This window comes from Festucalex cinctus, chromosome 20, assembly GCF_051991245.1.
Source record: "Festucalex cinctus isolate MCC-2025b chromosome 20, RoL_Fcin_1.0, whole genome shotgun sequence".
Taxonomy (NCBI): Eukaryota; Metazoa; Chordata; class Actinopteri; order Syngnathiformes; family Syngnathidae; genus Festucalex; species Festucalex cinctus.
In genome coordinates, this window is record NC_135430.1 from 2,659,969 (window position 1) to 2,801,474 (window position 141,506).

General features: G+C 40.2%; 3 protein-coding genes and 4 long non-coding RNA genes across 9 annotated transcripts; 4 read left to right on the forward strand and 3 right to left on the reverse strand.

The window, feature by feature from the left end:
* The first annotated feature begins 42,115 nt into the window (after window positions 1–42,115).
* Window positions 42,116–46,653, forward strand: LOC144009778 (uncharacterized). Its single transcript, XR_013281043.1, has 8 exons — window positions 42,116–43,097; window positions 43,706–43,847; window positions 43,973–44,050; window positions 44,124–44,194; window positions 44,309–44,360; window positions 44,475–44,537; window positions 44,988–45,167; window positions 46,352–46,653. It is a non-coding gene; the product is annotated as an uncharacterized LOC144009778 (long non-coding RNA).
* Window positions 46,654–63,747: 17,094 nt separating this feature from the next.
* LOC144009522 (uncharacterized) lies at window positions 63,748–65,936 on the reverse strand. Its single transcript, XM_077509298.1, has 5 exons — window positions 65,547–65,936; window positions 65,370–65,416; window positions 65,225–65,273; window positions 65,121–65,156; window positions 63,748–65,037 (listed from the first exon to the last, which is right to left on the reverse strand). Exons 1-5 carry the CDS (start codon window positions 65,671–65,673, stop codon window positions 64,742–64,744), a joined length of 555 nt encoding a protein of 184 aa, XP_077365424.1. The 5' UTR covers window positions 65,674–65,936; the 3' UTR covers window positions 63,748–64,741.
* A 4,202-nt stretch (window positions 65,937–70,138) lies between these two features.
* On the reverse strand, window positions 70,139–101,439 carry zfhx2 (zinc finger homeobox 2). 2 transcript variants are annotated; one of them, XM_077508462.1, is made up of 6 exons: window positions 101,295–101,439; window positions 98,575–98,634; window positions 84,014–84,163; window positions 83,245–83,302; window positions 77,988–81,982; window positions 70,139–74,693 (listed from the first exon to the last, which is right to left on the reverse strand). In XM_077508462.1, exons 1-6 carry the CDS (start codon window positions 101,298–101,300, stop codon window positions 74,265–74,267), a joined length of 4,698 nt encoding a protein of 1,565 aa, XP_077364588.1. In that variant the 5' UTR covers window positions 101,301–101,439; the 3' UTR covers window positions 70,139–74,264. The 2 variants fall into 2 exon arrangements, with proteins under 2 accessions (XP_077364588.1, XP_077364589.1); XM_077508463.1 differs by lacking the exons at window positions 83,245–83,302; window positions 84,014–84,163; window positions 98,575–98,634; window positions 101,295–101,439 and having other exon boundaries at window positions 77,988–81,632; window positions 81,749–81,975.
* A 665-nt stretch (window positions 101,440–102,104) lies between these two features.
* thtpa (thiamine triphosphatase) lies at window positions 102,105–120,203 on the forward strand. Of its 2 annotated transcripts, none has more exons than XM_077508464.1 (4): window positions 102,105–102,194; window positions 108,929–108,998; window positions 110,031–110,567; window positions 118,468–120,203. In XM_077508464.1, exons 2-4 carry the CDS (start codon window positions 108,929–108,931, stop codon window positions 118,566–118,568), a joined length of 708 nt encoding a protein of 235 aa, XP_077364590.1. In that variant the 5' UTR covers window positions 102,105–102,194; the 3' UTR covers window positions 118,569–120,203. The 2 variants fall into 2 exon arrangements, with proteins under 2 accessions (XP_077364590.1, XP_077364591.1); XM_077508465.1 differs by lacking the exon at window positions 118,468–120,203 and adding an exon at window positions 112,854–114,168.
* A 5,133-nt stretch (window positions 120,204–125,336) lies between these two features.
* Window positions 125,337–127,224, forward strand: LOC144009435 (uncharacterized). The gene is made up of 3 exons (XR_013280921.1): window positions 125,337–125,611; window positions 125,821–125,929; window positions 126,461–127,224. It is a non-coding gene; the product is annotated as an uncharacterized LOC144009435 (long non-coding RNA).
* Window positions 126,137–127,789, reverse strand: LOC144009434 (uncharacterized). The gene is made up of 3 exons (XR_013280920.1): window positions 127,484–127,789; window positions 126,655–126,994; window positions 126,137–126,552 (listed from the first exon to the last, which is right to left on the reverse strand). It is a non-coding gene; the product is annotated as an uncharacterized LOC144009434 (long non-coding RNA).
* Window positions 127,790–130,977: 3,188 nt separating this feature from the next.
* LOC144009013 (uncharacterized) lies at window positions 130,978–132,510 on the forward strand. Its single transcript, XR_013280804.1, has 3 exons — window positions 130,978–131,276; window positions 131,764–132,103; window positions 132,206–132,510. It is a non-coding gene; the product is annotated as an uncharacterized LOC144009013 (long non-coding RNA).
* The last annotated feature ends 8,996 nt before the right edge of the window (window positions 132,511–141,506 follow it).

Genomic DNA, 141,506 nt, shown 5'->3' on the forward strand with positions numbered 1-141,506 from the left:
TAATGATTTTTTGAAATCAGGGATTATAGTCGAGATTGCAATGTTCAAATGAGTTTTATTTTGAAATGCAACATCAGATTTTGTTCAAAGTACTTTGGCTGGATACCTGGGATGGTGTCGTGTCCCTTAGAACTGGTCTGGTCCTGGGATAACAAACCATGAATTTTTAATGATTTTTTTAAATCAACAATAATAGTCGAGATTTAAATTTTCAAATGGGTTTTATTTTGAAATGCAACATCAGATTTTGTTCAAAGTACTTTGGCTGGATACCTGGGGTGGTGTAGTGTCCCTTAGAACTGGTCTGGTTCTGGAATAACAAACCGTTATTTTTTTATGATTCTTTATTTTAAACCCTAAACCAGGTGTTGAGCAGCTTTTATTTTGAAGGTGGCCAGCGCAGGGGCACGGCGGCATGTTACCGTAATGCACAGTATTAACAATCGTTGGGGCGGCTGGCTTGACTTCGTCTTTTCGAGTGGCGGCTGGCTTGACCGCAGTCAAAAGACGCGGCCAGATATGCCGCCTCGGTAACAACGGTACTTCGGGTAAAGTAGAAAAGGCAGTACCGTCACATTTTCAGAATCTTGGCATCGACTTGGTACCGAAGTATCGGTTCTCGTGACATCCCTAGCCTTTTGTTCCTTTAAGCAATGATGCCGGTGTTTTTTTGTTTTGTTTTGTTTTTTGTTTTTTTCGGGGTAACTGGCAGTATTTTGTTATCTCCACGCCTGCCGCATGTCGCCGTAAAGGTGGGCTCCAGGGTAGACGAAATGAACTGCAGGAGACAGGTCACACAGTCTGGTGTTTTTATTCTATCTCTGTTTATTCACTTTCTCGTTTAATCTCCACATTCGAGTACGTACAGCCTCAACTCTCTTCCGCCTTCTTCCTCCCTGTATGCGCACTCCAAAGTCACACGTCATACGCAGCCATTCACAGTGGCTCGAGGATGCAGCCAACCAGGAAAGAGCGTGAAACCCGCCCACTAATCAGAAACACGCATTGGCACAGCAAAATTTGGCCCATAGCTTGCTTGGAAGGATGTCTTCGGAACTTGTCGTGAACATTGCAAATAATTCACATGCAAATAAATTCTAAATAACACAAATGAATATATCATACGAAAATTGTCAAAATGACATTTTTGGTGGCCTGCGTTAAAAACACACATAGAAAACATCAAGAAGAAAAAAAAATGAGAAAAAAATTGGAAGTGGTTAACTATACAACTAATCAGAACAATATTTTGAGGTAGTAAACTACACAATCAGTAAAAATGAACATCAAATGCTGCCGTTGCTTTTTGCTGCACCTATTTTAAAAGGCTAAAATTGCAAATATCTATTAAGGCATACAAGAGTTTAGAAAGTGCACTTTATTCTATGAAGGACCGTCAAAGCTTGTCATATCACTGGTCTGAATTTTCTTAGCTGTTAGAGGATTTTTTGCAATATAGACAAGCATGTCAATGTGCTACTCTGAGTCTTGTCTTCTTGGCTTGCAAATGAGCACCGATGTAGTTAACATGCTCTGAAGCAGCAATATTCAGGTACACATTGATTGAGCATGAAGCTAACCGTGAGCCTGTGGCTAATGGCTAATAACAAAACAAGGCAGCTTGCTTTTTCTTCTCCACTACAACTGGTTGGTTTGGCCCTCCTGCTGCCGCACTGGCCATACTTAGCATATGTAAAACGTAGCTGAGCAAACAAAGTCGCAATGTGGGCTCTCCTGGCTGCCAGAGGCTGTTCTGCCGAGTAGGGAACGCTACGATGTATCGGTAGTATCGATACAATGACAAAATACTATCATATGGGCTGTGAATTGCCTACTACCTGACGATTCGATTCGTATCACGATTCATAGGTCACGATTCGATTCGATACAGATTAATCCCGATACAAATTTATAAGTCGATTGTTGTGATATTTTTACTCTGTAGAGAGTAGTGACGGGAGTCGGAGACAGAGTGTTGAAGTCCGGAGCCAAAGACCGGCGATTTATTGACCTCAGCTTCTCAGCGTTTAACAGCAACAACTCACTCTGCGCGAGGCTCACAGACCTATCAACATTTTGTTCTTTTATCCTTTCATCCCATCCAACTCCTCCTTGGTCCCAAGGTTCCGTGGGTGAATTATGTTCTCATCACCACAACTCAAATTTAGAAAATACTAATTAGTTAACTTGTACAGGTACACTGTAAGATTTGTATGAAAATGTATTGTTTATTTATCTGAAACTTCAATCTTATAACTGTGAGCCACTGTATTTAACAAACAGGTTTTAATGTTTCTTGTTTGAACAGCATTGAAATAAAATATTGAGGCTTAATGTTACATTAATATAACTTTCTTCCATGCTTAAGGTGTGAACACTAACCCTAAATAAGGCATTTTGTTGAATATTTTTCCACCAAAATGGATGTTTAAAAATCTGTTCAGCTGCCTATTGAATCGATTCGAGAATTGCATGATGTAATATCGCGAGATATTGCTGAAATCATTTTATTTATTTTTTTAACACTCCTAATATCCGGATACGTGTTAGTATTGATACTTTGAAGTATCGTACTTTTGACAACCCTACTAAAGAGTAAGTAATAATCTTAAATCATCTGGCTCTCCTAAATTTTCATTATGAATATTAACCTAATATGTGTGATTGTCTTCTTGTCTTGCAGACATCAGTGAAGATGTTTGTCTTCACATTAAAGAGGAAGAGGATGACAAAGAGTTAATCCACTTTAAAGAGGAAGAGGAGCAGCAGTCCCCTTATGTTAAAAAAAAGAGGAGGAGGAGCAGCAGCCCCCTTATGTTAAAAAAGAGGAGGAGGAGCAGCAGCCCCCTAATGTTAAAAAAGAGGAGGAGCTAGAGCGCCCTTGTACGAAAGAAGAGGGAGAAGACTCACCCTACATCAAAGACGAGAAGGAAGAGCACAATATCTGCAAGGTGCCATCGAACAGCATCTCCTTGAAGAGGAAAGATGAAGGGCAAAGTGAGGTGAGCAAATGGGTGGAGCCTCCCAGCAGCACCTCATCTGAACACATGACAACAGAAGGTGTTGGAGACCACTGTGAAGGATCACAAGCAGACGGTCTTATACCTCCACTATCAGACAGCAATGACACGTCATTAGATGCTCACGATGGTGATGGTGATGGTGATTTGACATCATGTCACAGTGACAACAAACACTGGGAATGTTCTCATTGTGGCAAAATTCTTGCACATAGAAGCCGTTTAGCACACATAAGAGTACACACTGGTGAGAAACCTTTTGTCTGCTCAGATTGTGGCCAAAGATTCTCTCAGAAGGGAAACTTGACAATACACACAAGAACACACATTACTGAGAAACCTTTTGCCTGCTCAGTTTGTGGTCAGACATTCATTCATAAAGTTAACTTAAAAAGGCACATAATAGCCCACACTGGTGAGAAACCTTTTGCCTGCTCATTTTGTGGGCAAAGATTCTCTCGGAATTTAAGCTTAAAAACACACGCAAGAAACCACACTGGTGAGAAACCTTTTCCCTGTCAATTTGCGGTCAAACATTCAGTCAAAAAGGAGTCTTAAAAGGGCACACAAGAACCCACACTGGTGAGAAACCCTTTGCCTGCTCAATTTGTGGCAAAGGTTTTTCTCAGAAAATAAGCTTGACAATTCACACAAGATCCCATACTGGAGAGAAACCTTTTGCCTGTTCAGTTTGCAGTGGAGTATTTTCCCAGAAAGGAGACTTAAACAACACACAAGAACCCACACGGGAGAGAAACCTTATGCGTGTTTAGATTGCGGCCAAAGGTTTTCTCAAAAGGCACACTTAAACACACACACAAGAACCCACACTGGAGCGAAACCTTTTGCCTGCTTAGTTTGTGGTGAAAGGTTCACTCAGAAGAGAAGCTTAAGAACACACACACACAAGCCCACACTGGTGAGAAACCTTTCGCCTGCGCAGTTTGTGGGCAAAGATTCTCTCAAAGGTATAAGTTCAAGAGACATACATGTGCTGGTGACAAATACAGGAATCAAGAAGCTTTACAGGCATGGTCCGACGGATATCTGTTGCTGTTTGTAAACCCAATATTCAAAACTGACACTTGAGGAAGCTGCAAAATTTGCGTATGCTAACATTAGCTTTGCTAGAGGTAAAACGTTGAGTCTCCTGTGCAGACACGTCCCGGACTGGCCAAAACAAATGTCGGACTATACCTTTTAAATGAAAATGTGTTTTAACAGCTCAAATATTTACTATAATTATTTACCAAAGCCTTAATTTATTTTATCATCTTGTAGTCTGTGTATCTTCCGAAAATGCCCTGTATGCATGTATATTGTAGAATATTTTAGTGATGTCCATATGAAGTAAGTTCACGATTGATTAGATGGCCTGTGAAGAAACTTTGACTTTTGATGGAAGGTGGGGAAAGTGTAAATGTGATTCATTCTGAATGAAATTCAAATAAACAGTTGGTCTTTGTTGTTACGTATGCATGCTTTAGTCTCTCGTAGCCTTCATTATTGCAACAGGTCTTCTGACTGGACTTTCTCTAAAGAACATCAGACAAATCATTCAGAACTACCCAAACAAAGAGATTAGAACTTATCACTCTAATCAGAAAGGCTTTTCACTGGCTCCCAGTCAAGATATAGAATAGATTTCCAAATTCTGCTACTGATCTATAAATCAGTTTGGGTCCTGAATACGTTGAAGAAATGCTGATTGAACAGAAACCCATTAAGGCTCTGAGATTTGCAGATTTTGGTCAATTAGTGGAGGCCAGATGTTGAAGTAAACATGTTGAAGCTGCATTTAGCTGTTACGCTGCACACAAATAGAATAACCTGCAAACAAATGTTAAGTCACCTCCGGGTATCAATGCTTTTAAAACCAGGACACCCCCACCCACCTCCTCTACCTTTCAATAATGTCTTTTAAACATTTTAAAACCATGTTTTCCCTTTTAGTTATTTAAGAAACATATACTTAGTCTTTTAATGTTGTTTTCCTAAGTCGTCAAGGTACGTTCCTTTTTGCAAGCTACTTTTGTTTCCTCTGCTTTGCTTCTGAATGTCATTAACTGTTTTGTTTGCTGATGCTTGTTGTGTCTTTGTTTGTGTGCAGCACATTGTCTAGACCTTGTGTATGAAATGTGCTCGATAAATAAAGCTGCTTTGCCTTGTAGTTTTTCAACTGTTACATAATTATTATTGGTGTAACTGTTTTGCATAGAACTATAGAGACGTTCAGGATGACGTCAGGGAGCGAAAGGAACGCGGAGTAATAAAGCATTCACGCCAAATAGACTCAACGCAAGTATAACACGACAATTCCTGTAGTTTGTGTAACAAGGTAACCTTGCCTTCTCAAGGTGAATTCTCGCGGTATTTGAGTTCACAAACTCCGGAGAATACATCTTGTATCGCTCCCGCTGATAACCGCAGTTCCCGAACCACTGGGCGTTCGGACCAATCACAGAGCGACATTGTGTTGTTGTTTTTTTGTTTGTTTGTTTTTTTCCCCGAGAGTGACGCTTTTAATCAAGAAAATATGAGTATATTAAAAAAAATGGTTGAAATTGTGAACTAAAATGTTGATGATTAAAATAAAATGATACGCTCACACTCCACGGAGATTCCATTGCCTTTAAATATTAATTTAGTACTTGGCATATAAGTGCGGCAAAGGTTCAAAGATCAACGAAACTGAGAACTACACATGAAATTCAAACCCCATTGGAACTCACCGCGTTTCACGTTGAACAAGCGTTAGTCCAAGTAAAAGCAACTTACTTCGTCCTATATTGCAAAATTGCTTCGTGAAGGCTGACGACTTTTGTCAGCTCATGCTCGTGACGTGAACGACTCTGTGAAATGTTGACACCGTTTGTGGTTGTTTTTTTTGGTTTTGTTTTTTTAATTTTTTTTTATTTTTATTTCACACTTTCAAATACAAAACAATGAATACAAAGCTCAACAAAACAAAAACAAATTAACTTTCCAGGGGTTATACAAGACTCGACAATAATACATAAATGTTTTCATATCGCTCAGACTTCATACAATGAAGGGATTGTAAATATTGACACGACGAGGTAAGGTAGGACTCAGACGCAGGCGTAAGGTAAGCCACCAAGGCAGCAGGTTTATTTCCGGCCAACAGGTGTCTCCTCTCAAGCTGAGAGGAGAACAGGGAAGCAAAAAAGTGGAGAACAAAAAGCGCTCCACTAGGGAGGAAAAAAACAGGCAAAAGGTACTGGGGACAACGAAAAGCGCTCCGCTAGGGAGGAAAAAGGGCACAAGGCAAAAGGGGTAACAAAAGGCGCTCCACTGGGGAGGAAAAAGCACAAAAACAAGGCAAAAACACTTGGCAACATGAACGAGGACATAAGGACTGTGGGACGCTTCCATGCACTGACTGTGACACTTCGGCACTGAGGGAAGAATGCAGGTGGCTTTTATTGCTGTAGGTGATTGGTGGCAGGTGGTGATAATCAAGGGCGGGGACCGGTAATTATGGAGCGGCAGGAAGGGCAAGTGACCTGGGGTGAGATGAGAGTTAGATTTTCAAGGTAAAACAGGAAACAGGGACACAACAATAAAAGCATGAACCGCCACGCCGGTAGCGGCGTGACAAATATAACTTAAATTCAATCAGAAAAACAGCAAAGATGGGAGGCGATTTAAGAAGTCTTCATTTGTGAATAAAGAATTTGGCAAAACACAAAATTAAATTATAGCACATGTTACGGGTACCGGAATGCAGTACCCGATGGCAGTTAAAGGTTTACCTGTAAAACAGGTTAAAGTTGTGAACAATGCAAGACCACGGCGCTGCTGTCTTTCGCCAGTTCTCATCGGCTCTGAGAAGATTTATTTACATATTCACACCAACTACAATAACCCAAAAATACACAGACTTATCACTATTTGCTTCATCCCATTTCTTAATTTACTCAGCATATACAATACTGTATTTCTATTTGCCTATCTAGACATTCACATTCTCTTTGTTCATAAAAAACAATAACACAAACATTTCTGTTACCATGGTCTTCAATACAAATCAACATCCACACACATTATACTGTATACCTATTTCAATTTCCTAAATAAAGCTTTGGTTCACACTTCTATATGCATCAAAGTGCATTCATAGCTTAAGATGCTAGCGACATCTATGGGACTAACACATAGCAACAAGTACACATACATGTAAGAAAGATTTAACAATACAGTATACAATAGTTACAAACGTTAAGTTCTTATTGCTTTTTAAACAGTCAAAAGAAATATACGTTTACATAAATTGAGCCAGTCATTCGCCAAATCAAAACCCCATTCAAACGAAAATGAAATAACGCCCAATTAGGTTACATTCAATGCACGGGTACAGACGCCGCCATTTCACTACTCGACACTCGGCAAACGACGACGACAATACACAGTAACTGTACCCGACGCATACGGCACGTTTCAATTCGAAACTGAAATACAACATACACAAACATATCCGAACATTCATAAACAATTTTAAATCCTGTACCCACCTGTAAAACAGGTTAAAGTTGTGAACAATGCAAGACCACGGCGCTGCTGTCTTTCGCCAGTTCTCATCGGCTCTGAGAAGATGGCCGCGCGCATGCGCCCCATACAACAGTGTCAGGCACGCAACTGACCCGTGGTCTTACACTGCCACCTATTGACCAAGATAGGTCATGTCTGTTCTTCACATTAAATTGAAGGACACAAATGCACATTACAAAGGAAATTCAGATACTAAAAAGTTTGGAAAAATAAACATTGTGATCACACTCCGTGGGCATCACACTCTCCCTGACAAATAAAATGGCTCCTGGCATTTCAAAGATAAAACATTTTCAAAACACTTAAGTAACTTTACTACACTTTTCTCTCAAATCTCTTAACAAGCAAGTATTGTGGGTGGTATTTGTGATGTGGGTGTTTGATATGTATGTTGGATGTATGGTGTGTGGGTGTAGAAGACTGGATGCGAGTACGGTATTTGAAAAGGTGGAAAATACTGTACTGGTATGTGTGGTGTGTGTGTTGGTACAGTATGAGGAAATGCATGCACTGTAGGTGAATATTGTACTGTGCAATCTTGCACTGAGTTAACAGTTGTATGTCCCTGTAATGACGGATCGCCTAAGGTGTGATAGGTGAGAACCTTTCTGGGTTTTCTTTCACGGGTTGACCTTCTGACCTCTGACTGAAACTGTACCTGCTCGACGGGGGATGCTGAGGATTTAGTTCGAGGGCTGTGCTGGGCTATTGGAGATTGGGCTTCTTCCTCATCTGACCTAGCAGCCACGACAGGTAAGTCTCCATCTGCCACTTGTCCCTCCTCTTCTACACTTCCCCCCTGCAACAGGACAGGATTTGGTAAGTATTCCGGTACAGTGTGACTCTCTTGCCTGACAGGTTTTGGAAAGACTGTCTCTTTTGGTTCTCCCATGGGATCACTTCCGGCAGGTATCCTCAGCCAGTATCCACAGCTTCCATCATCCTCCGAATCACTGTCAGTGCTGTCTTCCATGTCTGCCTGTTTTGGTGTGTCTGGCACTTTTCCATGGTTTTGTCTGCTCTTTGTTTTCTTCTTATGCCCAGTTTTAGTTTGAGGTGGAATAATTTCCACAGGTAAGTCATTCACCAGCAACAGGAGATTGCGATGCAGTGTTCTGGTCTTTTGCCGGTCTCCATGCTCAAGACAAACAACGTAAACTGGGCTCTCAGCAACCTGACTCTTGACTACATAGACAGTCTCCTCCCAGTAAGATCTTAACTTGCCAGGTCCTCCACGTTGACTGAGGTTTCTCACCAGAACTCTGTCTCCTGGCTGTAACACAACTCCTCTTGCTTTTCTGTCATAGGTCACTTTTCCCTTTGCACTGGATTTCTTACTGTTTTCACTGGCAATGCGATAGGCTTCTGACATTTTCTCAGCCCATTTCTCTGCATATCCTCTAGGTGAGTAGTGTTCCTTTTCTTCAGTTAACCCAAACAGCAAGTCAACTGGGAGATGGGGATGACGGCCATAGAGGAGAAAAAAGGGTGAGTATCCTGTAGATTCGTGTTTGGTGCAGTTGTAAGCGTGAATTACATGAGGAAGATGATCTTTCCACTGCAATTTCTCTCTTTCAGTCAATGTCCTCAACATCTGAAGTATCGTCCTGTTGAGACGCTCAACCGGGTTGCTCTGTGGATGGTAGGGTGATGTTCTAGAGTGGCCGACTCCAGACAGTTGCTGCAATGTTTGAAACAATTTATTTTCAAATTCACGCCCCTGATCATGATGTAATTTAGATGGGTAGCCAAATTTTGGTATGAAGTCGTTGAAAATCCGTTCAGCTGCTGTTTTTCCACTCTTGTTCTTTGTTGGGTATGCCTGAGCAAATCGAGTGAAATGGTCGATTACCACTAGAATGTATTCGTACCCTCCACAACTAGTCTCCAGATGTAGATAATCGATGCATACGAGCTCTAGGGGAAAGTTGGAGGTGATGCTGCCCATCGGAGCTCGAACATGTGTGACAGGTTTCTTGGACTTTATGCATGGACATTTCCGGGTAACATATTCCTCAATTTCCTTAGACATAAATGGCCAATAGAACCTCTCCCTTGCCAGGTGGAGCACTCTTTCTGTTCCAACATGTCCCATCCCATTATGTAGATGTTTCAGAGCAAGAGTTCTATACTTCACCGGGAGAACTAACTGCCTGCGTTGACTTGTCTTTCGGTAAAGGAGGTCATCTTCAATGAATAGTCTACTCCACTCATGAAGTAGCCTTCGAGCCGCTCCACTTACAGTTTTGCATGCTTCGTCTGTCAACTTGGTGTTTGACTCTTTCAACTCCATAATTTTACTTATGGCTGGATCTTCTCTCTGAGCTTTTACTAACTCATCATGATTGACTGTTTGCATGTGTTGGTAAGACTGCTGGTTAGAGTCAAGGGAAATGATGTTTAACGCTGCAACCCATGCCACATCATCCTTTTTGGCTGCTTGACTTCCATCCCATGTCGCACGGACTGTTTCACTGGAGAACTCTTCTGTACAGGTTTTTCCATATTTTTCCATGTCCAACGGAAGTCGAGATAAAGTGTCTGCGTCTATGTTTGATTTTCCAGGCCTGTACTTGACATCAAATCTAAAATCGGCGAGTTCCCCAACCCATCGATGACCGACAGCATTGAGCTTTGCTGTACTCATTACATATGTCAACGGGTTGTTGTCGGTGTAAATAGTGAAGTGGGGCGCATAGTACAGATAGTCACGGAATTTTTCACATACGGCCCATTTCAATGCGAGGAACTCCAGTTTCCCACTATGCAGATGGTAATTGCGTTCGGCTGGTGTCAAAGTTCTGGATCCGTACCCGATGACCCTCAGTTTCCCATTTTGGCGCTGATATAGAACAGCTCCTAGGCCCTGGTCTGAAGCATCAGTATGCAAAGTAAAAGGCTGGTTGAAATCAGGGTATGCCAAGACAGGAGGATTTGTGAGGAGTTTAACCAGCTGTTCAAGGGCTTTCTGGTGCTCAGTGGTCCATACTATGGGCTCTCTGGAGGGCAACTGTGGACGTTTGAGATTTTTACCACGTGACGGAATTAGAGTCTGCTCTGGTTTGGTTTGGAGCAACTCGTAGATTGGTCTGGCAATCCGGGAAAAATCCTGAATGTATGATCGAAAATAGCCCAAGAATCCTGTTAATTTCCTCACCTCACCGACTGTCTTGGGTGTCTTATTTGCCAAGGTTTTCACAGCTTCAATGTCTCGTGGGTCTACTCTGATTCCTTCTGCTGATACAAGACGACCCACATACCTGACTTCTTGTTTGAAGAGTTCGCACTTCTCAGGTCTCAACTTCACTCCGTGGCGTTGGAGGGCCTGAAGGACTTTGCGGAGGGTCTCAACATGCTCTTCAAATGTTCTTGCATAACAGAGGATATCATCAAGATATGGAATACAGCAATCATCCCTGAGGGGTCCTAGCATCTCCTCCATACTCCGTTGGAATGCTGCAGGGGCATTCGAGAGTCCAAATGGGATTCGTACCCACTCATACAGTCCCCATGGAGTAATGAAGGCAGTCAAGGGGCGCGAATCTTCAGCGATGAAGCCCTGGTGGTAGGCTTTCCCTTGGTCCAAAATGCTGAACCAGTTATAGCCTCCGAGAGTGTCTGTCAAGTCTTGTATTCTGGGCAACGGGTGACGATCTGGGATAGTCTTCTTATTGAGGAGGCGATAGTCAATGCACAAACGCAGGCTGCCGTCCTTCTTTCTGACGCAGACAACTGGGGCAGCATATGGGGACTTGGACTTGACTATCCAACCTTTCATCAACAATTCCTGTATGTACTCCTTCACTTCTTTAAACAGTGGCTTTGGGACTGATGAGTACGACTTCTGGACAGGGACTGTGTCTTGGAGGGTGATCGTCATCTGTAGGCCCGGAACACATCCAATGTCATTACTGTCTTGTGCAAAAGCCCCAGACTCCTCACACAACATATTGTTTACAATTTCTTTCTGTTGATCTGCAAGGTGACTCAGGTCAACAGGAGGTTGAAATGGAAGTGAACTGGTGACAGTTGGTGTTACTACAGCACTGCTGATGGTCACTGGGGGATGAGAGTTTTCAGTTGAGTCTGTTGTGATTAGAGGTGGGAATCTTGGGGCACCTCACGATTCGATTGCGATTACGATTCAGAGGCGACGATTCGATTATAAAACGATTATTGATTTCCCCCCAGGCAGCAGAAAAAAACCAATGTATTTTGGCGCTTTTAATGTTTCGTACATTAGTTACAAAAATAGTACAAAAGTCCTCTCAGACCTAAATAAACTACTATTTCAGTATCAAGTTAACAGTTCAAAACAGTAAATAAAATACTCAAGTCCTCATTCTGTAACAACAGCTTTTAAGTATATTCAGTCTTCAACAGAATAAAACATAGCATTGAGCAAAAATATATTATTTTTATCCACTCAAAAGTGCACTGAGGTATAAATGAAAGACAATGTGAACTACTACTTCAATACAAATGCCTTAAAAAAAAAAAAGTGCTTTCCTACTTTTTAAGTTGTGTAAAGATGAACATGTAAACATTAAAGTTTCTCAGAGGTACAAAAAAAAAAAAAAACCCTCAAGTGCTTTTCTGCTTTTTAACTTGTGTAAACATGAACGTGTAAACATTAATGGGATCGTTCGGCTTTTTTAACATGAATCTCAATTTGATCCTCACCTCCCGTGTGTGCGATCAGCGCTGACTACGGCGTTGGACGAGAGGAAAATAGTCCAGCAAGCTGGCTGGGGTCTCGGAAATAAAGCGTTTTTCTTCTAAAAACTATTTGTTTTCAAAAGCGTGATACATTTCCACCACAATACTCTTTTCTGAATAAAGTCAGACGCCATTACCGCCAGCCACTACTTTTCTGTTCGTTCGTTCGTATCACTGCGCGGCGCCCTGTAGAACGCTAACCGACGCACTGCAGCCAGCTAGCTGATACTTCCGCCTGAAGTTGTTTGCCTTTTCGGAGCAGGTCTGATCTCACGAAGAGGTGGGTTGGTCAGCTCAGCCATGCTTGTTGTTGTTTTGAATCTCGAGGCGTGAGTTGTGGATGTGTACTCTCGGTCCGTCCCAAAAAGCGTCCCGAAGACCGCGCGCGCTACTGCGTTTCAGTTCCGCGTACTTTTCGCTCGTTTCGCTTCCCTTGGCATATTTATATAATCGGAATTTGGACATTTGTGAATCGTTCTCGATTGTTGCACGGCCGAATCGTGAATAATCTAAGAATCGGAAATTTTGCACACCTCTAGTTGTGATTATCTTTTCCACACTTTGGACACTTCCAAGCGCTGTTTTTCTTGGGATGGTGACTGTATGTTTCGTGTTGTTCCCTACAGGCACTGTCACATAAGGTTTTCTAGAATTCTCGACCCGCAGCAGACCATCTCCAATATCCAGTTCTGCAAGTGCTATCGTGTTGTTGTCAGGTTCAAACAGGCATACTCGATCGGACAATTCCATGTGGTGTGGCACTTGGCATTTGACCCAGGCAACCTGACCTGCTGGAATGACAACATCATGTGTACCTGTTCGTAGGCGGCCATATTGCACCGGGGGGTTGTCAGTCTGGATGAAGTTGACAAGCAGCTCCGCCTTTTCTGCTGGGATTCCCATGGCGCTACAAAGTAGACCGATGAGGGTTGGGATGAGTCTTTCAGGTTGCTCCTTTACCATCACCTCCAGCACATTGAACCCCAGGAGCGGTCTCTCCAGGACAAGGCTGCTCACAAGGAAAGGTACAGTGACTGACAAGTCAGGATTTTCATTCCCCTTCAAATTCACTGCAAGCGGAACCCAGCCATCGAAGGGAAGCGCTTCACCATTCACTGCGTAGACCTTCAGCTCTTCTTCATCATCAATGATCTCACTAAGAGGCCTAACAATGTCATCAGGTAAGAATTTGTCTTTCCAATTTCTGTCAATCAGACTTACTTGGGCCCCTGTGTCAAGTAAAGCAGTAACTGCTAAACCATTCAGGTAACATTGGGTAAGAGCCCTTCTTCCCACCAGCTTGGCAAGGCACTCACTTTTGCTGTAAGGTAAGTCAGGAGTTCTGTCTAGTTGCTTCTGTAGCTGATTTACTACTTTATCTTTTATTTCAGGAGTAGACTTTTTCTCTTTGAATCTTCCCTTGTCATACTCATCAGGGTAGCAGGTTTCAGTTTGGGACAGCAATTGCGAACCGGTCACTGTTTGTCCCCCTGCAGGGACCGGCACCAGTTTTCCTGCTGTGGCGGTCTCTTCAGGCAGCCCACCGCTCTATGTCCTTCCTCCCCACAATGGAAACAATGTGGACACTTGGGGAGATTCTTTTTAACACAGTTAGCACAGCCAAAGGGTCGCTCTCTTCTCCTGTCTGTCCTATCTGCTCTAACCCGAGTATGTCGTTCTGACTTGTGGCAATCGATTGACTGCTGCATGACCTCAACAAGACTGGTAAGCTTCTCGACCTTCTCTGTCAACTGCTGGATTATATCTTCTTTCTTTGTGGTGTTCTCTTGTTTGATGCTAGGTGGGCACTGAAATGTGTTAACCTCACCCTCTGCACTGTGTACAAATGTGTGTTTCAGGCGGGTGGCTGACCCTAACCTTCGCTGCCTCTCACTCTCATCACTCATTACTTTCTTCATCTGCTTGAGAATGACCTCATCAGGAACATTGTGGTCTAGAAGTAATGGTTTGAGCTCTCTGCGAATGTCTTCATGCTTGTGCCCTAGACCTTGATATACAGTGTGGAGAAAAACATCCTGAACTGTACTAGCATTGTGTTTAACATCACTATCAGCATGTTTTGAAGCTAGCAAGATCTTTTGTTTGAGTCCTATAACCCTGTATAGAAACTGCTGTGGTGTTTCACTATCTTTTTGCTTGGTGCACATCAGTTCTTGAAACAGCTCTGTGTTGCTCTGCTCACCCAAGTGAGAGTGGAGAAAACCCTTCAACTCCTCAACAGTTAGATCTTCCTTAATCATCAACATGTCCTTAAAATCTCCAGGTTTGATAATTCTCAAGACTGCTCGAACAATCTCTCCCTCACTGAACTTTTCCTTTTTCCCTTCCTCAATCTGTCTACAAACACTGTTGTAAGTGATGTCTGATCCCTGATCGCCAATCTGACCTCCCTGAATCTTAAATTCCCTGCGATTGAGGTATGAAAGTTCTCGTAGAGAGACAAGCTTATCTGACGTCACAGGTGTGTGTTGGAAACTTGCGCTTTTGGTGTCAGGTGTATTGCTATTCAATGGCATGGATTGAAATTTCAACTGTGGCTGTGGCACTCTTTGTGAAGTGTGTGTGTTCATGTACTGCATTATTTGTTTACTCAATTCCTCATAACTAGTAAGCATCTTCTGCAGTGTTTCATCAGGAGTAGTCACATTTTCAAAAGCTCCACTAACATCATTAGCGTGACCCACTTCAAAATTGACGGCATCAACTTGACTGTTAGCGACAGGACTTTGTGACACGCTTCTTGTACTCTCTTTTGGACCCAAAGCTCGAACCTGTATGTGGTTATCAATCACATCTTTCAAGCTTAATAAATGTGCAATTCCGGCATCCTCTAGTTCAAGCAAGGTCTTACTGTGCATGTAGTTGGTTATGTAGTCGAACAAACCCTCTTCGTCCTCTGCAGTGAAATGAGACAAACGAGGCTGGTCCATCCCTGGCACTTGTACCAATGCCTCGGCGATCTGGAGCAGTTCATCAGCACGTAGAGTGAGCAGGCCCTTTTTGATTGTCCACACCAAACTTTTCCTCTCACTGTCCGCCGCCATCGTTGCTTCCAGATTCCTTGCAGATTCACCACACCACAGTCTCAGGATCAATGGGTCCGCTCACAGCCAGCAGGTGGCGCTGAACGATCCCGGACGAGCCCCCACTAAACTGTTACGGGTACCGGAATGCAGTACCCGATGGCAGTTAAAGGTTTACCTGTAAAACAGGTTAAAGTTGTGAACAATGCAAGACCACGGCGCTGCTGTCTTTCGCCAGTTCTCATCGGCTCTGAGAAGATTTATTTACATATTCACACCAACTACAATAACCCAAAAATACACAGACTTATCACTATTTGCTTCATCCCATTTCTTAATTTACTCAGCATATACAATACTGTATTTCTATTTGCCTATCTAGACATTCACATTCTCTTTGTTCATAAAAAACAATAACACAAACATTTCTGTTACCATGGTCTTCAATACAAATCAACATCCACACACATTATACTGTATACCTATTTCAATTTCCTAAATAAAGCTTTGGTTCACACTTCTATATGCATCAAAGTGCATTCATAGCTTAAGATGCTAGCGACATCTATGGGACTAACACATAGCAACAAGTACACATACATGTAAGAAAGATTTAACAATACAGTATACAATAGTTACAAACGTTAAGTTCTTATTGCTTTTTAAACAGTCAAAAGAAATATACGTTTACATAAATTGAGCCAGTCATTCGCCAAATCAAAACCCCATTCAAACGAAAATGAAATAACGCCCAATTAGGTTACATTCAATGCACGGGTACAGACGCCGCCATTTCACTACTCGACACTCGGCAAACGACGACGACAATACACAGTAACTGTACCCGACGCATACGGCACGTTTCAATTCGAAACTGAAATACAACATACACAAACATATCCGAACATTCATAAACAATTTTAAATCCTGTACCCACCTGTAAAACAGGTTAAAGTTGTGAACAATGCAAGACCACGGCGCTGCTGTCTTTCGCCAGTTCTCATCGGCTCTGAGAAGATGGCCGCGCGCATGCGCCCCATACAACAGTGTCAGGCACGCAACTGACCCGTGGTCTTACACTGCCACCTATTGACCAAGATAGGTCATGTCTGTTCTTCACATTAAATTGAAGGACACAAATGCACATTACAAAGGAAATTCAGATACTAAAAAGTTTGGAAAAATAAACATTGTGATCACACTCCGTGGGCATCACACACAGTTCTTTGTTTTTGTCTCCAAGAAAAGTTCCAAATGTTACAATGTCTCTTGTTATAAGTCGATCTCCAAAATGTCTACGAGTCCAGTCTTGCACACGGTTCCAAAATACTTGCGTTTTGGCACATTCAAAAAATATGTGGTCTATAGTCTCTACACCATTCTCACAGAAAGCACATGCATTATCATCTATTTTAAATCGTTTTTTGAGTAAATCTTTAGCAGGATAAACAGCATTCAAAATTTTAAAGTGTGTCTCTTTCACTTTTGGTGGAATAGGGAGTTTCAAATAAAATGATCTTAGCTTTGTAATGTCTGATTTATCATATTTATTTCCAATGTTATTATTGTTGCTTTTACCAGGGAAAAAAGTACTAGTAAGACACTGTCTAATGAACTTGTTTGTGCATTTTCTGTCAGTGAGAGGAATCCCTTGAATATTAATGGTACCCAATTGTGGGTTGACACATTGATGCTCAAGTATATTTTTTATCAGAAAAACAATTTCCTTAGGCAGTGCTTTCACCACACGTTCAAATTCAATTACAGGAGGATAGAAACTATATCTACCACAAAATCGCTCATAGCTCAGCATAGTACCATCAGTGTTCATCAAATGTACAATAGACCATATATTCTTATTCATCCAATCTTCAAAAAAACAGTGACTTGTTCCTACATAGTATATACCTGTTGTTCCATATGATACCTGAGTGTGGTGAGTAATTGTGTACATACAAGAGTTTCCAATACAACAATACCTGTTTATGGAACTCTGATAATTTAAGTGGTAATTTATTTATTGTAAAATCACACAGAAGTAAAATTTTTAGCCCACCTATTTTATTAAATATAAAGTTTGTGACACAGTACCAAATAGCGTTAGGGTTGTTAAGCCAGGATTTTAGCCAATTAATTTTGAGCGTTCCATTAAAACAATTCAAGTCTATAACCTTCAGCGACATTGTGTTTGGGGGCGGGATATGCAACTGTGAGGAAACCGTGAAGCCAGCGCCGACGCCGGAGCTAATGCTGCATTCGAGGATAGTCGGAAGTCGGACTTCCTTTTCCATTTGCATTATGATAGAATACAATGTAAGAAATTATGGCTGTTTGTATTAAATGCACCATTCATGCACTTACATTCAGTAGCCTTTGGTGAAGATGACACTGAAGGATTGTGATAGAATAATTGTTGAATTAAGAATAATTATCTAACAAGTGTGATTTGCAGAAGATGATTTGATTGATTTAACTATATTGTTTTATCATACATTTGCTAAGTTTTCATAATCATTCATATTAAATATAGTGTTTTTAGCGAGAGCAAAACTGCTCTTGAAGATCTGGAAATTATGCATCCGTTGGCAATCGAAAGTGCCCTTGCATGAAACGTGATGTTTATTGAGTTTCTGCAAAGTCATGATCGAACGTCAAAGAAGAACCTGGATGGAGAAGATAATCAGTATCTCTTTCGCTTCCCCTCCCTATTTTCATTTTGTGTGCCAGAAGATTCAAATAAAAAGAGAGGGGGCAGAGGGACTGTTCCAGTAGCATAGGGTTGAACTGTATGGCACAGTTCTCCTCTGCTCTCCTCGCTAGCGTGTTAAAAGGTATTACGGTGTCTTTCTCTCCTTTTTGTGTCTGTGTAAAATTATTATATAAGTGTCAGTATTGATGAACCTGACATTTCTTTGGTGCCGAAACCCGGGACCCAATATGCCTGACGTTTCCGGGAGCTGAGTCGACGTCCAGGTAAAGACCTCGGCCGTGGCATTATATCCCTTATTTTGGGAACCCTGGGCTTCGTCTCTGCGCCTGGGAGCCAACGGTTGACGGGTAACCCAGGGAGAGAAGACATCTTTGGTGAGTACTTCACCTGCTTTAAAACTGAGAGTCAGAATAGACTTTAAAACTGAGAGTCAGAATAGACTTTAAAACTGAGAGTCAGAATAGACTTTAAAACTGAGAGTCAGAATAGACTTTAAAACTGATGGTCAGAGAAGACCCTAAAACCCATAAAAAGAGCAGACTCTAAAACCAATAGTCAGAATAGACTTTAAAACTGAAGGGCGGCGGTGTCCTGTTTGCGCAATTAAAGTTTCCGCAGTGTGAATGTGTATGGTAGGGCTGGGCAATATATCGAAGGGATATCGGTATCGCGATGTTGGGCCATGCAGTATGCATATCGCAAAGACATGCAATAATTTTCATATGGAATTTTTGGCTTTTGCCTGAAATTGACCAATCAGACACAAACTTAAATGTGCATCACCATCTAATAGTTTAGGGTAATTACAGGGTTATTACAGGGTAATAATAGTGTAATTACAATTAATTAACAAGGAACACATTGAGCTTGTTTTTTACCACATGAACAAAATGTTATTCTTTCATTTGACAATGAAAATTTTATTTCTTTAGGTACATGTTGAATATCGCAATAATATCGATGTTGCGATATTCAACAACTATATCGCATGTCGCATGTTTCTTCCAATATCGTGCAGCCCTAGTGTATGGTGTGATTGGAGGTTCGCTACCTCATGTGAACAGGAAATTTAGTGACAAGCTGTCTGAGGAAGCAAAGGCAAGAATTCTCCGCCACTTGTGGTAGAAGCTTGAGAATTACCTCAGACGGGAAGTAATTGTCGCCCTGTTCAAGGTTGAAAAAGTCAACATAGTCACCCTAGGTGAACCGTTGACTCCAAAATGGGGAAATCAAACAGTAAACAGGCAAAGATAAAGGATCCGAAGCAAAAACTTAACAAGGCAGGCAGGTGGGAGTTCCAATGACAATAATCGGACTGAGAAAAAAAAAAACGATAGTTTGTTGGCAGTGTGGCAACACTGGTCATATCCGGAGAAAATGCCCGAAGGAAAGAGGGAAGGCTACTGCATGACTAGAACATCCCTCTCCTTCTCAAACAAAAATTAGCATGTAAGGATTGGAAATTCGTGGAAAGTCAATGTCCTGTTAAAATAAAATATCTTAATAAATGGATAAACATGTATAATTTTGCTGGCCAGCTTAATACAATAAAAATACTCGAGTTATAAAAAGAAATTAAAAACATGTGAAAATTAAATAAGAAGAAAATGTAAAATGATGGGTATGACGATACCGAATTTTGGATGTTTATGATAGAAAAGCGAAGTGGCGATAAAGCTAGACAAGTGGAGTTGAAGGGAAAGTGGGAGGGCGGAAAGGAAGAGGCAGTTATGTAACTCGTCGTCATCTCCAGAAATTTCTCGCGACCAATATCCTCCCCTTCCTCCGTCTCCCTTTACTGCATCACCCTCCTCATCGGCTGGCGATGGGGAGGAGGGGCCTTCGAGGGCCACCAGGGCGAGAGGTCCATTACCATTTTAATTCTCCAAAACAATGGGAAAAGTTGCAATTATGCAAGGAATCAGTGAGATATCTAGGGCACAATTTGAGCAAAAGGGGATGAACAATTTTCGAAGACAGAAAAGCTGCTGTCCTGCAAGCTCCAAAGCCACTGAAAAAAATAAAAATAAAAAATATGGAGATAAATTAAGGCCAATAGCCTATTTCTCCTCTAAAATGGACAATGTGGCTTGAACACTTCCTCATTGCGTCAGAGCAGTTGTGGCTGCAATTGTGCTTTTTCACCCTCTGACACACGCTGTGTCAGCCTTGTTGCTGCAATCTAATATGACTTTCTTATTACCCACAAACACTTATCTTGTATGGCCATCCTGCTTTCGCAACCGCATCTGACGTTGGAAAGATGCACCGTTTTGAATCCAGCCACATTGATGCCACTCCCTTGTGATTGTCCCTTGCATGATTGTCAGGAGCTTGCGGAACAAACTACTAAATGTCGACCGGATTTAAAGGATCAGCCTTTAAAAGGTGGAGCAATTTTTATGTGGACGGCTCGTCAAAGAAAAATGATTTGGGGAAAACACAAACAGGATATGCTGTTGTAACACGACACCGTGTTAAAAGCAGAGCCTCTGCCCTCGTATTATTCAGCGCAAGCAGCTGAATTAGTTGCGTTGACAATGGCGTGTAAATTGATGGCTGAAAGATGTTACCATTTACACTGACAGCCAGTATGCATTCTCTACATGTCACATTTTTGCTCAGTATTGGAAAAATAGGGGAATGATAACATCTGCAGGCAAACCGGTGACACACGCGGGGCTTCTGACTGAGTTGCTGAATGCAGTTCAGCTGCCAAGAAGGGTGGCAATATGTAAGTGTGCAGCACACACCACTGGCACAGATAGTGTCACCCTGGGGAATGCATTTGCTGATAAGCTGCTGTGAGGCATTTTTGGGGGTAGCAGACAACACAGTACAAGATGATATTTTGCAAAACAGCGTCTTACTTGAAATGCAACAGCAAAGTCCGGCGCAAGAAAAAAAATGTGGGAAAATAAAGGGGAGACACTGATAAATGGGATTTATATCAGTAATGAAAATAAACCAGTTTTTCACAAAAAAAAATCTTTTTAGATGGGCTGCCACCTTAACGCATGGTAAAGTCCATCTGTCCACGGCCGGGATGACAAAAATGATTGAGAGACATCATGCGGCATATGGGTTTAATTTGTATTCAAAATATTTTTGAAGAGCTCATCTGACTTGTTCAAAACATAATCCATAAGGGAATTCTAGGGCTAAGAGTGGCCAGTTTCCCCAGGCTACGTATCCATTTCAAAAGAATACATATAGATTTTATTGTGCTAAGCAAATGAGAAGGAAAAAAAAAATATTGCTTGGTCATAATTGATGCCTTTTTAAAGTGGGTTGAAATTTTTCCAGCATCACACCCTGATGCACTAACGGTAGCCAAGGCATTATGTAAAGATATAATACCGTGATATGGCATTCCTGAAGCTATTTATAGTGATAATGGAACACATTTTGTGAACACAATTATTGACAAGATTGGCAAAATGTTCCATGTTACTTTAGAAACACCATTGCGCTTACCCACAGAGCGTGGACTCAATGTATAGACCTAGTAAAACTGTATATTAATATAACTAGTGCGGCAGGTCTAACTCCATTTTAAACTCTTTTTGGGAGACCGTATAAACTGTAAATATTTACTACACAGTGGTAGTTAAGACGATGAGGCTACTTTGGTAGAGTATATGCGATAAAGATTTAGAAATGCCAGGGGGAGTTTTTGCTTCCCCCTCACAGGAAGAGAGCCTGGACATTGGGTCCTGGTGCGAGCCATAAAGAGGAAGCATTGGCATCAAGTGCTGATGACTACACCAACAGCTGTCAAAGATCGCAGAAAGAAAGACTTGGATACATCTCACACATTGTAAAAAGGTCATCTCATCTGAGAAACTCAGGGGGGACGGTGAGCCAAGTCTGGCATAAAGGTGGGTGCAGATTTTTAGTGTCTGAAAATACCTGAGGGCCAGTGAAGAATTTACAAGACGCCTGAACCATTGTAGGAGTTTCTCAGCTGACAATGACGTGTCGTAAGTGTCTGAAATGTGCCGCTGTGTGTTATGTCATTATAATGGTAACGATTTCTGCAGTGTTGTGTCTGCTTTATATCGGGCTGATTCTTATGTCACAGTTGATGGTTTACATCGGACAGATAAATTGCCCAGTAACAAAAAATGTTCTTCCTCTTCCTGCATCCTTGATTAAGGGGTCCCACCGCGGACTAAAATGTACTGTCTTCCGGCTGTGCTACTATTATTCTTATATTTCTATGGTCTGATATCTTGCTAACCGAGACCAGATCTGTTAGGGTTGAAGAAGAGCATGGGTATAGTGCTTATAGTCATGGCAAGGGGTATGTTTGGTATATATTGGCGAGATTTAAATTGTCAACACTGCTTGCTGAGACCAGTAGAGACCGATCAAGTTATACGACTGATTATTTTGCTAAAACTTTGCACCCTCTTATCAGACTGGTCCATGTGGCTGCGCTTGTGTCACTCCTCTTAACCGTGTCTGTTTTTCCAGCTACAGACCGAGACATCCAATTGGCTGTGTCGAATCTGGAGTCTGGCCTTCAACCTGGTGGGGGAGACTTGCTCTTCCAAACCGCTGGAGGGCTGGGGTCACGTTTCCAACGTTCCAGGAGGCGCTTGCTTGCCTGGGAGGACGGGAATCTGACCTACATTGACTCCATTGGCGTACCACGGGGAGTACCGGATGAGTATAAGTTGGTTGACTAGATTGCAGCAGGGTGGGAGTCCATTCTTAATTGGATAACACCCAACAAGAATGGCGGTCGGATCAACTACATCCACTATAATGTTCAGAAACTGGGAAATTACACTGAGACTGGCTTTATTGCAATTCGGAAACAATTGGCTGCTACCTCACTCATGGCATTTCAGAACCGCATTGCGGTCGACATGCTCCTTCCTGAAATAGGCGGTGTATGTGCTATGTTCCTAATAATACCGCTATAGGGGGCGCTCTTTCGAAGGCCATAGATGGCCTGCGTACCTTGAACCACAAGATGAAGGAGCACTCAGGTGTGGACACCTCTGCCTGTGCTGAGTGATGGGATAGCATGTTTGGCGAGTACAAAAATCTGGGTTTCACTATTCTGGATTCCATTGCCGCCTCAGTTGTTGTTCTTGCCATTTGGTGGTTGTTGAATGATCCCCTGCATTCGCCTTCTTCTCAACCGCCTTATCTCCGCCGCTATAACCCCTACAAATTCTAAATTCAATGACTTATTCCCTTTGTTGGTGAGACAGGATGAATCTCGGGTTAACACGGGCTTGCTGGATGACCTGGCCAACACTGGTGACGACCCTCTATCCTCGTATTGACCCGTTTTCTGAGCCAATTTTTATTTACAATAATATTTTTGTCTATGCGAATGTGTGTTCGGAGGTGTTGATTTTCCTCTTTGCTGAAGAATTTATGATTTATTGGGGTAAAGCCATTGGGAGGTCTTTCTAATGATATTCTTTGTGGTAGCAAATGTAGGATAAAAAGGGGGGAATGATAGAATAATTGTTGAATTAAGAATAATTATCTAACAAGTGTGATTTGCAGAAGATGATTTGATTGATTTAACTATATTGTTTTATCATACATTTGCTAAGTTTTCATAATCATTCATATTAAATATAGTGTTTTTAGCGAGAGCAAAACTGCTCTTGAAGATCTGGAAATTATGCATCCGTTGGCAATCGAAAGTGCCCTTGCATGAAACGTGATGTTTATTGAGTTTCTGCAAAGTCATGATCGAACGTCAAAGAAGAACCTGGATGGAGAAGATAATCAGTATCTCTTTCGCTTCCCCTCCCTATTTTCATTTTGTGTGCCAGAAGATTCAAATAAAAAGAGAGGGGGCAGAGGGACTGTTCCAGTAGCATAGGGTTGAACTGTATGGCACAGTTCTCCTCTGCTCTCCTCGCTAGCGTGTTAAAAGGTATTACGGTGTCTTTCTCTCCTTTTTGTGTCTGTGTAAAATTATTATATAAGTGTCAGTATTGATGAACCTGACAGATTGTTTACCACAGCTTCTGCAGGTGCTTGTTGTGGCTGCAAATATTTTCTCAGTGCATCTAGTTAAAAAAAAAAATGCATTTACTATATAGATTTTTACATTAAACCAGCACATAATTCTTATTTTCAATAAATTAATAAATTAATGTGGTTATGTGAAACAATGACTTGTGCAAATCCATTTGCAGGTATCTGGACTTACTGGCTGTTTTAGTTTAAACTCAGCAAGCGTTGCCCCACTCTTGTGTGCAAAGTAGCTACTAGCATGGATGTAATGGTGCAATGGTGATGTAATTGTAAACAAGTTACAAGCAAGCTAAGAAGCTAACGCTATTTTCGTGTTTATTTTATAAAAAATGATGATTGACTGACATACATACCTCTACCCTGGGCCCGTTTTTCCTCCTCCTCCTTTCGCCGCTTTCTTAACTCTTTGACCGCCAAAAACGTTTAATGACATATTCTAAAATCCTAACGAATCCAGCCAAAAACGTTAATTTACGTTTATTACGTTGTTTTTTTTCTCTCAATGGGCAGCGCAACGTCTTGTGCAGCGCTGCCTTGTCATTAAACAAAAAATATTAGTGTCAAAGTCACTGTTGTGCAAAAAAATTTATATTTTCACAAAAAGCTTTTGTTTTTCTCAATATTTTTGTGTTTTCGCTTTTGTCACTCAAATGACCTAATTTCAAATGGTGATTACTAAAGAACGGAATAAGGTAGAAACATACTTTTTTTTTTTTCTCATGAAAGAATTGAATCCAATCTTTCATATGGTGTCCACCATGTTTATGTAGTCATACTGTACAATGTTCTGTTTGCTTTGAAATTGAGTGAAAATGCTGGCACCGTTGGGATTTTTTGGCAGTCAAAGAGTTAATGCAGCACCTGAAGGCTTGGACCTTTTCATTGTTGTCGATGTCAATGTATAAACAACACAAGTGTGCCAACCATCTATCTATCTTTCTAAAGTGCTGCCACTACACTCTGAGATGATATACGACCCCTCCCCCTACCTTTCATTCATTGTAATCGGCAGCAGCGGGTCAGGTTCAGGGCGCCAGGACAGCAGGTCGTGAACTCGGTCATTTATTTGAAAAAGAAGTAACAAAAAAAAGGAACTTAATAAAATATATTTGCCATATAACACATTTTATGTTAGAAAACACGAGAGGGGGGGAGGGCTTTTTGTGTTTGTGTTTTTTAAATTTTATTTTTTTTTCCTTTCTGCAATTTGGCGCCCCCTCCACAAGATGGCGCCCTAGGCGACCGCCTAGCTCGCCTGGAGCCTAGGACCGCAGACTTACTGTAAAGTATAACAAGGTAGACTGAAGTCTAATTTATGCCTCCACGTTTGCTCTCGCATTGATGATCGCCGTAGGTCACATGATCGACGCGAGCCATGAATTTTAAGTGCCGCGTCGCTCGTGGCCGGCTGCGGTGCACACGTCGCCAATCCTTGAACGCCGTAGATGGCGGGGCGTAGCTCGCTTCTGATTGGTCCGTTCGATGGCGTTTTTTCTTTTTTTTTCTCTCTCTCTCCCCGCCCCCCGCCCAGATAGTTTCCGTGAAGGCAACTGGCGGCGCAAATAGACTTCCTGCTCGGAGACCACGGCTGTGCATGTGGATATGTGCCTGGGACGAGAGGCGGAAAACAACAATAACTTTAAAAAACAAAAACAAAAAAAAAACTGTTCGCTAAGCGCATGGCTGTTGTGTTTTGACGAGTTTACGGCCGACACCGGTGCAAATTGGCAATAATTAATTGCCACGGTGATGAACTTACTCTCCCCCCGGCTTTGTTTCGTGTTTCTGAATTAAATTGAACTTCCTGAATCCGTCATAAAATGCCGAAGAATCGCCACTCTGTGGTGTCCCAGCCATAGCGACAGCGGGACTTGGTGTGAAACTCCAGCAGACACAGATGTGTATTGCGCACAAGTCGGAAGGCAAACGCACGAGCGGAGCTACGCTGTGACACCTCCACGCGAGCCTCTCGCAGAAGCATACTGAGGCCTTTAGTCTGCTAGCCGCGTTCCAACACTCGCACCTTCACCCCTGGCCGTCTCAGCTCTCTGAAATGCTTCGGGCAACAGAGACAGACACACTACAACAGGGGTGGGCAAACGCAGTCCTCGAGGGCCGGAGTCCTGCAGGTTTTGGAGGTTTCCTTCTTCCAACACAAGCTGATTCCAATCAACAGGATTGTTATCAGACTTATGCAGCACTAGCTGATGAGTTGCTCATATATCACCTGTGTTGGAGAAAGGAAACATCCAAAACCTGCAGGACTCCAGCCCTCGAGGAGCGAGTTTGCTCATCTTTGCACTACACACTCGCACACACTGATGGAAATGTGTAACTGAGGGGGCACAAAGAAAGCGCAAGTAATGGGACGTGGCCCACATGTCACAAACCAGAAGCGCAAACAAAGCTGATGTGTGAAAAACCCTTGAATGGACTGGACTACTTTTTTATATAGCGCTTTAACTACACCATATGGTGCCCAAAGCACTTGACAATTTAAGCTTCACATTCACACACATACACCTGTGGTCGACTGCTGCCATGCAATGCTGCCAGGTCCACTGGGAGCAAATCGGGGTTCATTGTCATGCTCAAGAACACTTCGACATGGTCACCAGGAATGAGGATCGAACCCACAGCCTTATGGATGGGAGACGACCACTCTACCACTGACCCACGCCGCCCCAGTAAGTTGGAAGTCCCGCCTCCTCCGTATGGAAGACCAAAAGCGTCAAAATTCAATAAATAAAAGGTCATTCTGAAATAACTATCCTTTTGATAAATAACCGACTATGTAATATGTCCATTAAATTTTAAAATGAGGTGTTAATATTATAATGAAAAGTTTTATGCTATTCTTTAATATGTAACAAATGTATTATTTTGATTAAATATTTCATAATGATTATTTTAACGTCATACTTTTTTTTTTTAAATAATGACATTTAATTTATTTTCAAGGTTTTATAAGATAAGAAAACGTTTTACAAAGTCAGTTTTTATTTCATAATGTCCTTTTCCACAATGGTCTTCTTTTACATAATGGCGTTTTACAGCCGAATGAGTTGGTCTGTCAATCAAATGACATGTGCCAGTTACGTGATTGGCTGAGTCCCTTATACAGACATGAGCAGCAGCACTTGCAGTATCGATTCACGCGTGGAGAGTTCAGTGCCTGATGAGGAGCCGCGGCGGTCACAGGCTTGCTAAAAAATGGATACGGGAGATAAGTCACTTTCAGAAGTACTCCAAAAAGTTGCAAATCGTTTAGAATCGGATCATAACGTAAAGGCCTTGCTAAACTTCTGCGTCAGGCTACGGGGTAGGCGTCACAGCGATCTAGGCTCAAACAGGTGGTCCCACCCACTGACTTTGATTGACAGGCCAACTCATTCGGCTGTAAAACGCCATTATGTAAAAGAAGACCATTGTGGAAAAGTACATTATGAAATAAAAACCGACTTTGTAAAACGTTTTCTTATCTTATAAAACCCTGAAAATAAATTAAATGTCATTATTTAAAAAAATTAAAATAATCATTATGAAATATTTAATCAAAATAAAATATTTGTTACATTTTAAAGAATAGCATAACACTTTTCATAATACTAACACCTAATTTTAAAATTTAATGTCCATATTACACAATTGTCTGGTATTTATCAAAAGGATAGGTATTTCAAAAAGGGTTTTTTTTTTATTTATTGAATTTTGACACTTTTGGGCTTCCATACCTCCGTAGCATATATCCCATCCATTTCAAAAAAGGCAGTCATGTTCGACAACAAATATTGGCTCCAACAATGTAATAATTCGATGAGATGAATAAACATTTGGTTTCACCATCATAACAGCTCTCTGAGGTAAGCCAAAACTATATGGGCCTGTGACAAAACTTAGTTTGACACCCCTGAGGGAGTGTAAAAGCACAGTATCACACTTATTACCCCCCACCACACCGCTCAACTGGCATGTCACCCTGAGAGTGCCACATTTTCAGTCGTGTGTTTACATCATGGAGAGAAAGGCCTTTGCGGAGCAGTATTTTATTCAGGATCATAATCAGGTACACAATAAAAAAATAAAATAAAATAGTTTCTCCATATAGTCAATTTCAATTAGTCATTCATTCACTTACTGGATATGAAGTTCGCACACAAAAAATGACATCATGGAAAATATAATAATGATAAAATACATATATTTAAGGGACAGTGCATATGAATGAGCATTTACATGTCAACATGCCAGATTACAGCCATCAGATCATTTTCATCTTCTTCTTGTCAGGTTGATGTAACATTTTAAATACAAATTCAATTTCAAAATACAATACACAATACAAGTAAACAGAGCATTTGTTCATTCATCAGTAGATTTCTGCACCATCTTTTAAACGTAAATTCAAAAATTAAATCATATCAAACTTCATTAATCACCGCTATTCTCACCAACACACTTGTGCCGCTTAGCATTCGCCTGATTTGGGAATCTTTGACCACAAACTGAGCACGCAAACGGTTTCTCACCAGTGTGGGCTCTTCTTATGTGTCTTTTTAAGTTATGATTCAGAGAGAAACTCCGGTTACAAACTATGCAGGAAAAAGGCTTCTCACCAGTGTGGGTTCTTGTGTGCATTATCAAGTATCCCTTCTGAGAGAATCTTTTGCCACAAACTGTGCAGGAAAAAGATTTCTCACCAGTGTGGGTTCCTGTGTGTTTTGTCGAGTCTTCCTTCTGAGAGAATCTTTGGCCACACACTGAGCAGGCAAAAGGTTTGTCACCAGTGTGGGTTCTTGTGTGTTGTTTTAAGCTTCCCTTGTCAGAGAAACTTCGACCACAAACTGAACAGAGAAAAACTTTCTCACCAGTGTGGCCAATCACGTCTTTTCAATGTTGTCTTGTAGGCAAAAGTTTTATCACAATGACAACATTGCCAACGTTTGTTGTCAGTGTGACATGTCACATCATCGTCAGACTGTTCATCGTCATCATTGGGAGAAGAGTGTGATGAGTCGTCACAATCTGACATCGGAGCTAACCAGCTGTCTGCTTGTGATCCTACACGGTGGTCTTCATCACCTTCTCTTGTCATTTGTTGTCTTGAGCTGCTGCTTGGAGGCTCCGCCCATTTGTTTACTTCATAATGACCTTCAGTCTTCAAATGGACACCAGTTACGGGCAACTCTGTGAAATCCTCCTCTTTAATGTATGGTGGAGAGTTCTCCTCTTTCTTTATGTTTGGAGGCTGCGGCTGCAGCTCTCCTTTAACTTGAAGAGGGTCCAAGTCCTCATCTTCCTCTTTTACACCAGGGAACTCGGGCTCCTGCCGCTCAGGACAGTATTTTTCACTAATGTCTGCGGGACACAAGACACAAGGTTTGGTACAGTCAGTTTGTTGTGACTTTGATATGTATTTTATAGTTTAGATTTACAGATGGGCCACATGAGTGAAAGTAGGGCTGCACGATAAATCTAAATCTAATCGACATCGAGATTTGACCTAATCGCAAAACAGTGCGGTTTTAGATCATTTTTCTTTTTTCCCCCCTTTGGTGTTAAGAGTGATAGCTGTATTAGCCAACCACAATTGCCGATGGGCGAGTCTTAATGGCGCTGGCCAATCAGCGTAGTTGGCTCAGACAATTTAGTCTGCGCTCCGGTGGCTTCATTCTCTACAGTGCAACCATAACCCCGGGATTACACCGGTTGCGTGTGCGGTGCGGCTGCGGTGCGTCTTGACTGTGTGCTCCGGACGCGTCAATTTTTTTGGCAACTCACACCGGCTCCACACAGCTGTGGTCCGGCAGCTCCGTCGCCGACCACTTCCCGCCGTGTCTCGCGTGACCGCTGGCGATCATGTGGCATTGAAAACAACAAACACACAGAAAGTCTGTGCTCAACAGAGAAGCAGAAGGAGAGGTGGACTGATATTATTTTGTGGCTTTCCACCTCCAATATAAACCTCTCCTCGTCCATGTTCGCTGGTGTCTAAACAGTGAATGAGCACCTCGCATGTTAACTCCAGGCCCGGCTACGCCCACATCACGTTTTGCTGACGAGCTTGTGAAATAGGAGCTGGCGAGTATTTTATTCTGAAAGGTAACCGGAAATGTATTTTGAAACTGCATCTGTCTTCCTGTCCCGCTCGATGTGTTTTGTGCTAGCTTGCCATTTGCCGGAGGCCGACGGATGCGGCATCCGGCAAAAATAGAAAATATCTCTATCCGTGCGGAAGGGCTGTGGCACGCCGCAGCTGAGACGCAGTCGACACGCAACCGGTGTAATTCGCACCATTCAAATGAATGGAATCTAATTGGTTATGTCGCCGGAACGCACCACAGCCGCATCCGGTGTAATCCCGGGGTAACAAGTGGACCTCGAGGTTTGCTGTAACTGCCGTGCAACCAAGTGGTTTTAATGAAAGAAGGGACTTCTGCCGCTACAAAGGAGGAGAGAGAGCAACTTTTGCTGAAGAAGGGCGGTACGCCCATTATTTGGACATACTTCAAAATTCGACAAAAATGACATGGACCAAAAGAAAAGCAACAGATGCAAAATTTTCTATCAGCTAGTAGCCAGATCTAGAGGCAACACGGCTAACTTATATCAACACTTAAAAAACCTCCACCAACTTCAGTATGAAGCCTGTCAAGCAGGTTAAAAAAAGACTGACGAAGGGGACGCAACTAGCGGCCGTGCTAAGCAAACATCGCTAACAGCAGCATTCGCGTTAGTCACGCCTTATGAAAAAAAGTTTGCATAGGCACAAAGAAATTACAAGGGCTATAACCCGTTATATTGTCAAGGAAATGACTCCCCTACATTCTGTGTCAGGGGAAGGCTTCAAAAGCTTCATGCACACAATGAGACCTCAAAGTTTTGCACTGTTAATACAAGAGTTTTGTCATGAATATTGAGCTTTAAAGGTTTGTTTACTTGATACAAGTGCATAATAGTGTGCAATGTTTCCCTGTTTAAATTAGTGTTGTTCCGATACCGATACTGGTATCGGCACCTCTGCCGATACCAGTGTTGCCGGTAACGCGTTACTCAAAAAAGTTGCTTTCTAAAGTAACTAATAGTCTAACGCGTTACTTTATTCTACAAAGTAGTCTGATTAAAGTTACTGTCCAGAGAATCAATGCGTTACTCCACATTTTCATGAAGAAGGCAAACTATCTCACTGTTGTAAAGGCCTCAGTATGCTTCTGCGAGAGGCTCGCGTCGAGGCGTCACGTTGGAGCTTCGCTCGTGCGTTTGCCTTCCGACTTGTGCGCAATACACATCGGTGTCTGCTGGAGTTTCACACCAAGTCCCGCTGTCACTATGGCTGGGCCGCCACAGAGTGGCGATTCCTCTGCATTTTATGACGGATTCAGGAAGTTCAATTTAATTCAGAAACACGAAACAAAGCCGGGGGGAGAGTAAGTTCATCACCGTGGCAATTAATTATTGCCAATTTGCACCGGTGTCGGCCGTAAACTCGCCAAAACACAACAGCCGTGCGCTTAGCGAACACAGTTTTTTTTTTTTTGTTATTGTTGTTTTCCGCCTCTCGTCCCAGGCACATATCCACATGCACAGCCGTGGTCTCCGAGCAGGGAAGTCGATTTGCGCCGCCAGTTGCCTTCACGGAAACTATCTGGGCGGGGGGCGGGGAGAGAGAGAGAGAAAAAAAAAGAAAAAACGCCATCGAACGGACCAATCAGAAGCGAGCTACGCCCCGCCATCTACGGCGTCCAAGGATTGGCGACGTGTGCACGTCACCCGGCCACGAGCGACGCGGCACTTCGACGGCGCTCATCGACGCGAGAGCAAACGTGGAGGCATAAATTAGGCTTAACAGTCACAAACAACTACTGCTAACTACGAAGATGAGACCGAAGTCATTGATCACCACACTGAATTCAGCCATGGTCTGGTCATGAATGGTTTGCACATTCAAAACAAAAGTGATGATACTTTTACTACTAGTTTTATTAACCAACAGGCACACAACACAACAAAAAAAGTGTGCATTATGGACCATAAAAGTGGTAAAAAAAAAAATTTATTTCCATCCTCAACTGGTCCGTGAAGCATTATGGGATGAGGTCGTCTCCGCCCTCTCGCCAGGGGGAGTGACGTCAGACAAGTTACGTTTTCAGTAGGGGTGGAACAAAAAAACGATTCGACCGAACCATCGTTCGTCAAGGGGAGCTAAACGACCGTATCGGTTGCGAGTGAGGCTTTATGGTTTTCATAACAATAGCAAGAGTTCTGCGCCGTGCTCTACTTGTTTTGTTTACATTTCAGTAGCATCACAATTCAAGCTACTTCCGTGTTTCCGTGCTCGCGACACGGCGCGCGCGCGCGCGCAACGAGTGACAACATACAAATGGAGACAGTTAGCAGAAGCCGGTGCCGTACATCTCGGTATTTCCCATGGCTATCGAGTCCTCTCGGTGCACTTGTATGTCTCGGGCCGGCGTTGGTACTGCGCGCGAGCCAAAAAGAATAACTCCCGTGACGATCCAATGCATGGATTCAAACGACACAGGTATGTCCCACAGCCAACACACCAGCTAAGCTAAAAGCACACTGCAAGTATCTCATTTCTCAGTTTGTGGCTCCCTGTCAATGTCTACAACTAGCATGAGCAGCAGATAGGAGAACTGAGACGTGCCCGCGATTACGACAGCCCAAAAAACAAAATATAAACAGTAGTGATTCTGTGGTCATCATCGTGTCTCAGATTAAAAAAACAAAAAAAGATGTCATACATTAACCAAAAATGAAAGTGATGACAAAAGAAAAAACAATTGTTAAATACAAAAATTGTTGATTAAAAAGGGAAATGAACTTTTGGAAATATTTTTGCATATATTAAGTGGTTAAAATGTGTTTGATAGATTTATTGTTCCATAAGGTGGCTTCATATTTCTTTTGGCTGGACGGTAGGTTTATTTCATGTCTTAAATTTATGTTTCTGAAATACTTCACAATGTGCAAATATTCTGTTTAATTGTGTTGGTGTCTGTCTAAAGGTTAAATATTTATATTTAACATTAAATTATCAACCTTTTGTTTTCCTGATCCTTATTTTGAAGAGAAAAAACAAACAATTATAACTGTCAATAACTACTAATAAATATTTAAACTGATACATGTGTACACACTGGAACAGCGGAACAAACAAACAATAGAGGAATTTAGGGGATTTTCATTTTCAACCTGGATAGATTTTTATTTTTTGTTTTATAAAAAGTATTTACGTTACAAGAAGTCAAGAGAGACTGCCTATTTTGTTTTTCATTAAAAAAAACTTTATTTTCATGTTAAAAATGCACTTTCAATAAAGTATTTGGAACTCCGTTTCTACTGCATTATTTTTATGTTGAGATGGTGTTATCGGCAGCTGCTGAAAGTAACTAAAAAAGTAACTTTTAATCTAACTTAGTTACTTTTAAAATCAAGTAATCAATAACGCAATTTAGTTACTTTTAAAACCAAGTAATCAGTAAAGTAACTAAGTTACTTTTTCAAGGTAACTGTGGCAACACTGGCCGATACTGCATTAAAACAGTGGTATCGGTATCGGTGACTACTCACAAGTAACATGCCGATACCATTAATTCCAACGCCAATATTGCTCAGTATTATTACTAATATTATTAATATTTTTATTAATTATTATTATTATTTTTATTTATTTTAATTTTATTCTTATGTTAATTATTTTTTTATTAATTATTAATATTAGTAATAGTAGTAATATTGCTAATATTGCTAAAATTGCTTTGAACCAATGGCAGGACAGCTTTTTCATGTTGAGGAAAACCTTAAGTATCAGTATGATATCGGTATCGGCCGATACTGCAAAGCTCGGTATCGGTATCGGTATCGGGAGCCAAAAAACGGTATCGGAACAACACTAGTTTAAATGTTGACAGTTGATACTTGAAGATTGTTTACATTCAGTTATGAATGGTTCTCTTTGTCTTGTTTGAAATTAATGATGCTACAAAAAAACATAATTCGGATGTTATTTTCCATTCTGTGTTATTATTCTGGAAATGTAACTATATTATAATCTAACCATAGCATGAGCCTCAATGTATTGTTTTTATTGGCATATTATTTGCTTTATAAGCATAATGTAGGTTTAAGCTCCCCGCTTAGCATATTCACCAAAAGAGGACGTCTCCGCCTCGTACTTTTCATCAAATAGTGACATTATAGTATTGCGTTGTTAAAATATTGATCAAATTACTTGTCGGAAACTAAACTGACTCACAGCTGTAGTGTTTTCGTGAATTTTAATTAGTGTTGTTCCAATACCGTTTATTTAGCCCCCGATACCGATACCCAGCTTTGCAATATCGGCCGGTACCATACCGATACCTAAGTTTTTTTTTTTTTCCTCAATATTAAAAAGCTGTCCTGCCATTGGTTCAGAGCATTCAAGGGCCAATAGGATATCTTAGATCGGCATGCAGTGAGCATGTCACATATCAGTGAACGTCGTGCACAAGCAAGACACAAGATGCTGCAGCCAAAATCCTATATTAGCGTTGGAATTAATGGTATCGGCATGTTACTTGTGAATAGTCACCGATACAGATACCACTGTTTTAATGCAGTATCGGCGCCTCTGCCGATACCAGTATCGGTATCAGAACAACACAAATTTTAATGTGTAAAATACAAAAATCGCAAATCGAAACGCAATCGCAATATTGGTCTAAAAAATTGCAATTAGCTGTTTCTTTCCAAAATCATGCATCACCTAAGTGAAAGAAAAAGAAAGCTGGCAAATTTTATGGATCGTCTGTATTTTGCTTCAGAAATCATTCATACCATTTTTGCTCAAAACGCCCCCCCCCCCAAAAAAAAAGGTACACCCAAAGTTGTTTTCTGCATAATGACCTTCACCTTCAGTCTTCAAAATTCTGTAACCCCTGTAACATTGATTGTTGGAGGCTTTTTTTTTTTAAATTTTTTTTATTCCAGTACCCAACATTTACGGTGGCGAGTATGACACTATGTACACTGCTAAGACACTGATCAGTAAGCATTTCATTTATTACATTTATGGTTAAAAAAAAAAAATAAATACATAAAACATAAACATAACATAAAACGGGTTGATCATTGGTTGACTTGATTCTAAACACATCATGAGTTAAAAGTCAAGATGTGACTAGGAGAAAAAAAATGTCTAATGGGAATGTATAGAAATATGCTTGACATATTCTAACAAGTGGAGGAGTTCAAGTATCTTGGGGTCTTGTTCATGAGTGAGGGCAGGGTGGAGCGGGAGATCGACAGGCGGATCGGTGCAGCGTCTGCAGTGATGCAAGACTCTGTATCGGTCTGTTGTGGTGAAGAAAGAGCTGAGCCAATCGGCGAAGCTCCCGATTTACCGGTCGATCTACGTTCCAACCCTCACCTATGGTCACGAGCTGTGGGTCGTGACCGAAAGAACGAGATCCCGGATACAAGCGGCCGAAATGAGTTTCCTCCGCAGGCTGTCCGGGCCCTCCCTTAGAGATAGGGTGAGAAGCTCGGTCATCCGGGAGGGACTCAGAGTCAAGCCGCTGCTCCTCCGCATTGAGAGGAGCCAGCTGAGGTGGCTCGGTCATCTGGTTTGGATGCCTCCCTGGAGAGGTGTTCCGGGTATGTCCCACCGGCGGGAGGCCCCGGGGATGACTCATGACACGCTGGAGAGACTACGTCTCTCGGCTGGCCTGGGAATGCCTTGGGATCCCGCCAGTGGAGCTGGTTGAAGTGGCTGGGGAGAGGTAAATCTGGGTTTCCCTTCTAAAGCTGCTCCCCCCGCGTCCCGACCTCGGATAAGTGGTAGAAGATGGATGGATGGATATTCTAACAACTTGTTCGACCATTTTCCATGTGAAATTTTATACGCCGAACTAGGGCTGGGCGATATATCGATATTTTTGAATTAATTCGAGTGTTTTGTTGTGGACAATTAAAAAAATTATAACATCGATGGTTTTTATCCCCTTCCGTTGAGCCTCCATGGGCTTCCGTAGCTTTCGCTCTGCCAGTCATGTCCTCACTCAATACGAGAACAACTCAACAACAGCAAATTCCCACTAAAAAAGCAGCTTACTGTGTTACCGTGGAGGAGTCGTTTACAAAAGGAAGCACGTATGACAAGAAAGGGGCACAATGAGAGCGATCACCAAAGTGGACCTCGCTCATAAGACTCGATTTCACCACTTGCTGAAAACGGGAGAACCCAGGTATGTGCTACTGCTACATAGCCGCAAGTATATTGGCCGTTTCTCAATATGCAATCTTGTCCGTACTTGCGTCCTTGTGATGTTTTGAAATGTCAGTCGCGGCCCAAGTACTGTTCCAATTGCAAGTACCGAAAAGCCATAACGGTCGGGCAAAGAACGGACGGAACACAGGGATGTTGTTCTTATTGTGAGCTTCCTGGTTCTGACACATTGCCATAACTGTGTACCACATGACTAGATGTTATAATTATGAGTATTAATTATTAAATTAGTATCAGTTGAAATTATAGATGGGATTTATCAAATTTAGGATGATATTGGGAACAAAAAGGTTCTGGAAAGACACCGATGTGAGTTGCAGGTTTTGTTCTGATACTCCTGCAATTGTGCCACATCTACAAAAAATATATTTGAATGTGTGTATGTAGATAATTTTTAATTCTTTATTAAGCCCCAATTATGGTCATGCCGTCACAACGGGGGAACACCCAACGAAAAGGTTGGCGTCCTGGGGACTTGCCCAGCAGCGATAGCCAGCCTTAGCTAGTTGTTGCTAGTACCTACTGGCCAGCTGCTACAGTTGGCGTACCAGGACTAGCCCAGTGGGTCGCTACCCCGCCGATCGGCAATGGTGGCGTGGCTGGAGAGGTGCTTGCCAGTCCAGTGTCCAGTAATTGCGACACTTGTTGAGAATGGAGTTTTTTTTGTTTTTTGAAGAGCTGATCCAAAGCCGACGGCAGGAATTAATCCCGGTGACTAAAAGTGGATCGAGATTGCTGTTGTTCAGCAGGAGAGCGACGCAGCTACGTGTCCAAGCGTTGTACACTCACAGATGTCTATTCACGCTCATAACAAACGTGATGCTCCTCGGCTGCCATTCGTTCCTTGAAGTACGAAATGCGTCTTGGAATATATTTCCAGCCAAGCTTTTGAAGTATATAATTTTAGTTATCTATGCAGATTCATGCCCCCATCCCTGTAAAAGGCCCCCTGGTTTGACCCAAACATGCTCTGACACATTTTCCTTTCTTCTGACACAAGCAGACATATGTAGGGGTTTTCCGATCACGTGTGCTCTGGCTGGCCTTGGAGGCATTCTGTGAGATAGGGGTTTTCCGAACACGTGAGTGAGCTCGCCAAGACCAGGTGCAAGCTATAAAAATGTCTTGTCCGCAAGATTTATGAGCAGGAAGTTACACGTGAGCTTGCGTAACCATGAAGTTCATACAGAGATCAGCTTTAAAATAGGCCAAAGGTTGCGGGCCTAAATTTGCGGGGAGTAACAGTGCCCCCAATGGTCACAAAATAGTACTGCACCAAGTTAAACTCCTATCTTGCAGTGCACTCTAGTGGCCAAAGACATTCATGTGAATAATTAGGCTAATATGTAGGAGTGGGCAAATTTTGTAGTGCCCAATAACGTTACTTATCTTAAGATGGTACGCCCAAAGAAAAAGGTTTGGGCGTGGATCTAGTAAGGCTATAAAAACCAGTGCATCCCTTTGTTCGACGGATTTCTGATCCCTTCTGGCCAGAATATATGTCTTGTTTGTATGTCTGTGTCAAATAAATCTTTTTGTCTACAGCTTGAATCTCGGCCCGGCACTCTGTTACTTTTTCTTCTAGATTCTGAGTTGTTAAACTTCTCCTTTAAAGCGAATACAAGCGAAGACTCTCCTTCAAACACCCGGGATGCATAATATACGATCACTCTTGGAGAGGACAGTCGGAACCCCCCCCCCCCCCTCCCCGACACATCTCCCCTGAGCGTCGGCCGGGCGGGAGGGCGAAGACGGCCTCCGCCGGGACGTAAATCTCGGTCTGGCCGTCTGCCTCTCGTCCGGGCTGACGAAAACAACATTTTGGTGCGCGTGACCAGGATTTAAAAGAACCGTAACAGAACAGGATTAAAGAGGAGTATAACTATAAATTTTTTTATATATATAAAATCCTAATAGTTAGAGTTATATATTGACTGTATTAAATCAAGATTGTAATGCGCAGGGCCGGAGATTTGAGATGTACACAATGCATGCATGTTCTGTCTAAAAGCTTTAGTGGATGAATGGCTATATTGTTTGTCTTCGTGTTGTTAAAGGTGCCTAAAAAATGTAGAGGTCTCCCGTCATAAAACGGGTTTAGGAAAAGCATTTTTTTTTTTTTTTACGAAGTGCCCAGGGAGGGCAAGTAATGCTCTTGTTACGAGCACAGCTTAAGATAAGTCGACAGTGTGAATGTTCTGTTCAAGATGAACAGATAAAACTCTTGTTACGAGTGCGGTTTAAGATGAGCCGATAATGTGGATCGTTTGCAGGACGCAAAGGGTAAGTCGTCATTTTGTTTTAAAATGTTGAGATATTGCAGGACGCAAAGGGTAAGTCATCTTTTTGTTTTAAAAAAATTAAGATAAGATATTGACTTGACCGGTAAAATGAAAAGGCGGCTATTTTACCGCAGTGATGCACTGGGTAAGCCGTGATGCCTGCTGCGGTACCAAAGAATAATGATCCAGGCCACGCAAGGTATTAACAAATAGCAAAGACACTTATGGACGCCATTGTCAAGACTTCACACAACACGTTTGTAGCCAATATTTGCTGCATATTGTAACAAAAGTACAGAAGTAAGAATAGGCTAGGTGTCAGAAGAGTAAGGTCCGGCTCGGGAAGAGAGGAGGCAGAGACTAAAACTTGTGTTTGGTAATTTCACCATGTATTAAATTACAGCGTGAACAACAACAACAACAACCCTAGTGGACAGGACAAATATACACTTATGTACATGAAAAAATGAATGGCCATTCAATGCAAATAATAAATTTTCAATCATTTACCATGGAGAACCAAAATAAAGAAAAGAAGGGAAAAACTCTTTATCGAGGCACGGATTGAACTATCTGATTGATAATTTCCAAAGTTCTGCAATATGAAGTTCATTTGTTGGCAATCGCACATTCACAGTTCACTTGCGCAAAAATGTAGTCACAGTTCATGCAACCAGCACTATAGTGATCCAATTGTCCAGCAACCGAGGTGTATGAGTGAATGTGAGTAACTGAGAGAATGAATCCGGAGGGGTTGCAGATCAGAGTGCAAGTGATGGAAAAGTGCAGGGTCGGCTACGAGAGCCTCCTACCAGCCCCAACAGAGCAGGTGGCTGGGGTTCCTGGCAGGAATCTCCATTTCCTTAGCTGCATTCAATGTTCGTTGACTGTTCCTGGGCTTAGCTCACCATCAATTCAAGTCTGGCCTGTATGAAACAGGACCATCTTAATATTCTTTGTGTACACAAATAAGAAACTACATTGCATAAATAACACTAACAGTATTATCAATCCAAAAGTTCCAATCCATCATCAATATTGTACAATATAAATCTATTAGACATGTCAATCAATTTATCAAAACTAATGTACTATATGAAAGTGCTAAAGTTGTGCAAAATTAGCAATAGCAGCATTAAATTTAATTCATAAGAATAATGTATTCTAATGAAGATGTATAAAACCTACACAATTCAAGTACATTCAAATATCAAAAAGAACAACTTCATTTAGTAAAATACTGTTCAGTATTATTACATTTCAAACAATCAAATCTGGGTAAAACGCCACATTGTACATAAAATACGAGCGAACAGTGAATAATCAGTACCATTAATGACTTCATTCAGTCGTTTGAGAACCATGTCAAAGCACCACAGAAATGGCTCATGTTAAAACGATGCCTGCATCCCCCTAAAAAACTAAAACGGAAACAAAACAAAAATAAAACTACATCACCCTTCTTCACGTACGCACCATGTCCCGAACATAATAAAAACATATTTCATACCCGAATACTTTCTAAAAAACTACAATCCTAAGCCTTACAGGGCTATCCATTGAAAGAATCCGAGCTAATAATTAGAAGATATTTCATTCATACATATTCAGATAAAAAGGCTAACATCAAGATAGAAGACTCTTACAATCAACAGCTTAAAGATTTCAAAAAGTATGATCCCCACAATACATTCCCCCTTCACCTCCTAAATCAGTTACTGCTTTTAAAAAAAAGAGTTTGCGATTACAAGTCCTTTTCATAAATCAGTTTAAGAAAAACAAAAAAACAGTATATTTATTAGTTTTTTAAATATTACAAAAACGATAGATGTTAAAACCCGTTTCCACACAGCGCATTCGTATATACAAACCTCATAAACTTAAACAACAACAAAAATACATAGAGACATCCGATAAAAATCGTATAGACACAAATTATAGCACTAGCGGTAACAAAACTAGAAACAGAAAAATAACATTTTATACGTGTACGCATCTGCAGAGGGGCTAAAACAACTTGCGCACTCAGCTCATGAGAGTGCCACCAACACCTTCTCTAAGCCTAATCCTTTTTAAAAAAAAAATCAGTACATTTATTAGTTTTATAACGCATCAAAAACGTAAGAGGGGGGTGAAATTCTTATGTACAACACAATCTTACAACAGCCCAAAAACATAAAATACATAGCTAGACGTACCTTCTTCACGTACGCGCCATATTCCGAACATAATAAAAACATATTTCATACCCGGATACTTTCTAAAAAACTACTAACCTAAGGGTTACTGGGGTATCCATTGAAAGAATCCGACCTAATAATTAGAAGATATTTCATTCATACATAATCAGATAAAAAGTAAAACGGAAACAAAGTAAAAATAAAACTACATCATCCTTCTTCACGTACGCGCCATATTCCTAACACAATAAAAACATATTTCATACCCGGATACTTTCTAAAAAACTACTAACCTAAGGGTTACAGGCCCAGATAGCAAAAGATGTTTATTCAACGTTGAATTAGGGTTAAAATGGATGATTTTTGGTTACGGTTGAAGATTGATTGGTCAATCAACATTGATTCAACAGCATTATGTTAACATTGAAGTTTGTGTTTAAAAGATAACTTTGAATCAACGTTGTATTTTGGTTGAATTAAAACGTTTGAAAGGTCAATGTTTAATTAACGTTGAATCTATGTTTGCCCTTCTCGTTTTTTTTTTTCCTTCAGCTGAGAAATTGACTAGGAGAGGGGGAGGGGAAGTATTCTGGGGACAGGTGTGTGGGTGGGGGGTGTTAGAGTCTTTAAACATTTATAATAAATATAAAACATAAAGCTAACTACTTTGCGGATTTCATTTATTGCGGGTATTTTTTGGTACCTAACCCCAGCGGAAAACGAGGGAACACTGTATTTGCAAAACTTGTAAATTATTTGAATGTACTCGAAACACCTGGCATTTCCACCAAATAAACTGTACACGTTAGAGTTTCTAGTTTGTGCATTTCAGCCCAGTCATCAAAAATATGTGCCCACATCCGGCATAAGTCCGGCACAGGTGGCATTCAGTCGACACTGGCATAAGGCATGTGGGCCGAACATGGTCCAGGAGCAGCAAAGGTGGCACTGGCTTGACTCTGGCAAACAGGATGTGGGCCAGTTGCTGTGTGACGCATCTGGCCCAGCTATCAATTTACAACTCTGGGCCACATATGTATAGCCAGTCTTGTCCCACTCTTAAATGCAGTTTCAGATTTATTTATTTTTTCTACACACATTTTTTTTACACATACTTATTTGCATAACAGATGTTAAGAAGATGCCCTGCGATTGGTTGGCAACCAGTCCAGGGTGTCCCCCGCCTACTGCCCAGAGCCAGCTGAGATAGGCGCCAGCAGCCCCCGCGACCCTTGTGAGGAATAAGCGGTCAAGAAAATGGATGGATGGATGGATGTTAAGAAGAATTTTAATACATCATCACACAGACATTTCAATATGTTTCTGGTCAAACAATCAAAGTTTGTGTGTGAATTCTGTGAACGAACTTTCATGAAGCTTCCAGAGAGAAGTTCTTCGAACGTGCGTTCACCATTTCTTTGTAGCGATTCAAGGGTAAGTATTTAATTTTCCTATGTTTTACATTTGATATTTTATGGCTTCATATTGACACAACTACTGAATTGACTTCACAGACATTGGTGTGTGCGTGCGTGCGTTTGTGGTTATCTAAATTTTCCCGTTAATAGTTTCAATGCCATAATATTTAGTTAGGTGCACTCACTGGCTGATCAGAGAAAATCTCATTTTATCTGACCAGTTTTGTTTCAACCTGCAACGCATAAACTTTAAGTCTAACAATTCTAAAATAAAAACAACTATGAATATTCATATGAAAGAGATAATTATTTACATTTAGTGGAAATCTGATTCAGAGGTAAAGCTTTTAGGGGGCAATATTGTAATGAAGCTATTTTATTGAGACGCAACTCTGCGAGTATAATCATATAAAAAGGTACCAAATTATCACTAGCACCAAATATTACATTGTTCTGGGATAATATTCAGCTTGTATTGTAAAATATGCAGAGCTTGAATTATGTATTTTTTATAGTGCTGTGTGATATGTACATTGTGTGCATAATATTATATTAAAAAAAATACAAAAGAGGAATGACTTATGCGTTACACACATTTCCCAGGTTATGTTTTAAAAATCTATTATATATCTCATACAATTTTAATTTCATCGAGTTGATTTAAATATCTACTGTACTTTCTAACGTTATTGGATCGCTGTTCCACAGTACGCCACTAGATGGCGGGACATGCTACTAACCAGACTGACACACACAGTCATACACAGCGTAGAAGAAGAAGAATTTCAAATTGCCGACAGCCGTGCTAAGAGCGGGAATCCAAACGTCGACGTTCTGTGTTTCAGGTCGGTAAAAGTTACATTAAATAAAACAAATATGTATCACCATGTCCATTGTCAGTTGGGTCGCTAAGCATATTTGGTCTTTAGAGGTGGTTTTAGTGAAGAAATTGTTTCGAATGATCCTAAACGTTGAAGCTAAGTTGCTAATTCCGACGGCCTCTTAACAATGAGTTACTACAAGCCTATCTGTGTGCTATGTTGCTGATATGCTAGTAAGCTAACGAACTGCACTGAAGCGCTACAGGAGCGTTTACATGAAGAATGTATCTTTTTTCAGTCGTTTTTAACAGGCTGGTTTAACAGTTGAAGATATAACATTGAATAGCGTTTTCTTTTAGGTTTAGTTTTTAAAGTAAATTAAGTCCACTTGTATAGTAATGTAAGGTTTATCTGTAATTTGTTTAACTTCTGTATATAACTTAATTCATCACGAAATCTAGTCGAATCATGCTTCAGGATATTTATTTGTTGAGGGAAGTAAACGTATTTTTTTAGTAATTACTAATTATTGAGCCTATAATGAACACATTTTTTTCACACTGTAATAAAACAAAGGTGTAAATGTTGTACTTTGTTGCTTTTAATATCATTTGTTGTCTGTTGATGTACAGGTTACTTGTGCTGTTTTGACGAGTCACATGGCGTACAGGTGGTGCCAGCGTCTTCGAAACCAGATGGCTAATTAGTAATTTACTACTTATTCAAACTAAGAAGGCATGTTGTACCTTGGCCAGAGCTTGGTGAACCTCTTTGGTAAGTAAACAAGTGAACAAACACTCAAAATATTCATTTCTAAGAATCTGAAGAAAGCTTAGGTGAACTACCTTTCACCACATCCAAATGTTGAAATTAGTGACAGAGAATATAACTTGGCACAGGTTTAATGGGGAAGGACAACATGCAGAGGTCTGTCTTACCTATAAGGAGGAAGAGGGCAAAGTGCAAATTTTTTTAAGGTAATGTTGGTATGTTTTCAGAATTCATAATATAAGATAACATAATAATTAATAGAATATCGGTTGTGCTCAGGTTTCAGGCTCTGAGTGTTTCTTCAAAATGTTCTGTCCACAAAATCCATTCTGAGGAGTAGCGCAAGACAGGTAAATGATTCTGCGCACTGTACTACATGATTGTGATGATATTATTGCGGTAACACATTGCTGACTTGTACAGTAAGTTTGAAACTTACATGCTGTGTTGTTGATATTGTTTAGGTGCACAACTCACTTTTTCAAGACTACAAACACAATTACAGCTCTACAACAGGTACCTAGACCCATTGTTAATTTAACTTGTGAGTAATAATAACTACTATGATTATGAAAGAACACAATCACATTGTGAAAAAAAATGTTGAACAGGGTCTTCTGTTTGTTTCAGGCAACCCTTTTTGCGGTGCTTGGGGACCAACCGGAAGAAAGGGAAATACTGTATTCGTAGTTGGTAAGTTTTTCAAAGGTCACTGTTGTAGAACCAAATCATCATAAATCTTAGCACACTTTTTTTATTTTATTTTTATTTTTTTACCAATTTGTAAGGCATAATTATGGAGGACCAAAACTGCCAAAATTCAAAATAAATAAATGCCTAAATAAATAAATGACTAAATAAATAAGTAAATTACTAAAAGTGAAAGTAAAAACGGATGAAAAATATACAATTCAAAAATGAAATACAAATGTATTATTTTTATTTTCAGTTTTAGTCATTTAGTTATTTAGTTAGTCATCTGGGGGGTGGAGAGGGGGTGATGTATATGAATATTGCAAAATTTAGTAAAGGTTATGTAATTTACTTAAAATAAGTAAAATCTTCAGGCATCGGGAGAATTCTATCAACAAAAGTTCAGTGCAAAAATTAAATTAATAATAATAATAATGTCGTCTCTCATAGATTAATCACCTGGCTGTCGTTGAAGGCACCAATTCGGACAACCTAATCAGACGGATGATGGCAACTGTGATGACAAATGCCCTGGGCTGTTAAATGAATACAACTGGGCAGGGAAGCAAGACAAGTGTTGCATTGGCAAGAAGGCATTCAAGGAGACAGTGATGCAAGACTGTATGTTTGGTGAGTTATCGCCTATGTAAACTACTTATTACAACACAGAGTTGTTTTTGAGCAGAATGTTCTGAGCTGCTTTCTTTTGTTGTGTAAAATCACTCCACCTGGGGTATGGAGTCAGAATCCTTCCATTACCCGAAACCTCGTAATAATGGTTTGACTCTCCGAAAACATTTTTGTATAACTGAAAAATTGTTTTGAATTGTCCAAAAATATTTTTGAATGACTGAAAATTCCCAGAAAAAGCTTTAAAAAAAACCACTAAGAAAAGACACATTTTAAAAGTGCGGCTCCACATAGACATTATTTATCTATTAATTAGAGAATGGTCAATTCCGAAATCAATGAAAAAAAACAAAAAAAAAACATCATTGATACTTCACAAAAACAGCAATTAGTATATGTATCTTTGTCTTTTCATTAATATATTGCAGTCAAGATGGACTCCATCAGGCCAGGGCTCTACACTAACTTTTCCACTACTAGCACTGGTGCGAGTAACATTTTTGGTTGCTCGCACAGCACAGGATTTAGTCGCACCATTATTTGTGGAGGTGCAGCATGACCTGGCTTAGGCATACGCAACTCGATATATTTGCAAAATATTTTATTGGAACACGAGGTTTGCCTGCAACAGCAGTGGCTATCAAAACAAGTCAATCATTTCTAATAAATTATGTCAACATTATTTTCTTTAGCTCAGTAAAAATCTGTATTTTTTTTTCCTTCACCGCTACTCCCCTTACCTTTTCATCTTTATGCTGTCCTCGCTCCGAAGCTTCTAAATTTCACCAGCTAGACAGCGAGTTAACGACGTTCCAAATAACCAGACTTCATTTTCCTTTTGTGCTATTAATTTGAACAATGGCCTCTGACCATTACCCTCTTTAAGTCGTCGTAAAACTATAAAATAAAATAAACAATGTACCTAACTATACACGACACACTTTCATGCTAGTAGCTAGTTACATTGCACATTCAACATTCTGTAATTGTCCTAATTAACTAAAATAAATCTACAGTGGTTTTTATATTGACATCGCATGTATTTACCAACATTGTCAAATTCAACAAAAAAGTGTTACTTAATACTTACTGATAGTTACTGTAACAACAGAACAGCTTTTTTTCTAAAACAATAAATTGTATTGGATACTAACTCTCTTCTCTTTTGTAATCTTGTCTTTCAGTTGCTGCTCGACAGCTTGACCGTACACTGACTCAGCAGGACTTTGGTGTTACTGTCAAGCATTGGCTGCGTTTTGCTCATGAGCGTAACGGTGGCATCCCAAGCAATGCTAGTGCCTTGGACGCAACTGCGAACGCAAGTCAAATTTAGTGTGTCTTTTTATGGACTGACGTACAGTCAAAGTGAAATGGTTACCGCTTTATACACTGATGTTCCTACAGTTCATTTCATGTTTATTTCATTCCTTTGTCAAGAAAAAGAATAATACAATAAAAACAAACATTATTTGAGGCAGAAACCAAACGGGTGTTATTTTCTTTGCCTCCATTCTCCCCAGAATTCAGTTACAAAGTACTGTGTTTTGATTTCTAATAAACGTTTGAATATTAAACATATTTTCTGTCCTAAGATTTTCATACATATGGGGAAGTATGGTTAAGGAAATCAACAAGCTAATAATACATCCAAGTAAGTTGTAAGACATCTGCAGAAACACTAGGTGAAAAACATACGGTAACTTTTTTTCTTCTAGTGGACTAGCCCAATATTTTTTGTTAGTTTAAAAAAGTAGTTCTATATTAATGTGCATGATAATAGTAATAATAATAATGTACATTTAGATGTAAATTCCAATGTAAATGATGATTAACTTAAAACATTTATTCCTCACATTAATTCACTATAAAAATGCATGTAGGTTCTGATTTAGATGATAGTTGAAACGACATTGATATTGTGTGATATATGGTTACAAAGCAAACGTTGACTCAACATTTTATCAACCTTGCACTTTCTGTATAATTTAAATGTTAGAATTCAATGTAAAATCAACCAAAGATACATGTAGATTCTGATTTAGATGATGGTTGAAACGACATTGATATTGTGTGATATATGGTTACAAAGCAAACGTTGACTCAACATTTTATCAACCTTGCACTTTCTGTATAATTTAAATGTTAGAATTCAATGTAAAATCAACCAAAGATACATGTAGATTCTGATTTAGATGATGGTTGAAACGACATTGATATTGTGTGATATATGGTTACAAAGCAAACGTTGACTCAACATTTTATCAACCTTGCACTTTCTGTATAATTTAAATGTTAGAATTCAATGTAAAATCAACCAAAGATACATGTAGATTCTGATTTAGATTATGGTTGAAAGGACATTGATATTGAGTGATATATGGTTACAAAGCAAACGTTGACTCAACATTTTATCAACCTTGCACTTTCTGTATAATTTAAATGTTAGAATTCAATGTAAAATCAACCAAAGATACATGTAGATTCTGATTTAGATGATGGTTGAAACGACATTGATATTGTGTGATATATGGTTACAAAGCAAACGTTGACTCAACATTTTATCAACCTTGCACTTTCTGTATAATTTAAATGTTAGAATTCAATGTAAAATCAACCAAAGATACATGTAGATTCTGATTTAGATTATGGTTGAAAGGACATTGATATTGAGTGATATATGGTTGGAAAGCAAACGTTGACTCAACATTTTATCAACCTTGCGCTTTCTGTATAATTTAAACGTTAGATCTCAACGTAGATTCAACACTTAAGCCGAACTATATTTCAACGTTGATTCAACCACATTTTGCTATCTGGGGGGCTATCTCTTGAAAGAATCCGAGCTAATAATTAGAAGATATTTCATTCATACATATTCAGATAAAAAGGCTAACATCAAGATAGAAGACTCTTACAATCAACAGCTTAAAGATTTCAAAAAGTATGATCCCCACAATACATTCCCCCTCCACCTCCTAAATCAGTTACTGCTTTTAAAAAAAAGAGTTTGCGATTACAAGTCCTTTTCATAAATCAGTTTAAGAAAAACAAAAAACAAAACAGTATATTTATTAGTTTTTTTTTAAATATTACAAAAACGATAAGAGGATAAAACCCATTTCCACACAGCTCATTCGTATATACAAACCTCATAAACTTAAACAACAACAAAAATACATAGAGACATCCGATAAAAATCGTATAGACACAAATTATAGCACTAGCGGTAACAAAACTAGAAACAGAAAAATAACATTTTATACGTGTACGCATCTGCAGAGGGGCTAAAACAACTTGCGCACTCAGCTCATGAGAGTGCCACCAACACCTTCTCTAAGCCTAATCCTTTTTAAAAAAAAAAAATCAGTACATTTATTAGTTTTATAACGCATCAAAAACGTAAGAGGGGGGTGAAATTCTTATGTACAACGCAATCTTATATACAACAGCTCAAAAACATAAAATACATAGCTAGACGTACGACAAAAACGTGAGAGAGGGTAACCTTATGATGTCAAAGACCGCCAGCTGCTTGTTTTCTCAGGTTGGGTGGGGCTGGTGTTTTGTAGAGCAGAATTTCTCAGAGAGGGGCGAATGGAGGAAAACTCCAATTCGGTCATGTATTTGGTGAAGTAAGAGCATTTTAACACAGCTAAAAGCTCAAAAAATTTAATTTTTCATGTTGGTAACCCTTTAGTATTTTATTTACAAGCTTGCAAATATTCTCAGTGGTACATTTGTAGAAAATGTATATGCCCAAAGCAGGTTTACAACTCGAACTTGGGCAACGCCTCGTCGTGAGGTTCCTCTTTTGTTTTATAGGAATTATTTGTATTTTCGTGATTTAGCGTCATTAGTATTATTATTTTGCACAGTGAATCACATTTAGGATAACATATAAGTATGTCTTTAAATCTGGTAAATGTGGAAAATTCCATTTTGAATTGCTACAGCCCTAAAATAAAAGTGTACACACCCTTCTTCATGTACAAATACATCTATGGTGTCATAAATTCAAGCCGTGGATCCTTTCTAAAAAACTATTAGCCAAGGGCTTACAGGAATACCCTTTGTAAGAGACTAAGGTGTTAATCTACTAATAAGAAGCTGATTTTGGTTAAATTGTTGCAAAGATCGGCTTAAAGATTAAGGGTTAAGTAGAGTATAAATCTATTAACGTATCAAGAAACTCAAAGTTTCATACTTTCAATTCTCTTAGTTTTAAAAAGAAGCAGACGTCTGACCAATAATGTCCACATGCAGTTCCTGCCTGAGTTTGTGATTACATATTCTCTCCAGAAATCAGTATTTTTTAAACTAGTACAATTATTATCTTTTTTAAACACACACACAAAAAAAAAAAAAAGTAAACAAATTTTCGCTACTCTAATGCCATACATTGTTCCGTCATCCAAAATGTATAATTTACAAATTGAATACCTTTGAATCAAATTTTTAGGTTTTACATTCATTATCAACATTTTAATACCCTAGTTTACTTTTGTAGACAAAATTATACTAACTTTATTGTGTTCATCCTACCGAGATTTCTTTATTACATTGCTATCAAATACAACGCACAAAACATCAACCGATTAATTTCACGCCTCACTCTAATTAAAATTAAAATTAAAGTGTACACACCCTTCTTCATGTACAAATACATCTATGGTGTCATAAATTCAAACCGTGGATCCTTTCTAAAAAACTATTAGCCAAGGGCTTACAGGAATACCCTTTGTAAGAGACTAAGGTGTTAATCTACTAATAAGAAGCTGATTTTGGTTAAATTGTTGCAAAGATCGGCTTTAAGATTAAGGATTAAGGGTTAAGTAGAGTATAAATCTATTAACGTATCAAGAAACTCAAAGTTTCATACTTTCAATTCTCTTAGTTTTAAAAAGAAGCAGACGTCTGACCAATAATGTCCACATGCAGTTCCTACCTGAGTTTGTGATTATATATTCTCTCCAGAAATCAGTATTTTTTAAAACTAGTACAATTATTATCTTTTTTAAACACACAAAAAAAAAAAGTTAAACAAATTTTCGCTACTCTAATGCCATACATTGTTCCGTCATCCAAAATGTATAATTTACAAATTGAATACCTTTGAATCAAATTTTTAGGTTTTACATTCATTATCAACATTTTAATACCCTAGTTTACTTTTGTAGACAAAATTATACTAACTTTATTGTGTTCATCCTACCGAGATTTCTTTATTACATTGCTATCAAATACAACGCACAAAACATCAACCGATTAATTTCACGCCTCACTCTAATTAAAATTAAAATAAAAGTGTACACACCCTTCTTCATGTACAAATACATCTATGGTGTCATAAATTCAAACCGTGGATCCTTTCTAAAAAACTATTAGCCAAGGGCTTACAGGAATACCCTTTGTAAGAGACTAAGGTGTTAATCTACTAATAAGAAGCTGATTTTGGTTAAATTGTTGCAAAGATCGGCTTTAAGATTAAAGATTAAGGGTTAAGTAGAGTATAAATCTATTAACGTATCAAGAAACTCAAAGTTTCATACTTTCAATTCTCTTAGTTTTAAAAAGAAGCAGACGTCTGACCAATAATGTCCACATGCAGTTCCTACCTGAGTTTGTGATTATATATTCTCTCCAGAAATCAGTATTTTTTAAAACTAGTACAATTATTATCTTTTTTAAACACACAAAAAAAAAAGGTAAACAAATTTTCGCTACTCTAATGCCATACATTGTTCCGTCATCCAAAATGTATAATTTACAAATTGAATACCTTTGAATCAAATTTTTAGGTTTTACATTCATTATCAACATTTTAATACCCTAATTTACTTTTGTAGACTAACTTTAGTGTTCATCCTACCAAAATGTCTTTATTACATTGCTATCAAATACAACGCACAAAACATCAACCGATTAATTTCATGCCTCACTCTATTTAAAATTAAAAATACAGACAAACTTATCACATTCTAATACCGACCTCCCTCTCTCAATCATAGGCTGTAACATCCTTTGACCTTTAGATGGTGCTGTTCACCGCGGGGGGTGACACTCAGACCTCTCCATCGGTTTCAGCTTTTTTTACAATGTCAGTCGAGGAATAGGGGTTGTTGTTCTGAAATGGGTTAAATAACCACCCTTTACGCACGAATAATCTATTTTTTCGTCTGTATTTCCAACTCCTTCAGTTAGAAACCGATCCTCTTTATTTTTTTATTTTATTTAAAAAAAAAGAAAAAGAAAAACCCTTTAAAGGAGACGCAACTTCGTACCCGTAAACACCGGTAAGTTTCTTTTATTTATTTATTTTAAAAAAACAAGAAGCAAATGGATAACATTTTTTTTAATATTCACAACACTTTAACTCGATTAAGAGAGCCTCGTACTATTTTACATTCACGCACGCACATACCCGATAGAGGCGCCGGTGGTGGGGGCTTCCTGTCGCCCAACTTGGTGTGAAGTTTGACCGTGGTGATAAGGGGGGTCGCCGCTTCCCACGAGACCCCCGGTTGATACCCGTTCTACTTCAAGGAGGGCCGGGGGGTGCTTCCTGCAAGACTTCAAAAGGCGTGTCCTTCCTGTGACACGATGAAAAGTTTTTTATCAGGACGAAAAGGATTTATGGTTAGCAGACGGTAGAACTATGGGGGGTCTTGCTAGGGGGGAGAGGGGTATCCGGAAACATATGCTTGTTGGGGGTGCAGAAGGTCATCAATCAATTTTGACAGGAGCTGTCTTCCGACTCCTGATTGGCTAGGGCTGTGAGGGGGAAGGGAGGGGGGACCGGAAAACATATGTTTGCTGTGGGGTGCAGGATGTCATCAATCAATTTTGACAGGAGCCGTCTTCCGGCTTCTGATTGGCTAGGGCTGTGAGGGGGAAGGGAGGGGGGGGACCGGAAAACATATGTTTGCTGGGGGTGCGGAATGTCATCAATCAATTTTGACAGGAGCCGTCTTCCGGCTTCTGATTGGTTAGGGTTGTGGTGAGGGGGGCGGGGGTTAATTCAAAATAACGGGTTCTGATTGGTTGGGGGGCGGGGTACCTGTCAAATTTTGACAGGTGGTCCCTCCGCTTCTGATTGGTTAGGGGGAGGTGCTTAATTCAAAATAACGGCTTCTGATTGGCTAAGAAGGCGGAAGTGGGCGGGGCTTAATTCAAAATGACGGCTTCTGATTGGCTGGGGGCGGGGAAGTGGGCGGGGCTTAATTCAAAATAACGGCTTCTGATTGGTTCTAGGGGGCCATAAATCAGTTTTTGACGTTTGCTGAATTGTAGTAATATATGACAGAGTTGGTGGATTCTTTTACTTTTGTGCAGAGGTAGAACCTTAGCATTCCCATCTTTAGCACAGAATAAAGTTCCCCTACACTAACATCTTCATCCAGTACCGCGTCTTCTTGATAGTCTAAGATATCACAGCAAAATTCTTCTAATTTCCCCTTTTTAGAAGTCCCATTTGGAAAGAAAAGTTCCAGTGCTCTTTGTAAGATATCCGCTTTTTTTGAGTCCTTTGGCATATCAAGTTTCCTTGTCCCTCCTCCTTGATTCTTTCGTTGTTGTTTCCCCTCATGTATCCATCCGAGTTCCACTTTCCTTGTTTGTCTAGCAGCAATCTTATTACGTCTTGACGTATATAATTTTAGTTATCTATGTAGATTCATGCCCCATCCCTGAAAAAGCCACCTGGTTTGGCCCAAATCTGCTCTGACACATTTTCCTTTCTTCTGACCTAGCAGATATATGTAGGGGTTTTCCGATCACGTGTGCTCTGGCTGGCCTTGAAGGCATTCTGTGAGATAGGGGTTTTCCGAATACGTGAGCTACACGTGCTTCATGTGAGTGAGTGAGCCAAAACACCAGCTGCAGCCCATAAAAATGTCTTGTCCGCAAGATTTATGAGCAGAAAGGTACACATGAGCTTGCGTAACCATGAAGTTCATGCAGAGGTCAGCTTTAAATTAGGCCAAAGGTGGCGAGCCTAAGTTTACGTGGAGTAACAGTGCCCCCAATGGTCACAAAATAGCACTGCACCCAGTACTGCATTTTGTAGTTGTCCAATACCGTTAGCTGCCTTAAGATGTTACGCCCAAGGAAAAAGTTTGGGGGATGGACTCTAGACAGGCTTTATAAACCAGTGCATCCCGTTGTCCAACGGATTTCTAATCCCTTCTGGCCAGAATATATGTCTTGTTTGTATGTCTGTGTCAAATAAATTTCTTTGTCTACAGCTTGAATCTCGGCCCGGCACTCTGTTACTTTTTTCTTCTAGCTTTTGAGTTGTTGAACTTCTCCTTCAAAGCGAATACAGGCGAAGACTCTCCTTCCAACACCCGGGATGCATAATATACGATCACTCTTGGAGAGGCCAATCGGAGCCGCCCGCGCCCCCCCCCTTCCCGACATATCTCCCCTGAGCGTCGGCCCAGCGGGAGGGTGAAGACGGCCTCCGCCGGGACGTAAATCTCGGTCCGGCCGTCTGCCTCTCGTCCGGGCCGACGAAACAACAGTCTCATATGTGGTCGTGCATGTTTGAAAGATGGTCCAGGTTCTCCCTCGTCACACTCATCCAACGCGTTGTTAGTCGTCATCTTTCGTCTGAGCTTTTCAAGTAGTGATTGCCTTTGTGTGTCCGTCTGACCTTTTCTTTGATACTCAAGACAAAATCTTCGAGTGGCAATCCTGTCCCCATAGACAGGAATGTAAGTAGCCAAGGTGCGGTCTTCCATCATTTCAACAACGGAAATGGCTATCTACAACAACAAACAAAAATCAGATTATTAATACAAGAGTTATCAAATCTATGCAAATGGTAGACTATGAACTCAGAACATCTTAAACATTGTGTGCATAGGCTGGGTGTACTACATGTATGTACCAAGGCAGTTGTAGGTGTCTCACATTCAATAGATTAATATTTTTAGACCATTTGTGGCTACTGTGAAATCATGGACACTGCTATGTGTTCACAACATCTAAGGTAGGGGTCGTATTGTTCAAAATCCTTGTTTAATGCAATTTTATTATTTTTTAAATTGTATTATTTTTTTTTGTTCCACACCTGGATATGTGATTAACTGCTTGTAGCCACGTCAAAATCTGCTGCACACAAGCAGAAGGTCGCTAAAAACGGCAACTGCAAGGATGCACGGGCATGCACTTTGAAACATGTATTGAAATGACACCTATATAAATTATGAAATATGAAATAATGGGATAGGCTCCGGTGCCCCTGCGACCCTTGTGAGGACAAGCGGTTAAGAAGATGGATGGATGGAATATGTAATAATACTTTAACCTTGTAAAGTTTTTTTCAGCACGGGGACAGGAATTCCACAGAATTGTGTCATTTCCCTTTATTTTGGTAAATTCTACGGAGCCTCTTTGGTGACAGGGTAAGAAAAAAACTTTTTTTTGTGGGAGGGGGGGGGGGGGGGGGGCACTAATAAGTACTTTTTAGCATTTCAATAAGAAACGAAAAAGAACACACAAAGAACAAACTGAATCGTGACGTCATGTTGCATTTTCTGGCCTGAAGATGGCAGTGTTTTCTCAGTTTTGCATTGGTGAAGACCATGGTTTCCTCGTTGTCTACAGTTAAAAAAACACTGATTTTAACCTGCTCTCATTTCCACAAAATCAAAATGGCATGGAGTTTCTCACCTGTTTCATACTGCACACTACACCAGTTTAAAAAAAAACAAAACAAAAAAAAACAATCAAACTTTTGTCTAAATATTTGAGTGTTCGTTTCTGTTTCTTATTGATGTGGTAAACTGTGGGTACAGGTTACTAAACTGTGGGTACAGATTACACCCTCTCCCAGAAAAAATAACTAAATAAATACATTTTTCTTTTTTCCATACCCTGGCACTAGCTCCGTACAATTCCACAAATGAATTGGGGGTAATATTCTTGGGCTGAGGGGGCAATCAATGTGGGCTCAGCCAAAGTGTGGAACGAGAGCACAAAAGAGGCAGAGCCCTTTGGAGAATGTTTTTCATAAACATGACAGTTGAGCTATGTATATTTATAGAGCATAGTGTGTAATATTTAGCAACAGTGAATGGAGCAAAATCTTTAGGCAACCTACTTTGTCATCTTGTATTTTTTCTATGTTGTCCTCGCTAATATTGCGGCGTCGCGAGAATGCACAGAGTGCCTCCATTCCGCTCTCCATTTCCTTACAATTATCTGCCAACGACTGTTAATCTGTCAATGAGACGTTCAGAAATTGTCAGCATTATAAAAATATGTATATATATATATATATATATATATGTATATATATATATATATATATATATGTATATATATATATATATATATATATATATATATATATATATATATATATATATATATATATATATATATATATATATATAATAGGGGTGTTTAAAAAAAAATCGATTCGGCGATATATCGCGAGACTACATCGCGCGATTCTCGAATCGATTCAATAATCGGCAAAATCGTTTTTTTTTTTTTTGTTTTTTTTTTTTTTTTTTAGGATTCACACCTTAAGCATGGAAGAATGTTATATGAACGCAACATTAAGCCTTAATATTTTATTTTAATGCTGTTCAAACATGAAACAGATTACAACCTCTATAAGACTGAAATTTCAGATAAATAAATAATACATTTTCATATAAATCTTACACTCTACAAGCTTACTGATTAGTATTTTCTAAATTTGAATGAAAAAAAATCGCAACAATCGACTTATAAATTCGTATCGGGATTAATCGGTATCGAATCGAATCGTGACCTGTGAATCGTGATACGAATCGAATCAGGTACTAGGCAATTCACACCCCTAATATATATATATATATATATATATATATATATATATATATATTCCCATTTATATAGACACACTTACTTTTTTCAGTTGGGAGTGCTGGTGTGCTCATCCCGTCTACCTACTGATTGCCGATTAGTGCCTGTTGTGCAGACTTGTGCATGCCAAGACCCTGTGGCATTATGGGGGGGGGGGGTATTGGTCAAATACATTCAAAAGGGGTTCAGTGAGTAACCAGTGAAATAATTGAAAAAATAATTAATTCTAAAAAGGTTTGTTTGAAATTGTGACAACTCTATTAATAATTCATGACATTCATTTATGTGAAGACACTGATCACAATATTTACAACAGATAAACACCAATATGCAGCACTTTATTTCTCCAAATATCTACCATTGTTTACATTAACATTACTTATACAACATCTCTAGAAAATCGCAATGCCCCATCACCAGTGAACTATTTTTGGAAAAGGCCAGCAGGCTACCTATGAGGTCGGTGACTACCTTGGTGACTCCTAGGGGTGTGAATTGCCTAGTACCTGACGATTCGATTCGTATCACGATTCACAGGTCACGATTCGATTCGATACCGATTAATCCCGATACGAATGGTCACGATTCGATACCGATTAATCCCGATACGAATTTATAAGTCGATTGTTGCGATTTTTTTCCATTCAAATTTAGAAAATACTATCAGTAAATTTGTACATGTACACTGTAAGATTTGTATGAATATATTTATCTAAAACTTGAGGCTTATAACCGTGAGCCACTGTACACAAACAGTTTGCAATCTGTTTCACATTTGAACAGCATTAAAATAAAAATATTAAGGCTTAATGTGCCGTTCATATAACATTCTTCCATGCTCAAGGTGTGAATCCTAAAAAAAAAAAAAAAAAAAAAAAAAAAAAAATCGGAAAAAAATCGATTCTGCCGATTATTGAATCGATTCGAGAATCGCGCGATGTAGTATCGCGATATATCGCCGAATCGATTTTTTTTTAACACCCCTAGTGACTCCTGTCCTAAAATATTCCTTCAACATTTGGAACAAAAATGACAGAAAGGGGGTTTTCCAATCGAGGGTAAATGGAGGGCAGCGTTAGCGCTCAACATAAGGCTGTGGTTATTTTGCCTTGACTGGCAATTCTTCTCCTGCTAGTGTTAATTAGCCGTGAACAGCTGTGATTTCGTGATATATTCTTGACCTGGCGTCAACGGCTATTTTACCGTGATTGCAATAGCTTGCCCGTCAAGAAGTTATTTTAGCATGATGCGTAGGCTGCTGTGAATCATTGCCGCGAGCCTTACAATGTGCTCGCCTCCTTCTTCCTGTCTCTCTTCGATAGATAGATGGCGAGTTGTCGCTCACGGCAAAGTCACCACTGCGTTTGGCATACGATTCAACCAGTTGGCCAAACGGAACTCATGCATGGTCGACTTAACAATAAAGCCATAAAAAAAATATGAACAAACGATGTTTACTTACTGGCTTTTCCCTGTCGGCGAGGCTCTGTCCCGCCAATCGATTGCTGTAGTACTCGTGCGCCAGCGTCATACCGCATTGCATTATGGGGCGAAAATAACGAACCTAAATCATGCACGGCAGACATAATAAATAGTAAAAGTTATGAATAAACACTGTTTTTTTGTCTACTTAATTTTCTAATGAATTGGTAACGTGGCCCAAATGCCTAAAAAATTGGATTTGTTTTCACTCGCGCATGCGCAAATAATACCCCGTGGCATCATGGAAAGGTATGCTAACTTTGTAGCATGTAGCCTACATGTACGTTCGAACATATTTGCGAGTATGTTCGAACATATTTGCGAGTATGTTCGAACATAGTCGCCAGCCAAAAATGTTTACTCCACATTGGCAGCTCTACGCTTCCGTAGATTTGGACTTTCTTGGAATTAAATTGTGTTTTTTTCTACACCACTGGACATTTTGGGGTTTTTGTTTTTTGATGCATCCGACAGGCGTCAGAAGAGTTCAGAATTCTTCACCCCTCAACAAATGTAGCGTCTTATTGGAAAGACTCTATACCAGTGAACAAAAAAAAACAAAAACAAAACTGGCTGAATGGAACAGTGAGACTGAAAAGAAACCCAGGGGTGGTTAGGGAAAGAGACAAACAGGTTTTCAGCTTAAACTGTTTTTCAGTCTCCGTTCTCTCTCTTTTTTCTTTTTTTTTCCCCAGTTTCGATTTATTGGCAGTGTTTTAACGTGGAGGGGCGGGGCTTTGAGCGCAAGAACGCCGTCCAGCTTTTCAGGAGAGAGAGAGAGAGAGAGAGAGAGAGAGAGAGAGAGAGAGAGGGGAGAGCGCGCCCTCTGTCGGCTAAAGGCAATACCTGAATTCCCTGTGGCTGACAGTCAGAGACTCATGGTCATGGATATACTGTAAGTTCACTAGGAACTCCTAAACCGCCTCTAAGTCTGTTTTTTCTACATATAACCTTGTGGCGTCAGTGTTAATGTTTCTGTAGTAAACCACTTAGCACGTTAGCTAAATTATGCTGCATTCGAGGATGGTCGGAAGTCGGAAATATCCGAGTTCAAACCAGGAAGTGCGTCCGGGAACGGCCCCTTGAACTCGGAAATTCCACTCGCGAAGTCGGAAAAAAAACAAGGACCCCGACTTCACCGGCGGACTACAATGTGACGTCACTCTGAATGGCAAAACACAATTTACTCGAGTATAAAACTAGATCGCTTTCTTCATTCATAAATATTCACCATAACTTCATGTAACGCAACGTACGTGACAGTATTGCCGCTATATCCCTGCATGAAATTGTACGGTGAACTACTTAACTGTATGGAATGGTTATGAAATAAGATTAAAACAATAAATGAAGCAAAATTGTCTCCGGTTCGAGTCCAGGCTCGGACCCTCCTGGGTGGAGTTTGCATGTTCTCCCCGTGCCCGCGTGGGTCTTCTCCGGGTACTCCGGTCTCCTCCCACATTCCAAAGACATGCATGGCAGGTTGATTGGGCGCTCCGAATTGTCCCTGGGTGTGCGTGTGAGTGTGGATGGTTGTTCGTCTCTGTGTGCCCTGCGATTGGTTGGCAACCAGTCCGGGGTGTCCCCCGCCTACTGCCCAGAGCCAGCTGAGATGGGCGCCAGCGGTCCCCGTGACCCTTGTGAGGAATGAGCGGTCAAGAAAATGGATGGATGGATGAAGCAAAATTGCAAAAAGGTAAGTTTTCTGGAGGTCAAATTGAGTTTTGAGGACCAAAATAAAAAACAATTTATCACTATCCGCCATTTTGGTTGTTTACTTTCACCTCGAACGCTTTGAGGTCGGAACTGAAAAGTTTCAACTCGGATATTTTCGACTTCCGACCATCCTCGAATGCAGCATTAGCATAAAATGATGCATAAACTAATTTTCAACATGGTGGTTTTAACACCACAAGTAACATATATAACCACATATAACCTTGTGGCTTAAAATCTTTAGATTGGCATTGAAAAAGACATAATACAAAAAAAAAATATTTGTCAATACCTTTTGCAATGCCAATACTTGTTTCGATGTCAACGCAGCTCTTTCCACAATAACATTTTTTTTTTCAATACCAAAGCTTTTTGTAAGTGTTGTGGCTCCATAGTTAGCACCCCGATTGCAACATTGTAAACACCATCTATTTCATTTATGCATGTACTTTATTAATACTAAATTGTTTACACCATGTGTTTCATTAATGTCAAGTTGTTAGGTTTTTCCACATTTGAAACCAAACTTCCATGCATTAAGGATGAGACAATTCTGAATTATGAGTACTCATATGTTTGTCACTCCGATTTTCAAATTGACACGTTCATAGTATTTATTGACTGTATCTATCCATCCAAACATTTAGAATTTAAGTCAAGAAATAAATGCAACAGGAAATACTATGAAATTGAGCTCATGTATTTGAGGTCATCATATCAGTGTCAGTTGAGTCTGTCACCTCGGTTACCTTTGGTGTATTTGAATATTAGACGACTGTCCATGCACAATTTTTTTTTTCATAAACCTTATTATTCTTCGAACAAAATTTTACATTCATGTGTCCAAATTTATGCAGAAGAAGCCAACCTTCATTGAGTTTATACATATATATATATATATATATATATATATATATATATATATATATATATATATATATATATATATTAGTGCTGTCAAAGTTAAAGCGTTAACTAATTAATTAATCACAAAAAATTATCACGTTAATCATTGTATGACCTGTATGACCACAGATTAATCACACTATTAATTTTGACCGCAGATGATCCTTTTTAGCTGACAGTGGATGGTAACATTAAAGGTAGCTGTTGGAGGTAGCAATAAACATAACTACATGCATTAAAGTAAAGCTTTTAATAAATGTTTACATATGCCATAGGTCATTTATTCCCATTTTAAATTATGCAAATAATTAATTGATTAGAAAAAGCAGGATGAGCGTGTGCAGAGGAAATACATTTTTGAAGACGTCTTCATAACATTAAATGTCGAAAAAATTAACACATAACAGGTGTACTTCAAATTTATCGGGCAAAATATGTTGGGGAAAAAAGCTTTTTTTTAAATCAGTGATTAATCATGATTAATCAAAATTCTAAGATGTGATTAATCTGATTAAAAAATTGAATCGTTTGACAGCTCTAATATATATATATATATATATATATATATATATATATATATATATATATATATATATATATATATTTATATATATATATATATTTTTATATATATATATATATATATATATATATATATATATATATTTATATATATATATATATATATATATATATTTATATATATATTTATATATCCATGAAAAGTTATTTTTCATCATTATCTACTTATATGTATCCAAAAGCTATGAAACCATACAATTACTGTAAACTATATCATTTATATTATAGTTATATTTTTTATTTTATTTCCGGTATGTTTTTTTTTTTTTTTTTTTTAGAGCTCAGAATTGTTAATTCGGTAGTCTTACGGATTCAACGTCTTATCATCATTGCTCTCTCTTTTTTTTTTTTACGCGTATGTGTGCGTGCGTTTGCGTGCGTGTGTGCGCGTGTGTGTGCGCGTGCGTGTGCGTGCAAATACGTATAAATTTATACTCATTAATTCACCTAAAACCTCATAAAAATCCCATTACCCTTCACCTTAATCAGATACTTCAGAGTCTCGCCAGAGTCGTGAGGTTCAAACGGTCAGGAGACGAGAGAAAAGGTCAGAAAAGATAAAAAGAAAAGAAAGATAAATCAAAGTGAAATCCAGCACCGACCAAACACTTCCTGCCTTCCCCATGGTTACAAAATCAAAGTCTTACGCCAACCCCAGAAACCTCAAACTTCCAACAAATTGAGGAGATCTCAAGTGACCAGAGGAAAAACTAAAGAGAGGAAGGAGGGAAGGATAGATAAAGCAAAGTGAGATCCACAGACACCAGCACCCACTGATTCAACGAGCAGTGGGAGGGAATGGCGAATTCTGTTTGAGTTTCAGTAGATGCTGGTGCAATGGATCTGGCATGTATAAGGACCGCCACCAAAGAAAGAAGCCGTCAACCGCGGCCCAGCAAAGCGAGCACCGCCCCCCCGGAATCCCCCGGGCCGCGGCAGCACCAAGGCCACCCCCACGCCACTCGGGCGGACACCGATCGGCGAGCCAACCCAGATGCCCGGAACACCCCCGCCCCCACCCCGGCCCACACCCCCGAGCCCAAGGCCGCAGAACGAGGCCCGGCGGGCCCCCACAGCGCCCCACCGGTCCCCAGCCCCCGCCCCTCCCACGACCCCCCCGCACCCCACCCAAACCCGCCACCCACCATGACCCAGGCTCCGCTACCCCCCGGCCCCCAAACCCCCGAACACACCCCGACCCCCAACACCCACCCACCCCCGTCCACCCCCCCCAAACAAGCGCCACCCCCCCCTCAACCACCACCCCTCCAGCCGTGTGGAAGGACGGCACAGCGGCGGGATGGGGGGAAGCAGAGGAGGAAGCACCGGGGGAGGGGCGGAACACCAGAACATCGAGCCCGGTGGGAAGAGACCCCGGTCGTCACGCCAGCGTACTAGTGACACCTAACCCTGTTACTGAGTCCGCCAGCTCGCCGACTGGCGAACTCTACCCTTACACCGTGAATGTGGCCCCACCTAGTGTATATACAAGTGTGTGCGTGTGGTGCATTAAAATTGGGAGCAGGTGAGATGGAGCAGAGGGAATAAAAATTTCCCCTACTCCGATCCACCCGCATCCCAAAAAAAATTGAATATATATGTGTGTGGTGCATTAAAAAAGGAAATAGAGGGACAAAGTGGTGGGGCAGGGACATAGATGGGGGGACCACAGCGCTGCCAGGCACTGCAGTCTATCCCCCCTGATGGCTCCCCACCCCAACTCACCCCTCCCCTTGGACGTGAAGTGCATGAAAATTGGAGGGGAGTTGAAGGGTGAAGACGGTGTTTCCACCCTTCCCCACCCCACCAAGAAATATGTTGTGTGCCCTATGTGTATATTTACAAAGTGTATAGTGCAAAACTAGTGAAGTGAGTAAGAGGAGCAACCAGCGGGGCCTCCTCCAACCCGGCGGGTGTAGGTGAGGCGCACACCCCCCAGCAGCCCCCACCCCCACCCCACCCCACCCATCTGGCACCCCGACAGGCGGACAGGGCCAGCGCAGCAGGCTACCGGACAGCCCACCAGCCACCGGAGCCCACCCGGGGCACCAGGAGTTCTACCGGAGTGTGGCAGGCCGCAAACCCCCGCCCCCCTGGAGCCCGACGCCCGGGCCGGGGAGGGAGCCCCAGGCCCAGGGAGGGGGCGGGGGGCGGACAGGGAAGGGGGGAGGAAGAAGCGGGGAGGAGACGAGAAGAAGGCGAAAGGGTGGCTGCAGGGCAGGAGGGGGAGAGGAGGGAGGGCGACAAGGGGAAAGGGACCGGGAGGCAGAGGAGGACGGGCGGGGGGAGGCGAGCAGGGAGAGGGCACAGGGGGGAGGAAGGGGGAGGGGAGAGGGAACCACGGGGCACACCAGAGGCGCACCCGCCCCGAACCGCGATGCCAATGCTTTTCCCTGCTTTCCCTGGTGTCCGGGGCGGTGCCGTGACGGCACCAGGGAAAGCACCCCAACACGGCACCCCACAGGGGGCCCAGGGAGCGGCCAAGACGCACCGCCGCCTAGCAGACAACGGGGGGGCAGAGCCACCCCCGCCCGGCCACGGGGGACAGCGTCAAGAAAATTGACTAACTAGCATGCAGTAACACCAAGTGTTGATGCTTAGTGCCTGCTAGAAATAAATCTTAAGGAGTTAATGAGTATAGTGTCGTTTAGTGTGGCGTACTCGAGCCCACTGAGCAACTAGGTTCCTGACTATATAAAAATAAAAACAATCAGTTACAAAATCCCAAATACTTCCGGTATGTTCTGTATTTGATATATTTGTCAAGTATACAATGTTTCTATTCAATTTTTCCTCATATTTGGTATACTGTTTACTGTTTGAATAAAGTTTATAAGAGAAAAAAAGTCACCTTGGCTACCTGTCGTGATTTTTAAGGTGCAGCAGGTGTCAGTATTCAGTGACACGGTATCAACACAGTATCAACACAGGAAGGAAGTCAAAGAGGTCATAGTTGCGTTAGAATTCCCATTGAACGTGTGTGTAATTGGACACATGAAAATAGCCAGTTTAAAAATTTTTCGAGGAACTTTAATCATACCAGTAATTAAAACTTTGACTTGGTGAGGCAGATTAACTTGAGCTAAGAAAGCAGAATTGCCAAAATAGTGATTTTCCTGTGCAGTTTTTGTAACCCTTCGTGCCTGCATTGTCAATCACAGCATGTCAGCAACCTTTTCTGTCAAAACAGCCATTTTAGGTCAAATCAATAACAACAAGAAAACATCTGTCTGGAGCCGCAAAACATGTAAAGATTGTTATGAAGGAAACAATGTGCTTTGTTAATGTACTGAGGACCCAACAGCTAATTAGTGTTGCACCATAATACAAAATCATGAAGCCTCCCACACTTTGACATTCATTTTCTTCTACCTTTCATCTTTTGTATTTGAATTATTTGCTGTGTGCTGAAGGGTTGGATCCCAGAATGCAGACACCAATAAGATTTTATCTATTTATTCACATCGAGCCGCAGAAACCCAGAGAAGCAGTACACAGGACAGTTGGACAATAATCCGGCAAACCACACACAATTCTCAGACTGCACCCACAGACAGTGAATCGTAAAGGACTGAAGAACGACGTCACATAGGTCCAGACATCACCTAAAGGATTAACTCTTTGACTGCCAGCCATTTTCAGAAAAGGTAACCCCATACTGCCAGCTGATTTACAGAATTTTACCGATCTTTCAAGAGCCACAGAAAATGTTGTGTTAGGACTATGGAAACGCGGATACTACCAAATGAAAGATTGAAGTCTCATCTTTCATCTAAAAAAAAAGTTTGTTTCTACCTTATTCGGATCTTCAGTAATCAACAATAGAAAACAGCTTCGTTTCACCCAAATCCTCTATTTTCTTCCAAAATACGGATAAATCAAGCTTTTTGTGAAACGATGTTATTTCATGCACTCTAGTGAATTTGGCACTTTTTTTTTTGCATGAGTGATTCTACAAACACCTAAACTTCTATAAAACACTAGCCCAACAATAAAAAAAAAATTTTGATTGCAAAATAACAGTTTATTTACATGCAACAGTAGCAATCAGAACAAACAATTTGGAAAACTCTTTGCAAACTATTTACACGTGCGCAACAGTTTTTGTCAGTCTGCTTCTGCATGGACTGATTTGCGTAGAGGTTGGTATGATGAACGATGTGCTGGAGAAGTTCATCCGTGATGAAGAGCTCCAGGATGTCAGCTGGCAGGTGGGAATTCAGCTCTGCTGCAGCATCCCTTGGTCCTGGTTTTGCAGCAAAGGGGAAGATGGTTGGCTGCCAGCCGAATTCATCAACTTCAAGCCAGCCAGAATCTTTGGGATCTGCAAATATACATTTCAATATCATATCATTTTAGAGCAGTGTGATGCAATGTGTGTGTGTGTGTGTGTGTGCATATGTTTACCTTTTTTTCTCTTGGGTGTATTGTTTGATGCACATTCTGTAAATTATAGAAGACGTTTACCATCAAATATTTTATTAGTGCTGTGGAGAATCTTTTCTTTTTACCTTTGTTCTGCTCACTGTGAGAGGTCACTTTGGGCCCTATGAGGAGGAGCTGAAAGAAACATATACAATTACAATACTATCGAAAGACTTTCCTTTTATTGTTGCGGTGTATTGAAAACGTTTTTTTGTTTTGTTTTGTTTTGACCTTTCTTTTTCGTAGAACCAGCGGTCGGACGTTGCTGTGAGCACGATCTATAAAATATACATTCACGTTTGTATAGGTAATAGATGTTTTAGTGTATATCAGCACATTTACACACGCTACTAGCAGATCGCCCGAAAAGTAATCTTACTAGCAATCTCTTAGCATGTTAGCGCTTACCTTCACGTTCTTTGGAAGACTGTCCAAGACTGTCTTGCATCGGACCCATAGTAGTCGTCATCGTCCGATGAAACGTCATCTGTGCAGACGTGCTCGGTTGTGCACCACTTTTCTCCGGTGTTAGCATCGCTAGCTGGTGGGGCCTTAGGACGTTATTAGCATCGCTAGCCGGTGGGGCCTTAGGACGTGGTCGAAACGGCCGCGTCACCGCTTCAACTATGACTTAACCCCGTCATCACTGTGCTCTTGAGCACTGGTCGATGCTTTTGAGCTTTGAAAATAAGGATCAAGCGTGAGCTGCTTGCCATCTGTAGCCTTTTTGACTCCCTTAGCCAAGTTAGCCATTCTCTCCCCCTCAACACTCTAGCTCAGCCTCTCTTCTTCTACTGTTGTCTCCTACCCGATTTTGTCCAAAAGACTCATCACAGCCATCTAGTGGCCACGAATACTCATATAGTAACCCGATCGGCTTGATACTTGGAGCACAGCTGCCCAAGGCTTTCCTCCACCCGTTTCCATAAAAAAACATAGTAGACGTCAATTAACGTCTATGGCGGCCAATCCTAGGATTATACTGAATGTTTTTAAACGTTTATGGCGGTCAAAGAGTTAAAGGTTGATATCACGAACATCACTTTTTTTAAACAGACACTTGTTACATCAGTACCTAAACAGACACATAACAGGTCATGAACTCTGGCGCATGCGACCCATACTTCGTTTTTTCATACCTTTTCAAAAAAAAAATGTCAAATCGCTGCCTTTTTTTTCATATCATTTTTTCATCATATTCTGTCTCTCTTCTTCCTTTTTTGGACATTTACTATTTTTTTTGGGACTTTTTTTTTCTGCTTGCGATTTACTGTTGTTTTTGAAAATTTTGCAGACATATGGTAGTTTTTGGGATCTATTTTTTTTCTTTTTGGATTTTTTTTACATTTACTTTTTAATATTTTATTTTCTGCTATTTATTATTATCAATAATAATAATAATAATAATAATAATAGTATTACTTATTATTATTATTATTATTATTAATAATAATAATAATAATAATCATCATCATCATCATCTGCGATTGGCTGGCGACCAGTTCAGGGTGTCCCCCGCCTACTGCCTGAAGCTGGATAGGCTCCAGCACCCCCCACGACCCTTGTGAGGAGTAAGCGGTCAAGAAAATGGATGGATGATAATAATAATCATAATAATAAGAATACATTTTCGGACTTTTTTTTTACATTGTAGGTTATTTTTTTAACATTCTTTTCTGCCTTTTTTCATCAATTCAATCTGACATTTTTTAGCAATTTTGTGTTGTGTGCTGAAAGGTTTGGATCCCAAAGGAGCAAACACAAATAAGATTTTATCTATTTATTCACATCGAGAGGCAATAACTCAGAGACGCCGTACACAGGAACAGGTGGACAATAATCCGGCAACCACACACACTTCTCAGACAGTTTATAAAGACAGTAAATCAATCTCATTGGTTGTGGCTAGACATGTGGGCACCAATACTGACATGGAATCATCTGATTGGCTGTTGACTGGTTTCTAACCATATAGAGAGATTAAAGAGTCTTGACATCATCTAGTTACAAGCCGATTGCATCAGTTCAAATAAAACAAATAGAACCAAACATTAGACATTTGCCTCAAACAAATCATCAGTTCACATAAAGTCAACTATCAGACATTTGCCGCAAACAAAACACAGTTGTGATAGTTTAACCCAGGCGTGACCCCAGACATGAGACAAGACCCAAACATTATTCCTGCATTACTCGAGTCATGACATTTTGTGGACATTTTATGGTCATTTTCTGCTTTTCTTCTTCCTTTTTGGACATTTTATGGTCACTTTTTGGTAATTAAAAAAAAAACCGATTTCTTTGCATAGTTCATTATTGTAGGCATCCTGAAAATTCAAAATATTGATTTGTTTTTCTTTATTTCCTTAAAATTAAAGCATAAATAAATGTCAGAATTACAGGTAATCAGTCTTGTATACTAAGTACTGAATTGAATAGGCTATATCTATTAGGTTAATAATAATAATAATAATAATAAATACTGTATATTGTAATTTGTATGCAATATTTTTTTTTAACCAACCCTCCGTAAGCCAGCCTGTGTCACCCTTGACCCTGGGAGCTAAGTTGTTTGGCGCTTTGGACAGATATTTTCCCTTGCCACAATCTGGAACAAGGCCTGGAGGCCTGCACCCACGGGGCCCGAAAAGGCAACTTGGGTTCCCCATCCCATGAGCTCACGGTCACCGACTGCGTGCGCAATTTCAAAGCAAATATGTTTTAAATTCACCGCAATCTTGCTGTTCGCCAGGAGATGTCACTATAACTGAAGCTTCAAGAACTGAATCAATTTTTCCTGTGGTTCTGTGCTTCAAAATAACTTCTTTAACCCACCATATAATTGCGAAGATCCGGGCACTTCGGAGAGTTCCTCAATGCAACACCATGAAAATGTTTCATTTATATGGTGAAAACAAACGGTGTATTGCATTGCTTTTGCCTGCGTGACTTTCATACAAACCATAAACAAGGCAGATTGTACGGAAGCATAGAGATGGCAATGTGGAGTAAAAAATTTTGGCTGGCGAGTATGTTTAAACATACTCGCAAATATGTTCGAACGTAGCCTACTTGTAGGCTACATCCTTCCATCATCTTCAATCCATCAATATTTCAAGACAAACCATCAATCCGTCATTCGTCGAGTGCTCAGCAAAATGATGTTAATGTCCGTTAATGTTTCTGCCATTCGAAGTGATCAATGTTTCCATCAATCGTCAATCCGTCACCAAAATAGGACGTCCGTCATCGACGGATGACGATTACATTGACGGATGAAAACCTCCTCTCGTCAGTTCGTCATTTTTTTTTTTTTTTTTTTTTTAAGTTTCCCGACTACAGGGAATGCGCAAACAGTTTTTCCATTTGTTTCTTGTTTTTCTTTTTAGTACCTCTTAAATACCTCTTCACATACAGCAGCCTGAAAAGCATCTCAATGTGCTTATTGAGGCTGAAAGCACTTCTTTTTTTAAGTTCATCCATCTTTTTTATATTATTTGAAATGGCCAGATGTGAGGGAAATTTACATGGTTTCTTTTCGCGAGGCCGAAAATAGTCTGTTTGCTTGTCAATGTTGATGATGTCTTTAGTTATTATTATTATCATTATTAATATATTTCATATTGCACATCAACTTTTGTTTTGAAGGCAAGTTGATAAAAATAAAGCTGCTTGTCAAAATGTCTGCACGTTTTATAGCTCCTTTACTTTTTCATAGACGTAACTATAACTCTACTTTTCTAAAGTAACTTGAACAATTTGATTTAATAATTTTGTGTCAATTAAAAGATTATTTACAATTTGATGTGCCCTGTGAAAAGTGCTTTATTGATAACTTATCATGGATGTGATGTCTCAAACGCTTTTGGTCACATTAAGAAAATGAAAATGTTTTGTTTGTTTTGTTTTGTCCCACCACCCCACCCCAAGTAATACACGAGGGACACTAAACTATCTAGTTTAACTATATACTAACTATACACTAACTATATAGGAACAGTGACAACGTAATAATTTAGAAGTCTTCTGACTGGTCTCCACACACTTGCGCGTTCCCATAGATATGCAGGTAGATGGGCACTAGATGGCGCCTGGACATAGAGAATTGGAGCGACGTGCAGAGTGGCCGCCATCTTAAACAGGGAGGCCCGCAATGGCCCCGCCCCTGCACTTCATGAATTCCCAACATCCGGGCATTTCTGATATTTTCCCAAAGCAACGCAATGCAAATGTTTTCTTTTTCCGGTTATTTAATACCTCACAAATGTTACAAGCGTAGAATACAAGCGTACAATATGGCAACAGTAGTACTTTCAGACGTTTTCAGTGTTGCCTATTGGAAGAAAAAAAAAAAAAAAAAAGTTTCCTAATTATTGCGGTAAAATCATTTAACATGATCATTGTCATCTCATAATTTATCGTAAATTATTCAAGTTAATTTAAGGCATTAAACTGGTATCTATTTGTAGTAATCAGCGCCCAAGAAGTAGCTCCCACTTTCAAAAAGGTTGGTTGCCCCTGTTTAGAATATGCATCACAGTAGGTCACAACAGTTTTTTTTGTTTTTTTTTTCATGAGTATTTACATCAGCTTCTCAAATAGTGGGGCATGACAGAAAATAATTGAGAAGCACTGATTTACATCAACAATGTATGTAATGTAACAGTTACTGTTGACATAGTTAGCATTTCTAATCATCAGATTAAAAGTTCCAATGTCCTGCCGGCACTTGAAATTTAGGTTTTTGGGCAATACTGAATGATTTGGGTTTGTAGCACCCCCCCCCCCACCCCCTTACCACCAAGAGTCGAAAACATTTACAACCCTAAGCTGGTGTCACGCTTTATATTTTTGTTCAGCTCATGCCTTGAAACTTTTGGTGGTAAAATTTGACCCAAAAATTTGTTGAAATCTCACTTTTGAAGGGGGGTGAATTTTGTGCCTGTATTTTTACCATATCGTAAGAAGTACATGCATATTCAAAATAAAACAAGTTCCGCTGCATTTTGCCATGTTCAACTGATTTTATTTTTCAGTATATCAAAGAAAGCATAATGGAGACAAAAAACAAAAAAAAAAACAAAAAAAACCCGCAAGGAACAGTGGAGGGGGAAAAAAAAAACAACTAATCAGAGGTCTAACAATACATAACACTGCCACTATTATTGTTCAATATTCAGAGGAATACTATACTCAGTCTGAGCAGAGAGGTGGCATGAAAACAATAATTAATCAATAAATCAAAACAGCATGAATAGTAATGGTAAATCGAATAAGTAGTAGTACAGTTATAACAATAGTGATAATCAAATTGACAATGAAATGTAAGATAATAAAAGCAGATCTCCATAAAAACCTATTTCATTTGGACAGTGCAACACCGCGTTTGTCTGTGTATAATCCCAGTCTTGACATCCGAGCACTCACATCCGTCTTTACGTACAAGATGATTCCCAACAGACTGACAAAGAACACTGCCACCCTTTTTATTTCGAGACACTCGTCATGTTGCATCCATGGCTGTGTTCATTTTTGAAATGTCTAACTTGTGCAAATAGTGAAACTAGTGCAAGAGTCAAGCTGTGGGATGTCCTTTACAGTTTGCATTTGTGAACACCTCTTCATTGCTTTTTGGTTGTTGTTTTTAAAATGACAGAAGGGGGGGAAGGAAGAAAAAAAAAAAAAAAAAAGGATTACTTTGGAATATCATTTCTTTTTAATATATATCCTTTAAAAAAAGTTCATTTTTAGTTTTGCATTTTAGTCAAAACTATAATATTAATATACAAATTCAAACGGAAGGAAAAAGCTCTTTAGTGAGTCGCGTCCTTCAACACAGCACCATCTTATTAGCTCTCAGTCAAAACGATACATTGTGAGAATGGAATATCCACGAGTGGCCTTCAGGATATTAGTGAAAGCCAATTTCCTCCTTTGTTTGGTTTGCACATATCCTGTCCCATTTCACAGCATGTGCATGAGCAGGATTAGTAACTAAACAAGAAAGAAGTGGTGGTAGGGTGTTTTTTGTTTTTGTTTTTTTGAAGCACTCGTGTCTTGCAACGTTAGTTGTTCCTTCCGTGCTAACAGCGAATTCTTAATAACAAATAATTAAAAACATTTACACTTTAAGGCCATCTTATTTTAAAGATGCACTACTCACAAAAAGTTAGGGATAACAAACTTAAAACTGCAATGTACTATTTACAGGTGAACTTGTTTTGACCTCTGAACTTTTTTATGGTACATGTACAACTGTTCAATGTTTTCGTATTTCTTGCACAACCCGTTGTCGGACAAGAAGGTAAATGGCAAAATTCACCAGAAATGTTTGACCCATGGAGTAAAAAAATCCAAAACAAAAACAACAAAAAAACGCAAAAACAGTCACGTCTATCCCTCTGTGACTCCTCCAGTCTCTCTCAATCTGCTGATGGCATTCTGTGACAGTTTTCAGATCAGAGGACACTTCCCTCAGAATTATTGTCAGAATTCTTACTTTAAAGTGAAAATTGTGACAATTCTCACTTTAAAGTCAAAATTCTGACTATACTGAGAATAAGCCAGAATTCTGACTTTAAAGTGAGAATTGTCACGATTCTCAGTGAGAATTCTGAGGAAAAAAAAATTGAGAATTCTCACTAAAAGTCAGAATTTTGAGATTGAAGTCAGAATTCTGACTACTTGAAAGTGAGAATTCTGACTAAAGTGAGAATTGTCACGATTCTCAGTGAGAATTCTGAGAAAAAAAATTGAGAATTCTCACTTAAAAGTCAGAATTCTGAGATTGATGTTAGAATTCTAAACTGACTTGAAAGTGAGAATTCAGAGAATGAAATTGAGAATCCTGCCAAAGTTTTTCCTCTCATCACTGGCCTTAATCCTCTTCCGTACACTTTAAAGGCAGAATTGTCATGATTCTCTATGAGAATTCTGAGGGAAAAAAATTGAGAATTCTAAACTCTTAGGCATTATTGTGACCCGTTTTCGGCTTTTTGATGGTTCTGACCAAGTCATTTCAAAATAAGATACTGCCCAGGGGATATGTCAGAATTTTGAGATTGAAGTCAGAATTCTAACTGTCTGACTTTAAAGTGACAATTCTGACTTTAAAGTGAGAATTCTGAGAATAAAATTGAGAATCTTGCCAAAGTTTTTTCTCTCGTCACTGGCTTTAATCCTCTTCCGTACACTTTAAAGTGAGAATTGTCACGATTCTCAGTGAGAATTCTGAGAAAAAAAAATTGAGAATTCTCACTTAAAAGTCAGAATTCTGAGATTGAAGTAAGAATTCTCACTGACTTCCCTTTAAAGCAGTGTTTCTCAATTCTGGTCCTCGGGGGCCCCTATCCAGCCAATTTTCCATGTCTCCCAATTCCCAATGCAGCTGATTCCAATGACAGCTCATCAGCAAGCTCTGGAGAAGCCTGATAACGATCCTCACCTGCGTTGCAATTGGGAGAATTGGGAGAAACACTGCTTTAAAGTGAGAATTCTGAGAATAAAGAGAATCCTGCCCAACTTTTTTTTCTCTCGTCACTGGCCTTAATCCTCTTCCGTACACTTTAAAGTCAGAATTCTGAGATTAAAGTAAAAATTGTGAGATTAAAGTCAGAATTGACAATTCTTGGATCAAACCTGTTGTGAATTCTGCTAAGAAAACTCTCAGTTGTCCAAAAAGTACTACAACAACTCAGCAGCTGGAGCTATTCAATTAAAAAAAAAAAAGGCCAAAATAAGTTCACCTATAAATGTTATAATGCATGTTTGGTTCTTCGACAAATTTCCCCCAAACTTTTTGTGAGTCGTGTCATCAGGGTAAGAAATAGTGAGTTCATGAGTTGGCCATTTTTTTGTCCTTGGCTGAGAAAAAGCTGGCGACGATTTAACAAGCTGGATTTATTTTATTTATTTTTTTTAAATCAAAATAATAACATTCATATAGCCCCTCCCACCCATGTAAAAAGCAACTGGGGACAGCGCTTCATTTCATTTTCATCCCTGTAAGCCAGTGGTGCCCAAGTCCAGTCCTCGAGAGCCCCTGCCCAGCCCGTTTTTCATGTCTCTCTCTTTCAGCGCAGCTGAATCTAATGATCAGCTCATCAGCAAATTTTGCAGAAGCCTGATAAAGATCCTGAACATGAATCAGGTGTGTTCGTGGAGAGAAGCATGGAAAACGGGCTGGATAGGGGCTCTCGAGGACCGAACTTGGGCACCACTGCTGTAAGCTTTGCTTCTTGCACAATATTATGCTTACGCCTAAAGTGTGATTCAAAAAGACTAGCAAGAAGAAAATAAAATTCATATTAAGGCATCCAACATGCATGAATGCATCTTTCCATAAAAAGACTGGCATTAGAATGCTAAAAACCATTTCAAACAATGTAATATGCGTCAAAGTGCGGTATGCCGAGAATCCTTGCAATTTCAAGAACCTGTTTGTTGTCTGGATTGTCATGAAAACTATAAATATGGGCGTTGGGGGGGGGGGGGGGAGCCCTATTCTCTCTCGAGTACCTCAATTGTATCCCAAACGATGTACACCAACACTCCTTAGATCACATATCCTGTGGCAAATGAATAAAAGTGACCGTCAATACGCGTCACATATTGTTCAGTCAATTCATGTCATACAAGAAATCTTTGCTCTGGAGGCGAAAGCATTCCCCAAAAAATATTCCACAGGAGCAAAGTGGGAGTTATTACTGTGAGCATTTCATGTTATCCCAAATAGTGACATAGCTAAAAAAAAAAAAAAAAAAAAAAACACCCTTGAATCAGTCTCTTCAGTTCAAGCCTGGGATGTCACATCCCTTTAGAGTTTTGTAGGAAGGTGGTTGAAATTAAAAAAGGGTTTTGGGGCAAAAGGGTGAGATGATTTCAAGAAAGATCATCAGTCATTCACGCGGCAAACTGATGAGATCAGAGGCAGCATGGGAACTGCTTGGTGTTGATTGATGAACGTGACCATTGGAGATTGAAAATGGGAAGCTGGGTGCTAACTTCAAAACCAAAAATAGTTAGGTGGTGAGGAATAGTGCTCAAACTTGTTTGTTAAAATTGGAGCCCAAATGGGTCAAAATAGTCAGTGTGCAGACCAATCCTGATCTGATTTACTTGTTTTTTTTAACTGTTGCTGGTAGCCGCAGGTGGAGGCAACTCAACGACAACCATGGCCTCGGAGCTGGAGCCGGTTCCCGTAGAGGACTGGCAGACCTGCAAGCTCAGATTGACGCCGCCCGAACCTCCGTTGCCAGTTCCGTTCTTACTGACGAGCGCGGCGGGCTGGCCAAAGTTAGTGGTGCGCAGTTTGGCCAGGTGAAGCGGCGAGAAGACGTGGGCCCTCGCCGCCGCCCGGGATTCAAAAGAGACCTTGCAGATGTCACAGGTGCCCGTCAGAATCTCGTTGCGTACAGACCGGCCACCGGGGGAAGTGGGAGACTCCGTGATGGTGAGCTGAACCGGTTTGGGCAGGATGGGACGGTTGGCTTTGAGCGCGTTGTACTGCAGGTAGCTTCCCGAGTTCATTATCACTTTCCCATCGGCTTGAGGATCCTGCGATTGTGTGGTAGAGAGACCAAAAGGGAAATTGATGTCGGACTTCACAGCATAGTACATCCAAGTTCACGTGATATCGTGATATTAAAACTGCCACAATATCGTCGTCGTCATGTTCACAATATTTAAAAGCTAACCATTGTTAAAAAAAAAAAAAAGTCAGGTTAATTTCCATTTGTGCAGTTCTAGCACCCTCTTGTGGCTAGTTTATTAGTGCATTTTAATTTTCATTAGGGATGTTTTGGCCTTCTACGTCTAAATCTGTGCTAATTGTCAGATGAAGGGGAACGTAATATGCATGTGAAGCGAGTCAATATGTGGAGGAACTCAATGTGTGCGTGTATTAACAAGTAAGCGCCTCAATATTGTTATGAGAGATTGTAGGTGGTTTATATGCATTGTTATGTACAAAAGTTTTTGGTATGAGCTCTTTTTTTTTTTTTTTTACAATATTGTGACCTTTTAAAAATATCGCCAACCCCCCCACAATATTTTGATAATTATCGTATCGTGACCTTCATATCGTGATAATATCGTATCATGATGTTTGGATATCGTTACATCCGTAACATGCAATAAGTTTGATATGGAATTTTATGCTTTTATCTGAATTTTACCAGTCAGACTGTCAGGTTTACTTGTTTGACATTTATTAAACATGACAAAAAAGGAGAGGAGACACTCAGTTCAGAGCTCGCGAAGAGAGAGGAGACAAACTGATACAATTCACGACTGCACTCTACGGAAAAAAAAAAAAAAAAACCTCCTCACCCTCTCCTTTTATTTGGTTTCCACGCCCCTAGTTCCAACCCTAATAATGCAAATGCAAAACATAGTTGGAACACAAACTTAACGAAAATATGCACTGCCATCCAATAGTTGAACAGGATCGAGAGGTAATTACAATTAATTAAATATTTTTACTGCCACACGTTATTAAAAAACAACCCCCAATGCCAGTGGATTTCGAGCATTTTAACTCATTTTTCGAAGCAAACAGAATATTGTGTTCTTTTGCTACATAAACAACATGGGTAACCACATGAAAGATCACATTCCATTCTTTCATTAGAAAAAAAAAGTATGTTTCTACCTTATTCCGTTCTTTAGTAATCACTATTTGAAAATGGGTCATTTGAGTGACATTGAGCGAAAATTGAAAAGAAAAGATAAATTTTCTCCACAACAGTGACTTTGATACTATTATTATTTTGTTTAGTGACGCTCCGTCAAATTAGGTTTAATGTTACAAAAGCTTTGATCATTCACGTCAACCTTGAAAACGTTCTATTTCATCAGATTGCGTCATGTTTCAGTGTAATTCGCAGCTCTAGTTAGGGCCCGAGCAGCTACCGCTGCCATCTGCTGGCCATAGTTAGTGGGTGTTTTTGATTTCACAACTCATTGACTGTGCTGTACTTGGACGTTGCGGTGACCACTGATATATATTCTCTCACTCTCTCACTCACTCACACACACACACACACACACACACCCACACACACACACCCACACACACACACACACACACACACACACACTTGTACATATATCTTTGTGAGGACATCCATTGACATAATGCATTTCCTAGAGCCTTACCCTAACCGCAACCATCAAAAATGATTGCCTAAACCTAACCCTTACCCTAACCCCAACCATAACCCAATTCAAACCTAAACTCTAAAACCAAGTCTTGACCTTCAAAAAGAGGTCTTGCAAAGTGAGGACCGGCCAAAATGTCCTCACTTCACAAAAATGTCCTCATTCTGTTGGATAAAGACGTATTTTGGTCCTCACTATGTATTATGTACAAGAACACACCCCCACACCCCCACACACACACACAACCCCCCCCCCCCCCCACACACACACACACACACACACACAAACACACACACACAAACACACACACAAATTAAAAAAAAAAAAAAAAAAAAGTTGACGTCACTTAACGTTTTGGGCAGTCAAAGAGTTAAGAATACATTGAGTTTGATTATTTTACCGCATGAAAAAATGTAATTCTTTCATTAGCTAATAAAAATGTCATTTCTTTAGGTACATGTTAAATATCGCAATAATATCGATATTGCTATATTCAGCAACTTTATCGCATTATCGCATGTTTTTCCAATATCGTGCAGCCCTATTATCGATCATGGAAATCCATGCTTCACAGCAAAAATCTGCATCTTATTGCTATTAAAGACATTTACTAAATTTACAGTACCGTTACTTAAATAATGAAATTTTATAAATAAAAGATACACAGCATTAAAAATAAAACTTATTCATCTCCAAACAGACGCAACATGTTAAGATACTCGCCTCAAGCTCTCATGAGAAAGAAAACTCAGAAAATTACACACACCTACGCTGCTAGGCTTTAGTTAAAGTGGCTCGGGCAACGAGCAATCGAGCGCCATACGTTGAACTCAGTTTTATCCGTGCGCACCAAAACACGAATTATAAGCGCACACGCACAACACCAACACCAAATGTCCGATCCCACCTGATGAGGGGAGAAAGATGTTTTTATAGTAATCCTAACAACCTCGGGCAGCTATCTTTATGATGTTTACCATGAGCATCTCCTACAGAACTATGAGATCTCACAAGACAGGACATTACGAGAATTGTGCCTCAGAAGTGAAACGTTCTTCAATGGAAACACCTGCAATTTAGTCGAAATGGTACTTAATGGAAATGTAGCTATTGACAAAATTGTCAGTCAATTTTAGTTATTGTCAATTTGTCATTGTCTTAATGAATGGCTTCTATTTTAGTTTTCGTCTCATTTTCATCTGGAAAAAAATTTTGTGACGAAAAATATGACCAAAATGTTTCGTCAACAAAATTATCACCGTTTTTGCATCTACTAACCGAGCCTGGTTTGGAGGAGGATACACTTCTCCGGAGTCTTCTTGCAGTGCAAATTATTAAATAGATTAAATAGACTCTCACACTATTCTTGTTAACATTGTTTAGCACCACACGTGTAAATTGTTAACCCACTTGGCATCTATGGCAGCCTGATAGCCATAATTTATTTATTTATTTTATTAATTTTTTTAAATGGAACTGGGTGAGTTTTTCCATGTCCTCTTCTGGTTAAGATCAGGGGATGTCGTTAGTATTTGTCAATTGCGAGTGTGTGAAGCCATTTGAGACTCTCTCGTGATAAAGGGCTAAACTACTGTCCGTTGTGTTATGCTCTAAAAAGTGGTAAAAGTTAAAAAAACAAAAAAAACAAAAAAAACAACACTTATTTAAAAAGTATGTAAACCAACTTACCAGTTTCTCTTGCTGCAGCCTCCAGCGCTTCTCCTTAGCTCTTGTGTTTTGGAACCAGATCTGCACCACCTTGAGGGGCAGGTTAAGTTCTGCGCCGATGGCCTCGCACTCCATGGCATTGGGGTGGGCACAGGTCTCGTAGCAGGACTGCAGAATGGAGAGCTGCAGGCAGGACAGGTGCGTGCGCGGCCTACGGCTGGAGGAGTGGGTCAAGAAGTTGTTTTCCGAGTGACTTGATTTACACAGGACGGGGGTTGAGGAGCGAGCCACCTTGGCCGAGTTGGGGCTGACTGGCGCAATGCTGGGGGTGGGAGGAGGGGGGATGGTGCGGGGAGTGGCGTGAGCGGGAAGAGCGAGTTGCTCTCGTGACAGAGTGTTGATCCTGATGGAGGCTTTCGGGTTCCAGTAGTTAAGGCCGTTGGGTTTCTGGGGCAACGCCGTGGTGGAAGGAGGCCTGTTATCGATGGGCATTGTGGGCATTTTGGGCACCATGCGGTTGGTCACCCGAGGCGCCGTCTCATTCTCGTCATCCCCCTCCTCATCAGTTTTATCTTCTTCACTCTCCTCCTCTACTTTGACCGGCTGATTCGGACGAGGTGCAATAGGAATAAGATCCTTGGGCGGTATTAAAAGGTTCGGGGCAATGCCAGATTCGACTTTGGCCATAGTGATGTTTGTTGCGGTTTCAAGCTGGGTCTTTGGCATCGCGATCGAGGCACTGTTGCTCACCACAGGTGTGGCGGAAACCACTTCCTTGGGCTTGATTGGAACAGGAGTGCTTTTTTTCACCAATACCGGTTTACCGTCCATCTTTATGAGGGTGCGCGCAATTGGCGCGGTTGTGATGTAGCCAGGTTTGTTTTCAACGGGCTTGTTTGAAAAAATAGGTTTGGTGAGCGGCCAGGTGAATTTGATGAGCGGTTTTCCGACTGCTGCCAGGGTGCCGTCGCTGATGAATCGGACCTCGCCTTTCCGTTCCCTCGCCCGCATGTTTTGGAACCATATCTGAACAACTTTTTTGGGAAGGTGAACCCATTCCGAGATTTGTTCAAACTCGTGTTTTCCAGGATTGGGATCTTTGAAATAGCATCCATACAGTATGTCAAGTTGTTCAGCTTGAATGATGGTCCGAGAACGCCGCATATCGTGATACCTTTTCCCTTTGACCTTCCTCTGCTGTTGCTCTTGCTCCTTATCCTTCTCTCTGTCGTTATCATACGCCGTGGCATTCATTTTGTCTTCTGGTCTTGTGTAAATACTGGGCTTTGTCACGTTATTGCTGTTAACCACATTCACACGACCATATGAAGACGCCATGGTGGTCAGAGATTCAGGTTTAACCTGAACAACAACCAGACCTTGAGACGTAGGCCTCAGGCCAAGTCCATCCAGCAACTGACCTTTCTGTGCTGAAATTTTGTCAACCAGAGATGAGGATGAATTGTTTTTTCCCATACTAAGGTCCAGTGCAGTCTCGCAATCGCCACCGTTAGACAAGTACGGCGAGGATTGGCTCATGGGAGACAGCGATTGAGAAAGGAGCGAACTGTGGAAGCGTGTGACGGAAGGTGGTTTTGAAAAGACCGGCACTTTGCTCCCAACCCCAACTAATGATGGTGCCAGTGAGAGGACATAGGGGCTGAGGAATTGTGCAGAGAAGGGGGCAAGCGAGAGCGGGAGTGAGTGTAAAGCGCCACTTGGAATCTGATCAGTAGAGCAGGGCAGCGAACTTGGGGGATCCCCTTGGGCTTCCAACTCGAGGTCTACATCAGGATCCAGCCTCTCCCTTTTCCCCTCCAGCTCGAGCTCAAACTCTCCCTTCCTTTTTTTCTTCCTAGACTTATGAGTCCCTCCACAATCCTCATCTTCGTATTCGTCCTCTGCATCAGAGAGAAACACTGTTGTGGAGCGCAAGACTTTTCCTCCTATCGAGCTTTTATCGCAATGAACCTCATTTTGCACTTCATCTTTGGCTGGGCTATTCGGAGCCTCCCGGGAACCTCCATTCTGACTTTCCTCATCTGTCACAATGACAGAGGTGTATACCTCATTTTCGGAGTCAGAAGTCAGACAGGAATCTCCCTGACCCTCTCTCCCTGTACCTCTCTGCCTGCGCTGCCCTCTTGTCTGAGACAAATCAATTGCCTGACTACCTGACATGTCAACATCCTCCTCCTCTTCTTCTGCTATAACCAAAGAGCTTTCCTCATCATCGTAGTCGTCACTACTTTGAGTATTCCCAACAAATCCTGACGAGCCATGTTGCTGTGTAAGCTCTTTGGCTCTCTGTCTCTGTTTGGCATATCTGGCTTGGCAAAGCCACTTGCGTACCTCATCCTCTGAAAGCCCTACCTCCCTCCCCAGAGCCTCGCAGTCCTCGCGGGGAGGACTAGCAGCATCAGCCTCACTTCGCGACTCGAAGAAAGCCCAAAGAACCTCAGACTGAAACTCGGACAACAGTGGAAGTTCTGGATAAACAGACCCAATCGGATTGCAACGCAGCCGATATTGGTTGCTTAAGGCATTTGAAACCGGACTAGATTTGGGGGTACCAATAGAGTCACAAGGACTAGTTGCTCTTTGTGATTTTTGTGGTGTGGAATCAGGGCTAAGCGTGAGATTCAAATTTACAGGGCTGTAGTTTGGGTTACCCGGCATTGGTGGAGATGGTGACCGGTTGATATTATGGAGGCTCTTTTCTACGGCAACTGGGGAGAAACTTGGGCTAGCTGATTTATCATTTTCCGCATCTATCTGATGGGTCAATGTTTTGCTATCACCAGGCGCCTTCCAAATGTCTTCATTACTCTCAACTTGCATTTTGCTTTCTATTTCAGAAGAACATTCTTCCTCGGGTTCTTCTGTTTTTAAGCTTTCCCTAGCCTTGGTCTGATCTACCGGCTTGTCAATACTCTCCTGCTTCACATTCTCGCCAACTGCTGGTGTATTAGTTGGAAGTGCAACAGGGGCCCACTGGTTCTGTAACAAACTAAGTCTTTGGGTCAGGAGGGCTTGCTGCGCTGCATTGAGACCTACAAATGGCACACACTGAGTAAGGAGTTGTCCTTGCTGGTTGTCTGGAGACTGCTGGGCTTGGAGACCGTTCAGGATCAAGGGCATGACCATGTGAGGCTGAGGCACAATCTGAGCTGCATCAGCACCAGTAGGGTGGCTGGGTGCAAACAGGGAGGGAAGGAGGGGGTGCGGGAGAGTGCTCGGGCTGGAGGTGAGGAGGGTGAGAAAGGCTGAGACCGCCTGAGCAGAAGCCACCGGGGGGGCAATGAGGGAGGGAGCCACTTGTGATGTTTGGATTTGCTCCGCATCTCTTGCTGGAGTCACCATCGTGGCAGATTTAGTGGTGGTCGCAGACTCGCCCGTTCCACTTGCAGAAGTGCTCTCTGTAGTCTTTCGAGTGCTGGCATTGCTGCCTCCACAACTACCAAGGGCACCTGCATTGTTTACAGCATTTCTACTGCGCGTCTGGTGCAAGACGGATTTCATATGGCTCTCGAGGGTGATGGAATGATTGTAGGAGACTCGGCATATAGCACACTGATAAGGTTTATTTGATACATACGGCCGAGAAACAGCAGGGGCCGAAGGAGCTGGAGGGTCAGTTTCCCCACCTTGCATTGTTGTCATTCTCTGAATGTGGGATGCAGAGTAGTAATGAACACTCAGGGCAGTTCTGTTGGGAAACGCTTCCTGACAGGCGTTACATTTGAAACGAGTGTTATTTTCGGCAGGCACGCCACTTTTACCAGCTGAATTTTGACTGCCGTCTGCCATGTCTTCATTTTCAGCTGCAGTTTGATTGGCTCCCGTGATGTCATCTGCCTCATCTACTGGCTCCGGTTCAGCTACACTACTTTCAGGGTCCAACATTCTGTCTTCGTCCATCTCCTTATTGTGATGTCGATGGGGAGAGTCTAAAGAAGCCTGGCACAGTTGGGAGCTGATGTCTTCAGATGGCCTCACTTCTGTACAAACTGCAGCTGATATAACAGACACAATTGAATAAATGTCACAAATATTGCTGGTCAGTCAATACAAGACATTGGGTTTAAACTGCAGTTGTAACTAAGCCACTGCTTATTCAATTGTTTCAGCAAATGTCACGAAAAAAAAAAAAAATGCCCCAAATTAAATCATTCCCATTCACAATTGGAAATCACAATAGTTTTTGACTTGAGTTCCACTCCTACAGCATGCTCCAACTTCCAGACAAATTCGGGTTACCAGTTAGTCTAAGACTAATTTATGTTAACACAGTAGTAAAGTCAGAATTACATTTAAAAAAAAAAAAAAGAAAAGGAAAAAAAAAAAAAAGACAAGAAAATCAGCAAGTTATATTGTTGTTTCACGTCATGTGACGACATCCTTATACCAGCACTGTGCCAACTAGATAGATCATTGTGGGCCATTTGTAACTTCGAAATAACTCTTGACGGGACCATCGAAAATCGAGGAACCCTGTATAGTCAAACCTCGGTTTTCGAACGCTTCTGTTCTCGATCAAATTGGTTTTCGACCAGAAAATTTGAGAATTTTATGTCTCAGAACTCGTCCAAAAAATCGTCTCTCGACCAAACTGAAAAAAGCCAAGCGTACCACTCGGTGAAAAAGCCGAGCGTACCACGCGACTCACTCGGGAGAAAAAGACGCTCGCGACTCACTCGGGAGAAAAAGCCGAGCGTACGATGCGACTCACTCGGGAGCCGAGCTAACTCGAATGCCCAGGATGCTTCCTCCGTTGCACATTTGTGTTCAAAGTTCGTTCGGAGCAGACCTGTTCATTGTTATTTACGCATTTTTAAAAAAAATTTTTTTTAGTTTTCCATCGTGTATTAGCCCCTAATCATGGGTCCAAAGAAAGCAAGTGCATTTTTTTTTTCATCATTTTAGATAGGATATCTTCTATTAAAATAAAACAGTGTCTATTTCTACCCTTTTCTATTCATGGTAAACAGTATACAGTGCAGTTTATGGTGTAAAATATTTGGGGGGAAAAAAAAACTTGGAACGGATTAAAATTATTTACATTAATTAAAATGGGAAAAATTGTTTCGGATTTCGAACAATTCGCTTTTGGAAAAGTCTTCTGGAACGGATTATGTTCGAAAACCAAGGTTTGACTAATTATTTTTACATCATAGTAACTTCGTCCAAGCATAGCATTACCATATGTTGAATGTGATCATTAAATGTTGATTTTATATCAATAAAATAGGGAGAAAGACATTTATCTGACAATTACCTGAAGATATTAGAGCACCTTCGTTCTCTTCTTCCCTTGCAGCCCGTTTCAAAACAGACTATTTAAAAGAAAACCAAAGAAGATAGTCAGCAAATAATCCGAAGGCAACGTCTGCTTCAGATGTGTTTTTAATTCCACAACACTTGGGTGTGACCCATTGCTGTGTGGCTTGATTACACATAGCAGCTATGGAATGCCTTTAATTTTCTAATTAGCCTAAAGGCACACATATAGCAGACTCCTTTCATGGAACCACTTTTAAAAAACACAAAACCGTTACACAAAAATACACTGCACCCATTTCAGATAAATGAAGCACAAACAGATAATCTTGTCTAAAGCTATTAATACCGTAAATTTGCTAGTTCATGCAACCTTGATGATAATCTGTGAACATTGTTTTTTTTTTTTAAAGATTGTCAAGGCAGACAAAATCAACTGTGCATTTTGTGCTCTTATAATCTGAAGCATTTATAAGCACTTCATTAACAAGAGTTAAGAGTTGTCAAAAAGACAGCATCATGGTTATCTTAACTTTGAGAGGCCCTAGAAGAAGAACAAAAGAACTACAACAAAAAGGTTACTACACGATTATTAAGTCCACACACCCTTGTCAAATTTAACAGAAAATTAATAACTTGTAAAACGGATGACTGTGTACTATATTATACTACGTGCATTGAAAAAAATTGCTCAACCATGTCGTTTTCATAGATATAAGCAATGACAATGTCATCCAGGTTTGGCAGAATTGTGGGGCCACACTTACGATGTCTAGCAGTTTGTCAACACACGTTGGAACTACGCTGTGTTGCTCAGTGAGGTGTCGAGACAGGGAGGCTTGGTCTTCTTGGCCTTTTTGGCACAAAGGGCACAGCCATGCTGCTGTGCCATTGCTGTAACTGCTCGCCTTCTCCTTCTAAAAAAAAAAAAAAAAAGTAGTTGGTAGGGAAGTCAAATTTCAAGTTGGGTAGAATTGCACACTGTGCATTTGCATGAATATACTCATTTATAAATGAGAAGTTACCTAATCTAATTAAAGTGCTTAATTAGTAGATGCCATGAAAAGACAAATGTCTAGTGGTAGAGAAACCTTGAAATTCAAGCATCTTTTTTAAGAGTTTCAAGCACTTGTAGTAAACCTGAACACCATTTGTGTCCATTAAGAAAAACGTGACCAAAAAAATAAATAAATGACTTCCTTGTTGACTCAGAAGTAGTTTCATATCATTTCAGATGATTGCTTCATATGAGATTTAACGCCACAATCCAGGCAACATTCCTGCTAACAGTCATATCTTAGCAGTCTCTGAAATGCTTTTCAAATAGGACACACAAAAGCTCTTTAGATGGAAAAATCAATTTGGTATCTACATAGTAATTCCAAACCAGATTTATCCCAGGTATCAGACCAATGAGTACCAGGGTTTCTCAAGGTATCGAATAAGAATATCAAATGAAGGCTGCTGGTACCAGCGACCGATAACTGAAGTCAAAATAATAATCTGTCGTCAAATAAATCCTTGCATTTAATTGTGCCACAATTCTGAGCACCGAAGAGGAATTTATGAGTACCAAAGTGTGTTTTGAGCGTGCAAGAACTATTCTTGTGAGCCTAGTCTACCGAGTTTCAACGCCCAAAGAACAAACGTGCATGCATACGCGCGCAAACACGCATACATCGCGCAGCGATCAAGTGTGTGAGTGGCACAGTTCTGGGATTTTTGCTCATGGTTCTCATGATCATTTTGGGACGAGATCGGCAGGTCAGACTTTTTAAAAGATCAGGACTCGGTGATCGGCTGGAAAATTGTGATCGGTTCACCCCTAGTATTGAATACAACCCCTAGCAAAAAGTATGGAATCAGCAGTCTTGGACGAGCACGCACTCAGACGTTTTATTCTGTAGGTCAAACTCAGATAAAAAGCATGAAACTGTCGTCAAGTCATTCCAAAGTGCAACATCTTGGCTTTCAGAGACATTAAAAGAAATGAAGAAAAAAAACATTGTGCTGGTCAGTAAATGTTACTTTTATAGCGCAAGTGCAGGGAAATAAATATGGAATCACTCCTTTCTGAGGAAAAAAATATGGAATCACTCCATTTTGAGCAGAAAATAAGGACACACCCAGTTAATTTCCTTTCCATAATTGGGCACCTGCCTCAAATTACATCTGCTCGTTAGTCAGCAGTTAAAAACAGTTATCACACCTTGGAGGGCTGCTGGACCAAGTGGATTGGCAAGAATCATGGCTCCAACAAGGGAGAGGTCTCGAGACCAAAGACAGGATTTTCAACTTCTTGAAGAAGGTAACTACACATATGGTTGCCAAAGATGTGGGCTGTTCACAGTCAGCTGTATCGAAGAACTGGACCAAGTACAAACAGCATGGGAAGGTTGTTAAAGTCAAGTGTACTGGTCGACCAAGGAAGACATCTAAGCGTCAAGACAAACAACTAAAGGCCATATGTCTTGAAAACAGAAAATGCACACCAAGACAAATGAAGAAGAAATGGGAGGAAGCTGGAGTCAATGTATGTGACAGCACTGTGCAAAATCGCTTAAAGGAACATAAAGGAACATACAGGAAAGCTAAAAGGAAACCATCATTGACGCGTAAACAAAAAAGAACAAGACTGCAATGGGCTAACAGGGCTCGACAGTACAAGCATTCACACGCAAATGCAGGTAACTTTCAAGTGCGTGCTAGTGAACAAAAATGCCGCTCGTGCGGCGCGAGTGCATTAATGTTCCCTCTGCACTGTTTAAAATGTACATTCGAAAGTCGCTGTGTCCTCCCCTGGCTCTCCCGTACTAGCAACGAGAGCGTGCCGCCGTGCGCCGACTCAATCCAATAGTATTTGAGTGAAATATGAGCCGCTGCAATGTGATTGGCTGGCTACTTCCCGATCGGCCCAGCATACGAGTACACGCGCACCGCGCAGACTACAATTTACATACAAACATATGTAATATGGCGCATTTTCCACCGGACCGGTTCCACACGGAAGCAGCATTTTTTGTCCCCGGATACCTCCATGGGACTCTTTCGGGGCCGAGAAGTTCCGTTGTAACCGCTGTTTAGAAGCCTTTCTAGCAGTGGTTCTGCAGCGCCGGTCGTCGGGGGACGAGAGGGGCCGTCGTCACCTGTCATCTGATTGACCGACAGTAACGCATTTTGCGGAGAGAACCAAAGGCGCCTGCCGGTCTTCACCAAAGTCATAAAAATACGGTATATACAATCAATATAATAATCTTTTACAACAACACTGAACTATATTTACAATTTAAAAAGGTACTTGTGGATGGAGTTGTAATGTTTGTGGTTTAAAAAAAAAAAAAAAATCGCGGTCATGTGTTCCCATTAACTTGAATGAGAGCGCCAGTGGGAGAGTTCTCCATTCACAAATAGCTTCGTGACTCGCAAGCCGGTCGTGAATCACAATATTCCCATCCATATTAAACTGTAAATATGGTTCAATGTTGGCGTGATATGCCACTTGTGAAATGTTATGGCAGATCCGCGCGCATTGGGGAGTGCAAGCTTGGCTTGGAGAGACTGAGTTCAAATGATCACACCCCCTTCCCGCCGTGCGGCGACTATAATGGAAACACAATGGAGCTTGTGGTAGCTTGCCGTGCGGGGCTCAGGGAAAAGCGGCAGCGAATTTAAAAAAAAAAAAAAAAAATGAAGCGATCTATTGTTCTGATCTATTATTTTATAAAACAAAATGAGAATGAGGAGGAGAATGGTAGTGGTAAAGGAGGGCCAGCGGACGGTGCCAAATCAAACATACAGATTATTCTGCCCGTCAGAAGTTTTAGTTTCAATTTGTGCAGTCTTTAAGCGCCCTCCTGTGGTTGCTAGGTTTTTAACACCACTCCAATGTGGCAGCACGGAACGCCGACACGTTCATTGTTACGCAGACTGTTGGATTTTATTTTTGTTGTTGCTTTGGACAAGAATTATCCGCAAGTACATGCGATGTCAAACTGTAGATTTATTTTAGTTAATTAGGACAATTAGAGATTGTTGAATGTGCAATGTAACTAGCTACTAGCATGAAAGTGTGTCATGTTTGTTAGCTAATATTACATTGCTATTTTATTTTCTAGTTTTACGGCGCCTTAAAGAGGTTAATGGTCAGAGGCCATTGTTCAGATTAACAGCACAAAAGGAAAACGAAGTCTGGTTATTTGGAATGTCGTTAACTCGCTTTCTATCTAGTGCAATCTAGAAGCTTCAGAGCGAGGACAGCTGAGGAGCAGGTGAAGGGAAAAGAAAAAAAAAAAAGTACTGACTTTTAATGAGCTAAACAAAATAATGTTGACATGAGTTAAGTTATATGAAATTATTGATTTGTTTTGATAGCCACTGCTGTTGCAGGCAAACCTCGTGTTCCAATCAAATATTTTGCAAATATATCGAGTTGCGTATGCCTAAGGTCACACTTGCACCTCCACAAAAAATGGTGCGACCAAATCCTGTACTGTGCGAGCAACTAAAAATGTTACTCGCACCAGTGCTAGTAGTGGAAAAGTTAGTAGAGCCCTGGCTAAGGAGAGGCAATCATGGACTGGATGAAGGTTATCTTCAGTGATGAGTCACGAATCTGCATTGGACAAGGTGAGTACGCTGAAACTTTTGTTTGGTGCCGTTCCAGTAAGATTTACAAAGAGGACTGCCTAAAGAAAACATCAAATTTCCCACAGTCCTTGATGATATGGGGCTGCATGTGCAGGCAAAGGCACCGGGGAGATGGCTGTGGTTAAATCTTCAATAAATGCACAAGTTTACATTGACATTTTGGAGCGGTTTCTTGTCCCTTCAATTGAAAAAAAAAATGTTTGGGGATGATGAAATCATTTTCCAAGATGACAATGCATCATGCCACAGAGCAAAAATTGAAAGCATTCCTTGGAGAAAGACGCATCCAGTCAATGTCATGGCCTGCAAATAGCCCAGATCTCAACCCAATTGAAAACCTGTGGTGGAAATTGGAGAAAAAAAATAAAAAATAAAAAAAGGTCCACAGCAAAGCTCCGACCTGCAAAGATGATCTGGCAACTGCAATCAAAGAGAGTTGGCACCAGATTGATGAAGAATACTGTTTGTCACTCATCAAGTCCATGCCTCAAGAGACTGCAAGCGGTCATAAAAGCCAGAGGTGGTGCAACTAAATACTAGTGAGTGTTTTGATTGTTTTTTTTCTTTGTCTGTCTTTCATGATTCCGTATTATTTTCCTCAGAATTGAGTAATTCCAGATTTATTTCCCCGCACTTGCTCTATAAAAGTAACATTTACTGACCAGAACAATGTTTTTTCTTCATTTCTTTTAGTGTTTCTGAAAGCCAAAATGTTGCACTTTGGAATGACCTTACAACTGTTTCATGCTTTTTGTCTGAGTTTGATCTACAGAATAAAACGTCTGAGTGCTCATCCAAGACAGGTGATTCCATACTTTTTGCTAGGGGTAGTAATATTTTGCCCCACTGTAGGAGGTTTCTGCCCAATGCGACATGACGGAAGGCAACCTATGTGATGGTGTAATCATTTCACCAACATTACGGTGGGTCTCAGTTTGTTTAAGATTGCAAATGGAAAATGAATCCACTTAAATTATGTTGTAGGCGGAGAATGCGGAGAAAACTTATCAAATTCTTTGAATTATCACCCAAAGGTTTGCTTTCCAACATATTACTGGCAGCTTACTTAACCTAAACCTTATAACCTGGTCAATTTTATATATATTTATTTTTATATTTTTTTCAATCCACACATGTGAGTTATTTTTTACAAATTTTTAACCAATGCAAAGTGTTGAAAGTGGCTTGCCCTTGATGATGATGCAATGTTAATGGTTGAAAAATATCTTTTTGGGAGTCTCCTGAAAAGTGACTATTTTTGAGGTGCAAGATTTCGGCCTAATGCTAGTGTTATTCTAGGTACATGGGATCCTCTGTTTACAAGGGTCCTGCCATTCAACATTTCATTGAAAACTTGTTTGTGGCATATTAAAAGGTACACTCAGCTACTGTTGTATTTGCATTTCCCCCCCCGATTGTTTCATATTTATGGCCAAGAAGGATTTATCAAACAAATATTTACTGTAATTATGAGACTCTGAAGTTATGAAGAGGACAATGAACTACATTGGCATATGTTAGTGAAAGAGTATGACGTGTTCTGACACTGTAGGGTGTTTTAAAAAGGTGAAAATTAATTTTAGTTGCCGTTTACTAACTTGCAAAAGTGCATGAAGTTGCAGATTTTCTGTATTCAAGATAAAGCCTGTTGCATTGCTTTCTGTAATTTTTTTTTAACCTGATAATACCAATAAATGTGATCAATGTAGTCACTATAATACCCATTCATTTTCTATAGTGCGGGTAAGCTGGATAGGACAAAAAACCATTAGCACTAGTCACACCTATGAACGATTAAGAGTGAACCTAATAATCAATTAGAGTACACTGGGGAAAGAAAAAAAAAAAAAGACATGCAAGCACGGGGAGAACATGTAAACGGCCCACAGGAAGGCTGGAGACTCAAACTTCCACCTCAGAACTTTGAGGCAGGAAGACGTGCTAACCACAAGGTAGAGAGGTCCGATTATGGAAAACATAATCAGAATTATCTTGATTGATATTTAAATCACAATTATTAAAGAAATTAATTGATTTGAAAACTTGGTATTTAGTCAACTACAAAAACTCAGTTACTCAAAACTACCATCAATGCCTCACGTCCATTCATCCCTGCATGTTGAACACTTTATTCTTGAACACTATTCTTTTTGTTTCGCCTTTTTTTTTTGTTTATAAAATGACCCTGTAAAATATTACATGAAATCCAAGCCTTGAATTTTCATCCTGCTACATCCACAATTTTGCTGTCTTGCATCTTTGTACACATTCAAACAGTTACCTCTTTATCGTATGTATTTTTATCTTATTTTGTTGTTCTATTTTTATTTTTAAAAGTGTAGGGATTTACTGGGCTAACCTGGGACCTCGGATATCATATTTCATGCCCTATCAGGTGGAAATGTGTGTTGATGCCAGAGAAAAATTCCTCGTAAGCTTGGCCAATAAAGATGATTTTGATTAGGATGTGTTGGAATTCTATGAAATAACAACCAGATATTAAAATAGTAGCAAGCAAAATAAGAATAAAGCAGTCCAGTCCAGCTGTTCCAGCTGTGCACGTGTTGGCCTCCTAGGGGCAGTGTGGTGCCGTACATGCACGGGGTACACACAATGAGATGCCCTGTGTCCAAATTGACAAGGCCGGCCCTCCGAAGGCTGAATTTGTCGGCTGCATGACGTCACTCCTGGCGCAAGTCGACAGCACGCTCGGATTACATATGAATAGAATGTCAATGCTGCTTGGCAGTAGTGCATTGATCGACAGTTCATTCACGTGCAAGTCCGTACGTGCTGTCGAGTTGCGCCATGAGTGACGTCGTGCAGCTGACAAATTCAGCCTTTGGAGGACCCAGTCTTGTGAATTTGGACACAAGCATGCTAAATGGACTGCTTAAAAAAAGTAAAAGAAGAAAGTTGCACTTAACTCTTTGACCGCCAAAAACGTTTAATAATGATTAGAAAAATCACAATTTATGCCGCCATAAATGTTATTTGGTGTTTTGTTTTTTTTTAAATCAATGGGCAGTGCAGCGTCTAAGTGCCTGATCAATGAGTTGTGGAATCAAAAATACCCACTAACTATGGCCAGCAGATGGCAGCATTGTATCTCTTTTTAATGGGCTGCCGGTGTATGGAATTACAATTAAACATGCTGGAATCTGATGAAATTCAACATTTTCTAGGATGACATGAATGATCAAATCCTTTGTCACATTAAACCTAATTCAGAGTGTCACTTAAACAAAAAATATTAGTGTCAAAGTAAGTTGTGGGGAAAATGTATCTTTTCACAAAGAGCTTGTTTTCTCTTTGTTTCAATTTTCGCTCAATGTCACTCAAGTTATCCATTTTCAAATGGTGATTACTAAAGAACGGAATAAGGTAGAAACATACTTTTTTCTAACGAAGGAATGGAATGCGATCTTTCATGTGATACACACCTTGTATATGTAGTAAAAGCACACAATATTCTGTTTGCTTTGAAAGATAAGTTAAAAGTTTTTTTGTAATGTGTGGCAGTAAAAGAGTTAAGCTCTATTAATACAACACTTTTGTTTTTGTTTTTTTTTTATGCCAATTGGGAAAAATGCCTTTAATTATTGTTATGTTACCCATTTATGTGTTACTTTCTACAGCGTTTGTGTGTGAATATTCTTCATTTAAAGGAATGTCACACATGGACGGTGATGCTAATCTCCTGTTGTCAATGGGACTGCATTAGCACTGGCGATGTTTTTAAAATGAAATATTTATTGTACTGTAATTAAATATACAATGAGTGTAATTGTTTTTGTTGTGACTTTAGCTTTACAGTAAACTGGGGTATCATGAAACAGCTTAATAGCCCCTCGGGAGTCGGGATGGCAGAATCACATGACGTCACACGCTTTCTCCGCAAGCAACACGGTGCATTCAGGGCATTTTCACAACATCAGGAACTTGCAAAAGCAGCACACCGTTTTGCACAACTGTTTTTCCAATTATAATGTTAAGATTGTGAGAAGCCCTAATGCAAGGTCACCTTCCTTCTGTACTTAAAAACGTATAGGGATAAATGCATAGTTAACAGAACTCCAAAGGATACTAACTACTTTTCTATTGTGCTGCCTGAGTCTTGCATACATAAATATTCATTTTGATTTCAGCTGGTTACTAAGTTCATACATGCATCAGGTTGGTCATTTCACATTTTTGGATCAAAAATGAAGCCTGTCAACACTTGCAGTGCATGAAGCTGTTTTCTTTTAGCAATAATATCCTGATACTGCTGTCATTTTGGTTACTATAAGCCGGGGGTCAGCAATCCGCGGCTCTCGAGCCGCATGCGGCTCTTTAGCGCCGCCCTAGTGGTTCCCTGGAGATTTTTCCAAAAATGTTTGAAAATGGAAAAAGATGGCAGGGTTCTTGCAGGAATCACTCAGTGAAATTTTAGACCTTTTTTAGACCTTTTTAGACCACTATGAGAAACATTTTAGACCAACTTCACGACCGACCGAAGACCCCTAAAAAAAAAAAAAGGGGTGGGGTCACATATTTGATTCTCAAAACCATATCAACTTGCAGAGCTCTACACTAACTTTTCCCACTACTAGCACTGGTGCGAGTAACATTTTTAGTTGCTCGCACAGCACAGGATTTGGTCGCACCATTTTTTGTGGTGTAGCATGACTTTACGCATACGCAACTCGATATATTTGCAAAATATTTGATTGGAACACAAGTTTTGCCTGCAACGGCAGTGGCTATCAAAACATACGATTCATTTAAATATTCAAAACTTATAGTGACATTTGCTGCTTGTCGACGTTAATCTTAAAACACCACAAATTTTTACGGTATCTTCAAACGTGTTAAAAAACAACAAAAATGTCTTCTATATTTTCATATATTGAATCAATTACAGTCTTCCCTCGCTATAACGCGGTTCACTTTTCGCGGATTCTTTTTTTTAAGTGCAATTTTGCATATTTTTTTACAGTAATATACCCATTTTATAAAATTTATGAAGGTTTGAACATTGGCAATGTTTGAACAAGAGAGAAATGTGAGAACATTGTAAATGCCTCAATGAGAAAAGTGTATAAATTGTGCGGTCGGGGATTTTAGAGCCTTAAAACATTTCTAAGAGTTGTAAAACATAAAGTTAACTACTTCGCGGATTTCATTTATTGCGGGTATTTTTTGGAACCTAACCCCAGAGGAAAACGAGGGAACACTATTTAAATAGACCGCAACAAAGGGCTGGGCGATATGACTGAAAAATGTATCAGTTTAAATATTTATTAGTCGTTATTGACAGTTATAATAGGGTTGTTGTTGTTTTTTTCTATTCAAAATCAGGAAAACAAAAGGCTGAGAATTTGAAATATAAATATTTAACCTTTAAAAAGACACAAACACAATATGTGCACAGTGTGAAGTATTTCAGAAACATAAAAATTTGAGACATTAAATAAACCTACCGTCCAGCCAAAAGAAATATGAAGCCACCTTATGGAACAATAAATCTATCAAACACATTTTAACCACTTAATATATCAAAAAAATATTGCCAAAAGTAACCTTCCCTTTTTATCAACAACTTTTCTTTTGCCATCACATTCATTTTTGGTTAATGTATGACGTCTTTTTATTATTATTATTATTATTATTATTAATCTGAGACACGATGATGACAACGGAATCACTGCTTTTCTTTTCTTTTTCTTTTCCTTTTTTGCTGTGGTTCATTTTGAGTTTGATGGCGTTCATTGCGGGCACGTCTCAGTTCTCCTATCTGCTTGTCATGCTAGTTGTGTACAGTGACGGGGGGGAAAAAAAAAAAAAAGCGAGACGCTTGCGATGTACTTTTAGCTTAGCTGGTGTGTTGGCTGTGGGACATACCCGTGTGAAGTTTGAACTCATGCATTGGATCGTCACGGGAGTTATTGTTTTGAGTCGCGCGCAGTACCAACACCGGGACATACAAGTGCACTGAGAGGACTCGATAGCCAAGGGAAATACCGAAATGTACGGCACCGGCCGGCTTCTGCTACTGTCTGTTGACACTCGCTGTGACGCGCGCGCGCACACTATCCCGTGCCGTAAGTACATCGTTCACCACCCTGCCTGTTTGTTTTTGTCCCGGTAGTGTTAGCTTGACATATTGAGCTCGGGATGCCCGCAGAAAGCAACAACGATAATTCCTCCCCCTCCTGTTGTCGTATCAAAAAACAAGCAAAACAAGCCGCCGCCGCGCATCACATCGCACTTGCACCGCCCCACGTACCTTTGCTCCCGCCCGCCCGAACTACATTGAACTACAATGCAAACGCACCCCCTCAATGTCTCCTTCACTTTGAGCACGCAAATAACAGAAACAACGCAACACACACATTTTTTGTTCTTTCTTTTTCTTTCTTTCTACAGAGCAGACACTTCTCGGAATGTAAGGAACGGATGTAAGAATTTTAGACTTGGGTAAATTAAATTTTAGACCTAGGATGAAAATATGGCTGTTTTTTAAGACATTTTAGGCCTAAAATTTAACTTTCTGAATTTTAGACTTTTTTTTTAGACTTTTTAAGACCCCGCAGGAACCCTGGATGGGGAAGAGAAATATATTTTTTGTTTTAATATGTTTTCTGAAGGACAAACATGACACAAACAGTCTTAACGTTTTCCGATGCTGTAAAAATGTGTGGAATAAATATTAACAACAACATTTCTGTCAACGAAGATTTACGTCATAGCCTGCAACACGTTTCTATCAGCAGGGCGGGATCCCAGGCAGGCGGCTGTTGTAAACAAACCGACGGGTGTGTGATGGGCCATGGATCGCAAAGTGAAAAAGAGAAAAATAACTGAGGGGAACAGAGGATTTAACGTTTCTTGAACCGAATGATTTGCATTCATTGCCAAGGCGGAAGGATTGCCTGAACAACCGTCATTTCCGTGCATTGCTTGATGAAGTTGACAGCGAATATTCCGATCTCCTGCTACACAACAAAGTCCGATGGCTGTCCAGGGTGAGGTTTTGTGCCGCTTCGTCGCTAGGGATATTATTGTGTTTTGTTACTCAGGTCCGAGGATAGCTGCGTTGGTTGCGTGTCCCAAAAAAAATAAATAAATAAATAAAAATAAAAAATGCTGCTTCGTTTTACCCTTGCACTGACTTGCTTGGCTTTTGCACAGACGTCAAACTTGAACTGTATTAATTTGATTTTATATACTTTACCTTTTCAAAAGGCTGACGTTTTATTTTTATAAATGCCGGCTGCGTTTTATTCACGTTATGCATTCCATTTTGTTGTTTTTTCGAATCCTCAAAATAAAAATGACGTCAAAAATCTGATTTCTTTATCACATTTTTTTAATTTCATCAAAGCAATTAGATATAATTCATTAATTTTCTAATGAAGTTGTGCGTCATTCAGGATCCACTGCAGGAAAAATAAACATTTAATCATGAAGGCTCATTATGTATTTGTAGTTAACAGTCATTTTGATAGTAGGCTAATATAGCTACTTTAGATACATAGAGCATGTGTTGCCTTCATTATAAGGCTTATATAAGGCTTTTAATTTTTTGCGGCTTCAGACATTTTTGTTTTTTTGGTCCAATATGGCTCTTTCAACATTTTGGGTTGCCGACCCTTGCTATAAGCCATTTCATCACTATCATGACACTAAGTGCCGGATTTATTAAGATCACAAGCAGCAGGCACTAAATTGCGTGTTCAGTCTAATATGCTATTGGAGGGTATGTTGCATGTAGAGGTAAGATCTTTAGCCCGAGCCCGACCCGGCCCGAAATTCGGGTCGGGTCTAAAATGTCAATCATTACGTTCGGGTCGGGTCGGGCCCGGGCTTCTTTCTCGCTGACTTTTTTTTTTTTTTTTTTTTTAAATAAATATATGTTTAGAAAAATGAATACTAAAACGATGCATGGATACTAAACTAAGGTATACTTGTAAATAAATAATTTGGATAAAACAGAAGGAGCGCTGTAAATTGCATTATTCGATTTAAAGCCTAGTGGGCTGCAGTATTTCTCCGCGTAATTAAGCGAGTGCGCATTGTGGTGTCATTTAAAACTGTTATTCTACGGATCGCCACTAGGAGGTGTTAGCGGTCTTTGGAACGAGTATCACCCCTTGTTTACAGCAGGAGCCACAGTTTACGACAGTCTGATATGCCTTGAGGGAGTTCTGCCGTTGTTGCCTCGCGTGCACAGAAGTTGCTCTTTCGCCCTGCAGTCAAGACTGAAGCAACGTGATGGCTAAGTTTCACTCTCCTGAATCGTTTGACTTCACCCAGCCTTCGGCATGGCCGTCCTGGAGACAGCGTTTTTCCTTACGACAGTCTAATATGCCCGAGGGAGTTCTGCCGTTGTTGCCTCGTGTGTCTGTTAATAAAGCCCAGTTGTTGAACTTCCATGAATACATGAATTCATGACACGCATCAAGATCTCTCTTTCACTCTCTTTGTCTGGCCTCTTATTCTGTGTTCCAGCGTCATTTCGTTGTGCAAATGTATTTATCATGATCATAAAAATATATAGATTATTTTAACCTTAAAAAAATCTTACGTTTTTTTTCCTGCCAAAAATACTATGGGATAAATTGAAATTTCGGGTTTGCTTCGGGCTTCGGGCCTGCAAATCAAGTTAATTGGTCGGGCTCGGGCTGGGTCGGGCTTTAATACCCGCGGGGCCTGGGTAGGGACGGGCTGGATTTTTTAGGTTAAATCTTACCTCTAGTTGCATGTCATCTTTTACTAAGATCCCAAATAGGAGCGGACAAATTGCACGTTGACTCGCTGTTACAGAATATTCATGCTGTTTTTAACAGGTGTTTAAGTGGTGGATATCGCCTCATTTAACAGATAGTTTGGTGCTATAGGTATCTCTGAAGGATTTTTAACAGTTAACATTTGAAAAATTAAAGTTAGACGTGATGTAATTGGAAATATTAGTGGAAGAGGCAAACATATTACTGACCACCTGAAAAATAATCATCACTCCAAGAATATCAGTGAAGGCATCAACCGGAAAAGCCATGTGTGACCGCATAAAAGTAATGTGTTGCCTGATTTAATGTGCTAATCCTGTGCAATTAGGGGTGTCCCGATCCGATACTGATATCGGATCTGTGTCCGATATCAGCCAAAAAAACTATCGGATTTTTTCTGTCCATGTCCAAAAATATCCGATATTTGCACACATATATAAACAGTCCATTCTAGCTTCCGCTCCTGATTTTCTATCCGGCAGCGTCTGCACCGAGCATGTAGCGCTCACGTGATCAAACAAACAAGCACGCATGTGAATGAGCTTTTAGCAAACTGAGGAAGAGAGAATGTCGACAGTGTGGGAGTATTTTTCATTGAAAAAAGAAAAAGAAAGACAGCGGACAGCAACATTTGTCAAAAGCCGAAGTTCCCCGTGGTGGAAAAGAAAGTGAGAAGTTTAATCTAACCAACTTCATCAAGCATTTGAAAAAGTATCACAAACGAGAGCATGAGGATTTTGAGAAGAGAACCGAGGCGAATAATAAGCCAGTCAACGGTGTCTGAATCATTTTCACACCGTAAGAAACTCCCACGGGACGGCAAAAAGGGTTCACGTAAGTATCACTGAAAAGATCGCTTAATTTATTGTGCTTGATGGCCAGCCTGTCAATCGTTAGTACCGTCAGCTTTAAATGTAATTGAGCACCTCAAGACTCGCTATGTTATTTCGAGCCGCCACTATTTCGTAGATAAAACTATACCGCGGATGCATGGTGACGTTCAAAGGTGTATAGCGGCTTATGTGGCAAATGCTAACGCTGTTAGCTTCACCACGGACATCTGGAGCTCAGAGCAACTTCATTTATCATAGAGGAGCATAGTATAGAAGCAAGCTAATGGGGCGGCATGCTGAAATGCTCATCTTCTTAAAAAAGAATCTCCACATTATGCTTGGTCTGCAGAAAGGGTAGATAGAGGAATAGTGAAATTAACCAACTGTTTTTCTACTTTTATTATAGTTACATTTTCATTTTTATTTATTTTAAATTGGAGCTTGGGACACGTTGAGCAGTGAGAGAGTGGCCAATATTGTGTTGGTTATATTTTTTTTGTCCCGCCCGCTGTTCCCACCATAGTGACCATACACTATATATATATATATATATATATATATATATATATATATATATATATATATATATATATATATATATATATTGAACTTCAAAGAGTATAATTTGTTTTTGTTTATTATATTCGGGTTATTTCTCAGGGTCCTTTATTTTGTATTTATTTTATTAAAATGCACGACATACTTATAGTTGCAGTTAGGTAACCCAAATTTAGGAATAAACGGGTCATATTTTCTCATACTTAAGGTGCTGATTATTCCTTATTTAAATAACACTTGATCAAGTTTCTTCTAACATTTCATACTAAAACAAACGTATCATTCCTGCTGATATGGTATCGGACTGATGTTGTTAATTTACAGTACTCTAAGCTAAAATATCAGTATTGGATCGGAAGTAGAAAGCGTTGCATCGGGACACCCCTACTGATATCGGACTGATATCGGTATCGGACAGTACTTGAGGCTGAAATATCGGTATCGGATCGAAAGTGGAAAAAGGTGTATCGGGACACCCCTATGTGCAATAGTGTTTAAAAAAAAAAAAAAACTTACTTGAGGTGTCACACCCTGAAGACTGCTCTGGGAGAGACCAGCACCAATTGTCACAGTGCGCTGAAACAACCAAGAAACACAGAACTGAAACGAGTTTTGTCATAGGTGATATGGCATCATGCCTGATTGTTAATTAAGTCAGCCCTTAGACCATTTAGAACACAGGTGTCGAAGTCAGCCCGCCATACGATTTTGTGAATGCATTTCAGGTGTGGACTTAATGTTTTTCTGGTTTTGTTTTGTTTTTTTCTAAAAATAAATAAATAAAAAATGCTTAGTCTTAATTATTAATCTTATTTTCATTTTAGGTCTGTATTTAAAAAAAAAAAAAAAAAAAAGTATTTTACATATAATTGAGAAAAACATCCCTGAAAAATAAATTAATAAATTGCCATTAATTTCATATAATGCTTGAGGAAAAATACTATAATCGAGATGTACATCGTTTTCAGGATACATAATTGCCTGTATCGGGATATAAATTTGTGTTCACATTGCACTGCTCTAGTTCATGGTCAGAAAGGCCCTCTGGAAAAAAACATAACTACGATGTGGCCTGTGACAAAAATGAGTTTGACACCTCCGATTTACAAGCTTCATAATTGCATTCCTGAATAGCCGATATGTCACCATTAAGTTTCTGGCATTTGAAATTTTTGAGAAAAGTTCTCCTTGCCACCTGTCATTTTGCCTTCACTATGCTGGCATCGCTTTGCATCGTGGTACACCCTTCAAATCCAGTATTTAAAGATGCTAAATTAGCCATGAACTGTAAAACTATTTTATGCATTTGTCAGACACAATCCTGGGTGCACCTGATTAGGAAATTAGCTTCCAAATTATTTTGTGTTACCAATCAAATTTGTGGCCATGTTTGCACAAACAAACCTTTAGAAGAGGAGGCCCTAATAAATGTTATTTGAACAATATTTTTACTACTGGCAGGTTTATAATACACGTCTATTACCTAAGACAACCACCATGAGATAATCAGGTATGCCATGTGAAATAATCTAATTATTATTATTCCAATTATTTACAATGTATCCTTGTTGATTGATCTATGACAACAATGCATCGTGGCAGGCAAAACAATGAAATAATCTTACACCACTAGACATTAGATTAGTTCAGTAGCCTATACTTGTCACATTTTTGCTTGATGGGTACTGAGAGATTGTTTGAATGTAAAATGTTTCTTGGCTCAGTAAAGATTGAGAAACACCCAACTGTCACGCACAAAATTTAAATGCCCTAATTCCGTTTCTAGTGTTGTGAAGGATCTGTCTATTTTAATATCCTCATGCCACGACCAAATATCTTTCATGTAGTCTCTTCTAGGTCTGAATACAGTTGTTACATTCAATCGCACAGAAAGTTTTCCATGAGCAAAAGACAGTATGTAGCAAAATGCAAGCAAAGTTGGCCCATGCGGCGGACGAACTATCGACACTGCTACAATTCCTCACTTCCTCGTCATATCAATTAGCAAGCTAGCAGGGTTATATGACCAAATAACACTCGGAGACATCAAATAACCTATTGTTTAAAAGCCCCAGAAAGCGTTATCTGTTTTTAGAGCTGAAGCACAACTTGATTGGCGTTTCCACGATAATACTTGACTAATTAGATAGAAGCCTAATTAGCTGGAGAACCGAATCAATTAGCTAGTAAGCTAGGTTAAGCAACCCTCCCTCCCTCGTTCGGGTCTTGTAACGTCGCATAACAGAGGTATTTCCGTTTACTTTACGAAAAAATAAGTAAGTCGTAAGACGAAATACATTGAGTGAACCTGTACGAGAAACACACCGCAGCAGGGCTCCAGGCGAGTACGACCTCGGTCGTAAACAAAAAAAACGGGGAGCGCGAGTCGTGTCACTTTGCTAGGCTAGCCCTGTTAGCAAGCCGAGATAATTAAGCTCGGAACGGGGCGAGTCTCTCTCGCGCTCTCTCTCTCTCTCTCTCTCTCTCTCTCTCACTCACACACACTCTCTCAGTCCACTCCCCCTCCTTTTCGAACTCCGCATGATCCAGGTGGCTCTCAACCGCAGCCACTTGAACCAAAAGACATTAAAACGCACTTCCTTTGACTCCTTATCAAGAAACACGGCCCTCCAGTCGTCTTCTTACCCGTCGGGTATCTACTGGTGATCCGCCCGCCTCCTCCTCCTGCGTGCTTGCTTAACAGCGCAAATTGAGGCCTACCCTGACTAAAGCCATTTAATTAACGAACGTTCTCAGCTTACAGATGTGTTTAGAAAACACTCGCCTCCCCCTTCACTCCTCCCCCTCCCATACCTCCTTTTGATATCCCCCCCTTCTCGGATCCGTACCTTTAAACCCCCGCAGTGCAACACATGCTTGTCCTATGGTGACATTTATAAAAGCGTAATTGATGAGAGGAATTAAACGCTTGGGGAGGGTGTAAAAGAAAAAGAAAGCGACGACTTGAAGCTAGTGAGTCGCGATCGCCTACGTCGACGATGGGGGTGGTCTAAAAGGAAAGCAGAGCAAGGCGAAACGCGGACAAAAAAAAAGTTTGGAATTTTAATGTTGGATTTCCAAAAAGGATCGGGATTAGTACACGGCGCAATCCGTCGCTCGATGGCTCGATCCTCTATCGGTCGCAGGCCAACAACCCACCTCCCCCCCTTCTGAACCGATCGCGATTGGCGTTTTAATTAAGTTCGGAGCAATTAGCTAATGCCTCTCGTTTTTACCTGCATGGTCGCCGCTCCAGCTCGCACACTCACACACGCACGCTCACACGCTTAGTCCGTGGGCTCCTCACAAGTGAAAAGTTTTGTTGCCTGCCTTTCTCTCTCTCTCTCTCTCTCTCTCTCTCGGTCTGCTTCTCTCTCTCGGTGTCTCTCTCCCCCTCCCTCCATTCGCCCTCTCTCCTTCCCCTAGTAAACACACCACAGCTCCCCCCAAGGCTGATTGCTGACATTCAGAAGGGACACACGCTCTCACAGACACACTGCCATCAAACCCATTTTGTAAACCCGTTAATATGAAGGATGAATAGAAAACCCAAATGTTTACATTAACGATATGAAAAACGAAAACTCTAATTGTGACTAATAAAGTTAAGGCATATCCACACATACATATGTAAAGGCTAAATAATAATAATAATAATAATAATAATAATAATAATGATAATAATAATAATAATAATAATATAATAATAATAATAATAATAATAATAATAATAATAATAATAAGGTACCCCCATTCTGCCAGTTCAAATAGTTCCAAGGCAAGTTAGTTAATCATGCATTATTACACATAAAAAAAAATCCGTCATTTATCACTTTATTTATATGTAAAATAACCCGTTCGTCCAACACACATCCGTACAGCCTTAATATTTGTGTTAAAAAAAAAAACAAAAACAAAAAAAAAAAACGCCAAGAGATTAAAAAAAATGGTAACCCTCTGCATGCTGCTGCGCTACTGGGACAGGAAGTGTTGGTCCTGGAAGCTCTAATAGGTGTCCCTAATTGCGCCTGTGCAAAAATGGACTTGCTGACGTGTAGGGGGGGGGGGCTTCCGGAAATCCAGCGTTGCTATGTGTTTTGTTTTGATGTTGAGATTGAAGGACTTGACTTCGAACGGTGTGTGCGAGTTTCCATACAAGTATAATACTCATAATATTGTTGTTGGCTTGCTTAACTATCTGCAGATAATTGGATTTGCATGGCACTCGCGTTTGATTTATAGGGCACAGGTGCAGAAGCTACGGGTTAAAATGCAACAGTAAAGCGAAATGTGGTTATTACACCCTTCATAACTAATGTGTATACAGCAACTGCTAAATTACCGAGTTAGTCGACCAGTGACATAAATTAAAAGTAGATGCAGCACATTGTGTATATTGTTTTAGTCAGATTTTGATTTGGACTAATTTCAATGACACTTTGTAAAGACATCTCGTAAAGCTTCCGATATAAAGTTTTGGTCTATTAAGCGAGGACTAAAGTAGCATGGTTTCTTTTAACCCAGGTGTAGTGTTTGGAAATGTTTTTTTTATCCAGGGTTTGGGTTTCAAGTTAAGGTTTGTTAAGTTAATAAAAATAAATAAAAAAAAGTGTATACTGCACCTACTTTTGCCCATCTTGTGTAATGAAATTGTTTGTTTTCAGCGATTAAGTGTATTTTCGAATATTTTCACATTATGCAGAAATAATATTTACTTACTGCAGGTTTTTGTTTGTTTGTTTGTTTGTTTTTTACTCTCACGCAAGATGAAACTTCTTTGTGTATTGTCTATGAGCATGGAGTAAATGTTCACAAGTAGTTAGAGCCGCATTTAGTGGAACCACTAAGGCCAGACTTCTGATTTGACTGTGATTCAGGAAAGAATGTAAATAGAACTAATTTGTTCCAGGTTAAAATCTTTCTACAGGATTTTTTTTTAAGTAACAGTGACAGACAGACAGACAAATATACAAGTACAAAAATAACTTACCCACTCTAAAATGTAATGTAACAATAACACCTAACTCTGATTATGATGATTTGATGCAGGGGTGGGCAAAATATGGCCCACTGGCCACATCTGGCCCACATAGTTATTTACATCATCAAGAGTCCTTCCATATTTGGTGTGTACATTTAGGTGGTTTTCCTAATTTGGTCATTCATTAATTGGGTAAATTATTTATTGTAAATGAAAATTAAACTGTTACGGTGTGGAGGGTTGAGGACCCAGGTTCAAGAAAGCAGGGCAAGGAGGCAGAGGTGCAGTCAAAAAAGGGATTTAATCAAACAAAAACAAGGAGGTAAACACGGATCTGGCTGACAAACAAAAACAACATCCAAAAAACAAGCAAGGCAAAATGTGGGGGAACTATTGGGCAAAAACGGGCAGCATGACGGGAGGAAAGCATAATGAATCGACACAGACAGAGAAGAGACAAGAGACTAACACACGAAAGCCTTCAATGTATCCGCACAAATTTCTTCCCATTTGGGCAGTTCATCCACACGGCGGCTCGGTTTCAGAGCTTGAAACCTATCACTTTTGAAACCGAGCTCCAGAGTGGAAAGATTTCAAAATGCTCCCCGTGCGTTCTAATATGGACACCACACACTATAGCAGGATAGCTACTCCTCCGGTGATGATATAATTCTCCTGTGACTGCGCAGTCTGTCAACAACAATGGCGGATAGCCGTGTCATTGTTTTGTGCAACCTCCATAGCTTGTTTATGCTTTTACAGCAAAATATTTTGCGTGTTGTGTTAGTCTCACTGATGTGTATATATTACTGGATAGATAATAGCCCTTACACGCCCGTGCAAGCCATTGAGGCCACAGGGCAGCCATCTTACCCGGGACACCCGGGGTTACACCGGATGCGGTTGCGGTGCGTTCCGGCGACGCAAGCAATTAGATTACATTCATTCGAATGGTGCAGTTTACACCGCTTGCGTGTGCGTTGCGTGTCGACTGCGTCTCAGCTGCGGCGTGCCGCAGCCCTTCCGCAAGGATAGACCTATTTTCTATTTTTGCCGGACGCCGCAGCGGTAGGCCTCCGGCAAATGGCAACTACCACAAAACACATCGAGCGGGACAGGAAGACCGACGCAGTTTCAAAACAAACTTCTGGTTACATTTCAAGATAAAACACTCGCCAGCTCCTATTTCGCAAGCATGCGAGCAAAACGTGATGTGGGCGTAGACGGGCCTGGAGTTAACGTGCGAGGTGCTCATTCACGGTTTAGACACCAGCGAACATGGACGAGGAGAGGTTTATATTGGAGGTAGAAAGCCACAAAATGATAAAAGTCCACCTCTCTTTCTGCTTCTCTGTTGAGCACATACTTTCTGTGTGTTTGTCGTTGTTTTTAATGCCACATGATCGCGCGCGGTCACGCGAGACACGGCGGGAAGTGGTCGGCGACGGAGCTGCCGGACCGCAGCTGTGCGGAGCCGGTGTGGATTGGCCAAAAAATTGACGCGTCCGGAGCAGGCAGTCAAGACGCACCGCACCGCAGCCGCACCGCACACGCAACCGGTGGAAACCCGGGGTTACTCCTCCCATCTCGCGAGCAGATTACTGTTTAAACTACTTTGAATACCCCCTTTTCTTTTATTGCTCAGTTCCTCGACCCCATTATTAGATTTGGCAGAGGCATCTTTTGTTGAATTAGTTATAATTCTTGAATAAAAAAAAATAATAATAATATATATATATATATATATATATATATATATATATATATATATATATATATATATATATATATATATATATATATATATATATTAGGGGTGTGAATTGCCTAGTACCTGACGATTCGATTCGTATCACGATTCACAGGTCACGATTCGATTCAATACCGATTAATCCCGATACGAATTTATAAGTCGATTGTTCCGATTTTTTTTTATTCAAATTTAGAAAATACTAATCAGTAAGCTTGTAGAGTGTAAGATTTATATGAAAATGTATTATTTATTTATCTGAAATTTCAGTCTTATAGAGGTTGTAATCTGTTTCATGTTTGAACAGCATTAAAATAAAATATTAAGGCTTAATGTTCCGTTCATATAACATTCTTCCATGCTCAAGGTGTGAATCCTAACCCGAAGTCAGACGTTTTGTTGAATATTTTTCCATTAAAAATGGAAGTTTAAAAATCGATTCACACACACACACACACACACACAAAAAAGGCAATGATGATAAGACGTTGAATCGGTAAGACTACCGAATGAACAATTCTGAGCTCTTAAAAAAAAAAAAAAAATAGATTTTTTTTATTGAATCGATTCGAGAATCGCGCGATGTCGTATCGCGATATATCGCCGAATCGATTTTTTTAACACCCCTAATATATACATATATATATATATATATATATATATATATATATATATATATATATACAGTGATACCTCGGCTCACAAACTTAATTGGTTCCCAGAGAGTGTGTGTAAGCCGAAAAGTTCTTCTTCCGAACATTTATTTCCCATAAGAAACCATTAAAATGAGAATAATCCGTTCCCAGGTCCCTATAAAACATAATTTTCTACTAAATAAGCCTTAAAACTACACAAAAATATACCTTATTTTATGTATAACAAATGTGCTATTGTATTGTAATTAAAGAAATAAATTGTACTGTATAATAAAGTCGTTTTATTTTACTTTGTGATGGTAGTTCTTAAGGATAGTAGCAATGGTAGACTTACTTCATTCGCGAGCGTTTCACCGCGTAGAGTGTTTATGGAACGGTTGTCGCTCATTCGCACTTTCGTGCTCACTGGAGCGGAGGAGGTGTGTCCCTTGGTGAACAAGGAAGTGGAGCACTTTAGCGAGTCAACAAAAAGTGAGCACCGCCAACTACTTTCACCTCTTTCCTGGGACTAAACAGCCGTGGCACGATTTTCTCCTTTTTTGAGGTACGTGATGGCACTTTCGCTTTTTTTAGTGGCGCGAACTCCATTGACTACAATGCAAACGCGCCGCCGAATCGCCGTCCCTCGCTGGTAAGCATTAGGCTTAACACTAGCCTGTGGTGGGGTCTTTTTCGGTCCCATAAGAGCAAAAGTACACTCAAAATGTCTATCAAACACAAACCGCGTCCGCACTAAAAGAAAGGGGGTGACGAACTGGGACGCCGTGAGCGTGCGTCAGCTTCTCGTGGCCGCCACCGTGGTGCTGTTCGACCGCGTGGTTTGGTTCGTCCGCCGAAAAGTAGTTCGTCAGCAGAGACTAAATTCTCGCAAATTTAATGTTCGTGAGGCGAAAAGTTCGTGAGCTAAAGCGTTCGTCAGCCGAGGTATCACTGTATATATATATATATATATATATATATATATATATATATATATATATATATATATATATATATATATATATATATATATATATATATATATATATAATATAAGTTTCCTCCTGTAAACATCATTAAGGCAAGTTGTAAAATGTCTGAAGTCCTCTTGTTTAACAAATTTAAAATATCATAAATCAGACTGTTTCTACTAAGGACTGTTTCGAATGTTCTCTAATTTCAATACTGTAAATGTATAGGATCATATGCCGAGAAACGTTTCTTGGGAGGAGTAATGTGGCGGCCTCGCGGCTTCAAATGAGTTGGCCTATCGGCTATTCAGATTAGGGATAGACCGATTATCGTCCGGGCCAATTATCGGTGCCGATATTTGGCATTTTGGCAAATATCGGCATTGGCCATTTTTTTAATCTGAAGCTGCCGATAAAGCTGTTATCTCACTGAGCAGCAAATACTTACGAACGTAGCGAATTTGGGGTTTTCATCAGTCATTTTAAGATGTTCACAGTTAGTTTTTACTAGTCAAAAACAAATTTGGAAAATATTCAGACCATTTTCCACTGCAAAGATCTTTTGAAACAGTTTACGAACCCCAACAAAAGCCCTAAATGAGCTACACGCATGCATTTGTCAGGGAACTCTTCATTTATGGATCGATTTCAATTTCCATTTTATAAAAAATAAGAAATCCCTACACTTTTTATTAAAAAAAATAATAAAGAAATTATGTTGAAATTTTAGAAAACTTTGTTTACAGTAGAAATTTTGAGGGATCTATTTACTTGCTTTTTCATTATTTTTATTACTATTTTTTTTAATTTAGCTTAATACATGCTAGTCATTAGCATGTAGGAATCCTGGAAGCTCTGCAGTTTTTGTTATATATATTTTTAAACAAATCTGTCAATATAGTGTTTTTTTTTCTATTTTACTGCAAATGAATATTGGCTTGAAATATCAGTTATCGGCCTCCTTGACTATTAATAATCTGTATCGGCCTTGAAAATAACATATCAGTCTATCACTAATTCAGATCAGTGGTTCGTCTTCTTCGCTGATTCTTCTTCTACGCTTTCCGTTAACTCCTTATGGCAGCGCTACAGCGCCACTCCAGACTTGGAATATATATTACATCTGTTAAACATCCTAGGCGTCTTCATTTGGACACTCATGTCTTGAGACAGTTCTGTCTTTACAAGATTTGTTTGTTTTGCTTCCGTGTAAACAAGGGCCTAAATACACACACACACTAATTGACACAATGAGACACAGCTGGGCAAGACACAAGTGGCAGAGGGTGCTGATTGGTTGACACATGAGGAAAGGCAGGCAAAAACAGGTGGACATGACAATGCTTGACGAGACGAGGCAGACACGCAAGGAAAATGGAACAAAATACAAATCATTGTGACTAACTAAAGACAAAACACTAAGACAAAAATCAAATTAAACCCAACTCAAATTATGCCAAATGTAACATAATTTACACATATTTAAGTCTTGTTTTGATTAATTAAATATATAGTAAAGTGTAACTATCCATCCATCTTCTTAACCGCTTATTCCTCACAAGGGTCGCGGGGGCTGCTGGCGCCTATCTCAGCTGGCTCTGGGCAGTAGGCAGGGGACACCCTGGACTGGTTGCCAACCAATCGCAGGGCACACAGAGACGAACAACCATCCACACTCACACGCACACCTAGGGACAATTCGGAGCACCCAATTAACCTGCCATGCATGTCTTTGGAATGTGGGAGGACACCGGAGTACCCGGAGAAGACCCACGCGGGCACGGGGAGAACATGCAAACTCCACCCAGGAAGGTCCGAGCCTGGACTCGAACCGGAGACCTCAGAACTGGGAAGCGGACGTGCTAACCACTAGTCTACCGTGCCGCTAAGTGTAACTAATTAGTTCTAAATAATCTTCAAGATTATGAGTTTTTAAAAGCGCTTAACTATTTATTTATTTATTTACATTATTTGGTGGCCCATCGGCTCATTTTTAAAGATTAAAACTGAAACGTGACCCATTAGCAAAAAAGTTTGCCAACCTCTTTCAACATTTCTTGACATGCAAGTATAAATATTAACAAAAACACTGTAAAACATAAACGCAAACTGTGATTTTGATGGTGTAAGAGCCAACTAAGATGTGTTATACGCAGCATTTTTAAAAATCCAAGTAAAATAGAATGTGGAAAGAGGTCACTGAAGACTAGATTGTGATGTCAGTGCGGTTGGTTACTTGTCTAATAATAGCCTGTGATTGGTTTATGAATAATGAAGGGTGTACCTGCCTTTTGCCCAAAGTAAGCAGGGATAGGATCTACTTCACCCGCGACGAATAAGTCCAGTGTAATACCTGTGGTGTGATTGAGTGCGAAAGTAGGTCATTTCTAAATATAAGTAGGACAAGATGAGCAGGAAAAAATATTTACGGTAATGTTGATAACGACTTCCCCCTTCAGGTTTGACATGAATTTGCATGCATTTGTTGTCACGCGCAATGTTGTAAATGTGAACACATTTGATTTCATTTCAGATGAGTATAGAAGTGGAGAGAAAGTTCGTATGCAATGCCAACAGGCTGAAAATCCTGGAAGAAATTGGAGGTATGTTTTAATGTTATTTTCCTGACTTAAAAGGGACATACGATATGAAAGGTCACTTTTTAACTGCTTGCAGTTGGGTCTCTGGAGGGCCGGCTTAGTGAAATTAAACAACCAATTAATATTTTTTTAACTGCCTATTTCTGCAAATATCTGCGAGCTAACACTACCTGCTTTTGCTCAGTGGCACTTGATAGCGCAGTGAAATAATTCACATTGCGGGCTAGGGATGTAACGATAAGGGCAGTATCGTGATATTGTGATATTAAAACTGCCACAATATCGTCGTCGTATGTTCACAATTATTTAAAAGGAACACATCTGTTAAAAAAGTCAGGTTGATTTCTATTTGTGCAGTTCTACACCCTCTAGTTGCTACTTTATTAGTGCAATTTAATTTTCATTAGGGATGTTTTGGCCTTCTATGTTACAGTGTCTGCTTTTGCTCAGTGGCTTGATAGCTCAGTGAAATAATTGACATTGTAGGCTAGGGATGTAACGATAAGTGCAATATCTTGATATTGTGATATTAAAACTGCCACAATATCGCCGTCGTCATGTTCACAATATTTAAAAGGAACATCTGTTAAAAAAAGTCAGGTTGGTTTCTATTTGTGCAGTTCTAGCACCCTCTAGTTGCTACTTTATTAGTGCAATTTAATTTTCATTAGGGATGTTTTGGCCTTCAATGTTACAGTGTCTGCTTTTGCTCAGTGGCACTTGATAGCTCAGGAAATAATTGACATTGTGGTGTCGGGGGAGAATGTTTATTTAATGTTGTATATTTGATAATGTGTCCATGCGCCACATAAACACATCATACATTGTATGACTTGGTGCCCGAGTTGTCATTGTAATTGTAAAAGCCTTATTACACATATATAGTAATTGGAATGTCTTATTTGCATAAAACCGAGCCCTAAAAACAGGCTGATTTCAGCAAGACAAGGAATGGGGGACATAATATGACACTAATAAAAAAAAATAAAAAAAATACATTTTCAGTTCTAATCTCTTTCTCCTTTTTATATTTAGCTTGTGCAGGTCAGTTCCAATTCCAGGACCGGTACTTTGACACACCACAATTTGACCTCACTTTAAAAGACGTGTGGCTGCGTCAACGCAAAGGATGCTGGGAGCTCAAGTGTCCAACCATAACAGACAAAGAGGCAGAAGAGACACAAGGAGAACCCTCAAAAGCAGCCATGCTATGCACTCGCTACAAAGAGATCACCGATTTGACTGATATCCGTCTGAAGCTGAAGGAGGTTCTAAAAGACACGGGTGATAAGTTCTCGATGACCGAGTGCTGTCAGACATTAACTGACCACCACGGTCTTGCAGAAATGAACTGTGTGTCGGAAGAGTGTTGGACGAGTGCTATGAATCTGGTGTGCTTTGCGGAGTTTACCACAGTGAGGCGTACGTTCACTTTGGAAGAGGATGGCGTGCACGTCGATCTAGATGAAACGGACTTCGGCTACGCTGTCGGAGAGATAGAGGTCCTCGTATCAGAGGGAGGAGATATGCAGGCTGCCCTGGACAAGATTGAAAGAACCGCAAAAAAGCTTGGTGAGCTCAGAGTTGATAGCTGATATCGGAATTGTTGCACTGTGTTGAACATACTGTCCATACAGTAAATTCAGTGGAACATAATCTGTTCTAGGGAAGCATCAACCTCGGATTATATTAATTAAACAACATCCACCAAAGGGTATGTGGAAATAGAATTTATCCATAGCTCCAACCTGCTACCATCTTCAAACCTTGATTACTGTAACTCTATGGCGACGTCATGAAGGGCTCTCAATCAACTATTTGGTTTATATTTATGGCATACCGTAGAAGTTTTTCATACAATTATGTCAATTCTGAATTTACGTTAGCATAAGTTTTCGATAGATTACACAGTAAATTCTATAGAGTAAATTTGACTACAGTATTTAGAGTGGGATAGAACTCACAACCTTCAGCTTGGGAGACTGCCACACTACCATCTGCGCTATGCCACGTTTACTGTTCACTTATATCCAAGAGGAGACCAAAAACATTTTGACTTATAAAGATTCCAGCTGACACGAGCGCTATACAGTACTAACACAGTGGTTCTGAAATGGGGGTAAGAGGAGCAGCAGGATGGGAGGAAACAATGTATCGAAACAGACAGAGGGAAAAGGGAAACACGAGACTAAGGCCCTGTTCACGCGGCTTTGGTCCTCAACCAAATCTTGTATAGGCAAACGTTTCAAGACATGAGATTGTCCAAAAGAAGACTCCCAGGACGTTTAACTGCTGTAATGTAATGTAATGTAATGTAAATATGCCAAGTCTGGAGTCGCGCTGTAGCGCTGCCACAGGGAGTTAACAGAAACCGTAGAAGAAAAATCAGCGAAGAAGACGAACCAGTGATCTGAATAGCCGCGAGTCCGCCATATTACTCCTCCCAAGAAACGTTTCTCAACTCAACTCAACTCAACTCAACTCGGCATACGATCCTATACATTTACAGTATCGAAATTAGAGAACATTTGAGACAGTACTTCGTAGAAACAACCGGGGTCTAGCAACTGAGCGATAAAAGAAAAGGACTTCTAAGTAGTTTAAACAGTAGTCTGCTCGCGAGATGGGAGGAGTGCCCTGTCGCTTCAACGGCTTGCGCGGGCGCGTAAGGGCTATGAGCTAGCCAGTAATATATACAGATCAGTGAGACGAGCACAGGAGAGATGACAATGCCAGGTGATTCAAGTAAAACAACATCAAGCAAAACATTTTGCTTTAAAAGCATAAACAAGCTAAGGAGGTTGCGCAAGACGACGACACGACTATCTGTCATTGTTGTTGATAGACTGGCGGTCCATGCGTGAGAATTACATCATCACTGGAGGAGTACCCCGCATATGGTGTACACATTGGAACGTCCGGGGCGCATTTTGAAATCTTTCCACTCTGGAACCCGGTTCCAAAAGTTATCAGTTTCAAGCTCCGAAACCGCGCCACCATGTGGACGAACTACGCTAACGGTAAGAAACTTGCGCGAATACATTGAAACGGGTTTTCATGTGGACGGGGCCTAAATACACACACACAATAATTGACATAATCAGACACACCTGGGCAAGACACAAGTGGCTGAGGGCACTGATTGGTTGACATACGAGGAAGGGCAGGCAAACACAGGTGGACATGATAGTGCCTGAAAGACAATGGAGACACATTGAGGAAAAACAACACAACAGATCATGACAGAAACTAAAGTAATTTGAGGACAAAATCAAACAAAAACCAGACTAAACCCAACCCATGACTGAAACAAACAACAAAACTAGCCAAAACCCAACCCAAACCATGACAGTCTCCCACTTTTATAGAAGTTAAAAAGTTAAGAATAGAACTTTCTTCCAAAATAGCCTTTGTAAATACATGTAGCCTACTGTATGTGACAATTTTAAATGCCGTTTCAAATGAATTTGACAAACCGCCAAAAACATATTGCCAGCTATGACATCTGAGCCGCACTATGTTTGTATACAAAGTAGCTAGTGACAAGAGCATCATTTCCTGACGCTGACACAATATTGTATGTTCTTTGTGGGAACTTGGTATGCCGCTGTACTGTTGTGAAAAACTCAGAATACAACCAACCACGTTAGGGTTTACTAGCTGTCTGTAACCCACCCAAAATGGGTCCGCTTTTCGGTCCTGACCCACCAGTTGAGTATCAGTGATTTAGAGCTAACGTTTAACTTAAACGTCTCAATGGTAATTATTCTTTGATTTCTGTAGTCCTTTACGAAAGCAGCCGGATTATTTTTGTGTGTTCAATCAAAATAATATTTGCAAACATCTGTTTTTACTTAGGAAAACAATGACCCAACCAGCAACTGAATCAGTTTCAAAAGGGTCAACATCAACCCCTCTCAGATGATATTGCTTCGGCTTCGGTGACGTCACTTCCGCTTATGCCGCGGCACCAGCGACTTCACTTCCGCGTATTGCCGCGGCATCACGTACGTCACTTACGCTTATGCCGCTTATGCGGTGCTGCCGTTGCCTTTCCTCTTTCTCTCGCGGTCATGTCGCGACTCCATTCGACTTGGTGCCGCTGCCATTACTCATTGTATGCATTTATAAATGGATTACGAGGCTTTTTGTGTGTGTTTGTTTTGTTTAGTCACTTTGCTAAACACTTCACTTCCTTATTTTCGATGGGTTTTTTTTATTTTATTTTTTTTATTATTATTTATTTAAGTGCTCTGGAAATTAAGTTGAATTAAGGTATTGCACTCCATCATTAGCAATCACTTCCGTGGACCGGTCCATTTTTGGAACGGTGCCAGGGAGATGCCAATCCGCCATTGTGACACGGCTCAATATACTGAGCTGCATATAATACTGGATAGCCGATAAACCGTTCACGCCGGCGCAAGCCGTTGAAGCCACAGAGCTGTCAGCTATCCAGTATTACATACAGATCAGTGGCCCAGCGGACGAGCCGCAGCCGAGATGCCACAATGGCCGACAGGAATAGGACCATATTTGGATGTCAAAGTGTTTTTTTAGGGCCCGAGCAGCGACCGCTGCGAGGTCTCTCTTGTTTTTGTAAGAATTCTTCTTCTTCTTCTTCTTCTCCGTAAACGATCGCATTTTTGAGGGCCTAAACATTTACGAAAACTCACCAAACTTTGCAGTCTCTTCGGGCCCGGCGAGAAATTTGATATTATGTAGTTGCCATAACAATGCGACTCTATAGCGCCCCCTAGCGTAGAAAAATAAAAACCAATCCCGGCCCGTTTGACCTAGAGCTACGAAAATTGCCAGGCACGTGTAGCACCCCGAGACGCACAAAAAAGTCAGTGGAAGCCATTTCCTAAAATGTACAGGAAGTGAGCTATGAATTTTTGAATGTCCAATTTTGGCCCATTTTGGCCCATTCACTGTGGTCATACTTTTTCCCCCTTTGCAAATATTTTTCAGCCAGTTGACTTCAAACTTGCCATGTGTCATCTCAAGACCCAAGACAACAACTGGGCAAAATATCTTGACTTTTTGGAATACTATATGATGGGGGCGGGGCATCAAATATTGCCTTTAAAATTTAATTTGTCCAGAAAGACAAAATGCTGAATAACTCCCATGAACAAGCTCCAAAAAATCTCAAACTTCTCATGCAACTTAATAGTCACGGCCTGAAAACATCTATATGATACAATTCTGTTATATATATAGCGCCACCTAGTGGTGACAATAAATGTCATACTTTACGTTTTTAGCTACTGTGCCAAGCTCTTTGAAGGGATCCAGTTGAAAATTGGTCAGACAAGCCTTAAGATGTTGATCATGCCCCACACCGAATATTGTAACTTTTCGCCAAAGGGCGTGGCCTCTACGGTGCCGCAAAGTCTGGTAATTTTTCGTGGCAATAAAAGCTGCTTTTACTTGATCCAGGTAATCCTATCTTCTCAAAATTTCACACATTTGATGAGAGTCCAGCCCTTAAGACATCTACGAACTTATATTTCATCTTACTGTTAGCGCCACCGTCTGGCAATTTTTTTTCTTACGATTTTTCTTAAATGTTTTTCTCCAACCACATTAACTGCACCTACCTCATATTTGCTCAGATGAGGGTTTCGGTCTTCATGATGTCACAACACGAAGTTTGTGAGTTTTCGCGAATCGCTGTGGGCGTGGCTAAGCTCTGTTCGGCAAGAAAACAACACCAATTTTGAGGGCCGGCACAGAAACGCATGAAACTTGGCACACACATCTGGCCTGGCAAAATGAGCGATATTTTATCCTGGATTGTGATATTTTTACAGAAATGACTCAATAGCGCCCCCTAGAAAATTTTAATGAAGCAGCCCCGGTTGTACGTTTAAGCAAGATCTACGAAAATTTTTAGGTGTATGAGGGAGCCCAAGACCTACAAAAAAGTCTCTTGGACCCATATGCTAAAATGAACAGGAAGTGAGCTACGAATTTTTGAATGTCCCATTTTTTACGATTTTAGCACATTTACAGGGGGCATACTTTTGCCCACTTCTCCTACATGTTTCATCCGACTGACTTCAGACTTGACCTGGGCTATGTCAAGACCTGAGCCAACGACAGGGAGAAAAATCTTGACTTTTCTAAATACTATATGATGAGGGCGGGGCATCAAAATTTGTGTTTCGCAATGGAAAATTATTTGCTTAATAACTCTCCGGTACATGCTCCAAAAAATCCCAAACTTGACATGTATGTTTATAGTCAAGGCCTGAAGCTATCTCTATGACAACATTCAGTTATATATGCAGCGCCACCTAGCCCTTGAGGCATGAAAAAAAAATACCCCACTTACGGTATTTTTACAAAAATTGTAAACTCATTCTCAGTGTGATCACGAAGTCATTGATGAATATTCTTTTACTTTCCACCACTCAAAATGTTCACTGGCATCAGACCTAACCAAACATACATATTTTTGTTATTTAGTTTTATGTATTTTTGATAGCCTCTATGGACATTAAAAGCAATATCGTGAATGAAGGCTATGCTTAATAACTCCCAGGTACATGCTCCAAAAAATCCCATACTTGAAATGTATATTTATAGTCAAGACCTGAAGGTATCTCTATGACAAAATTCAGTTATAAATACAGCGCCACCTAGTCCTTAAGGCATAAAAAAAAAAAAAATGCCTCACTTACGGTATTTTTGCAAAAATTGTAAACTCATTGTAAGTGTGATAACTAAGTCATTTATGAATATCTTTTACTTTCCACCACTCAATGTGTTCACTGGCATCAGACCGATCCAAACATATGTACTTTTTTAATTTAGTTTCATTTTCTTTGATCGCCTCTATGGACAATAAAAGCAACATTGTGCAATGAGTACGAGCAATGATGTGTGTATATATACTTTTACGAAAAATACCAATCAGGGCAACTCATTGCCTAAAAATAAAAAAAGACGCTGATTTTTGCAGATCTTAACAATCACCACAACCCATTGAGCTTGACACACTCATCACACCTGGCAAAAAAAAAAAAATCCACATGTTTATCATGCCATTTTCAAAGAAATTCTGCTTCCAATGTGCCAGTACCCCAATGTGCAAGTACCCCAACGTGCAAGTACCCCAACGTGGCCCGGGCTGCGAGGGCCCTTTATAGCTGCTCGCAGCTCTAGTTTTGTTTTGTTTTTGTTTTTTAAATCAATCTTTATTGTAAAAATGTTTTAAACATACACATCTATATGAAAAACAAATATATACATGTGCGATACGTGAAAAAGGTTAATGCTGTTGAAATATATTAGATAGATAGATAGATAGATAGATAGATAGATAGATAGATAGATAGATAGATAGATAGATAGATAGATCATGGGTTCTCTCTCTCTCTCTAGTGTGCACAATGTGACCATTGATGTCCTGCTTGAGTATTTGTAATTTCAGAGTTCAATAAATTGTTTGAAAACGTATCTCATTCATATCGTACATATTTGTTTATAAATGTGTCATTGCATGTCATTCCTGTGTAAGTCACAAGATGTCGCTGTTGCATTTGACATGTTGCCTTCGCTCAACAGAGTGCATTACTTGTCTCATCTTGGCTGTACTGCATTGTATTCTGTGTTCAACAATAATAAACCACCTAACACACACAAAAAAAAAAAAAGAATTCGTGTCCCGAGGGAAAGAGGAAAGGCAACGGCAGCCACAGATGCCGCGACATAAGCGGAAGTGACGTACGTGATGCCGCGGCAATACGCGGAAGTGAAGTCGCTGGTGCCGCGACATAGGCGGAAGTGACGTCACCGAAGCCACGACAGATGCCGCTGCCGCTAAATGCGCTAGCGCTTACTGAAATTTTGTACCCTATTTTCATTTATTTTTCTTCCTCTCAATGTTAACTACTGTTTGTTGATGCTTATGTGTTGCCTTTCCCTGCGTAAACCACATTGAGTTGCCTTGTGTATGAAATGTGCTATACAAATAAACTTACCTTGCCTATACAACCATATTCGCGCCCAAAGTCCCCAACTTTATATCTTTTTTGCAAACTTTGCAACGAGCCGAGTGCCTATCGCCGGCTACCTCATCCAACCAGCTGGAAAACTCGGGAATTTCGAGCCAGTTCTTGTTGGACTGGCATTTACCCATTTTCTTACAAATTGACTGTCCACACTTTCCGTTCTGACTCGCTAAAAATAATTGTCCACACTCTCTGTTCAGACAAACTAACTGCAATATCTTGGCGGAAAGTCGGGAACGTAAACTTGAAATGTTTTTTCCGGTAGTGGACAGAGTACCGAGTCACCTAATTAACAATGCTACATTCACACAAATAGAGAAGGGGCTTTGTTAGCATGTGATCAGATCACTCTTGGATTAGCGATTGTTACTTTCAATGAGTTTCTTGCTTGGTTAAATAAAGGAAATGACAAAAACAAATGTTTCGATTAGCTTTACTCGCTCGCGTTACATTGCCAGAGCTGTACAGTGTGTTCACGCCTCTGGACGCGGCCTCTTCATTAATATTCGCACACACCGGAGATAGGGGCTTTGCTTTGCTTCACTTACTTACATTATGGCAAAAGTCCTCTCAGAAAAAAACAAAAACGTTTCAGCATCGCAATTAACTGGCCACCACTCTGCTAATGATGCTTTGGCTAATATCAATAGTGATGTCTTCTGTTGTTTTGGTACACAGTTCAATAAATGTAACAAAAACAAAAAAAGTGAATACATACCAAACCAGGTCTGCCAAGTTCGTCGTTCACCACCCTTCCCGTTTGTTTGTTATGTCCCCGTAGTGTTAGCTTAACATGTCCGCAGACAGCAACAACGATAATTCCTCCCCCTCCTGTTGTCGTATCTCGCGGCAAAACAAGCGGTGGAGCGTCACATCTCACCAACCATCTCATTTGCACCGCCCCACGTACCTTCGCTCCCGCCCGCCTGAACTACTGTGAACTGCAATGCAAACGCACCTCCTCAAACGTCTCCTCCACTTTGAGCACGCAAATAATAGAAACAACGCAACACGCACATTTTTTAGTGCTTTTTCTTTCTTTCTACAGAGCAGACACTTCTCGGAATATTTACCCAAGACTTGGGTAAATAAAATTTTAGACCTAGGATGAAAATATGGCTGTTTTTTAAGACATTTAAGGCCTAAAATTTAACTTTCTGAATTTTAGACTTTTTTACTTTTTAAGACCCCGCAGGAACCCTGTGTATATATGTGGCCTGCAATTGGGTGGCAACCAGGCAAGGGTGTACTTTACCCTTCCTCTTGCTCTAAAAAGAGACTCACTAGGAGCCAGGGACTAGACTGCTATAGAGCATGGATAGACGGACGATATTTAGCAATATTACAACTTCTTGATAATCAGTTTGCGGGCGTGATGTTTTTTCTATGCATTTCAGTTGACTAAAGGTTCCCACGATAATCTTGCTCCTTTCCTTTTTTCTTCACAGGAGTGACTGGAGATCAGGTGGTTGGTGGGAAAATGTCTGTTTACCTTCAAAGAAACTACCCAGCACACTATGCAAGACTACTGAGTCAACATATTTTGTAGACAATTTGCAGAGGTGAAAGTCTACAGGACCATATTGTCTGGCAATTTACAGGAAAATGCATCCAAACTAATCGGGAGAGAAGCTTCATCATGCAATAAGACAATGACCCAAAACACACTGACAACACAACAAAGGCCTTTATCAGGCGGAAATTTTCACTGAAGCAACCCCCTTTGCTCCCGGCTGTTTTACCGGATTTTGGCTGATTTTGCAAGGCCTACAGAATAATGTGTTCTATTGATTTAAAAACATACCAAAAGAAAGATTAGAGTCTCTTCTTTCATCAGACAAAAGAAAGTATTTTTCTATCTGTTTCCATTCTCCAGTAATTAGCATTAGAATATAGCTATGTTTCATCATTAGTCACAAATCTGCTTGTTTGCCACATCGCCCTGGTTGATCTCTTATACTCTGCTGCTACCTGCTGGCCGTTTTTGTAATAACTACCATTGCTTCAATCATTTGCTGCGTCAAAGCCTTCTGTATGCTCTAGCATAAAAAAAATAAAAATGTAAAACTACGTCTTTGGGACACCAAACATTTAAAATAGAACGTAATTATACGTTTTTGGGAGCAAATGAGTTAATTTAACACACCTATTGTAGATGTACAGAGACCTCCATAATTATTGGTACCCCTGGTTAAGATGTTGTTAAAGGCCTTTACATCAATTAAAATAAAATTGCACTATGGAGTGAGGTCATCTAGGCCCAATCATGTGTGGGAGAGACATAACATATGTGCCAAGTCATGTGTACTTACACATGAGTGGACTAACAATGCCGCTTACTTAGCGTACTGAGAAGTGAAGCCACTGGCGGCCATCTTTCGTTGCCACTCGCTAAGCGCGCCTAATTACTTTCTCCATTATGTTTTCAAGTAATTTTCTGTCTCTACGGGGAAACCTCCACTGTGTGGTATACGCTTGTACCGATAAGTCTGGGAGAAGTGCTAAGTGCACATGTCATCAGCAAGAATTTTATTTCTTAGTGGTTCTTTAAAATAAATAAATAAATAAATAAATAAAAATGCAAATGTCATCACCATGAACAATGAAATGAAAGCAAAATCACTCCGTTTTTTTAGCTCTGTTGTCAAATTCACTTATCTAGAGGCAAAATCATCCACAAAACTGGACATCAAAGTTATACTTACAATTATTTAACTCTTTTACTGCTACACGTTGTGAAAAAAAACTTTCATATGATAAAGGCTTTGATCATTCACACTGTCCTTGAAAACGTTCGATTTCATCAGATTCCGTCAGATTCCGTCATGTTTCATTGTATTCCATAGAGATACAATGCTGCCATCTGCTGGCCATAGTTAGTGAGTGTTTTTGATTCCACAACCCATAGACCAGGCAGCGCTGCACTTAGATGTTGCACTGCCCATTGACTTAAAAAAAACAAAAAAAACGTCGTCATTTAACATTTATGGCGGAATACATCATGATTTTACGAATTGTTATTAAACGTTTTTGGCGGTCAAAGAGCTAATATTGTATATTATCACGATATCAAACGCCCGATCTCGTCCGATCTCAGAAGCTAAGCAGGGTCGGGCCTGGTTAGTACTTGGATGGGAGACCGCCTGGGAATATCAGGTGCTGTAAGCTGTGCCCTGCGATTGGTTGGCAACCAGTCCAGGGTGTCCCCCGCCTACTGCCCAGAGCCAGCTGAGATAGGCGCCAGCAGCCCCCGTGACCCTTGTGAGGAATAAGCGGTCAAGAAAATGGATGGATGGATGGATCACGATATCATTATCATCAGCCATTCATCACCGAAATCGGCGAGTACTTCCCCGTTTTCAGCGAGTCTGTGTATTGCTAAGCTTTGCGTCCGAGAAAAAAAAACACGTAATCAGTTACAAGGACATTTATTAATAGGAATTATTTTGATTACAGGATTACAGTTTCCATGATAAGAGAGAGACACCGTTGTTGTTTACCTCAGACTTATCTTGAGACCTGTATGCTTTATTCTCAGTAGTTGTGAAATCCGCTTTTCTGCATAATTTAATAATTAAGAATATATCCGTTCATTGCATACTGTAGACCCTTTTGCTTAGATCTGGACGATAGGGCTGGGTCTAAAATATCGATATTGAATCGACATTCCTTTTCATAGCCCAATATCAATTCATAAAACCACGAATGGATACTTTTAATTAATGTTGTTCCGATACTGGTATCGGCAGAGGCGCCAATACTGCATTAAAACAGTGGTATCGGTATCGGTGACTACTCACAAGTAACATGCCAATACCATTCATTCCAATGCTGATATAGGATTTTGAATGCAGCATCTTGTGTCTTGCTCGTGCACGACATTCACTGATATGTGACATGCTCACTACATGCTGATCTAAGATGTCCTATTTGCCCTTAAATGCTATGAACCAATGGCAGGACAGCTTTTTCTTGTTGAGAAAAAAAAAAAAAAACTTTAGGTATCGGTATCGGCCGATACTGCAAAGCTGGGTATCTGTATCGGGGGCCAAAAAACGGTATCTGAACAACACTACTTTTAATACAGTTTTCCCCCCATAAATTAATGTGCCAAATAGGGCCCGACCGATTAATCGGCCGCCGATTATAATTGGCCGATTATTTAAATATTTAAATACAAAACACGCTTTGTATTTAAAATATCGCTAGCCTAGCACTAACAGGAAGTTAGCAAATGCTAACGGGACGTTAGCATCGACTTTGGGAGCATTATTCCTTAAAATAGCGAATCGAATCGGGCCCTTCTGAATCGAATCGAATCGATTTTGGAAATCTGAACAGATACCCAGCCCTACTGGACGATATCGTGTTTATATTTCTCCAAAACACTCACTGACATGCTATGGTATACATTCATTTACACTGTAATTGTGCAGAAGGATGCCGGACCTGGAAGTGTCAACTCAGGGGAGCGGGGCTTTTGCGAATGGTCAATTGTTGTAAATCACGATTCCGCAATCTGAATTGTTAATGCAAACAGTGAAGTTTGTTCTTTTTCATTACTCTATACAGAGATCCTGGCATAAAACAGACACTGACAAGTGTTCTCAGCCAAAAATATCCAAATAAATAACAGAAGTCAGCAGCAACAGTGGCTGCCCTCTGGCTTCAACCTGAGGGGCCGGTAAGTCCGCGGCTAGAAATATAACCCCTTTTGCTGAGTTTGTGAGTTTTACCTGTCCATGATTAACAGTTAAATATGTCAAGTTAAAAAAAAAAAAGTCTAGAATGAACATTTAATAAAAAAAAAATAAAAAAAAAGACCATTTATTAGTGAAAAAAATAATGCTGTCAAAGTTAAAGCGTTAACTAAGTAATTAAACACAAAAAATTATCACATTAATCATGCATTAAAGCAGATTAATCACTATTTTTATATAGAATATTTATTTATTATTATTTTTTATTTATTTTTTATTTTTATTTATTTTTTTATTTTATTCTCATTATTTTTTTTAAGCGCTCAGAATAATAATAAAAAAATCATTCTATTAATTTGGAGCGCAGATGATCCTTTAGATTGACAGCGGATGGTTACGTTAAAGGTAGCACAGGTGGTGTTTGAGCAATAAACATAACTACATAAAGCATTTAATAAATATTTGCGTATGACATTCAGAATATTTGTTCATTTTAATCTATTGGGGTCATTTTTTTTCCAATTTTAAATTATGCAAGTAATTATCCATCCATCCATCTTCTTGACCGCTTATTCCTCACAAGGGTCGCGGGGGGTGCTGGCGCCTATCACAGCTGGCTCTGAGCAGTAGGTGGGGGACACCCTGGACTGGTTGCCAGCCAATCGCAGGCAAGTAATTAACTGATTAGAAAAAGAGGACGATGAGCGTGTGCATTGGATAAAATTTTTTGAAGACGTCCTCATAACAAAATTAACACATAAGTGCTGTTTAAATTTGGCGGGCAAAAAATGTTGATTTAAAAAAAAAGCCTTTTTAATTTAGCGATTAATCGTGATTAATCAAAGTTCTAAGATGTGATTAATCTGATAAAAAAAAAATGAATCGATTGACAGCTCTAGAAAAAATATAAAAGTTGTTTATTTATTTTTAACCTTAACATTGCTTTTGAAAATGCATTTCCAATATAGTATTGGCAAAACCAGTTTTATTTTTATTGTCAGGTGTTAAGTAGGGATGTAACGATACCGGCAATATCGTGATATCGCGATATTCAATCTCCCACAACATATCGTCGTTGTCATGTCACGATATTAAAAGCAGCACATCTGTTAAGAAAGGTCGGTTGATTTCCATTTGTGCAGTTCTAGCACCCCCTTGTGTCTAGTTTTTCCTCTTTTTTTTAGTGCAGCTTAATTTTCACAAGGCATGTTTTGGCCCTTATACATTTAAAATCCACACTAATGGTCAGATGAAAGGGAAAGTAATATGTTTGTGAACTGGGTCAATATGTGAGTAAGTGCCTCAATACATATATTTATGTATTTTTATATATATAATCATATTTTTAGGATATTTTTTTTTAATAATATTATTTCTGTATAAGCACAATATTGTTTTTTAGAATGAGTTTTTTTTACTTTATTTTTTTACAATATTGTGAGTTTTTTATATCGCCAACCTCCCCACAATATCGTGATAATTATTATATCGTGACCCTCATATCGTGATCATATCGTATCGTGATGTTTGGATATCGTTACATCCCTAGTGTTAAGGTTGTTGGTGTCTGCTGAAAGTAATTAAAAAATAACTTGTACTCTAAATTATCAAATCGAGTACTCAGTAAAGAAACTAAGTTACTTTTTCAAGTTAACTGTGGCAACACATACATTTATGTTTACGCCACAACTGGCTGCGTGAACTAATTATGTTGTCAACGAGAACGCTTACTTAACTGCACATCAAAGTATTCAGTTAAGTTTATATCAGTAATTGTTGTCTTTTGTCTTTAATAATCTGTCTTTAATATTAATTAATGCTTCATTTGCCTTTATCTTAGTTTCTTATAATGCATAATAGATCTGATATTTGTGGTAATAAAGATTATTTGTTGAAAAATACATTAGAAAAGGACCTTGAAAAGAAACAATAATCGTAAATCCTAATCACAATTTTGAGGGGGAAAAAAAAAATCGTAATTAGATTGTTTTTCAAAATTGTTAAGCCCTACTACATTAGAACTAAGCCAATACTTTACATTATTTTCTGTCATTCACTGGAAAATTACGCTGGAAAATACAGTTTTACAAATATGTCATTGTAATCTTACAGCCCCTCTTCTGGAATGATTACATTTCTATGCACAAAAAAAGCCATACTGTATTGCATGCTATATATCCCACATTGTGGAAGCATTGGTTGTACTGGAGTATAACATTGCATTTTTACGAAATATGAAAGAAAATGTTTAAAATATATTGCCTGGGCAAACAAATAATTAAAATACTTTGTCTGGGCAAACAAATTATGCAAACCATGAGAACACATTATATTGGCAACAGTCGCAACGCGACTGAAACTATAAAATATGTAACACCAGCAATGTTACAATGTGGAATTAGGCCCTAGGACACTTTTAACACTGCAGCGACGTGTGGCAATTAGCAGTACCATCAAAGAGGCCCCTTATTACCAGTTCTTCCAGCCGGGCCCCTCCTCTGACAGACGGCTGATTAGTTTGAGATAAACAACACTATGGAGTCACAGAAGTGCCAAAATTAATAGGAAATACAAACACAATCAATAAAAGAGAACATCAATCAATAAAAGAGAACATTTACAAATACAGACATACAACGGCATTCAATAAAAGGGAAACATTTTTCCTATTAAAGGGGCTGTCTGCCGGATTCACTCAGGAAAATACACTTTTTAAATACAGGATGTACACACTTTAACTTTCTCTCAGTCTACACATCTTGTGTTTATGTTAATCTTCGTTTGTGATTTCGTCCTAAACCCGCACCACAACAGCCTGTATTTTGCCATTTTTTGTTTGTTTTGTAAACAGTGGGACGTTTCTGTGGAAAGACAGTGTTGACACCCCTCCAACCAATCGCAGAGCGGGGGGTGGCGTGTTGCAAACAGGGCGTGTCGCGAACGTGTCACCTGCGTGACGTCACTCCCGCGGCAATTTGAAAGCACGCACGGATTATTATTATTTTTTTCTCCACTCACTCACTAACTCACTCACAGAAGCTTACACGTGTGAATGAGTGAGTGAAGAAAAAAAAATCCGTGCATGCTTTCAAATTGCCGCGGGAGTGACGTCACGCAGCCGACACGTTCGCCCAGCCCCGTTTGCGACACGCCACCCCCCGCTCTGCGATTGGCTGGAGGGGTGTAAACGCTGTCTTTCCACAGAAACGTCCCGCTGTTTACTAAACAAACACAAAATGGCAAAATACAGGCTGGGGGGGATGGGGGTTGAGGACGAAATCAATACCAAAGATTAACATAAACACAGATGTGTAGACTGAGAGAAAGTTAAAGTGTGTACATCCTGTATTTAAAAAGTGCATTTTCCTGAGTCAATCCGGCACACTGCGTCTTTAAAGTGTATGGGACAGCTCAGGACATTTTTTAATATGTTGTTTGGAATGATATAATATACACAACAAAATGAGCGGCTCGTCGAGTCAAAACATATTAAAAGAGTATTTCCTTATTTTTATCTTACCCGCGCAAAATCTGGCCATTTGGCACGCTCCAGCGGCCGAATCGGATATGACATCAGCGGAAGAACGGAAGTCAGTGTCTTTGCTTTGCCACTGCAAGCTTATGACTGCTGTGTGTTTTATCATCAACCGAATTTCTACAACGCCGTCTCGTTGCGTGTCCGGATTTTGTTGTAATCGAAGGGAGGGTGGCGTGAGCCTTTTTCAGTTCCCTCAAGATGCAGCTCTTGGCGAAAAATGGACAAAGCAAGTACAACAGACGAGAGATAAATGGACACCTGACTCCAACGTCAGTGTTGTACAGCGCACATATTCTAGGAAGACTCGTTTGACCCGCTCCCGGCCCTGAAGCTGTCACTTGGCTATAATGTGGGGTAAGAACTAGAATCTAGAAAGTTAACAGCACTTATTTTAGAAGCTCATGGCAAAAATAACCACTGCCAAATTAATATACAGTCAATGAAAAGGTACCAATTTGTAATAAGGAACTGCTAGCTTTCCATTTGTTGTCTATTTAATTTTGTATTATGTATTGTGCTGTGCATATGTGTTGAAGTTAACAACAGCTCAAACTTTGTTTCAGATGGTGGATGAGATGCTTATGGAGTGAGTATGAGTCGAATGAAAGTGCTCCACAGGCGACATGTTTGGAAGATGATTTGGGTGATGTAACTGGTGTTTGCATCCAAAATGTGAGTAAATTTATTGTACAATATACATGATTGATAACACACCAATTTATGGAAAAACAAATTACTCACCCCACCTAGTGTTCAAATTTGTCATGTACATGTAATTTACAAATGTATTGTGCATTTTTCAAAGAATAAAATGGCTGTATAGGTGTAAATATTACCTGGATTCATTACAAATCAACTGAAATATTGCAAGCCTTTTATTGTTTTAATATTGCTGATTATGGTTTACAGCTCAAATATCCTATCTCAAAATATTTGAATATTTCCTCAGACCAAGTAAAAAAAAAATTAAAAAAACCATAATATTCTAAGTTTCCGAGACTGTCCTGTATTGTGCGCAAAGTCCTGGGGCAGCCAACATTTCATATGTATTTTTTATTTGAAATATCAACATCCACAATTAGAATTCAATCTAATCACAACATAGTGGGAAAAAGTAGAAATAGAAATGAAAGTTAATTCTAATTATTTTGCATATATGCACAACATGATTAAATAATTCAATGGGTATATTATTATGTACAGAATACAGAATATGTGGAGGATCTTAAGAAGATTGTGGAGACCATCTGTCAGGGGGCCAATCTGGATGAGGACACACTCCTTGAAAGCTGCCGCTGGACCAGGAAATGCAGAACGAACACCGATCAATGTGTGCAGACTTTCAGAAGCCAGACTAGGCAGAGGCTGTGCGGTCATACAATTCACACTTTACTTACCGTTAACTTTTTCAGTAAATTTATAGGCATAGCTGATTGTTCTCTATTTGTCCATTTATACTTTGGATGAAAAGAAAAAGGCATGTATTTCTTTTGTATAATTGCATTTATTTATATCATATTTCGTGGTATCCTTTGTAGTCATTCGATGGAAATGTTCTCCTTTTTACTGACACTACACAAGAAGGAATCGGAAAGTGGTCTGCAAGACTTCCACACTGAGGCAGACCGCTTTGAATGTCCAGTGATGGGTGATGCACTGGTTCTGCTGCACTCCGGACTCTGACAGCAAACGCTCTCCTTCACTGTTGCCATTGCTACACAGTTACCACAGGAACACCTGCAAAGCACAAGCAACTTTTTTTTTTTTTTTTCCCAGCCATTTATAACATTTACAAAGAATTTGTTCATTATTTGAGAATTACTTGGATTATTTACTTCAAGCACTTTAGGAGAAAAAAACGTGTCATGCATCTGACTGGTATGAGGTCAATCTAATTTCCAAAATGCATGTTGTAAACTTTTTCCATTGTGAATTGAGTCTCAGTGGTTGGCATGTGCCAATGTAAAAGGGGCAGTGGTGGCTTCACTTCTTACGACAGCGAGTAAGCAGCATTTAGTTTATGGTTTGCATTTTAAGATGGATAAGTTCTATTTTGCTACTACCAATATAAATTAGCTTTTTACTATAACAAGCATAATAATTTGAGTGTATTGGACTAAACCAAGCTACATTTTGGCCACAAAGCGTTTGCTATTTCGCCCATACAAAAATATAAACAGCATTGTTAGTCCATAATTTCCTTTTAAAATGAAGAGTAAGATTTACCATTCTGTGTTCTGGAGCCTGCCGATGTCGTCCTCTCCCTCGGCAGTTTGAAACTGGTCACAGCCACCTTCATTTTAACGCAGACGACCGGACACAGTTGCACCAGCACCTTCATCAAGAAAAGGCTCAAACCGATAGAGCTGGATACATTCCTGGGCTGAAATATCTTCGTCTGAAGACTGCTTGCGTAGTCGGGGACATCAAATTCCAACTCTACACTTGATAGCGAGTCAGAAAGCCCCTTACTATCCGTGTAGTTCTCCATATCCTCGTATTGTTTTCGCCAACTTCCGTGCTCGTGGTGACGTCACGAGTGTCCAGCCTCGAAAAAAGGGGGCGTCGCCAGTAAGTTGCCATGTTTTGGAAATTCACGATAAATATCTCATTTTTACAAGCACTTGTATTGCGTTTTTAACACAGTAATCATTGAAATCATATTATTTGTACTTGTACTCTTAAAAAAAAAAAAAACTATTAGGGTGACTTTTTTTCGTGTCCCATACACTTTAATATTGGTACTCCTGTGACTTGAGAGAGTCATAGGAGTGGCAAAATTAATAGGAAATACAAAGATAATCAATAAAAGAGAACATTTACCAATGTAGTCATATGAAGGCAATCAATAAAAGAGACAATTTACAAAATCCAGACATACAAAGGCATTCAATAAAAGAGAACATTTAAAAAAGCTGTCATTTAAAGACAATCAATAAAAGAGAACATTAACAAATGCTTTCCCCATTTGGCTTTTGCTTATTCCGTTTTGTTATTGCATGGATTTGAATGCCTCACGTCTCGGAAAAACAAATGCCCCGCCCATAGCAATGGACTTGGGCGAAGCATTTGTTTTTACGAATGTGTGCCTTTGTATGTCTGGATTTTGTAAATGGTCTCTTTTATTGATTGCCTTCATATGACTACATTTGTAAATGTTCTCTTTTATTGATTGTCTTTGTATTTCCTATTAATTTTGCCACTCCTATGACTCTATAGAGCAGGAGTGTCAAACTCCTATTAGTGCAGGGGCCACATGCAATGCTAACAGCAATATCGTGATGTTGCGATATTAAAACTGCCACAATATATCGTCGTCGTCATGTCACAATATTAGAAGCAGCACATCTGTTCAAACAGTCAGGTTGATTTCCATTTGTGCAGTTCTAGCACCCTCTGGTGGCTAGTTCTTTAGTGCAGTTTCATTTTCACAAGGCATGTATTGGCCCTTCTATATATTTCAAATCCTGGAGTTTGCATGTTCTCCCCGAATGCCGTTGTATGTCTGCATTAGTAAATATTCTCTTTTATTGAATGTCTTTATATAACTACATTTGTAAATGTTCTCTTTTATTGATTGATGTTCTCTTTTATTGTGTTTGTATTTCCTATTAATTTTGGCACTCCTGTGACTCCATACACATTGAATAGCACAAGGAAGTGACCCAGAACGGACCAGTGCATTCGGCTTTCCACCTTGCAAGAGTCAGCAGTCACATCCAAAATTTCTGCGGGAATTTTTCTAGTTTCTCTAATTATCCAGTGTCAGCGAAGCAACCTAGCAAAGCATCTATATCTGATTTAGTGAGACCATACATGCAGGTTTACATTTTTAGTTTGTTTGTTTGTTTGTTTTAGGACGCTCAACTTTTGTTGACAGACCACAAATTAACTACAAAGAGTGGATAAAATAGAATAGAAACCCTTTAAATTGGTGTTATGGAAACATAAAAGTTTATCTTGTTCTATGTTCAAACAAGTGAACAATTGTGCAGACCAATGGGCTCTTTGCAAAGCTCGATTACTTCCTGAACTTAACACCATTCCTTTGTTTCCTGTCTTTCATGAGTGTACAAACTGATTAATCTAGGTGTGTCTGGCCATTGTTGTCATGGTTACTGAGATCAGGCATACCTGGATTAATCAGCTTGTCCACTCATGAAAGACAGGAAATAAAGGTGTGGTATCGAGTTCAGGAAGTAGTGGAGTTGTGCAAAGAGCCCAGCTCCACATGGAATAATTGATGAACAGCCAGTAACAACTTCAATGCTTTATGTTAACATTTTGTTCAATGCACATTTAGCCCCGAAGCTACCAAAAAATAAAAAAGTAAAAGATAAAAAAAAAAAAGGTTTCAATGCACTGTATAACAGTACTGTATCTGCCCATTCCAAAGGAAAATTAGGAGCTTGATGACACAATTGCTCAGGCTGTTACCAATTTAAATTTTTTTGATAATAAAATGCATTATTCTGTTGAGAGAATTCAGCAGCAGCAGCACAGGCTGACTTCTTGCAACATGGATACGCTATGTGAAAACATACAGTATTCAAACAAATGTAGCCTATATTGTTTTGTCTTAAGTGCTATTCAATGTGTATGGAGTCACAGGAGTGCCAAAATTAATAGGAAATACAAACACAATCAATAAAAGAGAACATCAATCAATAAAAGAGGACATTTACAAATGCAGTTATATAAAGACATTCAATAACAGAGAATATTTACTAATGCAGACATACAACGGCATTCGGGGAGAACATGCAAACTCCAGGATTTGAAATATATGGAAGGACCAATACATGCCTTGTCAAAATGAAACTGCACTAAAGAACTAGCCACCAGAGGGTGCTAGAACTGCACAAATGGAAATCAACCTGACTGTTTGAACAGATGTGCTGCTTCTAATATTGTGACATGACGACGACGATATATTGTGGCAGTTTTAATATCGCAACATCACGATATTGCTGTTAGCATTGCATGTGTCCACTGCACTAATAGGAGTTTGACACTCCTGCTCTATAGAGTCATAGGAGTGGCAATTAATAGGAAATACAAAGACAATCAATAAAAGAGAACATTTACAAATGTAGTCATATGAAGGCAATCAATAAAAGAGACCATTTACAAAATCCAGACATACAAAGGCACACATTCGTAAAAACAAATGCTTCGCCCAAGTCCATTGCTATGGGCGGGGCATTTGTTTTTCCGAGACGTGAGGCATTCAAATCCATGCAATAACAAAACGGAATAAGCAAAAGCCAAATGGGGAAAGCATTTGTTAATGTTCTCTTTTATCAATTGTCTTTAAATGACAGCTTTTTTAAACGTTCTCTTTTACTGAATGCCTTTGTATGTCTGGATTTTGTAAATTGTCTCTTTTATTGATTGCCTTCATATGACTACATTGGTAAATGTTCTCTTTTATTGATTATCTTTGTATTTCCTATTAATTTTGCCACTCCTATGACTCTATAAAGTCACAGGAGTACCAATATTAAAATGTATGGGACATGAAAAAAAAAGTCACCCTAATAGTATTTTTTTATTTTTTTTTAAAGAGTACAAGTACAAATAATATGATTTCAATGATTACTGTGTTAAAAACGCAATACAAGTGCTTGTAAAAATGAGATATTTATCGTGAATTTCCAAAACATGGCAGCTTACTGGCGACGCCCCCTTTTTTCGAGGCTGGACACTCGTGACGTCACCACGAGCACGGAAGTTGGCGAAAACAATACGAGGATATGGAGAACTACACGGATAGTAAGGGGCTTTCTGACTCGCTATCAAGTGGAGTTGGAATTTGATGTCCCCGACTACGCAAGCAGTCTTCAGACGAAGATATTTCAGCCCAGGAATGTATCCAGCTCTATCGGTTTGAGCCTTTTCTTGATGAAGGTGCTGGTGCAACTGTGTCCGGTCGTCTGCGTTAAAATGAAGGTGGCTGTGACCAGTTTCAAACTGCCGAGGTAGAGGACGACATCGGCAGGCTCCAGAACACAGAATGGTAAATCTTACTCTTCATTTTAAAAGGAAATTATGGACTAACAATGCTGTTTATATTTTTGTATGGGCGAAATAGCAAACGCTTTGTGGCCAAAATGTAGCTTGGTTTAGTCCAATACACTCAAATTATTATGCTTGTTATAGTAAAAAGCTAATTTATATTGGTAGTAGCAAAATAGAACTTATCCATCTTAAATTGCAAACCATAAACTAAATGCTGCTTACTCGCTGTCATAAGAAGTGAAGCCACCACTGCCCCTTTTACATTGGCACATGCCAACCACTGAGACTCAATTCAAAATGGAAAAAGTTTACAACATGCATTTTGGAAATTAGATTAACCTCATACCAGTCAGATGCATGACACGTTTTTTCTCCTAAAGTGCTTGAAGTAAATAATCCAAGTAATTCTCAAATAATGAACAAATTCTTTGTAAATGTTATAAATGGCTGGGAAAAAAAAAAAAAAAGTTGCTTGTGCTTTGCAGGTGTTCCTGTGGTAACTGTGTAGCAATGGCAACAGTGAAGGAGAGCGTTTGCTGTCAGAGTCCGGAGTGCAGCAGAACCAGTGCATCACCCATCACTGGACGTTCAAAGCGGTCTGCCTCAGTGTGGAAGTCTTGCAGACCACTTTCCGATTCCTTCTTGTGTAGTGTCAGTAAAAAGGAGAACATTTCCATCGAATGACTACAAAGGATACCACGAAATATGATATAAATAAATGCAATTATACAAAAGAAATACATGCCTTTTTCTTTTCATCCAAAGTATAAATGGACAAATAGAGAACAATCAGCTATGCCTATAAATTTACTGAAAAAGTTAACGGTAAGTAAAGTGTGAATTGTATGACCGCACAGCCTCTGCCTAGTCTGGCTCCTGAAAGTCTGCACACAGTGATCGGTGTTCGTTCTGCATTTCCTGGTCCAGCGGCAGCTTTCAAGGAGTGTGTCCTCATCCAGATTGGCCCCCTGACAGATGGTCTCCACAATCTTCTTAAGATCCTCCACATATTCTGTATTCTGTACATAATAATATACCCATTGAATTATTTAATCATGTTGTGCATATATGCAAAATAATTAGAATTAACTTTCATTTCTATTTCTATTTTTTCCCACTATGTTGTGATTAGATTGAATTCTAATTGTGGATGTTGATATTTCAAATAAAAAATACATATGAAATGTTGGCTGCCCCAGGACTTTGCGCACAATACAGGACAGTCTCGGAAACTTAGAATATTATGGCTTTTTTTTTTTTTTTTTTTTTTACTTGGTCTGAGGAAATATTCTAATATTTTGAGATAGGATATTTGAGCTGTAAACCATAATCAGCAATATTAAAACAATAAAAGGCTTGCAATATTTCAGTTGATTTGTAATGAATCCAGGTAATATTTACACCGATACAGCCATTTTATTCTTTGAAAAATGCACAATACATTTGTAAATTACATGTACATGACAAATTTGAACACTAGGTGGGGTGAGTAATTTGTTTTTCCATAAATTGGTGTGTTATCAATCATGTATATTGTACAATAAATTTACTCACATTTTGGATGCAAACACCAGATACATCACCCAAATCATCTTCCAAACTTGTCGCCTGTGGAGCACTTTCATTCGACTCATACTCACTCCATAAGCATCTCATCCACCATCTGAAACAAAGTTTGAGCTGTTGTTAACTTCAACACATATGCACAGCACAATACATAATACAAAATAAAATAGACAACAAATGGAAAGCTAGCAGTTCCTTATTACAAATTGGTACCTTTTCATTGACTGTATATTAATTTGGCAGTGGTTATTTTTGCCATGAGCTTCTAAAATAAGTGCTGTTAACTTTCTAGATTCTAGTTCTTACCCCACATTATAGCCAAGTGACAGCTTCAGGGCCGGGAGCGGGTCAAACGAGTCTTCCTAGAATATGTGCGCTGTACAACGCTGACGTTGGAGTCAGGTGTCCATTTATCTCTCGTCTGTTGTACTTGCTTTGTCCATTTTTCGCCAAGAGCTGCATCTTGAGGGAACTGAAAAAGGCTCACGCCACCCTCCCTTCGATTACAACAAAATACGGACACGCAACGAGACGGCGTTGTAGAAATTCGGTTGATGATAAAACACACAGCAGTCATAAGCTTGCAGTGGCAAAGCAAAGACACTGACTTCCGTTCTTCCGCTGATGTCATATCCGATTCGGCCGCTGGAGCGTGCCAAATGGCCAGATTTTGCGCGGGTAAGATAAAAATAAGGAAATACTCTTTTAATATGTTTTGACTCGACGAGCCGCTCATTTTGTTGTGTATATTATATCGTTCCAAACAACATATTAAAAAATGTCCTGAGCTGTCCCATACACTTTAAAGACGCAGTGTGCCGGATTGACTCAGGAAAATGCACTTTTTAAATACAGGATGTACACACTTTAATGTGTCTTTAACAACTTAAGGAGGAGACCACTCGAAGCTTGGTTTTTTAAATGCAACTCTTTACTGAAGCGGACTTGAGGCAAATTACAGACAACGAGCAAGCAGAATCACTCCGCGCAAGTGTACAGTGACGTGTATTAGAGGAGCTGGTAACTACGCTCTAAAAAGTAGATCCATACACTACATTTCCTCCTTCTTTAGAGACATACCTCATAGAACATTTACATTGTAACATCGTGCATGCATTTAGAGATAAAATTTGTGAGAACATTTTTATCTTAATTTCTTACATTATCATCTATGAATGTGAACGTGTGTCTAAACCTCAAACAGTCCACACTAACCAAAAACACAGACCAGACTATGTAATAAATGATGTTACAAGTCCAATCTTTTGGGGGGTGTTCTATGACGTTCGGGATAACGCCTCTGGACTTGTGGAGTGCCAGATACTTTGTCTGGAGCAAGGGTTCCTTTTGCAGGTGATGTGTCGCTGGCAGAGGTGTGGTCATCACTGCAGATTGGATCTGTAGGTGGTGAGTTGTTGTGATTTGGTTGTGCGTCCAGCATCTGATCCACATGACGTCTCCAAGTTTGTTCGCCAACATCAACTGTGTAAGTGAGTGGACCTGTTCTTTGCAGGGGCCCATTTGTCTCCTCTGTAGTCACGTGCCAGGACTTCCTGTCCAATTTCAAAGTTTCTGGTAGCCTTGCTTGGCAGATTGCTGAATTGTTTGTTCTGCACGTCCCTCCGTAAGTTTGGTTTAAGGAGGTCAATGCGTGACCTGAGATTTCTTCCCATCATTAACAATGCAGGTGTTTGGTTTGTTGTTACATGAACAAAGTTTCTGTAGACGAAGAGGAAACTGTCCACCTTGTGTTGAATTGCAATGTTCTCCTTGTCCATTGCCTTAATGGACTTTTTGAAGGTCTGAACAAATCTTTCAGCTAACCCATTAGTTGCTGGATGGTAGGGAGCTGTTTTGACATGCTTGATGCCATTTTTCTTCATAAATGTATTGAACTCTTCTGACGTGGACTGTGGTCCGTTGTCGCTCACAAGTTGTTCAGGCAAGCCATTTCTTGCAAAGATGGACCGGAGAGCACTTACAGTCTTTTCTGATGTAGTTGACTTCATCCGTATCACTTCAGGCCACTTGGAATGAGCGTCAACAGTGATCAGGAACATGGAGTTCATAAATGGCCCAGCAAAATCAACATGCACACGTTGCCACTGCGTTGTCGGCCATTCCCAGGGGTGAAGAGGTGCTGGTGATGGTGCATTCTGGACTTGATGACATCCTGAGCAGCCCTTAGCTAGATCTTCTAGTTGTTTGTCAATTCCTGGCCACCAAACATAGCTTCTGGCCAGGCTCTTCATTTTAACTGTGCCCAAGTGTCCTTCATGTAGCGTTTCTAACACTCTGGCTCGCCGTTTTGAAGGAACGACAACACGTGAGCCGCACAGCAAGGTTCCTTGACAAACAGAGAATTGGTCTCGTCTGGCTGAAAAATCTGGGAACATTGCGTCACCGTGGGCTGGCCATCCCTGCATTGTTATTTCGTACACTTTTGACAATGTCGTATCATTCTTGGATCATCACTGTGTTATGGAACACCTCTGCAGGGTCTCCAGAGGAAATCTTGTCTTCCGCTGTTGTTGCCATTGGCAAGCGTGACAATCCATCAGCATTGCAGTGTTGTTTGGTTCCCTTGAACTCAATGTCGTACGAGTGAGCTCCCAGGAAAAGTGCCCAACGTTGTAAACGGGTCGCTGACATCACTGGGATTCCCTTTCGGGGGTTGAAAATGGACACCAGGGGTTGGTGGTCTGTCACCAAGGTAAACCTTTGTCCGTACAGGTACTGTTGGAACTTTTTAATGCCCCATACCAGACTGAGGGCTTCACGGTCAATTTGCGCGTAATTGCGTTCTGCACTTGTCAGAGACCTGGAAGCAAAAGCAATAGGACGTTCAGAGCCATCCTCCATGCTGTGCGACAAGACTGCCCCAATTCCATAGGGACTAGCGTCACATGCTAGTCTGATAGGTCGTGTTGGGTCATAATGTGTGAGCAGTTCATCTGAGGTCATCAGTCTTTTCGTCTCTTTGAAGGCTTTCTCACACTGCTCTGACCACTCCCATTTTGCTCCGGACTGCAAAAGCGCGTTAAGTGGGTGTAGCGTTGATGCTAGGTTTGGAAGGAACTTGTGATAGTAGTTCACCAACCCTAAATATGACCTCAGTTGTGACACATTTTCAGGTTTCGGTGCCTGAAGCACTGCATCAATCTTGTCTTGAGATTTGTATAACCCGTGCTTGTTGATGACATGTCCACAGTATGAGATCTTGCTCTTGAAAAACTCACACTTACTTCTCTTTGCACGTAAGCCGTACTCGCTCAGTCTGGCAAGCATCTTGCTCAGGTTTTCCAGATGTTCGTCGTCATCCTTTCCGGTTACGATGATGTCATCGAGATAACACTGTGTTCCTGGAACACCTTGAAGCACCTGATCCATAGCTCTTTGCCATATTGCTGGCGCTGATGCAACACCAAAGACGAGCCTGTTGTATTGAAACAGTCCTTTATGAGTGTTAATGGTGAGGAGTTTTCTGTCGGACTCCTCCACTTCCATTTGTAGGTAGGCTTGGGCTAGATCGATCTTTGAAAACTCCGCCGTCTCCTCCAAACAGACAGTGCAGTCGGGGTCCTTAGCAGGATAGACGGTTCATCCTCGTCGCCATTTTTGTTGTGTCTTTAACAACTTAAGGAGGAGACCACTCGAAGCTTGGTTTTAAATGCAACTCTTTACTGAAGCGGACTTGAGGCAAATTACAGACAACGAGCAAGCAGAATCACTCCGCGCATGTGTACAGTGACATGTATTAGAGGAGCTGGTAACTACGCTCTAAAAAGTAGATCCATACACTACATTTAACTTTCTCTCTCCCCGGGTTTACACCGGTTGCGGTTGCGGTGCGGTTGCGGTGCGGTTGCGGTGCGGTTGCGGTGCGTTCCGGCGACGCAAGCAATTAGATTCCATTCATTCGAATGGTGCAGTTTACACCGCTTGTGGGTGCGTTGCGTGTCGACTGCGTCTCAGCTGCGGCGTGCCGCAGCCCTTCCGCAAGGATAGACCTATTTTCTATTTTTGCCGGACGCCGCAGCGGTAGGCCTCCGGCAAATGGCAAGGTAGCACAAAACACATCGAGCGGGACAGGAAGACCGACGCAGTTTCGAAATAAATTTCCGGTTACCTTTCAAGATAAAACACTCGCCAGCTCCTATTTCGCAAGCATGCTAGCAAAACGTGATGTGGGCGTAGACGGGCCTGGAGTTAACGTGCGAGGTGCTCATTCACGGTTTAGCTCATTCACCAGCGAACATGGACGAGGAGAGGTTTATATTGGAGGTAGAAAGCCACAAAATAAAAAAAAGTCCACCTCTCTTTCTGCTTCTCTGTTGAGCACAGACTTTCTGTGTGTTTGTCGTTGTTTTTAATGCCACATGACCGCGCGGTCACGCGCGACACGGCGGGAAGTGGTCGGCGACGGAGCTGCCGGACCGCAGCTGTGCGGAGCCGGTGTGGATTGGCCAAAAAATTGACCCGTCCGGAGCACGCAGTCAAGACGCACCGCACCGCAGCCGCACCGCAACCGCAACCGGTGTAAACCCGGGGTCAGTCTACACATCTGTGTTTATGTTAATCTTTGGTATTGATTTCGTCCTCAACCCCCATCCCCCCAGCCTGTATTTTACCATTTTGTGTTTGTTTAGTAAACAGCGGGACGTTTCTGTGGAAAGACAGCGTTTACACCCCTCCAGCCAATCGCAGAGCGGGGGGTGGAGTGTCGCAAACGGGGATGGGCGAACGTGTCAGCTGCGTGACGTCACTCCCGCGGCAATTTGAAAGCACGCATGGATTTTTTTTTTTCACTCACTCACTCTCAGAAGCTTACGTGTGAATGAGTGAGCGAAGAAAAAAAAATCCATGCGCCCCCACCCCCAACCCCCCTCTGCGATTGGTTGGAGGGTTGTAAATAGTGTCTTCCCACAGAAACGTCCCGCTGTTTACAAAACAAACACAAAATGGTAAATTACAGGCTGGGGGGCGGTGCGGGTTTAGGACAAACTCACCAACAGAAATGAAGACAAGCCCTGATCTGTAAATTGAGAAGTAGTTTGATTGTTTAAATCCTTTATTTAAAAAGTGCCTTTTTCAGAGTGAAACTGGCAGACAGTGCCTTTAAGCCATAATCAACAACCTGAAAATGAGTTACTGTCTCTTTAACAAATATGCACATTCACGCACACACATTTCGTTATTATCAGGTGGGCGAACATTTTGCTTCAATTGAGTTCTATGAGAAAACGCACACCTCGAACAAAAGGCTCTCACGACTCAACGATTTAAGATACAGATTTCAGAAATGGCCCGTTAGAACAAGGGTTTGGGGAACGCAAGCGTGTTCTCATTTTTTATATCGGATGAAAAATGGCCGAATTAGAGCAGGTTGAAAACGTGTGACTTTTTAAAAAATGACAAGAAAAAGGCGGCCAAAATAACATGGGGTGGAATGGGCGAAAGAGTGTGACTTCCCCTCGCTTGAAGTCAAATAAAAGGTACTAAATGACACCTTTGCCACACAAAAGTGGGTTTGTCAGAAAGAAGACCCTTGTGACTACAAAATGTCCAAATTTGATGTTTAGTGAACAAATATTGTCGCCACGGTGAGGAGTTAAAGTGAAATTTTTCGAAAGAATTTTTTTTGGTCCCTCCACTCTAACGCTGATTGCCCCACTCTAGTAGACGCAATACACACACACGCAATACAAAAGCCTTTTTTTTTTTTTCTCCATTTCGCCCTACATGATTTGGTACCCTAGGCGAAAATGTACATGGTAGCCCCCCCCAATCCCATAAAAAAAAAAAACACACAAAAAAAAATTATAGATATATTATATTTAATAGCACACCACACAATAAATACCAAATTCCACAAACAAATAAAAATAAGAAAAATAACAAGTACAATGCAATGCAACTTTGTATTGCAATTTTTGCAAAATGACAGTATTTAAAACCTCAAAATGTTTTCACTATGTACATTAATAATTGTGTAAGATACAAAAAATAGTAAATGTATCAATATACAAACTTTGATATATCGTAAAACTTTGGTAATAAGGTGATTCACAGATAATGTGAATAGTGTGCAAAAAAACTTCACTAAATAACTTAGGAACATAACGGCAAATACTTAAAATAGTGCACGCCGGGACCTCCTTGCAGCAAAGGCATCAATTGGTGCGTCAAAGGATAGCTGCCTGGATACTTCTTGATTGATGCTGATAAGTGCCAGTCTAGTTAGCCGTTCTTGTGACATGGTAGACCTTAAATAGTTTTTCATTAGTTTAAGCTTGGAAAAGCATCTCTCAGCTGATGCTACAGTCACTGGTATGGTAGCGGCCACTCTGAGTGCTACCCACATGTTGGGATAGATTTCTCTAAGTTTTTTCTCCTCTAGAAAAACTAAAAGTTCCATGCTTGACATATTGGATTTTGGCCAGGTAAGAAATGACTGCATCTCTGCTAAGAGTTTTTTTTTTTTTTTTTTTTTTTAATTTATTAGAGTACATATTGCACAAATAAGTAGACCCCGAGAAAAATGCTTGTTAATTCCAGGCCTAGCAGACATGTTGCTACCCATAACAGTCATGGAGCTCATAGAAAATACTAGATGTAGTCGTTTTTGTTGTGGGTTTTTTTTTTTTTTTTTTGCATTAGTTAATTTGATTAAATTGAAGATTTTGTAATCTATGCATCCTATTACAACCTTACTTTCATGTTGTGAGTCAAGTGCGTATTCTACAGAAAACATTTTGTCAATATTTTGGAAATTGTTCTTATGTTTATTGAGATATTGAACATCCATCCATCCATCCATTTTCTTGACCGCTTATTCCTCACAAGGGTCGCGGGGAGATATTGAACAAAATCTTTACATTTTTCAAAGGTGGTATACTCATATATGCTGAGCACTGTACATGATGCAGCAATAGCTGATATAACTGAAATAGTCACCTGGATCTAGAAGATCGAGCTTTGTGTCACTCAAAGTACTGCTGATTGCTGCTTGACTGGCTGTTGCTTCAGCTGTACATTAAACAAAATACATCACTTCAAATTATTTTGGTGTTAAAGCAGGGAAAACAAATCCATTTGCATTATGATAGAATACAATGTCAGAAATTATGGCTGTTTGTATTAAATGCACCATCCATGCACTTACATTCAGTAGCCTTTGGTGAAGATGACACTGAAGGATTGTTTACCACAGCTTCTGCAGGTGCTTGTTGTGGCTGCAAATATTTTCTCAGCGCATCTAGTTAAAAAAAAATAAAAATGCATTTACTATATCGATGTTTACATTAAACCAGCACATAATTCTTATTTTCAATAAATTAATACATTAATGTGGTTATGTGAAACAATGACTTGTGCAAATCCATTTGCAGGTATCTGGACTTACTGGCTGTTTTAGTTTAAACTCAGCAAGCGTTGCCCCACTCTTGTGTGCAAAGTAGCTACTAGCATGGATGTAATGGTGCAGTAAACAAGTTACAAGCAAGCTAAGAAGCTAACGCTATTTTCGTGTTTATTTTATAAACAATGATGATTGACTGACATACATACCTCTACCCTGGGCCCGTTTTTCCTCCTCCTCCTTTCGCCGCTTTCTTAATGCAGCACGTGAAGGCTTGGACCTTTTCATTGTTGTCGATGTCAATGTATAAACAACACAAGTGTGCCAACCATCTATCTATCTTTCTAAAGTGCTGCCACTACACTCTGAGATGATATACGACCCCTCCCCCTACCTTTCATTCATTGTAAGCGGCAGCAGCGGGTCAGGTTCAGGGCGCCAGGACAGCAGGTCGTGAACTCACAGTCATTTATTTGAAATAGAAGTAATAAAAAAAAAAAGGAACTCAATAAAATATATTTGCTATATAACATTTTATGCTATAAAACACGAGAGGGGGGGGGGGGGGGGGGGGGGGGCTTTTTGTGTTTGTGTTTTTTAAATTTTATTTTTTTTCCTTTCTGCAATTTGGCGCCCCCTCCACAAGATGGCGCCCTAGGCGACCGCCTAGCTCGCCTGTAGCCTGGGCCGGCCCTGCATTTCGCACACTGTCTTTGAACCCGCACAGGAGGGAGCGCTTACATTCCTTAAAAAAAAAATCGACACAGAACTAAAGATGGGAAAAATTGCAACAAAATGAGCTAAAAATCGTCTCGGTCGGTCAATGCATGTGCGCGCAGCGTGTCTTGGAAAAAGGTGTTAAGTTTGTGGATGATTTTCCCCCCTTCTCCATTCATTCCTATGGAACTTTTTGGCGGGGTTTTTTGGGAATTACGTCGCCACGGTAACGAATTCCGAAAAAAATGGTTCCCCGCCGAGTCAGATCAAGTCGCATCTTTTGATACCACATTTGTGCCGGTACGTTCCACGGTTCGGCCCGCATTTTTTCTGAAAAATCGGTGGAATAAAGAAGAAAAATAAGAATAGAATAAACGCCTTTTTTCTGGATACTATTATGTGACTGCTTTGCTCCGCAAGCAATAGCTTTGCTCCTGCTTTGCTCCGCAGCAGTCACATAATTAGAAAGGTATTAAGTCATTTATTTTGTATTTTTTTCGGGGGCTTTTTCTCCTTTAATTGACATGACAACTTACCATCTTTCCAGCTGATAGCGAGTATATTTTTTAGAGTTTGGTGCTGTTA

Excerpts from the sequence above, each read along its gene's own strand:
- LOC144009522 (XM_077509298.1), bottom strand. The coding sequence starts at position 65,673 with ATGCTAACACCGGAGAAAAGTGGTGCACAACCGAGCACGTCTGCACAG. Across the intron at positions 65,417-65,546 it reads GTCTTCCAAAGAACGTGAAG|ATCGTGCTCACAGCAACGTC; the intron begins GTAAGCGCTAAC and ends TATATTTTATAG. Across the intron at positions 65,038-65,120 it reads TACACCCAAGAGAAAAAAAG|ATCCCAAAGATTCTGGCTGG; the intron begins GTAAACATATGC and ends GTATATTTGCAG.
- thtpa (XM_077508464.1), top strand. The coding sequence starts at position 108,929 with ATGAGTATAGAAGTGGAGAGAAAGTTCGTATGCAATGCCAACAGGCTG. Across the intron at positions 108,999-110,030 it reads AATCCTGGAAGAAATTGGAG|CTTGTGCAGGTCAGTTCCAA; the intron begins GTATGTTTTAAT and ends TTTTATATTTAG. Across the intron at positions 110,568-118,467 it reads AAGAACCGCAAAAAAGCTTG|GAGTGACTGGAGATCAGGTG; the intron begins GTGAGCTCAGAG and ends TTTTCTTCACAG.
- zfhx2 (XM_077508462.1), bottom strand. Across the intron at positions 84,164-98,574 it reads TTCAGGGTGTGACACCTCAA|AAGGAGAAGGCGAGCAGTTA; the intron begins GTAAGTTTTTTT and ends TTTTTTTTTTAG. Across the intron at positions 81,983-83,244 it reads AGGTGCTCTAATATCTTCAG|CTGCAGTTTGTACAGAAGTG; the intron begins GTAATTGTCAGA and ends CTGTTATATCAG.